This window comes from Chelonoidis abingdonii, chromosome 9, assembly GCF_003597395.2.
Source record: "Chelonoidis abingdonii isolate Lonesome George chromosome 9, CheloAbing_2.0, whole genome shotgun sequence".
NCBI lineage: Eukaryota > Metazoa > Chordata > Testudines > Testudinidae > Chelonoidis > Chelonoidis abingdonii.
In genome coordinates, this window is record NC_133777.1 from 1060549 (window position 1) to 1201221 (window position 140673).

Sequence of the window (140673 nt, forward strand, 5' to 3'; positions counted from 1 at the left end):
GGATCTTACACAGTGTAGGCTGTAATAGGCTCAGAATGGGTTTGCAAGTATGACTTGCCTTTCAATAACTGCATGTTTTCCGTTACTCATGTCTAGGTGGGAAGGATTTTCAGTATTGTGGGAGGAGGCCCAGCTCTGGAGCGGAACAGTGGGAGGTTGAGAGGTCTCTTTCAACACAGGTAGTGAGAGGCTGAGAATCTCATTCACATTTCCCTCCTGGCAACACAGACCACAACCGCTAGGGCATAGGTGGGATCGCTACCCTGTGATCTGTGAAACCCACCTGGAGAGCTACCAGACAGGCTGAAGGTACCTGCTGGGTAGCGTCCCATGGGAAGGACTCTTACAAGCAGAATACAGCAAGTAATTTAAATCCTGCTGCCTAAGACTAACCAGTTCTGTTTCCCCCGCATGTTCACAGGCATTACAATGAACTTTAAAAGGTATTTCATAAGAGTGCTGCACCGTCTCCAGAAGGGGCCGGGATACACATACAAAGAGCTGCTGGTCTGGTACTGCGATAACACCAACACGCATGGACCCAAGCGCATCATCCGAGAGGGGCCAAAGAAGAAAGTCATCTGGTTTTTCCTGACTCTGCTCTTCGCATCTCTCGTCTTCTGGCAATGGGGGATCCTCATTTACACATACCTCTCCTACAGTGTCAGTTCATCTCTCTCTATAGGGTTTAAGACCATGAAGTTCCCAGCAGTCACAGTCTGCAATGCCAGTCCTTACAAGTGAGTCCCCTGTCTGCACCAAGTGTGAAGCTGACTTGCTCAGGGACATTTCCAGGGCCTAGTGCTATAAATCTCTTCCATCTCAAATTGCAAAGATGCGGGATTTCTGAAAGTGTGCATTGTCATTCAGCAAACTCTTAAGCAAATGAAAACAAAAGAAATGAATGAAAACACTTTCTGCAACCCAACCCCATTATCTGGGTGCCACGAAAGGCCAATATCTGCTCTCAGTTACTCCAATGTAAATTCAGAGTAGCTCCTGTGAAATCAGGCAGTCCAGTGACTTCACTGGACATACTTTAAATTTACATCAATATGACAGAGCAGAGACATGACCCTAAGTGTAAAGGCCATCCCAGTCTGTCTCCCAAAACTCAGAGCAGACCCACAATGAGTGGGCTGATTTTTATATCTTCTCCTAGAGTGGCTCCTGGGTGTTAGCCCACTGCTGACCCAGAAACATGAGTTATTTGAAAGATAATGACATTATTTCTGTAAACACAGCAAGTCATCAGTAAAACACTGATTGTTTAGCGCCTCACTAATTCTATATCTGGTTCTTGCTCCAGGGTCTGGCAGGCAGGATACACGTTCTAGCATAGATCACACTTCATACATGGACTGCATTCATTTTTCAGTAACTCTTTATGAAGCTACCTAAGGCCCGTGTTCTCTATAGAAATTCAATCTACTGCAAGCCACTGCCACCTTCCCAGCAACTGCTAACTGCTCTTTGTCCTTCAGATACTCCAAGGTGAGGCATCTATTGAAAGAGTTGGATGAGCTCACTGAGGCAGCCCTGGAAAGGATTCTGCAGTCCAAGCACGGGGACGCAATCTCAGCTCCCCCACTAAACTCCAGTGAGACTGTTTCTCAGAGGTTAGACCTGAAGCTCTGGAACCAGATCCCCTTGGTTCTGATTGATGAAAGTGACCCAGACCATCCCGTCATTATCGATCTCTTTGAGACCAACCAAAGTGGCTCAGGAACCCAACCCAACAATTCCTCTCCTGCCCTGTCCAACGTGACGTCAGAAGCGAAGAAACACCAAGTGGCAGTGAAGCTGGTAAGTGGAGGTTTATGGCTCCCTGCGGACGTGCTCTGCACTTCGCTCGAGGACACGTTACATTGTGAGCTGCTTGGAGCAGGGATTGTCCTTCTGTTCTGTTTCTGGACAGCACTAGCACAGCAGGGTCCCGGTTGAAGTCCGGGGCTCCTGGGTGCTATGATAGTACAGAGAATAAATAGAGTTAGACCTTGGGAGCAAGGCAGATAGGGCTTGTGATGGGGGCTCCACTCACCGCTAAGGTGGCATCTCCTGGTCATTCCGGGGAATAGCTCACAAGGTCACCGCCGCTTCCCACCATTACACACCATCTGTCTGCCTCTGGGTCTGAGCTCCACGAGCTGCTACTGCCTCTTCGTGACTCAGCCCTCCGGCCAGGTCACTATACGTGTGTTCCCCTTCTGGCATATCAAAGTCTTTCCTCACCAGCAGGCCTAGGCAGTCTTCCCATTCGCTGCCTCAGAGTGCCACTTCCTCTGTGGCTGGCAGGGAACCCAGGCCTGCCCTCTACTGCGGGTCCCAGCCTTGGGGCCTTCTTGCCAGCTGTCAAGGTCTGTTGCCTTCTAGATCTTACAGCCTTTCCATGAGTCCTGTCCTATGTTCTTGGCTCCCAGGTTTGCCAGCCAAAACACACCTCCCTTCTCCCAGGGAGCAACTGCAGACTTCCCAGCAGCCGCCCCTTATGCTTCCAATTTCCTGCCTTTATAGTCCCAGCTCAGTTCATTCCTCCTCAGCTGGGCTCCCTCCCTCAGTCCGGGGATTGCTTAGCCACCTGATTCCCATCAGCTGTGGCTTCTTGGGTTCATTAGCCCCCCTATCCGCCCCCTCCCCCCGCTTAGCCTTCACTAACCCTTTCAGGACAAGTGCAGGGTGAACACCCCATCGCAGGGCTCTCTCCATCCAAGAGAGGCTTCAAATGGGGCCTCTGGATTTTGTTTCTCCACCAGGGTTCTCTCTTGAAAAGCTGCATCGTGTGGTCTGGGCTGGCTCACAAAGGGACCCTGGCACAGCTCAGTGCATCACTTCCAGCCATTTTCTCTCCATTTAGAGCTGGCGGGAACTGAACACTAACCCCATGTCAAATGATTTCCCGCACAGGGACACACTGGGTGCATGGCTGGGGACTGCTCCGTCAGGCTGGTGCATCTCTAGAGGGTTGTTCCATAGGACTCGCCGGTGTACTGGGGGGCTGCTAGGTTTGAGATTTTTTAATCACACCAGCATAGAACCAGTTTGTTTCACTTCTAATCTTTTGGGCCTGATCCTGCCCCAAGTGACACACCCAGGACCCTGGCTGCAGTCATTCATTAGGGGTTCTGAGGGTCCCCACCAGGATCAAACACTCAAGGCTTGTGTGGATGAACAATTAGTGCACAGCAAGCTGGCGTGTAAATCTCTCTCATGCTAGCGTGCTGCATAGTGACGGTCTGCTTGGACTCTGCTCCTGCACCCGGAAAGCTCCTGAGTACACCGCTATCCACCCCATGGGAGGAGCGCAGGGCCGCATGGTAACTGAGCTAGGTGCAACCGACAGCAGATGGGTTCCAAGGTGAAATTCACCTGTGGTGTTAGGGCAGTGTTAGATACACCAGTCCACTGAAGCCTTGCCCTGGGGACCATGGGCAGAGCTGCACTTAGATGTCCTTGCTCTGCAGAAAGGGCCTCCATGCCAGCCATGCAAATGCCATGCGGGCAGTGGTAATGGAGTGGGCTGGGGGGTGGCCACAGGATTTACATTCATGTATGCTGTGACCCCAATACCCTGTGAATGCTACAGAGGGCCACAGTCACTACTCCAGCCCATAGATTATCCCATCCCTCTGAACACAAGGCCAGCTGCCTGCTCGTTGTCTGTTAGTTACACATTGAAATCTAACTCCATGTGTCTTCAGTGCCCCCACAAGGACACTCCCCAGTGCATCTACTGGAACTTCACCAGCGCTGCCCAAGCGGTGACAGAATGGTACATTCTACAGTCCACTAGCATCCTCTCTAAAGTCCCGCTGCAAGAGAGGATCAGGATGGGCTACCAGCCAGAGGACATGATCCTAGCATGTCTGTATGGGGCAGAGCCCTGCAGCTACAGGTACGTGGAACCCACCGAACTTCTGCTTACTCTCAGGGTCGCTTGAAACTATACAGGGCAGAAGAAGTATGAAGCTCTTCAGAGCAGGGACCACTTTCTCCTGTGTCTGTACAATGCTGAGCGCAATGGGGTCCTGGTCCATGATGGAGACTCCTAGATGCTGTGGAAATAGGAATAGTTACTACTACTACAAATTATTAAATCACGTACAAGCCAGGGCCTCACACGGCGGTGTGATTCCTGCTCTTTTTATTGTCTTTCTAAATATTTTCATTGTACAGAATCAAGTCCGTAAAAGGCAAAGAAAAATGTTCAGCTAGAAGTCTGTATTAATCTGTAATAGAAACAGCACACACGTCTCACGGCTTACAGCAGTGAATTGCAGTTTGGCTTTAATCCATTCAGTGTTGCTGGGTGCTTGTTAGCCTGAATGGAGCAGGGATCTCAAAACAGAATCTCAAACCAAATTATGAAATGGCCTAAGCTTGAACTAGGTATTACCATCGCAGCTTCCCCATTTGGAGTGTTACTGGATCTCACTTGGTTTAAATTGTAACCAGTCCCTGTTAAAGCCTCCAGCCAAAGTAGTTAGTTATTTTAAAAAAGAAAATAAGACACCTCAGTTCGTGCTGCAGCTCTGTCTCTGCGATCCCAGCTAGTGCAGAGTCTCTACTTGAGTCGATTTCACGAGAGTGAAGTGCAGCAGGGGAAACAACGCATGTAATCAGCTTTATGGCAGAATATTTTTTAATTAAAAAAAAAAACCACCTCAATTCAAAAACTTCAACCTCAAAGACCATTCGCCTGACTGGTAATTAGTGATGGACAAAGCTACTGTGATCGGCTTCAGCAGCTCAAGGGGGTGGCTGCTTTTCTTAAGCTTTTCTCAGTGAATCATGAGATTGCCAATGCTCCCTACTTAACACTAGAGTAATGTATCCCGCAGGATTTTCCCAGCTGCAGTGGCAGAGTAAAATATTCTCAGGGTGGGGTTGGTTTGAGTTCTAGAAGCAGGTTCAGGTTGGTCTTTATTTGCTCTGAGTTTGTTCACTTTCCCTGCTTATAGTGTCTCATTCTTGTCCACAGGCTCCAACACACAATTAGAAAAACCCTACTGGTGAAATCTGATAGTGCTCTCACTTTAATTCCATGTATAGATTGGCATACTGAGAAGTGAACACTTACAGCTTAGCTGGTAAAGTCTGGGTAACTGAGATCAATTTAATTCTGAACAGTAGCATTGCAAAGGAATTTGCTGGCAAATATTAGTTGTAATATTTATATTATGTGTAATATCCACGTCAATCAATAGAAATGACCCTAAGGAGCAAAAGAGCTGACATGTCCATGGGCTGCAGGGTGGTTATGGATTAGTTAATATCAACACTGCTCCATGTTCCCCTGCAAATGAGTGAGACCTATGTGCTCTTCACAGCTGCAGGATTAGACCCGTAGCCATTTCTCATCTTCCTTCTTCCAGCTGTACAGACTGAGTCACTGAAAATGCACCTGCGGTTACTGGTGGAGGATCATTTTGGATGATTTGGAACTAACATAAGCACAGAGACTTTATTACTCTTCTGTCATGGTCTTATTTGTACCAAGTGTCCCAGTATGGAACAATGCTAGTGTGTCTGTGTACCAAGTAGAAAGCCTGGGCATTGTCACTGTTTCTTCCTGTCAGCAACAAAGCCATTTGCCCTGGGCATATTCCCAAGGCTGCTGATTACCATTTGGGTATCAGTGGAGTTCATGAGAGCTGCTAATCTGCAGGGCGCTTGGGCACCAAATGTCCGCTCTGCAGTCTTCCAACACTCGTTATTATCCTCCACGTGCTCTCAGAGTGGAACCTATATTGACAAGAGTGGGGGCGCCACCTGCTAACAGAGGAGAGACTGTGCCAATGCACATGACAGATGTACTTGCCCATCTGTGTTTGAGAATGTACTAACTTCCCTTGGTGCCAGGCGACTTCCAAGAGGTGCTCTGCTCAGCTCAGCAACTTTTAATTGTCCAGTCGTCCCTTCTCTCTGACCCGCTACTGGTGTGTCTGGCGATATGCACCCAGGATAGGGGATAAGAAGAGTCCCAGTCCCAGCTCTGTCACTGACTCCTCATGACCACGGACAAGGAACTAAGGCCATTCTTTAAACTTCACACCCTAAAGCCGAGCACATAAGCGACCTGACTTTCAGAGGCACCTAGCACCTTTGGAGCCCAACTGGCTCCTTTGAGAGTTTGTCTGAATAACTAACCCTGGAGCGCAGCATGTGGCTCGGTGTACTGGTCTCAAGCAAAGGCAAGCCCTTGGTTACACACGTTTTCCTAACAGGTTGCTGGATAATACACTTCTTCCCTCATCATGCCTTGTGACTGACAAACCCTTTGTATTTGCAGAACTGAATATGATTCCAGCCTAGGCTGTAACGAGCCCTTCCCAGAGTACTGCTCTGTACAGGACGTTACAAGAATTACCAATAAACAAACAGTTGGGTATTTATCCAAACTGGGCAAGTCAGTTATCACAGCCCTAGGGGCAAGTCAGTTATCACAGCCCTAAGCCAGGCACTTATTTGGGTGTGCCACACTTATGTCACACTGTAGCATTCAATAGAAAATCACAGGCAGGCTCCCTTCCGTCACGGTACAGCACGTACCTCTGAGATGCCAGTTCTGTGGGCAAGACTGTGTCTATACCCTGCCCAGGTGAGCAAGGGGGGTAGTGCTACAAGAAGGCTTTGCCCTCTGCGCAAAGTCAGAGCTGGTGCCCCCCTGACGCAAGCACAGCCAGTGGCACTAACCTGCCCAGAGGAGATGTGCCCTGGCTAGCCCCATGCTGTGGGCTCACAACGGCTGTGCTTCTAGAGGTACTGGATGCACCTTAGGCACAACTGAGGCTCAAGTCACAGCATCTCCTGTGCAGTTTGTTCCCTTCCCAGAGGAAACACCTGCATTTTAGTTCTGTGTTTAAATGTGTGACATCCCCTTCTCCCAGTCTGCCTCCACTGAAACTGGAAAATACTGTATTGACAAGGCCCTTGAATACCATAGTCTAAGTTAGGGGTAGGCAACCTATGGCATGGGTGCCAAAGGCAGCACATGAGCTGATTTTCAGTGGCACTCACACTGCCCGGGTCCTGGCCACCAGTCCGGGGGGCTCTGCATTTTAATTTAATTTTAAATGAAGCTTCTTAAACATTTTAAAAACCTTACTTACTTATATAACTAAACTATTGTTGTATGTAAATATAGACTTACAGAAGAGACCTTCTAAAAACGTTAAAATGTATTACTGGCACGCGAAACCTTAAATCAGAGTGAAAAAATGAAGACTTGGCCCAGCACTTCTGAAATGTGCCGACCCCTGGGCTAAATTCTGTTTGGGTTTTTGGCTAAGCACAACATATCCATGACACCATTTAAGCCTCCTCACAGGCTTTAGCGTCCTGTAAGTGAAGAGCACTGAAAGAATTCACATCATTAAAGACACTGCACCTCCACCTACCTGAAGCTCTGATCTAGCACCTAGGGCATTGCTCCCTTTTCCAGCCAGCACCATGCTTGTCTCAGACGTAGGAGGGATTTCTATAGGACAATGAGTCTGCGACACTGTCAAATTCAATTGGAAAAAATTAAATCTTGCCATTGAAATTAATGGAAAAAAAAAATTCAAGTTCCTCTGAAGTCCCACAAAGAGCTGCTGCTGCTGCTATTTTTCACTAAAGCAATTTGGCTGAAACTGTGCCACTTAAAAACTGAGCATCACATCCCAAAAGAAACTGTTGTATTTGTGTGCACAGCAAATAAACAAGCTAACTGTACATCCCTGGCAGGATATCAAAACGTGATCAATTAGTCCTATTCTTTTACCACCGTAGAGGATCACACCTTATTGTGCATGATTCTTACAGAAATTTCACCCAGATCTATCATCCTGACCATGGCAACTGCTACATCTTTAACTGGGGAATGGATGAGGAAGCCCTGATTTCTTCCAACCCAGGAGCAGAGTTTGGTAAGCACTAAAACCCCAAGGAACAAAGAAAACAGGAGGGTTGGGAAAGGTTTCATCTGCAGCAAACGAGTTCTGTTACAGTTTATGAAGAGGCCAATTTATGGTATCATCTAGGGCCACGACAGGGGATGGAATCACTTGACAACTGTCTGTTCTGTTCATTCCCTCTGGGGCACCTGGCATTGGCCAGTGTCGGCAGACAGGATACTGGACTAGATGGACCATTGGTCTGACCACATATGGCCATTATGTTCTTATGAATGAGTTCTTGGGGGCACAAGGGATGGATAGGGAAATGATAACTGACCGCCAGGATTAGAAAGGGGGTAAACCCCACAGAGGGATATGGATTACATATGGAATGGCAAAAGATAGAACATGGAATAATGGGATGACTGTAAGAAAAGTGCATCTCAGTTGAATACTTGGGGAAACACCCACAGAATCAGGTGTTTCCTTCCCACACATTGAAAAAGACTCTTGCACTCAGCCAAAGCATTAACAAGTGTAACAATGGTCAATCTGAGGATGAAGGGTCTGTTCTCCTCTCTCAGCAGAGAGGGATTTCCCTGCATAGTAAGAGAGTTCCCTGAAACAGTCATGTTTATATAGAAATGTTGCACTTCATAGTTTGGGGTTTTGAATATAGTGTTTGGTACCCATAGGGCTGAAGTTAATTCTGGACATCAGCCAACAAGACTACATTCCCTACCTCACATCTACTGCTGGGGCCAGGCTTATGCTGCATGAGCAGAAGAGTTTCCCGTTTCTTAAAGACCAGGGCATCTATGCCATGTCTGGGACAGAAACCTCTATCGGCGTATTAGTGGTATGTGTGACATTTCATCAGAACAAACCATTGGAGAACAATACTCCCGGTATCTGATGGGACAGCAGCCAAGTTTGTTTTCAGTCTTGGCTGAACTGGCTCAATCCAAAAGAGTCAAGTTATCCACTAGCTACGGCTTGGAACATTGTTTATGAAAGATTGAATGCAACTTATCCGGAAAACTGCTTTATCGAAGCCAAAAGCCACAGCTTAGGTAATTGTTGCCTCTTCCCTCCATGTGTCAGCAGCTGCAGGGCTAAGCGAGTCCAGTGACATTTAACACTGCAGCTAAGGTAACTGGATGGCGTCTTTGGGGCTGGACAGCTCTTTCTTGCCCCCTGCTTCTCACTAAGGTGCAGTTACCAGAATGTTGCACGTGCTGACTGACCCTGTCATTAGTCTTAAGAGCATTGTATCATTGTCATTATCATCGTAGTCTTCCTAGAATTATACAGACAGCAGGTGTCAGGTTTCTTTCTGTACGCTCAATGAATAAGGTACTGGGAATAAGGTACTGGTCTTGCTGGCTGTGCCTCTGTCAGCCTTTGCCATGCACTGACTGTGGCTAAGACAACCCCCTCATCATAGATCTCAGCTTTTCACTCAATCCTCCCCTTCCTGTCTGTGGGCAATAATGCAGTTGTCACTGGAACCTAGAACTCGGGGTTTGGGACAGGGTGGAACCCATGGATCTGCCATTAACCCTCCCCAGGAGACAATCAGATGGGGTCACAGAGCAGCGGGCTCTGAGGAGGTCCTTGCTGTGTAATCCAGGAAGCCCCAGGCTCCTCCTGAGCACCAAAGAATTCCAGTTCAGCTCCATATATTTCCTGAAGATGATGTTCCCTGAATATTGTAACCTGTGGATATTATAGCCTCTCCAGCACTGCAAAGATCGGGGAAATTGCAGGATCTGTGAGTCTGAAAGGGTCTTGCACCAAACAAACATGTGACAGAAAGGAACTATGACTACAACATACAAATATTTGGTGGGTTTGGTTTTCTTTCAGGATGAACTTGAGCGGATGGGTTATCCCTACAGCGACTGCACTATGAATGGGTCAGATGTCCCTGTAAAAAATCTTTATAACGAATATAACACCTCCTACTCCATACAGGTAAAGGCATTATTAATTAAAACAATTTTTAAAAAACATTTTAAACTATTTAAATTCTTTATTTATATGAACGATTCTAGAGAATAAGAAAGTTAAACATAAGAGATCAGAATCTCTAGAATAACCATTAAGCATGAACTAAGCACAAGAAACGCTTTTTAAAAACACAAATGAGAGCCCTAATCTTGCAAACACTTATGCATGTCCATAACTTCATACATATGACTGTTCTCACTGAGGTCAGTTGGAAAACTCATGTGCATGTTTGCAGGATCAAAACCTAACAATTTATCTATTCAAAGTGATATTAAGCCACTAGGAATTTTTAAATTGCTCAGAGAATCCAGTTCAGTGTAATTCTCTGTCACTCAGTCTTACTACACAGATTGCTGAGCAGGGTGGAGACATGCTGGAGATGGTTCTTTTCACTTTATCCAGTCGGAAGCTTTATTTGATTTGCTTTTCTGTAGCTTTCTGCAAAGCGGTAGCCTAGCAAGTTTCGCTTGCAACATTCCTTATGGTTGCACAGAATTCCAATCAATGCAACTTACAAGCAAAGCAGAAATTTATAAACTGAAAAAGCAAATTGTTTTTGTTGTGCTTTTGGTCCCGGGAAGAGATTGTGGGAGCTCAGGAGACATGGATGATTATTATACATGAGTCTAGAATATCTCTGCATCCTCAGATACATTATGCTCCAATACATGTGTTAGTCTATAAGGTTCCACAGGACTCTTTGTCGGCTTTTTACAGATCCAGACTAATACGGCTACTCCTCTGATACTTGTACATTTTCATTGGATCCCTCCCAATTTTCCTCCCATTTATTTACTTTCAGACAAGCATCCAAAGGCTTGCATGTCTGTCTCTGCCAGATAAAAGCTGTTAAGAGGATTGGAGAGAACAGAAAAGGAGTACAAAACATAAACTGATTTCCAGTAGAGTGTATTTTAGAAGAACATGCAAAGTGTTGGGTGAACTTGAATGGATGAAGGGGTCAGACCGTAAAGGGGAAATGGCAGAAGTTCCCAGATAAATTGCAAGGTGCAACAAAATGTGACGTACCAAAATAAGTGCATTAGCAGTAAAGTAATGGGAAAACTCAGCAATGGATAAAGCAAAGGGCCTTTAGGGCCTGTAAATGAGAGAAATACCAAGATGGACAAGACTCCATGTGAGAACTTGTTGGCCAGAACAAAACCAAAATGAATGTGGTGAAAGTACCCGAGTGCTGTTTTTGTTTGTTTGCAGGAGGTCCTAGGGCCTTAGGAAGATTGGGAGCTCTAGGGGACAAGTGTCCTTGCAAAACGTCAGAGCACAAACTCAGGACACTGGTGCTGGTGAAGAGCAGGGTCCAGCCGGGCAGCGCTTATGAGCTTTGTCGATACAGTGCTGCCCAGTTTCTGTCTCGGGGCTGAGTGTCCCAGAGTAGAGTCCCCACTGCAGGAGGCCCCCGTCCACCCTGAAATCAGAGCAAAGGCAGCAATAGGGTGGCTCCAGCCACAGTGTTCAAAGTGTCCCTTCCTGTTCCATCCTAAATGCTGTGTCTGCCATACCCCCCCCTCAAAGGCCACTGGGTGTCCACAGCCTGCAGCACTGAGCACGACTCTATCAGGGCCGAACAAAAACCAAGCAGAAATGGCCCAGAATCTCTGTAGTTATAAATTACCTCTACAGCTACCATAGGAATTGGACCCTACCAAATTCACAGCTGTGAAAAGCATGTCACAGACCGTGAAATCAGACATCTCCCATGAAATGTAGCTGTTGGAGGGGAAGGAATGGAGGCATCCTTGCCGGGGGCCCCTACTGCCTATAGGAAAACCGATGATTCTTTCAAGGAACTGAACGTCCTTGTGCCTTATCTACAGAGGGAGTGAAAGGGGCTTATCTTCCAGTGATCCCAAAGTCAGACTTCATTAGGGGACACCCCTCCTGGTGGAGCTGTGCATAGGACAACGAACGGGTTTGCTAGAGGATGAGATGCCGAATGAAAGTTGTGCCTCCTGCGTTGCAGACGTTGTCGTTAGACAACAGAAAAGAGCCCACAGATAGAAACCTCAAGTGCAGACTCAGCGGGCAAGGAGAAGCTGTGGACGATTGGTGCTGCTCCTGCTTTCGCAGACTGTCTAGGGGCTATTGCTTTGGAGGCGGGGCAAGGTGAGAACTGCCGTAGGGCATAGCCAGTGTGTTAAAGGTGACTCGCAAAGGGGGAAAATGGGTGTGAGACCCTTTTTGCTTCTTTATGAAGGATAAAGGGGGCTTGAAACATTTTTTAAAGAGAAATTATCCAGCTTGACCACATCCCATATTCAGGTCTTTTCTGCTCTGGTTTTCTTACAAGACACTACTGACAACAAGAATTAGGGCTCCACAGATACCCAGAAGTCCTGCCTGAGGGGGTGGAGAGGGAATTTTTATTTGGATAGTTTGAAATTTCTACTTGTGTTGGATAACACCTGTTTCTTCCACAGCTTATAAACAGTTGGGGAAAAGGTATCTTTGTTTGTTTGTTTAAGATTCAGGGTGCCCCAATCCCTCAAGTAAGGGCTGAGAAAGCTCCCAGGCCATAGTTGGGGCCTCTCTAGAGTCCGCCAATAGGAAAAGGGATGACAAGCCTCTACAGTCCTGATATTTCTTAGCTAAATCAGCAACAGGACAATATATAGCTTGTTAATTCCACACTTTACTGACCTTTTGTCATTATAAAACACCAAAAGGCACAAACCAATGTTTGCCTTTGCAGGTCTCCTGTTAAGGAGTACTGTGATATTTACATAGTGTCAATAAGGAAAGAATTTCATTTTTGGTCTTGAGAGGATAATTGATTTTTGTGTGTCTGATGATTGACTGAAATCCTTTTATTATAGAACAATGGGCGTGGAGTTGTAATGTAATCCTTACGCTAGTGCACCAGGGATGTGCTTTGAACTCAGAAGGGATTATTGAACAATCAGTGGAAACTTCACATGCTACTTCGGCTAGAATATTGGAGGGTAATCAGGCTAGAATAACTACTACAGTCTTGGGTGGATTGCAACATAAACCCCTACCACAGTTCTGGATGGGAAAATATTTCGAGAAACAGCAGGATTACTGCTGTTTTATAGGTATTGAGAGGTTAAAGGTATCTCTGCTCTACATAGCTGTACAAATGTTATCTTTTGATTTAGGTGTGCTACAACTTTAAACGGCTAAGAACGCTGCCTTCTGCAGAGACAGGCAGGCACAACTGCTGATGCCTGTGACAGGAACTAAACACAAAAATGTGACTCTCTCATGGAGGCTTCACTTTTGTTCTTTCATTATCTTGTTTTCCTTAAGTGAAATAAATTCTTTTGAGATTTGAGATTGAAAGTACAGGTTTGGCTTTCACTATATGGAAATGCAAATTTGCCCCAGGCCTTTCTTGTGCTTCAGAATCAAAGAAGGGAGAGAAACCAGGACTGTTTGCTTAGCCTTTATATTGTGTTTTTCATAGAAACAAAGGCTAACACTCCAAGAGGCTGTAACGAGGCATAGTGGGATACAAGAGAACTGCGGGATATTTCCTAATAGTGATAAAGGCCAGCCTGCTGTGGAACAGCTTTCTACGGAAAACAGCAGAAGGCCTTTTGCTTGAGGCACTTGCAACTGGATTGGCAACTAACACACCCATCCCAAGCAGGGCAATGGGCTAGATGGAGGAGGCGGCATTTCACATTTCTAACTTCACATAAATGTTTTAATTAAACCCCTTGACATTCATTTTAAAATATGTATTCAATGTTTAACTAAGCAGATACTTTAAATGACACCATCAATACTTAGCATAAAGGTTTCTAAATTTTGCCTCAGTCCATCTGTAATGCACATCTCCCAAGGGATGTTCAAAGACCTGCCATCAAAAGCGACCTCTCTCATTGCTCTGTGACTGATTTCTAGTAAAGTCTGAGGACATTTCCTATTGCATGGGAGATATGACCTTTCATTCAGCTGGAGGTCTTGGATTTTTCTCTTTTCTTAGTCTCCACTTTCTTCTCTCGCTCCTTCATCAATTATCCCAGTCCAATGTCTTATGGGCATCATTCTGCTTCACAATGGGCTGAGACTGAAAAGCTAATCAGAACATTGCAGCCCTCGATCATAGGGTAAGCTGCAGCCATGACTGTCTCAAGGGAAGGATGTGGATGGGTGGGGAAGAAAATTCAGCTTTCTGAGAGCTGCTCTCTATAAGAACTTTTAAATTGTTCACATTTTAATAGAAGTTAGAAGGATTTTGAAAAATGGAGTCCAGCGCCTAGTCAGGAGTATTATCCATGTACGTTCATAAATCAAAGGAAAATAAGACCAAGAAACAATGTCAAGGTCCATAGGTTTAGTTTAACTTTTTATTTGAGTTTGGAAACCCCACATAACTCCCCAGCAATCCTAAATAATCAGTTTTTTGTGTGACTAGAGGCAAGCTGCTTAAGCTCTCTGAGACTCAATTATTCCACCTGTTAAATGGGGTTACTACCATTTACTCACCATGGTAAAGAGCTTTGAGATCACTAGATATCAAAGCAGTAAAAGTGCAAAGCAAGCTGAAGTTCTAAAGCAAAGATTTAACAGTTGGGAATTGTAAACCAAACAGTTCCAACGTCTGCCAGTGCATTCTGATTTGTACACCTGCAGTTTAAAGACAAAAATCCCTTGTATCATGCTTATCACTCCACCTGGAAGAACCATCAGCCTCAAGTCACACAGTGCAGTTCATCTTGATAAACCAGCAAAACTGGCTCCCTGAGTTAAATTAGCTTTTCCTAACATGAGTCTCCAAAATCTTCCATTTATTGCAGGAAGAATAGGCCCTTTGGGAGCCTGGTAGGAAGGCTTCTGGGAGCGGTGTCTGCACTCTTTGATATATTGATCAGTGTGAGAGCATGTCCTAGTTCTAAATGGCTCCTTGTCTCCTCTTTGCAGGCTTGTCTGCGCTCCTGTTTCCAAGCTCAGATGTTTGAAAATTGTGGGTGTGGTCACTATCTGTTTCCATTACCTGAAGGGGTAAATTATTGCAACAATGAAGATGATCCAGACTGGGGTAAGAACATGAAGTAACGAGGCCCCATAATGCATCAGGGAAGGGATTGGAAACGCACAGGGCTCTGTCAGGAGCAGGGCCGGCTCTAGCAATTTCGCTGCCCCAAGCACAGTGGCACGCCGCGAGGGGCGCTCTGCCGCTCGCCGGTCCCGCGGCTCCGGTGGACCTCCCGCAGGCATTCCTGCGGAGGGTCCGATGGTCCCGTGGCTCCGGTGGAGCTGCCGCAGGCATGTCTGCGGCAGGTCCACCGGAGCCGCCTGCCGCCCTCCCAGCAACCAGCAGAGCGCCCCCCGCGGCATGCCCCCCAAGCACACGCTTGGCGTGCTGTGGCCTGGAGCCGGCCCTGGTCAGGAGCATTTTAAGTAACTGAATTAAAGGCTTTGCTTGTATGAGTTCAGCAGTGACTCTGTTTGCTAACCAGGTGGATAGTGAGGAGGGAGGCAGAGTTCTTAGCTCTGGCATCAGATTAAGAAACCTCAGCTTCCATAGCAGTTTAGCTGAAGGCTGCTCACACAGGGGTGGCCAGCTGGTAACACCAACACCACGTGGGATGACAGGGTTTTCTACTCCGGTCTATGGAGTGAACAGAAACCACCAGCTTCAGTATTTCAGGTCTACTAGCCCGAAAAGGTCAGCACTTTTCCATGGGTTTGTACAGATCCCCAAATAAGTTTTCCCCCCCTTCAGTACAAGGTGGCACAGAGCTGATGCAATCCTCAGCATAACTGTGTCTGCTCTGAATGTTTCTGAGTGCTGCAGGTCTCTTGTGACAGACATTCACAGAAAAGGGATTGTAGTAAAACAAGATGCATTAGTATATTCAATGAGGTTCTGTTTCAAGTGGCAGCCCATGATACATACTGGGGTGATGAAGATCCATCTTACTTAGTACAGTGCTGCAGAATCAATCTGCAAAAAGTTACATTGTCTAAGAGTTGAACTGTTTTTGCTTAAATGGCTTTCCAAAAAAACCAGAAGCTTAAAGGGGATGCAAATTTGTGTAGCAGCAAAGTTGTCATCTGAAAGGCTTGTTTGCTTTTTGTTTTCACCAAACAGCATATTGCTATTCTTCACTGAGATCAAGTATAAGACACAGGCAGTTTTGTATTGACTCTTGTAAGGAAACGTGCAAGTAAGTACATGAACTCTCTTTGGCAGCTCTCAAGGTGGAGGGAATCCTGCATTTCATCACTCAGTGAACACTGATCATCTTAAAATCTAAAATCCTTTTTGGGGGGGTTGAAATCAAACTCAAGTTCTGGTGATTTAAGAGAAGTGAGAAATTCTGTGTATTAATGATCTTGTGTCTTCTTTCCAGTGACACTCAGTACAAGATGACCATATCGATGGCAGACTGGCCGTCTGAGGCTTCCGAGGTAAAGCCAAGTTCTAACTTTTAAAATGTAGATTGATAATGAGATGTTCTTACCCAAGTGAATCCCTCTGTGTTTGAAGTTAATATATTCAGCTAGGCAACCTCCCTCTCTTTGCTAATCGACACTTTGTCAGCACTCAGCAGAGAACAGACTCTCCAGGATGTGAAATAGGAACAGGGAGGGAGAGCTTTTTCTTTAACAGAATTGGAGCCAGGAATATTGTATCTGGTTATAAAGAGCAGATAAGGCCTCAGTTCTTTCACGTAGGTGAAAATCAGGAATAGCTGATAGTTAGAACCATGTAAAATTGGTGTCAGTGAGAGGAGAATCCGGCCCTTCATTATTTTAGATGTTCTTTAACTACAATGAGAACAATGGCTGCATCTTTCAAATCAATACCACACTCGCCTTTGTAGCTCAGTGTACCACGGACAGAGCTGCCCAGCTAACACTATACAATAGGAACATGGTCCAGGACTCCCAGCCGTAATGGAAGGCTACTGTGTTTGGGCTTGCCCTTGCCATTTCACCATAAATTTCCTGTCTAGCTTATGCACTTCACTATGATCTGCATAGTTCACTTACCCAAGAACAGCTGGAAGCTGCTAGAGAAGCAACATGGAACCTATTGGATTTCACCCTCTCTCAATAGCAGAGAACAACAAAAACCATCCGCCGTTGTACTAGATGAAAGAGTTGTCTGAAGTAGAAAAGTGTGATAAGATCTCACGGAATAGCCAGTGTGAAAGTTCAACATTCCATAAATATATTCATTAAATAAATGTTCAGGTTTCATAGTTAAGCACCCAAAGATCAAGAAATGTCAAAAATAAGGTTGCACACAAACCCTTAACTCTGCCTCTTTATGTATACATGTAGATCTGCAAATCTGCGGATAGCGGCTTTATATCCGTGGACTGTTTGCAGATTGCAGAGCGGATGCAGATACCAATTTTGTATCCGTGCAGGGCTCTCCATATACGTGACAAGTTTTTAATTGTATGACCACATTCTATATGTTTAATACATCATCATCATACAAGATTTTCGACAAGATTTTAGATGGGTGTAACATCATCTAGTCTGCGCTACTTTGTGTACATTCAAGACCCAGGTCTGTTCTCGTTAATAGAGACCTTTGATCAAAGTAAGTCTTAAAGTATTTAAAAGTATCTCTCGCTCTCAGCTGCTGTCAACTTCCCTATTTCATTAGTCACGGCTGACTTTACAGGGAGTTTTAAGTGTGAACTGGATTTAGCAGGGATCCAGCAGGTTTCTGAGAGCAGCAGAAGGTAATGGAAGAAGTGGTGTCACCTCCTCTGGTACAAACCCATGTTAATAGCTGCTGCTTATCTAACAACAGGTTAGAACAATTATGCAAACCTGAGAGAATGACTCAGGGATTCATTCCATAGTTGGTAAATGCTTCTGCAGAACCGACAGTTGCCTTGGTGTCATCACTGGTAAAAGCCACTAACTATTTCAGCTCACTCTGGATCAGCACAGTACAGAGTCGATGTTGCAACAATGAACAGCGCTCCGGGCAACCAGGAAATTACCTGGAGACTAAAAAAGCAGGAGTTAAACTGACAGCAGATCTATTAGAGCTGTGAAGATAATATTTGTTGAATACGTTATGCATGTAGTCACTTTTCCCCATTTTTCTAGGTAGAACATCTGAGTAATAAAAGTGATTATTCAGAACAGATACAGGTTCTATGACATCTTTCTAATCATACATGAAATAGTTTTTATATTTACTCAGCTCTAATCTTCAGAACACCCTTGCCTCCTGTTCTCTAATTTTGCTGACTTCTAGTGTACTTAAAGATTCTTCTATTGTTTCTCCTTCTACTGTACTTAGGCTTTATTTTCTCTTTAAATGCTCTTCTCTAACACTGATGCAGATTATCCTCCATGTATTTTTAGAGCTCTAGTTTTATTTGAGGTTAACTTGTCACTCATCCCCACTGGGTATCAAGTTTTAGTTGAGGTTTCTGTGAAGGGATATGCTTCTCCTGGCCTAAGTCCCCCACCTGTTCAAACTCTAGGCCAGGGATTAGCAACCTTTCAGAAGTGCTGTGCCAAGTCTTCATTTATTCACTCTGATTTAAGGTTTCACATGCCAGTAATACATTGTAACGTTTTTAGAAGGTCTCTTTCTATAAGTCTATATTATATAACTAAACTATTGTATGTAAAGTAAATAAGGTTTTTAAAATGTTTAAGAAGCTTCATTTAAAATTAAATTAAAATGCAGAGCCCCCCGGGCCAGTGGTCAGGACCCAGGCAGTGTGTGCGCCACTGAAAATCAGCTCGCCTGCCGCCTTTGGCACACGTGCCACGGGTTGCCTGCCCCTGCTCTAGACAGTTCTCATCTACTGCCCCACTTGCTGAGAAACACTGCCACTCCCTATCTCATAATAGGCAACTCACTTAATCAAACAGGCCCTTTGGAAGGTTTCATTTACTTGAGTTCAGACCCCAAATCCTTCCAGTGATGGAAATTTGACTCTGCTTCCAGTCTGATCCCATTTTCCCAAACTCTCCCTAAATCACCTCACCACATTCTCTCATGATCACTTGAGAACAGTGAAGCTAAAATGTCAGGGCCTGTAACATGGACTGATAGAAAATTGGAATCTCTGTGCAATTACGCCTCTTACCATTTCCGCAGGAATTTTCCTGTTGATTTGCTTCTGTGGGCCCTGGTTCTATGGCCTGGAGGAAAGTCAAGTATCTGCAATTGCTATTGACTGAATCACGAATTCCTTTTATGTAGTGTAACATCAATGGTTATTTAGCATGGGCAAGTGCCAGAGGTTCCAGCTTTCTGTGTACGATTTGTGGACCTTGAAGGTGTATTTTACCTCCCCCAGAGCACATGCGGCCCAGAAAGAACATTTCCCTTTTCAGTTATGAATCAATTTTCATTTCCTAGGACTGGATTTTCCATATTTTGTCCTATGAAAGAGATCTGTCAACAAATGTGACTCTGGACAGGTGAGTAAAAACAGATCAGAGAAAATTACAATGGACATGAAATCATGCCATTGTGCAGAACGAGATCATGTGATTAGGTTCTGAGGGGGAAGTGGACTAGAGGCAACCGCCTGGAGCAGACCTGTGACCCTGACTCTTCCCCTGTGGGGTCCCAGTTTTAGGAGCTGTTAGCCAGGGGTTATTTGCAGACTTCGGTGTTTTAAATTGAGGCAGGACAAGGAAGTTCTCTGCAACTGAAGTCCATTTGCCCAACGGATGATTACAGATAAAGTTGCAGGTTCTGTGCTGAATTAGAGAATGAATGTGAGGCTGGCTGGCCATAAAAGGTCTGGCAAAAATGGACAGAAGTAGCACAATAATAATGCTTGGCGGAGCATGAAAGTAAAACCAGCTAGCTACCAGGTTTGGTGATGTGCAAGAGACCACGTTCTGTGGCAAACAGCAGAGGAACATTAACAAGGCCTTCGCTGGAGTTAGCCTAACTCCATAATAATGTGAGTCATAAAATAGATTTGAGAGACTGAGGCAGAAGCAATCAGGAAGTGCCGCCATGACAGAGACTTGGCAGAAACAAATAAGTAAAGATGATGGCCAAAATTTTCTTACTTCAATGTTAGGCAATTCTGGAAGTGGCGAGAGCCCACGTTGGCTTCAATGGGAGAGGGGCTGCTTGGTCTCTCTGAAAAGCAGACTCCTATTTAGGTTCTTAAATATGGATTTAGAAGCCTAACTTTACCACTCTCTTTTAAAATGGTGTCAAATGGCTACAAAACTAAGCTCCAGCACTTTCTCAGGAACAACTCTAAAAACCACCAGAAAATGCTAACACAGGCAAAACCAAACACCTCCCTAGCACACAGCTTATGCCCATCCCTTGGCTGCTTCCAGAACAGTCGACACGGGTTATTCAGATATGTCAGTCAGAGGAAAGGTTGCTAATCAGCTCCCAGAAATTTGCTTCTGGCAAGTTCCCCCAAGAGTCTCAAAGCACTTCCGATACAGTCACTAGGCTGCTCTGTTTTTAATGCACCTTTGACCCATGAAGGGATTCAATTTATAAGGTGCCTGAGAACAAGATCTCTCCCCCAGCAACCAGTCTTACCATTTCTACCTCCTCTACATGCCAGACTGTGTGTTTAACAGAAAGAATATTATAAATGTCACCCCTAGTGCTGCTTTGGGAAGCTTGATGCCAAATGCAAGCCCAGCCCCTCCCAGAGAGCACCAGAGTCCAGCTGGAACTACAGTCGAGTAAATGCACAGGGCTAGAATTTAGTCTGAATTAATTCTTGTGTCCTACAGAAATGGGATAATCAAGCTAAATATTTACTTCCAAGAGTATAACTACAGAACCATCTCAGAATCTGCGGCTACAACTGTAAGTGCAGTATCAGGCTCCTGCTTCTAACACACGTGCCAGAGCATATTTCCATAGCCTTTTCCAGAAGCCAAATACCTGCAGAGTTCCCACTGAAATGACTCTGCCAGTCTCAGTCTCCAAGCAGTGACCATGCAGTTCCCCAGAGATTAATCTGAAGTATTTAGAGGTGTCTCCGTCACCTGGACTGGGTGGTAAATGCACCTGCTGTGCTGCTCAGTGTAGCTGCTGTGTGGGACTGAACTCCTCCTGGTCAGTACTACTCTCTAGAGGCTGGTTCAGAATCCCTTCTTCATTCCTGCTGCTGACCCACCTCCTCCTTTATCTTTGGTTGGGGTGGGGGAAGTGATGCTTAGGAGCTCTGTGAATTCTCCTTTGGGGGGAGCAGCTGCCTTCACACACCTCTGTGCCTGCAACATGAGGGCCTGAGCTAAATGTTGCAGGTGTGGCTAGTCACCTAGTTAAACTTCACCCCCCCACACACACACTCTCTCTCTTTCTTGGGGCCGATGGTAGGTGGGTCCTGACTTTGTTTTCCTATTTCAGATTGTGTGGCTCCTGTCAAGCTTGGGCGGCCAGTTTGGGTTCTGGATGGGGGGCTCAGTGCTGTGCCTCATTGAATTTGGAGAAATCATCATTGACTTTTTGTGGATCACCATAATTAACATCATCAGCTGGTGCAAAGGCCTGAAGCAGAAACGAGCCTGGGCCCAGTACCCAGACACACCTCCGACAGTGTCAGAGCTGGTGGAGGCACACACCAATCTTGGGTTCCAATATGAGGACACCATCACCCCCTGTGATGAAGTTCCTTCCCCTGGAGCACTCCCACCAGAGCCAGGCACCCCACCCCCCAAGTATGACTCCCTGCGTGTAGACCCACGGGCTGGCATTGACTCGGACAGCGATGTAGAGGCCAGTTAAGAAGCACAGAATATTGCACTGCACTTGGCCACCTGACCCTTGTAACTGACTCTGCAGCATGCTCTGCTCATTAGGAGAGCTGCAGGGGCTAAAAAGGCCACAAAGCTCATTTTAAAGAAATTCCACCTATAAAGCATGGGGGGGGGGGCATTGACTTTACTGTATAACATGGGCGTAATTCAATACTGCAATCTATTCCATTCTAAGATACACTACTGATTTTTTTCAGCAAGTTCCTCTCCCACTCACACTTGTATCTAGAAAGTGCTTATTTGCATGCTGTTTCTGTGATCAGTAGCTTCTCATGGAATGACTGTGATAAACGAATCGTGCTACTAGGTATAGGACTATGATACCAGAATAAAGGCTGTTGCAATGACAACAGGAAATTTATTATATGGGAGGAAAGTCACAAAGGAAAGACTAAGGCTGGCTTGCAGTAGGAAGAGACTGGGATGTCCATGACTTGAGAGTCTGACAGGGGCTTTGCTCTACAGGGTAGAGCTTTAGAAACTGAAAAGTACCAACTAGAGCCTGTTCTACACTCGTCTGTTTCTGTACAGCTAGCCTGCAAGTAACAGAACTGAAGTGACCCTCCCTTTTTATCTTTTTCTAAGGTCTTCTCAACTCTCAATATCTGCTTCCAATTAACCAGCAGTATAAACAGTGACCTACTCCAGATACAAGTTGTGTTGGCTGCTTGCTGGAGCCCGTATGCTTTTTGTTTGCACTCCTATGCTCACTGCCCTGATTTTTTGTAATTAGTTTCCTGCAGATGGGCACATTTGTTAATATATGTTAGAGGTAAACAGTTCAGATTCCAATAAAGATACAAGCACGCCTACCATGGGTGGAGTGGCAGGTCACCTAACAGTATCATTCTTGGCAAAAACCATCAGCTATCATTGCTGAGTTTCCTGCTGGCACAGCAGGTGACGTTTAGTCTTTCTAAAAAGAGACACTGCTAGTACAGGATAAGACTAGGTCGGGTGGAGCTTTGGGCAGCTTCCCTAGGCAGCCAGTTCTGCTACTGCAACCACACTAGCCCTGCGATTCCATTTTGCAGACTGCCTCGGGGAGCAGGGTTGCTGTGATATAGTAAAATCTCCATAGGACACTTGGTAGGTGAGCGTAAGACCTTGGTCTTATGGCTGATACGAACCACGTCTTTGCGAGAAGGGAGCAGCTCCATGCCAAGGCTGTTCTCCCACTGCCTCTCAACCATGCTGCAGATCTAGTTTATAGAAGTAGTTTTCAGAACTTCAGGAAAAAACAAGATTGTGTAGTCAAGTCATGAGAGTCCTGGGGATTATCCCCAGCTCAGCGGTTCCTGGCTGTGTGGCCATGGATGAGTTCTCTCCCAGCCCCTTACCTGTCAAAAGGGGCTAGTGCATTTTCACATATCAGAGGGGTGGTGAGGCTTCATGTTGATATTCACAGCTGAAAACTGCTATCAAAGTGCAGTGCTATTAATTGGACACACAATTCTCAAGTCTCAGGCTAGCTGAAGACTCTCCATTCCTCCTTCACACAGCCACAGAAGTGATCGTCCTCACATCCAGCAGCACAACTGAGGTAACAAAATTTTAGTGAGACACACCCTAACAATCACACAATCAGTTACTAGCGCAGCACGCCCTGGTGGCTGCGGTGCCCAGCAGATTTGTGGGTCTCCATATTAGACCCAGGGCTTTGCACTGGAATTTTATTGTAAGAAGTCCTTGGTTTGGAATTCTGAATAGCAGTAATGTTTAAAGTACTAAGCCCTGTGCGCTCGGACGATCACGCCATATCGCTAGTACACACAATGATAAGGAGCTGCATTCTGCACAGGCCTGTCTCCTCCTCCCATTCACATTTACCATTTTGGATAAAGCATTAGGCCGTAGGCACCACATTGTAAGCCAGGACAGACAAGTCACAAAGACGACTGAATGTCTGCCATTCTGCCCCAGGCAGGGGGAGCCCAAGGACAGCTTTGTCATTAGCTGAGGGCACAGCTCCTGAGAGCAGAAATTGAATTGGTTTTCCTTTCAATATGAAACAGGTTTTAGTGTGAATTATTGTAAGTAGGATAAAGTTAGGGATAAGTGACTCATTCTCTAAAGTCCCAAGCCTGCCATGAGCTGTAGCTGGGCAGATATCTGTCCCCACACACAGCCCAGGGGTTCAGTGCAAGCATCGCTCCCCTCAGAACTGATTACAGGATGGGATTCTAAGAGAAAAGTGAATGGCTTTCTTTCCACAGCTGGGAAACAGCTCTCTCACCATTAGTGTTTCCTCGATGGAGCCACTTGCAGTCTACATTTTAAAAGTTTCTAGCAGTTGGAAAGTTTTATTTCCTGCACCTACAATGGGGAACATGGGTAAAAACCAACAACAGTTTTCAAAGAAGTAGAAACTTTCTGAGTGCGCTCACTGAGAGAGGCAGAATATAACAAGCAACAGCTCAACACAGCCCAGAACATTGACACCTTTTTCCTCATTAAGACATACGAGCCCTGAATTTGATTAATTTACATAATAATTTTGGGCAGATTTCTAGTTTCAAAATCAATGACACCAAAGACCTTTTACTGTATTTATAATCTCAATTTGTTAAATGCTTGAGAATTCACATTACAGACCAAATCTCTAGTACATCCCTCTATTAAACCATTACTAGAGGAGAGCTGATAGATGGAAATCTCTAATTTCACAGACTGCAGGGATAAATTTACTAAAAAATGAATGGGAGCTACACTTTATCATCCTTTCCTGATCTTACCATTTACAGCGCCCTGAATCCTTTCCCTCCTTTTGTTAAAGAAAGTTATCTAAATTAGCCACATAATGTGTTTGTTTAAGCAAATGCCCTAAAATCTGCAGAGACTATCTACATCAAACAAAGCAACCTCATGAACTAGGTTCTTAAGAATTTGAATACCTTTTTCCTTACATAAATGAACATTTACTACAGTCCTATAGCTGCAGTTCCCAGCATCACAGAAGTGAAAGCGAATTCCCTTATTCTATCAACCCGTAATTTCATTTGTTCTGTTTACGCCAAAGAAAGCTTTTATTTACGAGAACAACCCTTATACCTCCCATTCATTAAATATATGGAAAAAACAGCCTCTCAGTTATCCTTCCGCATTCCCACCCTTTCCTTCTATACTAGGAATACTTATGGTTCTTCAAATAATTTTAATTATTGGTGAAAGACTGTTTCTTGGGCTACTGAGGAGGAGCATGCTGGGGCGGGGGGGTTGGCAGATATTAGCAGCAGTCCTTTATATTGTGTTTTATGGGCTAGAGGCTGATCCTATACTCTGCGCACTAGAGAGATTTCTACAAATACAAAGAAAGAAATAATCAGTGCCACATATTACCAGCAGATTTGCAAACAATACAAAACCTGCATGTTGCCACTAATGCCACCTAATCAATATTTTAATCTCAAAATGCTGGCCGCTCACTTGAAGACAGCGTTCATTTTGTCAGGTCAGGTCTAGGAAAAAGGGGCAGGATCTAAGATGTATCTATTAGAATCTTCTAACTGTCCTAAAACCAGGAGATAACTAGATTAAGTAGTAGACTAATTTTCCAGATGCTGCTCTAGCATTCCTGTAACTTCTGTTTGCATATCTCATCTAATCACTACATACTTTAAATAATCAGCATTTCAAAATGAAGCTTCTTTAGGTCAGTAAATGGAGCCACTCTGACAAACTTTTGCCTTGAAAATGTGGCGTTTTCGCTTTCCATACACAAGGGGAACAGCACAGCTACCTACCACACTTTACTGAGTAAAGGGCTGAGGCTGCACCTCACTTCCAAGGATCAGATTCCCTACTTATTGCTGAACCAACTCAGCACCAGCCAGGACCGTACCCCAGAACTCTCACCATGCAGGGATGAGCTCACAGCAGTCAGTGAGGGAACCACCTACCCCAGCACTCAAGAGGGTTTGAGGCACTTTAGGTCCCCAGTATCTGCAGCAGATGCTTTTAGGGTTAATAAAAGGGAAGTCTGCTGTCCTGTGCAATAAACAGACACACACATGAACCAGCTTCTCACTTAAGTTCTGCTACTATTTCCAGTTCATGTGCTTCTTATTCAGTTTGTTAGTGTTTGTAGAAGACAGAAGCTAACAGCGGATGGAGACCAGCCTATTCCAGACAGCCAGTTACGTTATCTGTGCAGGTGGTGTTGTCAGGAAGAGATCGCCTAGCCCCGAGTACATGGAGAGTGAAACCATGAGCAAGTAAAAATAACCAGAGCTGGTGACAGGGCGGATGAAATGCAGTTAGGAAACCTGCTCAGGACAGCAAGATCCAGTTCTTACAAGAGCTGTCCTAGCCCTTGACTGTTCAACTCCTCACTCCCCTCCTACCCAATAAATGGGTTACTTCCTTCCTTAGGCAGAGGATGACTCTATACTGCATCCGCCTTCAAAGAGTTTCCCTAAAGCCTGAGAGTGCTTCACTGTGCAACCCATGCGGCCGTTGCATGAGAACTGGGTACACGAACAAACTTCTAGCACATTCGTAGTAACACAGAGCAGCTCCTCAGCCACAGACCTCCATAGCTCTGCGCAGCAGCGGGCACACATTGCTCTCCTCATTTTACAGATGAGTTAGTCTAGCCACAGAGAAGCGATTTGCTTAAGGCACCAAGCAAGACAACAGGGAGCTGAGAATAAATCCAGGTCTCCTGATTCCACCTCTGATGTCTGAGCCACTGGACAATGCCACCTCAATCACTTGCAACAGCTCCTATTTCATAGGAGCACAACAGCTGTTCCAGCCCAGATCCAGGGTGGATTTAGAAGCATGTGTCAAAACCTCGTTTGGCCCCACTATTGGCCCAAGCCCATGCCTTATGCAGCGGCAAGGCAGAGTGCGTAACCCTGGGAGGCCAGCTGCAGGGAGAGGAGACAGAGTCTGTTCCAAAATCCAGCCCTCACCAGAACAGCTGATGAATCAGGTCCCCTCCAATATAGCATCCTCTGGCTCAGGGATTGGCAACCTTTGGCACACAGCCCAGAAGGGTAAGCACCCTGGTGGGCCAGGCCAGTTTGTTTACCTGCCGCACCCACAGGTTTGGCCAATCGCAGCTCCCACTGGCCACAGTTTGCTGCTCCAGGCCAATGGGGGCTGTGGGAAGCCACAGCCAGCACATCCTTCAGCCCGCGCCGCTTCCCGCAGCCCCCATTGGCCTGGAGCAGCGAACCCTGGCCAGTGGGAGCCACCATCGGCCGAACCTGCGGACAAGGCAGGTAAACAAACCAGCCCGGCCCAGCAGGGGCCTTACCCTGGTGGGCTGCGGGCCAAAGGTTGCCAATTCCTGCTCTAGATCACTAAGGCCTGGCCCAGAAGGGGGCCTCTGGGCACTGCAACAACAGAAATAACAAAAGAAAATCATAGAATATCAGGGTTGGAAGGGACCTCAGGAGGTATCTAGTCCAACCCCCTGCTCAAGAGCAGGACCAATCCCTAGACAGTGCAAAAATGCACCATCATGTCTAAGATCCTGCCTAGGAGTAAACATCTGCCATGTTCTCAGACCTTTATTCCTAGCTGGGTGCCTGCAGGGTTATTCACTCTGTGAACTGCAACCGCAGCTACAGCCTGGAAACAAAAGACAAAAAGGGGCCACTAAACTCCTCTCTTTCGAGTTACAAAGCAGAGAAAAGATGGGAGAGGCTCAAATTGTGAGAGATTCAGCCCCTCGCAGGGTAAATTGGAACAGCATGTTCTCTGGCAGCAGGTGGAAAGTTTACAGTTCTAGGCATTGCTGGTTTATAGAGGGTGTTTGACAAACTAATAAAATGAAAAATGTGCCTTAGGTACTTGAGTCAGGGTGTTTACTTACTTGATTATTTCTCCCAAAGTGATCAATAAGAACGCAGGACATGTAGGTTTGACTGCCCCTTGCCAATGGGGTGTTCTTTTGGCTCAACAAGCAGAAGAGTCTGGACCCCATGGAAGGATACAAGCTAACCTCAGACCGTCACATACTGCCAGCAGCTAGCAGCTCAATGGCCTCAGAGAGTTTAGAAGAAAAATTTGCACATCCCTGCTCTTGGGCAGGCTACAAAGAACAAATGAGTTCAAAGTTCACCAGAGACTGGAGATTCTCCAGTGTGCTCCACAAACAGCTTCTTTGTTTCAGCTGAAAGGAGAGGCTGCACCATGAGATAAGTCCCATACACGTCTGATGCCCAATTCCTACTGTACCGGGAGAGCTGCTCAAGTCAACTTGACCCTTATGCAGATGTTGCCAATCAGCAAGACCTTGGGCCATTTACAACATATAGGCCCATGATTTGAGGCCTTACCCATTAGATGGGCCAATAATGAAGGGCCAGTCTGCCTGAGGAGAACCTCAAAGTATGAGATTGAGAGGGCAGGAGATGGGTCACCAAGGTTTGCAATACTAGAATTCCCTCCTTGGTATACACCAAAGCACTTATTCATAGATTCATAGACTCTAGGACTGGAAGGGACCTCGAGAGGTCATCGAGACCAGTCCCCTGCCCTCATGGCAGGACCAAATACTGTCTAGACCATCCCTGATAGACATTTATCGAACCTTCTCTTAAATATCTCCAGAGATGGAGATTCCACAACCTCCCTAAGCAATTTATTCAAGTGTTTAGGAAAAAGTTCTTGTCAGGGTAGTTAATGTCCAACCTAAACCTCCCTGGCTGCAGTTTAAGCCCATTGCTTCTTGTTCTATCCTTAGAGGCTAAGGCTGTCACGGAGTGTGGGGGAGTCAGGGCCCCGCACCCCCTACTTCCTGCGATTCACTGTGACTCTCAGCCAGCCAGTAAAACGAGGTTTATTAGATGACAGGAACACAATCCCAAGCAGGGCTTGTAGGTACAACCAGGACCCCTCAGCCAGGTCCCTCTGGGGGGCAAGGATCTTAGACCCCAGACTTGGGGTTCCCTGCCTCTTCCCAGCCAGCCCCAAACTGAAACGAAAAAAAACCGTCCACAGGTCTCTCCTCCCCTTTGTCTTTCTCGGGCAAAGTGTTGAGACTCACCCACCCCTTCTGGCTCAGTACCACCCCTACACCTAAAGTCATCCCCTGCTCTTCCATCCCCCATGCAGACAGTCCAGTAAACTAAATGAATTCCAGGTCAATCTACCCATCCCTACTGTGTCACAAAGTGAACAAGTTTTCCCTCTCTCCTGACACCCTTTAGATACCTGAAATTGCTATCAGCCCTCTCAGTCTCTCTTTCCAACTAAACAAACCCAATTTTTTCAGCATCCTTCATAGGTCATTTTCAAGACCTTTAATCATTCTGTCGCTCTTCTCTGGACCCTCTCCAGTTTCTTCACCATTTTCTTGATGTCAGTGCCAGAACTGGACACAATACTCCAGCTGAGCCTGACCAGTGCTGAGTAGAGCGGGAGAATGACTTCTCGTGTCTTGTCTTAACATACTGTTATGCTCCGAATGTTTGCTTTTTTTGCAACAGCATTACCGTTGACTCAGATTTAGCTTGTGGTCCACTATGACCCTAATCCTTTCTGCCGTACTCTTCCTAGACAGTCTCTTCCCATTCTGTATGTGTCTGACTGATTGTTCCTTCCTAAAGTGGACACTTGCATTTGTCTTTGTTAAATTCATCCTGTTTACCTCATACCATTCTTCCATTTGTCCAGTTCGTTTTGAATTATGACCCTATCCTCCAAAGCAGTTCAATCCCTCCCAGTTTGTATATGCAACTAGTAAGTGTACTCTCATGCCAACATCTAGGTCGTTGATGAAGATACTGAACAGAGCCGGTCCCAAAACAGACCCCTGCGGAACCCCTCTTGTTATACCTTTCCAGCAAGATTGGGAACCATTAATAACTACTCTGATTATGGTTATCCAGCCAGTTGCTTCGTGCCTTGCATCATTGCGGGAGCATGCTGAGGTTTTGTTTCTGCTCTGTGACACCCCTGAATATGTTGCCTTGTTACATAAACTGATGGGGTGTTTTTGTTGAGATGCTCAGTCAGCTCCGGGTGTATAAATGACATTATTAGAGTCTCAGCAGCCAGGGGCTGCTGGAACAGCACTTCTGATCTAGTACACCCTTCCCTGTGCAAGTCCCCATGAGAACTGGCATCTCCTCTGGAAGGACACAGCACCCCACCCCTGCTGAACTACAGGGACAGGAGCCACGTAGCAGTAAAAATGAAGCAGTGTGAAATGTTGTTTTACTGATACTGAAAACTGCATGGGGAATGAGTGGTGCAAAGGAAGAACAGATACATGGCTGAAGATCGGGTCACTGCTGCATACACATAGTCCAATGGGGATTAAGCACACGTTCTCATCTGCATGAAGGAATCTGGCACAGAACTCAAGACAAGGAGATATCTGTGAAGATGATCCATGATGAATGGGTGCCTCTCTGGCAGAGCATTCAGCAAATCCAGAGAGGACCAGCTGAGATCAGGAAAATGCCTCTGTTCTAGCTGGAAAAAGAGGGAGAAAGGACAAAGTGCTGGAGCAAAACTGAAGAAAATCAATTCTGCAGTAGAGAGGTTTCGTTTTTATTTGGCTGTATGGGCTGTAACTGCACGTTTCTTAAGTACACACCAGATAAAAGGTACACTCTGCAATTCAGAGGAGGGAAGTTCACTGTCAAATAGATTATTCCATTCTGATAGGAGAGCAGTAAAACCTCAGGGCTGCTCCTGCCAGCAACCAAGAAAGTCGTAATCCCTTTCAGGTACAGCCTGTGCTCAGAATCAAGACACACCTGAATATTTGTGTTGGTTTGCATTCCAGATCAGGACTCCTCTCTTGCCAAAAAAAATGGTTAAAGTAATGTTGCAGATGAAGTATCAAATTCTATAGGTAGCTTGGAAAAGCAGTTCAGACTGACACTACACTGGAACAGATGTTCCAGGGAAATTCTAGTATCACCTCCTTCTTCCCCCTCCCCCAAAAATCAGGCATTTTAAATTTCTAAAGACTTAATTCACCCAAAAAAAGGTTCCCAGAAGCTGAACCTTGCAGTTTCCCCCAATGGCATTTGTATCAACCATGATCCCACACAGACAAAATCCCAACAGTGGGATCAGTTTATACTTTCCCCGAGCCTATACCCTGGGAAGTGTTCCTAGATTAGATAAGCCTTTTCACAAAAACCCACACACCACACTTTCATCCATTTCACAAGAAGGCAACACTGCTACATCCAATTCCTTAGAAGCTTCCCAACAGCTTCAGAAGGAATAAAACCTCCTGAGAAACAACCTACTAAACTGGTTTTGTTGTCAGGGCTTAGTTTGGTCCTGCCTTTTCTGCTAATTGCCGAGACTCTACCTTCATGAGATTGTGGATAATGAAAGACTTGAGCAATGGGCATTGCCTGCAGGTAGCAGAGTCCTCATTTCAGTTGATTCACGCTGCACATACCCTGTAATTTCAGTCTGCATTGATTAGACTGCACTAAAAAAGCCCATCATTTCATTGTCATGCGGCATGTACTCTCCCAGCTAGCGTCAGAACACTTGTCACAAGATAGCTCTAACTCACCCAGATGGCTATAGGGAAATGTGGTCATTAAGATATTTTTCTTTTCCATTTGATAGTTCAAAACACCTGGAGAGCTCTCTCAACATTTCCAAATGAAGAAATGTACTAAATGAGTCACAAATAAATTCCTCTTTTCCCCAACCACATTCCCATCATCCTTGGAAAGTTTATTGGAGAAAAAATTCAATTTAGGAAATTTAGCCTTTAGCCAAGAACTCCCCCGCTGGTGTTTTTCGAGGACTTGGAGTTAATAGTCCACACTTCTCATGGTGGCGATGTTGCTTGCTAGCCTGCGGGGCAAGCTTTTGGCTGTTTGCCTGTAGTCTTCTGGTTTGGTCTTCAATAGAGTAACAATGTTTTGTAGTGTCTTCGAAGGCTGAAGGCCGAGGGCATCCATCACATTTATCAGATAATCTACAAGATTGAAGGACAAAATGGATTTAAGCAGGCAACGGTTACTATGTCAAACAGTCCCCAAAGTAGTGTCACGGCAATTCTGCCCCAGAGCACTATACCAGATGTCCTCTGTCCATCAGCACTAGTTCAGACTAATTCACAGCACCCAAAAAGCGGCTGGAATCTAGTTACGCTCCCGTCTTATATTTTGGATCTTTGGTTACTGCTTTACGTGATCAGTGGTTTTGATCAGAGGAATGGGGCACATGGTGCTACATTTCAGTAACTCACAGACTAACAGGAGATGATTCAAGCACTTCTCTCCCCAGCCACTCAACACCTGTTGGAAAGGCCCAGCTTCTCCAAGTGTCCAGGAGACAAGTCTTGCCAAAACAAAGCTGTCGGGTTCTAACTCTGACCACTTGGTTTATTTCTGCAGCTTTACTAGCTGACATTTCACTCAGAGAGTGTCTTGGCACTAAGGACATGTGCCAGACTGCAGCCCAACAGTGGGGAACAATGGGCTTTGGGATTGAACCACTAACCAGCCATCTCAGCTGTTAGCTGCAACATCATCAAAAGCCTTGATATGCAAGATATCGAGCAGCTCCGTTAGGAGCTCTGATCTCCCAAAAAGCCCACTAGGAAATGCAGCAAACCACACCGTTTGGGAGGTTACTGGCACACTGCAGGACTAGGGTCTAGGAGAGTAAGGCCTGCTAGGGAGAAGCAGCTCACTAGACAATGTATGTTCTGCGCTCACCAATGTCCGTGGCAAGCTGCTTCGCTGAGTGAAGGGTGAGCGCTGGAATCTGTAGGATAACTTCACAGTAGGTTTGCATGGTAGCTCTGGCGATGGAACCTAGCCAGTAGTCAGCCATGTTGTCCAGCTCAGGTAACTCGTCACCTGAACAGAAAGTTCTCATTAGGCATCAGAACTCCAACTAGCCTGCGCTTGCTCAGTCTGTAGCTGGGGGTGAATTTTGTGCTAGGTAAAAGAAAAAAAGTCAGCTTAATCTAAAAACTTAAAGACAAAATCATTAACATCAAAAGCTAAACCACACACCGTATTCTTAGCAAGCTACAGGAGGAAAAGGTAAAGAACAGATTTATCAGACACAGATGAACAAGATTTGTTGGGGAAGAGTCAACACGACTTTTGTAAAGGGAAATCATGCCTCACCAATCTATTAGAATTCTTTGAGGGGGTCAACAAACACGTGGACAAGGTAATCCAGTGGTATAGTGTAACTGGTCTTTCAGGAAGACTTTAATAAGGTCCATCACCAAAGGCTCTAAAGCAAAGTGAGCAGTCATGGGATAAGAGGAAAGGTTCTCTCATGGATCAGTAACTGGATAAAAGACAGGAAATAAAGGGTAGAAATAAAGGGTCACTTTTCACAGTGGAGAGAGGTAAATAACAGTGTCCCCCAGAGATCTGCATGGGACCAACGCTGTTCAACATATTCATAAATGATCTGGAAAAAGGGGTAAACAGTGAGGTGGCAAAGTTTGCTGATAATACAAAATTACTAAAGATAGTTAAGTCCAAAGCAGATTGTGAAGAGTTACAAAGGGATCTCACACACTGGGTGACTGGGTAAAAAATGGCAGAAGCAATTCAGTGTTGATAAATGCAATGTAATGCACATTGGAAAACATAATCCCAACTACACACATAAAATTATGGGTTCTAAATTAGCTGTTACCACTCAAAAAGGATCTTGGAATTACAGTGGATAGTTCTCTTAAAACTTCTGCTCAGTGTGCAGCGGCAGTCAAGAAAGCGAACAGAATGTTTGGAACCATTAGGAAAGGGATAGATAATACGACAGAAAATATCATTATGCCACTATATAAATCTATGGTACGCCAACACCTTGAATACTGCGTGCAGCTCTGGTTGCCCCATTTCAAAAAAGATACTTTAGAAATGGAAAAGGTACAGAATGGCAACAAAAATAAATAGGGTTATGGAAGAGCTTCCACATAAGGAGAGATTAAAAAGACTGAGACTATTCATCTCGGAAAAAACAACTAAGGGGGGGAATATGATAGACTTTATAAAATCATTAATGGTGTGGAGAAAGTGAACAGAGAAGTGTTATTTACCCCTTCACACAATACAAGAACTAGGGGTCACCCAATGAAATTAATAGGCAACAGGTTTAAAACAAACAAAAGGAAGTACTTCACGTACTACACGGACAACCTGTGGAACCCATTGCCAAGAGATGTTGTGAAGGGCAAAACTATAACTGGGTTCAAAAAATAATTAGATAAATCCATGGAGAATAAGTCCATCCATGGCTATTAGCCAGGATGGACAGGGATGCAACCCCATGCACTGGGGTCCCTAAACCTCTGACTGACAGAAACTAAGAGTGCATGATGGGGGATGGATCACTTGACGATTGCTCTGTTCTGTTTACTCCCTCTGGGGCACCTGGCATTGGCCGCTGTCTGAAGACAGGATACTGGGCTAGATGGACCATTGGTCTGATCCAGTATGGCCGTTCTAATGAGGAACACAAAGCATCAAGCCATACGCTGCTTCAATTGTCAGTGGAAACAAATATCCATAAGCAATTGAACACCGCAGACCAAGTCACTTTACAGTTTAACACTAAGGGGATGGAATGAGGAAATCAAGTTACAGGTGCTTTCCTTCAGCTCTCACAGAGGTCTGGGTGATCTGAACAGCAACAGCAGAAGGAAGAGCCCTTGATAATCCTTACTTACGCCAATATGGATACAAGGGCAGGCTGGAAACATGAACATTGTGTATAATTATTGTTCTTTACAATATGTCTAGTAAACTGCTCGGCAACCCAGGACACCCCCACAATATTGCCTGCCCTGCGTATCTCAGTTGGGAATGCACATATATGCACTGGCATCCATGTCACATGAGCAGCTATCCAGGCCAGCTTTCCATGCCATGTCAGGGTACAAGCACAGAGGTAACAGTTGAGGGATCTTCCTCCCCCAGCACTCTCTCTCCACTTTAGTGTCGCTATGTACTACTTAGGTATGGCCTGTTAGAGTGCCGAGATCATACAATCTTTAAATAGCTAGACAAAATGATCCAAACAGCTTCCCTGTGGACAGTGGTTCTCTCAAACATCAGTGGTTTGGTGCCAGCCAGAGTGGTGCTCATGATGGACATTTCCACACTGACAGCACAGCTCCAACCCTTTGTCCCAAATAACAAGAACTTAGAGCTAGAAATAAGTGAACACATCAAGTGCAGCTATAATTGTGACTGAACTCAACACCCAAAGGTAATCACACAGCATTTCCCAGGAACTCACACTGATCGTGAGAGAGTTCCTAGAGAACCAAATAATGAATTGGCGTTGGCTCGTTAACCGACTCATCTCTTCACTCTCACACATACCCCCCCCCCATGGGGGCTCATCCCTTTTTCAGAGCAACTTCCCTCAATACAGACATCAACACAGCTTGACCTAACACTTCCAGTTTCAGTGAACGTGCTGAAGTTTTCCTCATTAACTATGGTCTCATTGTAAGTATTAGTGAGGGACAATTGGAAGGCACTATATGGTTATACAGTAAGGTACCACATCAACCTCATATCACCTCATCCCCGCAACTCATATCTCTGCAATGCTAAACACACACTTTCTTCCAGGCCCGTCCGTGAATCAGTCTTGTCTTACCTTGCTCTGGTGGATACGGCAGTTTTCCAGCATGTAAGGCTAGTTCCAGAGCGGAATCTTCCTGAGTAACAAATGGCTCAAGATGAAGTGGGAGGGACATGATATATTGTCCAATCTAGGATAAAAAATAAAAGGACTGTAAGTGTGACACTGAGTTATTAAGGTTTGTGCATTAAGTGGGCACTTCACTGAATGAGACACCAATGAGAGGAATCCCCACCTACCAGTTCTGAACACAGACCGTGACAGCAGCTCACCAACATACACTACGCCAGGAAGTGATGTCCATCTCCCATTGACCATTAATTCCCTCTATATAAACAAAGTTTATTTCCCAAGAGGTCAAGGCCCAGTTATAGGAGCAACAATGGCAAGAAAAACTGGTACACAGATTCACACCTATAATTGCATCCTTGATCCCTGCAGGAATTATTGGCGATTCATTTTGTAGATGGGAATCAAACAGTCTGCTCTGAGCAAAATCAGGGAATAGGAACCTTAGGATCATGTTACACAAGAATAAGTTTACAGACACTACCCTTCCCAGAATGCCACTGAGGCCACACAAACCCAGGCAGGAGTCATGTGACCCCATGCGGCCAACTGCATGGTCCTTGTCCTTTGCACACCAATTGCCTGTATGCCCCAGACAGGCTGCTCTGGGCAGGGGTACAGCTCAGAGCACTCTGCCTTCACCCTCTGCTCCTTTGGAGAGCTGACTGAGTCTCATTAACATCTCTTTTACTGAGCTCACATTGCTCTTTTTCTTCTACATATGAAGTCCAGTTATATGGATTTGATTTTAAAAAGCACTTGGAGCTTTTTGGCCATGCGGCAGCTTGGTTTTGGGGCCACCCAAGGAGAGTCTCAGTCGTCTCAATCCATAAATCACTCTCCCTTCTCAATCGTAGGTTTAAAGGTGGCTTGGGAAAGGAAGTAGACTTTCTACATCTGAACAAGTCCCAGAAGCCCCTCCTAGGCCCAGAAAGGCTCAAATTCCCTTTGATTCCCTATAGAACGTGACCCTAATTGATGCCATGACGTGCTTGGTTTAAAATTGCACTCAACTGCTGCCAAACATATCCATCACTCATCAGTCCCACCAGGGCCTCTCTCAGGTAGTCTGCATCAGCAGCTTGCTTACAGGAATCTGGTGGCTGGGTGGTCCCTCTCTTTTCTTCCTGCTATAACACAAGGTTCCTGGGCAGTGTAACAGAAGCCTCCCAGGTGGCTCAAGTTAGAAATAAGTGGGAAATGACCCCAAAGTTCAGCAGGCTACCAATTCTTGGCATCTGCATGCAGTGGGGATAGGTAAATTTAGAAATGAACTGACCGCATCCTACAGCCCCAGGCCCTCCCGTCAGCACTCAGCTGGGGCATATCCCTCCGGGTCTGTTCCTTGTGCATGTCAGAGAGGGAGACGTGCAGAATGAAAGCAGTACTGCCCTGGGCACATCACAGTGAAGAGCACACATCCTCCTGTCTGTCAAATTACACTTGGGGTGGAGTGAGCCATCAGCAGCCAGTAGGTCAGAACAATTCTGGGTATCGGACTGATCTTTGCTCACTGGCACAGGCTTCGGAACTACTGCCCCCGGCCCATTTAGAGGTGATAATGAGAAGCAGAAGCAGCACTTGGAAGAGGTTAGGGAGAAGTCCTCAAGCCTCTGCTGGTGAGCAAGGATTAAACAGATAAAACCAGCGAGAATTATCCAGTGAGACTCATGGCCCCTATTCACTCTTGGCATCTCAATACCAGAAGATTATCTCTGCAGCAGAAAGGGAGACTGGAGGGGCTCCCAGGTACTGAGGAGAAGAAAGATCAAGCTCTTTTCAATAATGCCACAAAGTCATCCCGCATTTGGCAGGGACTCCAGCCCTATGTGCTCGGTGTGATTACCCTGCTGAGTTAGCCTCTCCAAGAGCTGCATGACTGAAGAGATGCTGACAGATGCCACTTTTCCATAGTTACTAGTAAGCGGTGGGCGGTGCGAGGACTGCAGCAGCGTAACCCACCACAGTACAAGTGTTATCACAACTCAACAGAGAAGTCATTTTCCATCACCTTTCCTGGGATCTCCAGAAACCTCAGCGCTTTCCTGGCACCCTTTACAAGAGGTCTCTTTCCAGCAATTGCCTAAAATCCTCAGAGTGGTGAATAGAAATCCTAGGGGTAGGGAAACTCAACCAACAAAACAGCAACTCCTGCCCTCATACAATAAGCAAAAATACTCCGACAGCCAAATTACAGAGTGCTCCAAGATTCAGTAATTTCTAGGAACTATTTCTGTGTGCTCTTACATTGCTGATGTACTCAAGAGGAGTCAGACTGAAGTTTGGCAGGTCATCTGTTAGTGTCTCACCAATGCCAGCTGAGCTCCAGCCCTAGGAAGGAGTAAAGCAGAGAACCAGTCAAAGCTCTCTTCAGCCAGCACAAGTAGCAGCCCCAAAGAAAGGGCGTGGGGTCACACGGTAACAGGGTTCGTGATTGCCAGTGGACTCCTAAAGAAACCAAGGACCGTGGAAAGACCCCTCCTCTAAAACATTCCTCACAGGTCTCTGTACACAGGTTGAAATTAATTATTTTCACAGAAATGCTGGAATGCTGAAGACACAAACCCAGCAGAGGATGCAGTGGTGGTGGGTCCCTTGGGGCTCTCCACTGAAGCAAGAGCACAGTTCCAAGAAGGGAGTTTACACCTGAGTCAACAGCAATCCCCACAAGCGTGAGGGCAGCCAGTGGAGAGGCAATGAGGGCTTACTAGTCCCAGGCTCCCATAAAGGGTGGGGAGATTCCATGCCAGGTATCCCACTCGCTCTGCTGCATCAGTGGAATCATCCAGGGAACTTACCTCCATCCTGGAAATCAGTAAGAGCTGCTGTTTGATGCGAAGGAAAACAGAGTCAAACGCCAACTGGTGCGCTAGCTGGTTGAGGTGGGTAAGGGCAGATCGAGATGCAGACAACAGGTTATGGTTACTCGTCCCTTTCTCCTAACACAGAAAGGAACAGTTACATACAGATGCCACTAAACTGATCATAGGAGGCCTAGGTTAAAATATTAGAAAGAAAGGTTTTGATTGGGCTCAGCACAAAGGATCCTTGTCCCGCAAGGGTCAGACATTACCAATTGAGAGCACTACCTCCTCTTCCTACTCAAGGTCCTCGAAAGGAGGCACGGAAGGGTGGCACCCTTCACCACCACATCCACTCCACAGCAGCCAGCAGACCTGGTCAGGCGCAGAGGGGAGCACAGCTGTACCTGCTGACAGGTGGAAGAGCTGCCACTGCAGTATGCACTCCCCACAAGAAACTGTGGCTGAGTCCTAGAGCGCCACCCAGCAGCACACCCTCTCCACACCCCAGGCAGTACAAACCAAGGCTTAATAGTCACAATCCAACCAAAAGTTTTTCCCTGGTTCCATATAACTCCGTTGGCCATTTGCAGGAGGGGCTGGCAACAGCACAGAGATTTTATTGCACTCTGCCAGGCAATCACTAAAAGAAAACTTAGCTCATATAATCCATTTGCTCACTAAAGCTATATTGAAGTTACAGAAATAAAGGAGGAATACAAACATGACCTTTACATGACCATGGTCAAAGGACACAAGCAACTGGCCTGCTGTGTTGAATCAAGGAACAGCTTTGCACAAAAATTTGGTACAGAGAAGGCTGAATACAGAGAGGTGACTATGTTATTTCTGCACAAGTCAAATGCGTAATATTGAGGGTAGCGAAGCATGAGTTACATGTAATTTAAGTACCAAAAAATTCAGAACACCCTGGGAAAATAAGGAAGACAGAACAAATAACAGCTTTATTATTACAAACGATCTAATGAAGGCAAACACACATAAATTAGATCAGTACTGAAGATAAGTGGGGTTGCTTTACCCTGTTCACAGATGCACGCATGAATGCACGTGCAGAATTACAGTTCAGGATGGGTACACCAGCAGAGTGGAACCTGCTGAGAAAGTCTTGGAAAGACAATGACTGGACTTGGAGCTCAAGGTGGTCCTCAAATACAAACTTTCCATTGCCTTTTGCCTTGGGATCTCTCATCTGAGCTACACACAACCAGAGCTCTGTGCTTCAGGGAGAGGGAGTGAGCCCAGAGCCTAACAGCGCTGAACATTTCATTCTCTTGGGACTGGGTGTGTCAGAAGAACTTGGAACGCCCTTCCCAATCAACAGGCTGCTGTTATGGAGGCATGTGACCAGGCAGTGGCCCCAACTGCCAGATGTGTCCTTGACAGCACTGCAGTCCTACCTTTAGGGTATGGAGTGTTTCCATGAGGCTGGCATACTCAGACGGAGTCTCCTTCAGGAGGTAATTGTATTCCTGCCAGGGGTTCTTGACTGAGCTCTTCTCTGCAGAGCTGGCATCCTGAAAGCCAGACAGACTACAAGGGCTGTAGGAGTCCAACAGATACTTCCCAGCAGTGGATAAAATCCTGAAACCAACCAACATGACTAACAAAGTTAAAAGCAAACTCCACTGAAGTTGGCACTGGGTTGCTCCAAGAGAATTCCTGAGCTTCCTCCATGGCCCCTGCCCCAGCCCTGGCTGGAATTTCCCCCTTCCCTTCTGGGAGGCCCCATCTCAGCCTCACCAGCTTTACTGACACACAAGGCTCCAGCTTGAGAAAAAGCAGAGAACAGCACTAACAGGCCCCCTGCCCTCCACGTTTTTTTTTTTAACTTTGACAAACAAGTTAAGCAGCCTCTACCGGGCCCCGTGGTTAGTCCACTCTGCCCTATCATGTTTCACACCCTCCCTACCACAGTTGGCAGAAATGGTGCCATGTGTTGCTCTATCGTGACCTCAACCTCACCCCAGCAGCCAATCTTGGAGCATAAGTCCCAGAGGGAGCCCTCCAGGGCCAAAGGAACATCTCTAAGACATAAAGTGGCCATTCCACAGATCTATCTGCATCAGAAACTTGCTCCCATGTGGCAATGTGAGGACACACTGCAGCTACAAGTATCAGAGGGGTAGCCGTGTTAGTCTGGATCTGTACAAGCAGCAAAGAATCCTGTGGCACCTTATAGACTAACAGACGTTTTGGAGCACGAGCTTTCGTGGGTGAATACCCACTTCGTCAGATGCATGTGATGGACATGCATCTGATGAAGTGGGTATTCACCCACGAAAGCTCTTGCTCCAAAACGTCTGTTAGTCTATAAGGTGCCACAGGATTCTTTGCTGCTACTGCAGCTACAGATATCTGCAGGGACTCTAAGAATAAGCTTGCAGCATGCCAGAATCTCGCCCCCAAAATCAGGATGGCAGACAACCCAACCACAAAACCACTCCTAAGGGGTTAAGAGTTGGGGGATCCTCTGTAAAATGTCCCCTTACCTGCTCTTCCAGTCACCCCCAAAAACCACTCTTTGTACACTGCAAATGAAGTTCCCATTAGCTGGTGATTTACAAACTCTTCGATGGAAGAGCAGAAGCCTAAGAAATACAGGGCATGCTCCTTTTGTCTGGCTTGATTATTTACCTAGCTCCTGAATCTCCTGGAAGTCACTAAGATGGCTCCTGATAAGAGAGATGGGCTGTATGTGGGCTTCGTCATTAAGCTGCTCATCAGAATTTCCCAGCAGCAGCAGCAGCAGGAGGAAACTTTACTGGCTGCATTTCGTGCCTTCCCAGGAACAGAAGTGAGTACCTCAATTCCACACAGCATAGCATCTACGCTGTCTCACTCTGCCCGTGCATGCTCTTATCTCTATCTCTAATCATCCCTCATTAGAAAGCCCAGCTTCATTTTATAACCCCATAATGTTTCAAGCTATTGCCTCCCTTATTTCCCCTCCCTTCCATTTTATAGGCCATTATTACACATTTGGGTCTTGACTGGGGAGACCTAGGTGGACAGGCTGCATACACAAAGTCACTGCTTTTTCACTGCCATTAACCAAGTTCATAGGCTCTCGCGTTCCTTCTGTAGCCTCCATACACACGGAGCACCTTGGGGTTTGGTTCCTTTTAACTGGATAGCACATGCTAACCCCAGCATTTCCTACCTGTTTGCTAGCTGCTGCTCAAAGTCTCCGCACTGCCGAAGGAGTTCACCACAAGTAGCTATTATCCTGGGAGGGAACAGAACAAAAAACACACCACACTGTGAAGCTGGAGTAGGCAGCACAAAGGTTCCCAGACTCTCCCTCATGCCATCTAGCCTTAGTATGCAAATCTCTGGGAATAAAGTTCCTCACCGGATGATTAGAGGGAACTCTCCCCGTGGTAGGAATCACTTTTTCAGCTTGGCAGTTAACGACATGCTCATACCTTCACTCTCTCCTGCTGATGTCGCACTGTAGCCAGGTCTGCACTATTCCCACCATGGCTGACACCAGCTCAGCTCCAATGGTGGGAGCCCTAATGGCTGCTGCTATTTTAAACGATGTGTCCTGCTCAGAGCAGAATTAGTCAACATGGTGCTGAAAATGCCAACAGACGCCTAACACTAACACTTCCACGTAGACAGAGCCCTGTGTGAAACTGAACTAGCAGGGCCCCATCAGAGCCACATCTGTCTGATATCAAACCAACTTTCAAGTAGATCATACTGGAGGCCTAGATTATGGAATGTCCTTTTCTTAAGCATTCAGATGGTTACAGCCTGAGACACAAAGGTGCCAGGGTTCCAACTGCCTTGGGGTTTGTTAGGGTTTTCAGAAATTATCACTTTGCCATCCCACTAAGGAGATGTTTTTAAAAATTAAGAACAAAAATCCCTCTAGTTCTGCAGCCACTATCACCATAGAGTGTCCTGCCTTCCCTTCTCCCCAAGCAGCCTGGCTCTGAAGCAGCAGTCAAATTAGAAACATTGTTTTCCACAGTAGCCACAACACTACCACACAGGCTTGTTTGCAGGAGATGTCAGAGCTTTCATTCAATTGTTGCCGCAAAGAAATCCATTAGTTAATTTCAGCTCTACTCAAAACTGAAAGTATGGGTGGGCGAAGAGAATCACAATTAGCCAAAGGTACCAAAAAATGGTGAATGGGAGTAGGGATTCTTCATACTTCCAAAAGGGAGTCTCAAGCAAGAGAAAAAAAAGGAGCTAAAATATCCAGGCCAAAGAAAATAAAAAATGACCTTTTCCCCCTTCCATTTTCACCTAAAAACCAGCTCGACCTCGGGACCAAATACCATGTGCCATTTCTCAACAGCCCTGTTTTCGGTGTTTGCTGCACTGTGAGCTTGGCTCACACTGGCACGTTACCGGATAGAGTTTTGGAATGCGGTCCAGTCCTCCTGGAAGAGGGAATCCGAGGCGATATCATCCAGTTTGCACTTCTTTCTTATGGACTGCAAAGTAGTAGTGAAGTCAGACACATACCTGTGTAAAGAGATGGAGCAAGACCTCAGACTACAGCAATGGCACTTGCTAGGAGCAGTTTGCGTCACCTCAGGAAAAGAGCCAGAGACACTTCAATAAGAAGAGGAGCTCAAAGGAAGTATTCCTTGCTCCAGCCCAAGTCCCGACATTTGCAGGCTAGAGGTGGCCAGCAGTAGCAGGTTCAGGCCCAACCTGGAGGCCGAGGGGGTAGGGTGGCACCCAGAGCATCAGCCAGAATAGCTGAAACAGTAATACTGCTTTGCATCTAAGTGACTGGAAGCCACGGTTATTACGCAGGTATGAATAGAGCACTTCTGGTGTCATGAGCATTACTGCTCTCTTCCAGAACAGGAGAGCCAAAGTCAGACACGATTGCTGCTCTCAGATCTCTCGTTCCCTCACCAAAGAGCAGTGCTCTGCTTTAACCTACTCACAGAACAGGGCTCTCCCCACAGAACCAATAATGCACTGATGCCAAGGCTTAGTTTATGTAAGGTTGCCAGCTGCGTTGGCCCAGGGAAAAAAGGGTAGGTAGGGGAAATCAGTACTGGAATGCTCTCTTCAATGGGTGCATGTAATAGATTTAATAGGAAAAAATACATTGCCTCTAATTAGTGCCACTCATTCTACAGGGAAGTTATGCAGCAAATATTGTAAGTGGAAGGTCACTTGTGCACCTTAAAGTACATGTTTCCCTCTGAGGTTTATGCTCACCAGCCTACCACGCCTCTCTTCTCTTAGGACCTCTCAGAAGTGGTTCTTTCCCAGAAGTGCTTTTAGGCACTTTATCAATGAAAATTCAGGCATACTGCAGCTACAAGAAGCTTTACCTCCAGTCATGATTAATTTCCACTTTTCATGAAAAGCAACAAGTCGAGGGATCTTTATTGGCTGAGAGGAGTGGCAAATCACAAGGGAAGGGATTATGCTAAACATTAGCTGTGTCTATAGAAATGTGACAATATCACAAACCACAAAGTCCTCAGGCTTTCCCCCCCCATTGCATTCAGAGCCACCTGTTGAACACTCACTCGCCAGGGATAAGTGTATTAGAAAGACAGAAAATGCTTTACTTTTTGAACAGAGCTTTCAGTGCCTTCAGCAGCCCACACACCCCCAGCCCATCGGTGAGTTTAACGCAGTTGTCGATGGCTCCAGACGCCAGACTGAAGAGTTTGTTCACCGAGTGGCTCAGTTCCTGGACGCAGTCAATTACTTCCCAATGCTCCTGGAGAACAAAAAATACACTGGTTGATCCCAACCCTCCTTCACCAAGCGTCCCTGCAGTAACCACATTGTACCAAGTCTTTCTGTAGCTAACACTGTAGTTGCTGTAACACCCAGATGGGGAAGGAAGAAGTTTAACCCAACAGGCGAACCTTCCCGTCAACATATAATAGCCCTCAGTGCACTCCACGAGACAAACAGTCTCCTTTGTTTTCATCCTCCTACACCATGATAGCACACAACTGCCTCCAGACAGAACACACTGACCTAACCTTCCTATAGGACAGTGTTTCTCAACTTTCTTTTTTTGCTGGTGATCTCCTTTGGACTTTAAAAAAAAATGGTGAGCCCCCTCCTGAGCTGGAGTTTGAGCCCTGCTGCCCTGGGCTGAAGCACGTAACTTAGCCTTGTAGGGCCCTCCGTAGCACAGGGCTCTAAACAACTGCCCTGCTTGCCACCTCCTAACACCAGCCCAGCACTTGCAACCCATAGGTTGAGAAACACTGCTACAGGAGATTCCCTCCCCACCCACTCCGTCTATGGTAAGAAAACAACAGAGGAGGCAGGAATGCACATAGCTAGTCTGTGTAACCATTTGTCATGGTTATGCCATCCTTCCTGCAGTGGTTTGGTATATTCACTTGCAGCATAAGAATTTGGGGCAGGGACTATCTTCTAGTCCGTACAGCGCCTAACACAATACCCCACCTCCACTCATCCTGACTGAAGGTCACATATGCAAAAGATTAAAAGACACAAGGCAAACTCAGAGGTTTTCTTCCTTGCTTCTAATAGTCTAAGCGTCCAAGAAGTTGTCTGCTTATCCCAAAGGTTTCCCCTACATCAGTCAGATGCATGAAGCACCAGTTACTGGAGGATTGCCCAGGAGCAGACAAAGCTGCTGGAATTAATTTTATAACTTAAGTAAAAAAAGCAATATTTAATTAAAAGAAAGATATCAACGGAAATTGCAAATGGAAAATGCTAGCCAAAATCTAGGGTCCAACCACCCTAACAAAGTTCCTTTAAACTACTTACAAATATCAGCCTCCAATTACCTGCTGACTACTACTGTACAGATGGAGCAGAATACATTACATTCATTACCAAGGGCACTGCACTGATCTGGATGAGGAGATTTTCTTCTTCCAGGTCTCCGTACCGCAGCTGGTAGGGCTTATATGGACCATACACTACTTCCACCAGTTCCATCACTTTCACCAGGTTATGCTCTTCTACAAGGAATCAGAAGTGAGTGTACAAAGAAATAAACCAACAGCTAAAAGGTGGCCTCAAAGCAGCACGTTAGGCTCTTTCAATGAGCTGGGCCTATTGACAGCCACTACCATGTGCGCATATACCTTGGGACTTTGCCCAGCAGCTTTAAAGCTGAGCTGCAGACTTTTTAAACAAATGGGAATATCATCACTATTGGCTACTTAATATCCAGGTATTCTATTTCAGCAAGCACAGCAGGAATATTAAGCCATATTCCTGGCTGCTCAAGAACAATTTGGGGCCACAAGATTTCCAGCCAGCTATCACCCATCCCAGCCTGCACAATGAGAGATGAAGCAAGGAATCTGTCTGAACTGTGCCTGCCCACAGAGGACAGTCTCATTTTATGTCCCATTAAAGATTCTAAAAGGAAACTACACAGTCTTCATCCATACCTAAAATAAACGATGCCAACTCGTTTCATGTAGACTACTACACAGCCACAGTCACTCCCGACCTGGCCTGAAAGTGAACCAGTTGACCCAATGCCCCACTGCCAATCTGCTTAGTCACCTAGCTCCTCCATTCCTGTGATGCTTCCGCTTGTGTGAGTCACTTTTGGAGCATGTCACCTTGTTGCAGGGTAATATGCAAATAAAGAATGCAAATTTTACTCTCAACAGTTCAGTAACTGGTTTCCTAGTCTCTTATTTTATACACTCCGGCTTCTTCTCTCCAAATTCCTTCTATACAGTGTCTATGGTATTTGTTACCTACCCCATTTAAGCCAGACCAGAGTGTAGCAAGTGTTTGTTAAGAGTGTATAATGACTTCCAATGAAAAGCAGAACATAAGCACAGAACAATAGCCACACTTCCTGGAATGGCACAGCTGTTAAATGGGATCTACTAAAACTGGGTTTAAATAACTGAGGAGTATGATGCAAAGCAAACACAGGCAGGAAATGCAGCGTTAAAGATAACCCATCAACCTTAACCTGGGAATTTCCTGAATGCTCTCTTTGAAGGGACACTGTGCCAAATTTAGATACCTATAAAAACCTATAAATGTTCATCCATTAAAACTGTGCTGAGCCTATATAATCATATGGTCTCATTACTATTAACTCAGCTTCCTTCCTCCCTTACCTCCAAAGGTTTGCATCAACCACTCATGGATCTCTGTCTAAAATTAAACTGCAAATGCTTTAGGGCAGGGAGAGGGTCTTTACTTTGTTCTGAACAGCACACTTTTAGGCACTAAACAAAAGCACACATCAGAAATAATAAAATTTGACCCAGCAGTTTAATTTGGTTAAACATTGTTTTCATAAAACCTAAGAACAACAGAACAGTTTCCACCATTTTTTTTTAAATTCCAGTGAAAACCATTTTGGAAAACTTTCCCTTGCAGAGTCTGAGAAAGCAAATGATTAGGAGAACTTGTTAAGGGAGGTGCGGTCTAAACCAAGAACTCCTGAGTGTTTATTGCCATGCGATCTCAGTCAAGTCAAGTATCTTCTGACTCCATTTCTCCAGTTATAAGACAGGAATAAAACTGATCCACCTTATAGGGATGTTGTAATTCACCCACACAAATGTTGTAAAAGGAAAGTGCTAAGTATTATTTACACAAGGTAGTATCAAAATAGCTCTGCTTCAGTAAACACAGCCAGGATTGTGTCAATATATTCGGGATAAGTTAAATATATATTTCAGTACAAATATTATGTAAATAGCAAACACTGCAGATGAAATCCAAATCCCTTACATGAAAAACAAAACAAACCACAGAACCCAAAGGCTGTACAGAGGGTTACACAAAAATACACCATAAAGTCTGGGAATATTTGAAATAACAGTCCCTACTTAAGTTAGACAGCATTGCTACTTCCAAGCCTCTTGCAAAGTGGGCTGTGGTGTCATGCAGCTCCAGCAGCTTGCTTAGTTTGGTTTCCTGGCCGGCTCTCTCCATTGCAGTGCTGAGGCAGACTGGGATTGAAGGCACCAAGGCACCTAATGTTTGGATCAGCAGCACAGTCACAATTTCATGGGGGTTCTTAAAAACCTGCATGAACAAGAAAGCTGTTAGCATGAGCATGTTGGCAGAAGCAGCCCACTGCTTCTGTGTAAACTGAGCCCCAGAACAGGATCCCCACACTCCACCACTTTAGCAAGGACACCAGCACAATGACCTAGTCAACAGAAGCCCCCAGAAACAATTCACAGGGCAGAAAAGACTAAACTGCCCCAAAGAAGAAATTTAAATTATGTTCATTAAGAGGCAATTGCATGGCACATCAAAATCACCGCACTCAGGAAACTGCCAGATCACTGTATCCTCTCTGGGCATGTGCAATCCCAACTAACACTGATGGGAGCACATCTGAAAACTCACAAATGTTACCAGACTAAAAGCAGGGCCAGGTAAGAACCTTGCGGACTCAGCACGCAGAAGAGGCTGACTAAATGGTATGAAAGCAGAGTTAATCATTGTCACTTAAAGAGCCCAGACAAAGAGAGCACTTTATCTAAGGCAGCAGAGAATCTATGAGGTTGAGCAGAGGCTGGATCCAAAGGAGGACAGGCAAATAATGGACAACAGAGTAGAGAAACAAGGTAGAGAGCATGCTGTGTCTTCAAACAGAATTTAAACAGGTACCTTTGAAAGACATGAGGAAAGGGATAAAGAATCCCATGAATAAGCAGCTAGGTGACTAGCCAGGAAGGACCGAGGAGAGAGTTGGGAAGCACTACGTTCTAGCCCCAGCGAGAATGTAACCAGTTGGCAAATGTTATCCTGAGATCAGCATAAGGCTAACTTCACAATCTTATCCATCACCCTCATCTTTGTTTGCGGTGGCTTTTATCATCGCCACTTTTGACTGACTGGTCAGCTATTCTCTCTAGGTATTTATGCTGCCCCCACCACTGCAGTACCAGAACATATACTCCAGTATCCAACTTGCAGCAATAAAACCATGATCAGCAAGTAGAACAGGAAAGAAAAAATGGTTTTACTAACACAGGCAGTGCAGGAGGACTAGGGAGAAAAGCCCTGGGTGACATGAGCTTTGGCCCACATAGCAAGGCACCTCACAATACCCCGGTCCTAGAGCACATGCTAGTGAATAAGCCAGCATCTGAACTGTGATTCACAACTGTTATGCAGGAAAAAATCCCAAGACAATATTTCAAGGTAAGGCTGGGTATCCTTGCAGGAAAGGCCTCAGCCCTTGTTACAGACTTCATACCCATAAGATAACGATCTCCCTTACCCTTCACGGGTGAAAACACTGACAGACTCAACAATGTCCAAACACAATTTGTTGGGCTAAATGAAAAGAGGCTAACTCCTTTTGGGGTCAGGTGTAAGTATGGTAACCTCTGCATTTACAAATTCAAATGCTTTTCTTGGTATTGCAGAGTCCTGAGGGGTTCCAGAGGAGTTCCCCCAGAAGTCACATACAAACCACCACAAATCAGTCAAGCAATCCCTCCAGGGCCTCCTCGAGGTCAAGCAATAATGAAATTCAGGTATTTCAAATGTTTTGCAACAGAACAAAATGCAACACTGACAAATTAGATTTCATGTACGATACAGATGAAAGAGATAGAGCAGCTTTAACAGCAGCAATGCAGAGATACTGCCACTGGTCTTGAGTCAAACATTTAATCTTTCTGCAGCAGCAGAGGAGCTAGATCAGAGGTCGGCAACCTTTCAGAAGTGGTGTGCCGAGTCTTCATTTATTCACTCTGATTTAAGGTTTCGCGTGCCAGTAATACATTTTAACATTTTTAGAAGGTCTCTTTCTGTAACTCTATATTTACATACAACAATAGTTTAGTTATATAAGTAAATAAGGTTTTTAAAATGTTTAAGAAGCTTCATTTAAAATTAAATTAAAATGCAGAGCTCCTCAGACCAGTGGCCAGGACCCGGGCAATGTGACTGCCACTGAAAATCAGCTCGCGTGCCGCCTTCGGCACACATGCCATAGGTTGCCAACCCCTGAGCTAGATCCTCAAAGCAAGCGCCAAGACTTTAGTGAAGACCGTGAGCTGATCAATTATTCTGAGCCTTATGGGAATTTGCAGTCTGTGTTCCCACACATTGCACTGATATGATTAACTGACAGCAACAGTACCTGCATGACCCACTGGAGTTGTGAGTGCCATGTTCCAAGCAGAGTATCATACAGTTCAGTCAGCTGCTGATTTAAACTTAAGTCGCTTTGGCAAAGATCCTGCCAGACTGTTACCAGCTGCACCTGCAGGGGTAATAAAAGTCACGCACACTACAGAACTGGGCCTTGTTAACTCAAACAGAGACATGTCCTAGTGAAACTGCTTTTCCTCAAAGGCAGCACCCCTCAGATTTGAACGTACCACCCTGCGATCATTCAGCACCCAAGAGAACTCAGACTTTAAAATGTGAAGCTAAAGGGTTCTTGGCTTATCCAAAGATTTAATTAACCTTGGTATTTTGCTCATAAATGAGACTGAAACCAATACTACCCCATAACAGTTGAAATATTTGGCAGGCCCCAGCCCTGAAGCTAATCCTCACAAGGCCCATTGATAATAGGGCTTTGGAGGATCAGGTTAAGGGCAATGAACCATCCAGAATTCCAATCCCATCTGAAGAGAGTTTCCATAATTCAGCAGCAGCAAATTACAATAAAGTTTATAACAACCAGAAATCATAAAAGAAGGAAAAGGCAACAACCAAACACCTTCTCAGGGCACAGAGGGATGCACAAGTATATTTTTCATTTGGCCTACTAGCTGCTGTAGGAAGGCACAAGAAGACTCCTTTGGAGAGTTATTCCCCAAACCCCCTTGTGCGAAGTAATCACAGCCAGGAAAAGATTCAGGTGGATGAACCGCGGAAGATAACAGGCATCATCCTCAGTTTAAATGGGGCGAGATGACCAGAGTGGCAGCCCCCTCTACAGGCTAAACCAAGGAACTACTCCACATTTCACTCCCCCAAATTAAAATGTGACCATGACAGAGACTAGATACCTTGTGACATTTGTAGTAATAAGCCAGGAGTTGGGGCATCCGATCAATTTCAGTGAAGACTTTCACAAACACTTTTGCCTGGTCTAAATACAACAACACGGAACATTAGTTAACAGGTCACCCTCCTAACTTGTGTGACAGAGGCACTGCCCTGAGCAAAACAAGTCTTCTGGACTAAGCAGGAAAATCCACCCTCTTCACTTTGGAGAAGAGACTGGATACAGTGTATGGGATGTAGTACCACAATACGTGAAGAAAGTGACAAGGTCTCCCTGTGTTCCTTTCCCTTCACTTAGGGCAGTGCCTCTGAATCCATGGCCACAGAAATTCCAGAGTAGGTAGAGTAAAGTAATGATGGAAGAGTTTTTAACTTCCCTTGGAAAAACATTTCTAACTCCAGACCCTCTGTAACAGTACTGAGTCCCAAAAAGACTAGATGCTTTTTTCAGACAGAGCTAGTGCCCTCCAGCCCAGAGCATGTGTCAGTAAAACCGAACTGCATGCCTCAGTTTTGCCTTCCTCACCCCCAGGTGCCAGGACCACAACTAGCTGTCTCTTCACCTTGACTAAATGACCCAGCTATCATTCACTCAAAGCCTGAAAGTCTCCCTGCTCCCTTTGCATTACAAAACACACTTGGATTCAAAGATGTTAGTAATGACGTATTTAGGAACTTGTTTCTGGTTTTCTGGCAGGGCCCTGGCGGCTTCCTGTAAATCTGACACACAACAAGTAGCTAGGGTTGCTCTAGAGCAGTACAAAAGAGAGAACAGCACCTCCCCCCACCCTAAGGACATATTTGTTGTCCTGTGTTCCTATCCACTGGGTCAGATCTAAGCAAGAACTCTTGAAGAACTCAGAAGAGCATGTGAAATACCGTCAACAGAAAAGGAAAAGTATGTTTGCCAGCTGCTCCGGAGGAAATATTAAAAGGGTCATAGACTCAGGACTGCATTTATCTCAAAGTGAGCCAGAACATTTTGAATAACTAAGCTAAGGAATGGACCCATTTCCAATACACAAGTGCCACCTGCTGTCAGTTTCTACCACAGCTAGGTATCAGAGGGGTAGCCGTGTTAGTTTGGATCTGTAAAAGCAGCTACATGGCATACCTAAAGAACTCATATGGGACACATTGACATCATGCAGCATCTATGAGGCTCTCTTCTTATAGGTGGGAGAAAACACTTTCAAACATCACTGTGTGTCCTGCATCTGCCTGCAAAAGGGCCATACAGCCCAAAAGCAGCAACAAGACAGACACATATACTGAGACAGATGCAAACAGAGCCAGTGTGATGGACTGGAAGACCAGAAATGGGAAGAGAAAAGCAAAGAAGAGAGGAGTAAAGGAGGAAGAGTGTGAAAAAGAACACAAGCACATAAACCCTTCATATTAACCTCTTCCTTCCTCCCTCTGCTTGTCTCACTCTGCATCTGGTCTTAAATTAGAACATAAGCTCACTGGGGCATGGACTGTCTCAGTCTGTGTTCGTGCAGCACAACAGCATGATCGTTATGGAGGTCTCTAGGCCAGGGGTTCTCAAACTGGGGGTCAGGACCCCTCAGGGGGGTCGCAAGGCTATTACATGGGAGGGATCGTGAGCTGTCAGCCTCCACCCCAAAGCCCACTTTGCCACTAGCATTTATAACGGTGTTCAATATATTTAAATGTGTTTTTAATTGATAAGGGGGGAGGATGTCACACTCAGAGGCTTGCTATGTGAAAGGAGTCACCAGTACAAAAGTTTGAAAACCTCTGCTCTAGGTGCTACCGAAATACAAATAATAAACTGACAGTGTAAGGGTGGGGAAAGGGATCAAGGCCAGACCAAAAAACCCAAACCATTTTATAACTTTCTCCCTTGTTTCGAATACAACTTTTACAACGCAATAAAGAGTCACAGCATTTCCCAATGAATTTATCCACTGATTACAATATCAAGCGTTGCTACATACACTCAGCAGCTCTTTGACATAGCAGCTACAGGGGTCTTAAACACACTCAGGAAACATTTCCCAACCTGGATCACATCCAGGGGTGGAAAGAAGGCTGGAGACTCTGGGAGAACCCAACACATAGTAGGCTGCAGACTGCATTCCCATGCATCTCTTTTCGTTTGGTTCTGGCAAGAAAGTGCACGTAACCCAGCCCCAGAGAAACCCAATGGATACACTCTCAACCCAGGCAGCATTTAGCTTTCTGGAGAGCAAATTCCAAAACAAACAGAAACAGAAAGCAAAATACAAGAAAGAAAAAAGGACAGACACAATATGAAGAAAGGACAACTTAAATAGGAGGTAGTGGGAGATGTACAAGGCTTGGCAGAAGGAGCACCAATCTGCCAGTCCATGGCAAAGGGGACTCCATTAGCAGCTGGGGGGCTCAAAGCATGCTACTGAGAGCACCATGACTCACTCTTCTGATGAGGGCACTACCTGCATACAAATACATCTATGCTGAAGACAAGGGAAAGAGAGCCGTACTGACCTACAGACTGAGCATTGAAAGCGGCCACAATCTGGGGGCTGGCCATGGCCTCTAGTCGGTTCTTCAGAGCCTCTAGGTGCACACATTTCTCAGAGTAGTCTGGAGTGTCCACAAGCATCGCCAGGCTGTTCTGCATGCCTGTTAACTTGGCAGAGATCACAGACACATCCTGCCACCAAAGGAAGTTAGGGGGTTGTTAACACAATATCAAAAATGCCAAGTCCTAAGCTCCACAGTGACATCAGGGAAGCAGAGGCATACTTCCATTTGAAAGGTGACTTGAAAGGACTTTTTTTAAAATGTGGTTTCTCTATGATTGACAATTTTCATGCCGTTGTCTTTATCAAGCAGGTACCTACCTGTGTTTTAAAAGTTTCCTCAATATCTGCACTCAGTGTGCTCCACTTGTCTGCTTCCTGGAGGGACACAGCAGCCAGCTGCATTCTGGATTTCACTCGATCAAGCTCTACCAGGACCTGAAACGGAGAAGGAACTGCTGCCCAACAGAACTGGGGACAAATGTGCAAGCTGCTTGATTTGGTGGGGAGTGGGGTGGGGGTGGGGGGGGGGGGTTATTTCTGTTATATGGTGCAAGAAATCAGCCGTAATGGTAAGTTGCATGTACGTTGCCTAATAACGTCGTTCTAAAAAATCAGCTCTACAGGACTCTGAGTACTGAGAAGGAAGCTGCTGCCAACAGACACTGGGGACAGATGTGCAAGCTGCTTGATTATTGGTGGGGTGGGGGGGGGGAGGTTATTTCTGTTATATTTGGGTTTAAGAAACCGTGTGATAGCAATTTCAGGAGGAAGTTGGCTAAAATCAATTTTAGGGATTTACACAAAAGTGGATCATCTCTCCGAGGAGCTGAAGAAATTAAAATCAATTTTAAAGTTGAACCAGCTCATGAGCATCATCAGTAGAGATTTGAGAACATAATGAGGAATGTTGCTTTTATTCAGGGTCTACACTCAACTCTAAACAATAATAAGGATATGTGATCCGAGGGGAAGGGGGATGGGCTCTGATGGCAGCTAAAGCTGCAGAAACAACTTGCAGAACAGTTCACCAAAGATCTGCACTACTGTGGGTAAATCAGCAGGCCCTTTGCTTGAGCAGCTCACTCCTGAATCACCACAAGAAAACAAGCATACCTATAAACTGGTTTGAATTTGGGATTCAGTATAATCAGGGTCCATTTTGTCTGGAAAAGGTGAAGCAACTCTATAGCATGGAATTAACACACGACCACCATCAATAAGCTCAGACAATAAAGGCTTCTGCATCTTGCTGCCTGTCATGAAAGATGGATCACTCACATAAGGAGAGCTATAAGCTCATGAAGGCCTGATCAGAGCTAGTTCTAGTCTGGGTTGCTAACATCTATGTCTTGGTGGTAAGGTGGGGGTTACTGCCTTAGCTTTTCACTTCTGAGTACACAGTGCTTGGCTGAGTTAACAAGGAAAATGCTTTTGGGGATTTCAACCTAGTCTCCCATCTGTCCACACATAAAACCACCATACAGCATCATTCTCTGCTTAAGAGAGGCTTTGGACTAGAATATCAGGAGTGCTCTAGCCCAGAACCAAGCCACAATCTGTAGGGAAGTTTGCATTGCATCTGCCCATGTTGCATCCCACTCTGGACACATCTATTAGTTCTTCAATTTAATAAGCACTATCATTCATTCACAATAAGAAAAAGTCAGTATCTCCAGAACTTTTTACTTCTTCACAAAAGTACGAAAAATCTGAGGCAGCCGACAGGGTATCAAATTGCTGAAGCCTAGCACAATCAGACTGTAGTTCAGAAAAGCGACCAGATTGTAGGAGTTTTTAGTGAAAGTTCTGCTTGAAAAAAGCAGAGATTCCTTGCATCTAGGATCTCATAGCCTCAGAACTTGCTGAAGTGCATCAGGATGACAGTAGCAATTTTAAAAGGACACAATATCAGAGCAGGAAATCAGTCTCCCTTACTTGTCAGCATCTACCAGAGCTCAAACTGCTGCAGAGCTCTAACAGAGCCCCCCTGGGACTGCACAAACCAAAACAGTCTTCAAAAAGAACAGGAGTACTTGTGGTACCTTTAGTAACTTTGGCATCTACAGCAAATCTGGAAATCACGGGCAAATATTTAGTGAGGAGAGAAGCTACCTGCATTGACTGAGCTGTGTCCTCTTCAAATTTCTTAATGTCCTCCTTAACAAGGATCATTTGTTCCTTCAGGAAAGTTGCCTCCTGTTTCAAGGCTTCCACATCCCGAAGGACTCTGGGCATGTTCTGGAGTGCTTGGTGGCTTGTTTCTGCAAAAACAAACAGCAATGGAATGACCAGGGACTCAACCCTCACATAGAACAAATTTCCCAAGGAGCATGGTTTCCAACAAATCTTCATTGCTGCATTCAAACTAAAGCAGAATGTTAGAGTTACAAACATCTTGGGAATGGAGGCTGTTTGTAACTCTGAACATAGTGTTATGGTTGTTCTTTCAAAAGTTTACAACTGAACATTGACATAAGACAGCTTTCAAATTTTACTATGCAGAAGAAAAAAGCTGCTCTCTTTTCTTTTTTAGCAGTTTACATTTAACATAGTACTGTACTGGCTTTTGCTTTTTGGTTGGGTTTGGGGGGAAGGGGATTGTCCCTGCTGCTGCCTGATTGTGTACTTTTGGTTCCAAATGAAATGTGTGGTGGACTGGTCAGTTCATAACTCTGAGGTTCTACTGTATATTTAATAAGATCTTCCAGATCTGGAATAGCAGGACATGCTGCATATTAGGGACAATCCTCTGAGCCTTTGGCAAGTGCCTATCAGCATATATAAATAATACTAACGACAAAGCATATAAAGCAATGGTGGCAGGGGGATTGGTAGGAGGGCAGAAGAGAGAAGAACAATCAGGCTGGAATACCAGAAGATGCTACAGGTCAGGACAGAGATGGGCAGGAAAAGACTCTCTCATCCTGCAAGAGTTCAAAATTTCAATTTTTTTTCCTATTCTAAATCAGCACAAAAAGTCAAAATCCTCAAACTAATAATCTAAAAAAACCCCAAAACACACAAAAATGGGTCAGGTCAATTTAATTTCAATATTGACTTTTTTTAAGAACATAACAATGGCTGTACCGAGTCAGACCAAACGTCCATACAGCCCATATCCTGCCTACCGACAGTGGCCAATGCCAGGTGCTTCAGAAGGAGCGAACCTAACAGGTTATGATCAAGTGATTTCTCTCCTGCTGTCCATCTCCACCCTCCGACAAACAGAGGCTAGGGACACCATTCCTTACCCATCCTGACTAACAGCCGTTAATGGACTTAACCTCCATGAATTTATCCAGTTCTCTTTTAAACCCTATTATAGTCCTAGCCTTCAACAACTCCCTCAGAAAAGGAGTCCACAAGTGACTGTGATGCGCGCGAGAACTTCCTTCTATTTTTTTAAACTTTATTTGTTTGTTTTTTAAAGAAAACTTTTAGTATAAATTAACATTTTAAAATGAAGTTGTTTCAAATTAAAAACAAACTTTGTTCAAAATATCAACAAGGGATGTTTCAATGATTTCAACTAACAAATTACCATTTTCAATTGGGAGATTGGTCAAAACTGACCCTGTCTCACAAGCGATTTGGTGTTCCAGGAATCAATGTTTGTTTGTTTTTTTTTAAAAAAGTGTGTAAAATTCCTATACCCGTTCTCCTCGCAGGGTGTTGGTGCTGCAGCGTCTCAGGAGGAAGCCAGCACCTGCCCTGGCTGCAGCGAGCACTGTCCCCTCCCCACAGGTCACAAAACCTGCTCCCGGGTTTGACAGCCCAAGCGCAGGGAACCCCAGAGCAGACCTTCCACAGCATTGTTGACCTCCTGGATGAAGAGCTGCAACTTCATCACCAAGGTAGGCAGCGGTGGGCATCTACTTTGCCAGGGCATCCTGCGCTGCACGGCCCGGAAGGCTCCGTTCACCCCAGCCCTTCACCTCGAAGTCATCGGCCAGGAACTTGGAAGAAATCCATCCCGGGGGCCCTGCTCCTTGCCAAAGATCAGCCGGGCTCCTAAACGCCGGGGGGGGGGGGGGGCGAGCAGGAAGCGGGCTGAGTGCAACAATGCAGGTCACCTCTTCTTGCCAGCCCCACTCCCGCCAGGGCAGCGCAGCCAGCCGGCCCAGCCCGCCCCCCAGCTCCCATCCCCTGACCCCGCCCCCTGCCCCCCAGCTCCCATCGCCTGCCCCCCAGCTCCACGCCCGGCCGCTCCCCTGCACCCACTTCCCGCCCCTGCCCTGCCCCTGCCCCTGCCACCCGCTCGCCCGCCCGCCCGCCCCCAGTTCCCATCCGCTGCCGCCCGGCCCGTCCTCCGGCCCGCGGCCCCCTGGTCTCACCGCTCTCCCCCCCACCCCAGGCCGGGAAGCGGAGCTGGAGTCACGAGGCCCGGACCCCACCCGGGCCAGACGCCCCCGGGCCACGCAAGGATCGGGGGGGGGAGGAAATGGAACGCCCCTACTCGCCAACCCTGCAGGCAGCAGCAGCATGTTGGTTTGGTCACGAACAACAGAGTGCAAAGGTTGCCGGGAAACGCCAAGTGCCCGTCCCAGCCGGCCACCGTACCCAGCCCCCGGGGATTGCTCTCGATCGGCCCCGCCCGGCCACCGTAGCGCCCAGCAAGCCGCCGGGGACCACGGGCCCCGCCCTGCTCCCGCTCCTCCTGCCGAGGGGCCGGGCCGGTGGCGCCTTCCTGCGGGGGCCTGGCCTGGGGGTGTCGGGCCCTCCGCCCTGCGGGCGGGGGAACCCCTCCCGGCGCCCCACAGCGCCCGGCCCCGCGGGGTGGCCGGGGGCCCAGTTTCGCCCGGGAACACGCTGCCCTGAACCATGACAACGGGAACGGTAGGGGCGGAGCCAGCGGGCTCCGAGTGCGGGCGCAGTAACACATGGACGGGGCAGGTGAGCCTGACTGAATGGGAGAGGCGAGGGGTCAGCCAGGGGCTGCATGGGGGAGCCCCCTGACCGCCCCTCCCCCCCGGAAAACCCTGTTCCGCACCTTTCCCGCCCATAGCAGCAGCGGGCTGAGCGGCACACTGGCTGCTGCTCCGGGGTTCCTTCCCCCAGGCCAGCAGCAGGTGCTGGGTGGGACCCTGGCTGGCAAGGGGCCAGCAGCGGGCTGAGTGGCTCAGCCCACCCACATGCCATCAGAAATTGGCACGCGTGCCGTAGGTTGCTGACCCCTGTGTTAGGTAAAAGGCAGGTAGCCTCAATGCCATAATTGTGATCATTTTCTTTTAAACTAGGAAAAAGACTTGTATACAGGGGCCCCACAAAATCTAATAGCCCTGGGCCCACAGAAGAGTTAATCCGGCCCTGATGAGGAAATACCTTTCTCGCACTTGTAGATTGGATAGTGGAGTAGGAAGGGTCTGTGCCACACACTCACACTTAAAACATGGCTGGACAAATGAATACGAGTCTGGGGTCAGACTAGATCATTACAAAGGGCCCTAAAAGTGATAGAAGATTAATTTAGCCCGACAATTGTGACATTTTTTCCAACGGCCTTAGAGAACGTTGGCAAAATTGAAGAAAGCTGCTCCAAGTGTTACTTAAGTTACAGTGTTAAAAAAAGACCCAATTTAAATTGTGTGCACACACGAGAGATACGGACTTGGCCCTTCCTACCCAGAAGCCAGGTGTGGCCTCCTGCTCTGGCTATACATTAATTTTATGATGGTTTCTATGCCCACAGGCAGCAGCCCCACCCAGCTCTGTGCTGCTCTCCCTCATTCCTGGGCGCTGGAGGGGCACAAGCCTGCTTTAGGGGAGTGAGAGGCAGGACACCATGAATGGCACATCTGGGAACAAGCCCTTGGTCTCCTGAATCCTAGCCAGGGGCTCTATCCACTGGGCCTCGCTGCCTTATTGAAATAACCAGCAATGGATCCTATTTCAGAGGTCCTTGCAGCAGGTCCAGAGCTGAGGGCAGGGTGGTGGTGGGTGTTATCCCATCCCCCATTTTCAGCCCAGTGGGAGTTCCTGGACTAGCTCCTGGGACTAGGCTGTGACAATAGCTCCTTTCGGGGCATTAAGTAGCACATTTCTCACTATGAAACTGTTTAATCTTGAGCTGCGGACCAGCCCAACGTACCTTCTGACCGGGCTGCACAGGGCAACGCCAATCCAGCTGGCAAAGCTCAATCTCTGTTTCTTCCAAGGGCTGTAATGATTTCTCGGCTACTCTTGGCTTAGTCCAGTTCTGTGTGAACCCAGCGATGACACTGATCAGCGATTGCCTTCTGTTTCGCTGGAGTCAGCTATAGAATGTATTGGTACAAAACTCGCATCGAGAGGATATTCACTGTGATTATTTCCATTCTCCTTTACCCTTTCTGGAACTCCCCTTTAAAACCTACCTGTGCCGTGATCCCCACCATTCCCTGCTGCCTGCCAATGGCCAGCCAAGAGGCTAGCCAGGACATCTGCTCTTCTACCTCTGCTCATTTTACTCTTCCAAACCGCCCCCCTCTGTTGTCTCTATCATACACCTGTTGCACCCTGATGCCAAGACTAAGAGGATGCTGAGGCAAGACTGCCTTAGCTGTTACTTCTCTGTGCAGCACCTGGCTCAGCAGGCCCCTGATCCTTGATTAGAGTTCCCAGGTGCCACCGTAATATAAATAACAAACATGTGGACAGGACATCCCCTCTTTTGTATCTTCTTGTCTTCTGGAGCCACGTGCTGCCAAGGAGTGAAAACTCTAAAAGTTGTGTGTAAAGGCCGTTCCAGTCAGGGTGAATTTAGAAGCGGGTGTAGGGTTTTCATAACTGTGCCTGTTACTGCTCTTCAGCAGCGACAATGAGAGCAATTGCTGAGCGCTGGCTGCCCAGCCACACAGAGACAGGAGGCAGAGTTCTGCTCTGAATTCCAGTGGCTCAGCTTCCCCCCCACACCCCTCCCATCATGGCACCAAAAGAAAAAAACTGCACCTGCAACTCCATGCCCAGTAACCAGCACAAGCGCCAAGTTCTGGGACCTCTCCTCCTAGCTGGGCGCCTGCCCAGAGTTATTTGCTCTGTAAAGAGCAGTAACATCTATGCCTGGAAACGAAAGGCAAAGAGCAGCCGCAAGAATCCCAAGGCAGAGAGGCTGGGAGATGCACAAACAGTGAGATTCACCCCCATGTGTACGAAGGGAAAGTGGAACAGTTGACATCATGTTCTTTGGCCGGCAGTGTGGAGTTATCACGGGGATGGCGTGTTCAGACCGGGCATTTGCTAAGCTGGATGATTGGAAAGTGTCACAGGCACTAGGCAGCTGCTCTCTAATGTGATTAATGGGGCAGGAGTATTGAGTTGTGAAGTGCTTGTGCCTTAAAGAATTTGGTGACAAAGGAAGAGTCAGATGGAAAAACATGCTAGTAAGTCGGGGGAGGAGCACAGATCTTCAGGCCAGAAGGAACCAGATCATCCCATCAGACCTCTTGCATAGCCCAGGCTACCAGCAGTGCCCACCACCCGCAACCCAACAACCAAAGTCAGACCAAACTATGACAGCCCACAAAGGACGAGACTATGATGTGCCACAGGGAGAGCAGGAGGGGCCAGGGACCCCTGAGCCCAAGGTCCCTGCAAATGGCATGGAAGTGATTGAGATAGACCCAGATAATCCTGGCAAGTGACCCACACACCCACGTCGCAGAGGAAAGCAACCCCCCCCCCCCCACCAAGGTCACTGCCAATCTCACCAGGGGTGGAGGTAGAATTCCTTCCTGTCCCTACACATGGTGATCTGTTAGAACCTGAGCATGTGAGCAAGAACCAGCCAGCCCATCACCTGAAAGCGAGCATGCTCAGAGCTGCCTTGGAGCCCTGGCCCTCGCTGTCCAACCTCCCATCTCCAGCTGTGACCATCAGAGGAAGGTGATGACAAAAACCCACAACCAACCCAAAATATATGGGGGGAGGAATCCCTTCTAGACCCAGGCAGGTGGCAGCTGAAGCCTGACGCTGTTGGCCAGGCCAGAAGTTGGCTGGGCAGGGCCTGACCCAGTGATCTGGGACAACCACACCTTTCACAGAGATTTGATGGGCACTTCAGTGACAATATTAACACTGACCTCCGAAAAGGGAGGGCCTTGCAAGGTGGTGGTGGGGAGTGGCACAGAGGGAGGAGCTTGGATATCCCAGGGATGCGCTGGGTGTGAGACCTGAGACGGACCCCAGGCTACTTTGGAGAGGGGGTGTGAAAGAGGCCTAGGGCCATGAGGGAGATGGCAAGAGAGAGGACAGGAGGGATATGCTACACAGAGCTGGGGAGAGCATGTCCTCTCCGAAGGCCCTTCCAGCCCTAGGGCTGGCTTAACAAGATCCGTTCCCGACAACCACTGCTCAGACACAGATCCTGTCATGAACCAGACATCTGCTATCTGCTTCCAGCTCTCTCCTCCACCTGTTCCTAGCTACAGCAGATGATCTCTGCAGCAGGAGCCTTGTCTTCAGCTCTGGCTATGAAGTGCCACTGAACGTGTTTGAATAAAATGGAAAGGCTAAAGCCCAAGTGCCCCTTGTCCCCCTCACTCAGCCATTCTCCTGAGCAACAGACACACCTTGCATGCAAACTCAGGAACCACCAGCAAGCAGCACCTGTCAAAGCAAATGCTGTTTATTATGACTGTACCTGGGAATCCAGTGCTCTGTACAGTATAAAAAGCTCTAACAGCGCCACTGTGTGGCCAAACTCCACTGTGCCGGGGATAACTAATGCTATGGCATTTCAGTCACCAGCAGCAACAATGACAATCAGGAGTCAAAAATACTTTGATTAAAAATGTGCAAGTTCAGCATCATATAAAACCTGACGCACAACGCTGGATTGGCTGGACACGTTCCACTAATAACAGCACAGGGGGTCCTTTCTCCTCTGCTTCCCAGCACAGAGGGAACAAGGGGAGAGCAGGCCTAAGCAGAGGTTTGTCTAGACACAGACGTACAAAGTGATTTCTCCAGACAAGCTCTCCCCATGGAGCAGCTCAGATGCCTTAGTACTTGAGCCATGTTTCCACTTGTGCAGCAGTGAAATTCTTTACACATTTTTCCCCTTAAGTTTTGAGTGACCAGGAAGGAAACAAGCTTTGCATAGACACAAACCCCCATGCTGCAGGGGGCCCTGCCTGCAAGAGCCCCCTGCAGGATGCTCCCCAGCGTGGAGGCTGCCTCAGGAATCATGGTGAGGCTGAGAAGGCACCGAGGATCCCAGGGTAAGGGGCAAGGACCCAGGCCCTTGCGGTGCTGAGGCTGTGGCAATACCCAACAGGTCTGGCTTATGGATTCAGCCCTGTTTCAAGCCACAGTCGTTCTGTTCTATACCCAGGTGCTCACACCACACCCATCACTGCGAGGTCAGAGCACTGATCCCCAGACACTGCGGACACCAGCATCAAGAGCTGGGAGCAAACAGGGCCCGAATCGGAGAATTGCTTTAAAAGAGGCCAGAGGGCAAAATGGCTCAACAAGCAGGAGAAAGCAGAAATGCTGGTAGGCAAGGAGCATCCAGCCACTGGAGGGATGAATGCTGCAGTAAGGCAAAGAGCAGGAGCATCTGGCTTGCACTCTCTCCTACCAGGTACCCGCAAGGAAAACCGGAGCAGGAGTGGGAGACTGGGCCCCAGGGGAGAGCAGCCAGCATGGAGCCCACCCCGGCTTTCTGGGTGCTGGGCGCCTCCCCCAGCCACACACACACGGTGGAGGGGCTCTCGCTGCCCCTCCCAGGCGGCACCCCACAGGGCTGTGCTAAGACAATGCAGCAATGTCCACGTTCCATCAAAGCAGCAGTTCAGCTCCCAGGCCACAGTTCGGCCTCCGGAAAGCCAGTCACCTCCCCCACTTCGCTGAAGGGCCGCCCGCCCTGCATGAACATTAGCTTGTACCGTAATCGGATGGGGTCCTGGACAGGGGAGAGAGGAACGTTACATGGGCAGGTTACGTGGTCTGCTTCTCTCCACCCCACCTCAGCTAGTGCCAAGGAACTGATGGGTCGTGCAAGGGGAGGGAAACACGCTGAAGCAATGGACACAGCAGTTGTAATGCTACGGGGAGGAGGGAACTGTGCCACAGGCCACCCAAGGGAGTTCCCGGACAGCTGTGCCTGGCCACATTCCCTCTCTGGCTGCAGAGATGGCTGAGGAACCCACAGCCTACCCCATAACCATTAACCACAGAGTCACTCTCCAGGGCCTTGCCAGCATGAAGAACACATCTGGGGTTACCTCATGTTCCAGCAGGAAGAGCCACCAGCGTTCCCATGCCATGTCAGCACCAGGGAGCCCACCAGGTGCCACCACTGCATACAGGCTGCAGCGGGGTAAGGCAGTGAAGAGGTTCAAGCTGCAGCCCACAACAGCCGGCTTCTCCCCCGCCCCACCTTGAGATCACCAAGCTCATCAGCTGGAGTCTCTCCATTCTCACCTGGCTCATCCCCCCCACTGCCCTACAAAAAGCTCCACTGTCATTGCAGCTTCAGATATCACCAATTTCTCACAGGATTCAGAGCTCTGCACTGCCAGGAGAGCTCCCCAGTGCTGCTGCCTTGCTGGCAGAACCCAGATAGCCCTGCCCCTCCTAGCACCAGCTCCACGTACACACATCCAAGGGGAGCGCTTGGCAGAGTCACTGCCACGTACTCTGTGTGGGTTGGCGAGCAGCAGAACCTGGGATATCACAGCTGGAGGGAGCAAAGGGCTGAAGGCAGGAAGCTCAGAACCAGACGCCGGCTGCAACTTTACTCTCATGACCTGCCAGGAGAGAGAGAACACAAGACACATGTTCTAATCTCCACTAGAGATGAGCTGGGAGCACTCAGAGCCCCAGAGCCAATGCTGGGTATGCCACCCATATGTCTTGTCATCAACTACAAGACTTATGCATCATGAGCGAAGAGTAAGTGCTGAGAGGAGCATGCAATGGATCCATACAATGCAAACTACCCTCAGTGTCCTGAAGAAGGAAAGCTTCTAGTATCGCCTTAAAACCCGGGGGGCAGGGGTGTCCTGGTTCTGTGCCTAGGTGCCTGATACTGGCACACAAGCTCAGGACAGAGGCGGTGCACGTGGTCTCTGGAGGGCATGGTCAGTGCAAGGGCCTGGCTGTACGTGGGAGCAAAAAGCTACAGGAGTCCAAGGGCTGGGACATCCCAGTGATACTGGGAGGCAGCAGGATGCAGAGAGAGCCAGGGGACAACAGTAGAGACTCCAGGGGTTTGGCACACGCATAAACCTGGTGAAACTGAGCACAGACCCAGTGTGTCAAACCTCTGAATTCTGTACACGGCTCTGTTCACACAGGTGTATAACATGCCTGGGCTTTCCCCAAGGCCCAGTACAGCGAGGGGGGCCTGCAGAGGCTTTAAGCCAATGCATGCCCCTTCAGTAGGATTTTAATTAAAGGCTTTTAATTGAGCATAGGTACAAAGACAGGATGTGTGGCTTCCTCACAAGGTTATTATCCTCAGTGCTAAGTAATGCACCCAGGCCAGCCCTCAGGCCAGGTCTCCTGCAAAGCAGGGGGCAGGGCTGCATATTAAGCAGCTAGTGAATACATTACCAGAAACTAGCAACTTGGTTACTTTGTTATTTCAAGTGTTCGAGGACACCCCTAAGCCAGAAACGACAATGCTTTTACTCAGGATAATTTTCACAGGTCCCACTCCCACGTTCTCACCTTTGGGACCGCGGCCTGGAACACGATGTCCTTAATTGGCTGAGTGGATGTGCTGAGCATGGAGAGCACCATCACCAGTACATCTGGTCGCCCGGGGGCTAGGTCTCTGGAGAAATGGATCATGACCTTGAAACCATCTTTATCATACACTGTAACTGGAGGGATACTGCCTGTCAAAGACAAAACCGAGAGTCGGGAGCTGCCCCTTCCTTCTGAGAGAGAACAGGAGAGAGCCAGAATGAGGAACAAAGAAAAGGAAACGTTCTCACAAACCATCATCTTCCTCAGTAACATCACAGGTCAGTGCAAAGCCCAAAGATGTCTGTGTGCACCTGTCCTGCTGCTCCTTTGTGACAGAGCACAGGGAACCTGAGATAGCCTAACGTCAGGGCAGGGAGAGCAGCAGCTCCAATTTTACCATCCAGCTGGGACTTCACTGTCCAGGCCCTCCAAAGTCTGCTGGAGTCCTCCACGTAAAAGAGGGAAGGCAGATAAGGAGGTAATGAAGCCTCTGAGTCTACCTTCATAGCTCAAGTAGCAGCAACAGACAGGGCCTTTAACATGACATTGATAAGCTTCAGCTGTACCTTGCTTTGCTGGGCTCAGTATCACAGGGAAAAGAGCAGAGCTCTCCTCAGGGAAGAGAGAGAACCTGCCAATGCACCAGTTAAGGCAAACTCTGGCATAGCCGGTGCCCAGGCCCGGCAGAGAGCTGCTCAGAGCTAGGCGGGGGATGATGCTACCTGTAGGTTTCAAAGCCCACTGTACAGTTCACGTATCTGTATCGTGAGAACAGGAAGTAACCTGGCCATGGATAGGGAGGGCTAAGTACATCTCCAGGGCCAGGCTCACACATGATAAGTACTAGGCAGAGTCATCCTAAAATCTGTCCAGCTGCCCTTCCTTATCCCTTGAGCAATCCCAGCCTTTAATGCCATAAAGAAGCTGAGGTGAGCAGAGCTGGGACACAGAGACCAGTACACTTACTTGGTGTAATTGAAATGAGTGGGACAAAAAGGTTTGCAAAAGCAGCATCACTGGAGGCTGGCTGCGAAGGAGCAGCAGGTTTCAGCTCATAGGCTGGGTCAGAGAACAAAGCGTCTGCAGCTAAGCTGCTCGGAAGGCTTGCAGTGGACAACTGCACTGGTGGTAAGTTCCTGGAAGGAAAAACATTCAGATAATTGACATTAACTGAAGAGATCATTATGGAATCTCATCCTGTCCTCTCCAGCATCTGCCCTGCCCTCAGAATCATCCACCACCTTTAGGGTAAAAAGAACCTACTGTCCGAAGACTTACTGGAGTTGTCAAGTTTGGAGGCAGGTAGGCAGGCAGCACTATGTTACACTGAAGATGCTACTGCTTCAGTGTTCATTAGGCTGAACTTTTGTCTCTGTTGCAGGGAGTAGATTTCGTTACAGGGTGCTGGCAGTGGCTCTCCCTGACTGCTGCAGCCAGACTCCACCACAAACCCTGCTTTCAGTCTTCTGTAACGCTGGAGCAACATTAAAACACGCTCCCGCTCAGCCACAAAGTAAGGAGTTGAGGCAGGAATCACTGTGTGAAATCCCCTGGCCAGGGGTCAGGCTACATCATTACAATGGGCCCTTTGGGCCTTAAACTCGATGAAAAATTAATTTAGCCCGACAGTTGTGACATTTTCTCCAACAGCCTTGGAGAACATGTTGGCAAAATTTGAAGAAAGCTGCTCCAAGTGTTATTTGAGTTACAGTGTTAGAAAAAGACCCAATTTTAAATTGTGTGTGCGCGCGCGCGTGTGTGACCGACAGACCACTGGTCCATCTAGCCCAGTATCCTATCTTCCAACAGCAGCCAGTGCCTAATGCTTCAAAGGAAATGAACAGACCATCCCCGACCATCTTGGCTACTAGCCACTGAGGGACCTGTCTTCTATGAACTTATCTCGTTCTTTTTTGAACTGAGTTATACTTCTGGCCTTCACAACATCCCCTGGCAAGGAGTTCCACAGGTTGACTGTGAGTTGTGGGAAGAAGTACTTCTTTTGTTTGTTCTAAACCTGATGCCTATTCATTTCATTTGCTGACCCCTGGTTTTTGTGTTATGTAAATGACACTTCCTTATTAACTTTTTCCACATCAATCATGAGTTTACAGACCTCTATCATATCTCCCCTTAGGCGTCTCTTTTCCAAGCTGAAAAGTCCCTGTCTTTTTAATTGCTTGCTACTAACCCTTGGGATTGTCCATCAAGTTAGAACGCCTTGAAAACGTGGCGCTGGCTATACCTGAAGACCCGAGCTTGCAATTCAACAAAGCTAGAAATGACAGTTGTATCCAATGATAAGTTACAGTAAGCTGCCAAACAGCTTGCCCTCTACTGGCAGGTTGCAGTTTAACAGATGATAAGGGGTTTCCTGTACTTCAGTGCCAGGACAGAGGACTGCCCTTTTCCAAACCAGTGCTGTACAGTTTGCTTACATTGGAAATGGCCTGGTCACAGGAGGCGGAGACAGCTGCCCTGCCAAATCCTGAGGCACACTCCTCTCTGGTGAGCCGCCCTGCCAGCTATCCCCCAGCACCACGGTTTGATGGGTATCAGCATTTCCGGTTTGATTATATCCATTGAGCCCAGCACTCTGCCAAATAAAGAGGTTCTGATTCACCAAGCAGCTACAGAACACCAGCAGAAGCCACACACGTCCTGCTGAAACAACCCATTTTTAAACACAAGTTGAAGCAGGACAATTATAGACAATATAGTGGCAAGTCCCACCCCAACAACACTGCCACTCTCAGACTAGGGCTGGGGGATACATGCCTCCCTAGCCTGCCGTCCTGGTGGCTCTTCATCCACAGATACCTACAAACCCCAGGAGTGTCCCTTGACCTCCTGTGTTACACGGCATAGGGAGCACATTGCACAGCCTTTTGCTATAGAAACAGGGGCCTTTATACCTAAGCTGAAGGAGAATCTCCCTTAGCTGTCTACAGTATTGGGGCTCAGAGCATCTTCTAATCTCTCCAACCCTTGTAGGAAGATCAGAGCACATGTCGATCTGATTCTGTCCAGTAGGATTAAGTGGTGCTCATACCAAATCAACCCTCCCGGTGGCTGGACTTCCATAAATATTGATCAGCACATTATTTCCAGCCTCTCACTGGAGGAATGGGGGACAGCCATTATTGTTTGTAACTCTATGCCCCAAAATGCGCGTGGGGGGGGGAGAAATGAAACCTGCAACTAATGCATGTTGGGGCAGGCTAGGTCAGCAGAAAACTCTAGATTGTACATGGAGGACTATGCTACCAGGCCAGAGGACCACTCACCTGTACTGAGCTGAAATCAGGTGACAGTCTCTGTCCAACAGGGGAATCATTGAGACCTACAGTAGGTAACCAAAGCACAGACCAATCAGAGCAGGCAGGGCACTCCCATTTGCCAGGCACCTATGAGGTCTAATCGCAGAGCAGGACTGTGCTTGGACTCCCTGAAAACTCCCAGCATTTGCCCTGGCTCAGAGGGCTCTGGCAGGGTCATGACAAACATTAAAAAGAAAGCTAGTGAATCTGCAATATACACCGTCATTCCTAAGGATCAAGGACAACCCCATCCCTGTGCCCCAAGGACGGACCTAATGACATTAGCTCCTCGTCGAGCAGGCAGGCAGAGGTGCTCCTGTGCTGAGCGGCGGCTGTTGTGTTCACGCCCTGCTGCGTGAGAGACTCGAACATGGAACCCAGCTCGGAGAAGTCGATCAGTGTGTAGCTCTTCGTACTGCCCCGCGGGGACTGAGGTGCTTTGGGAGTGAGAGAAAGCGTTAAAGAGCTGCCACCCAGCCATTCTGACCCAGGCACTAGCTCAGTGATGGTCTGACTTTTTGTACTGGTGACCCCTTTCACATAGAAGGCCTCTGAGTGTGATTCCCCCCATATCAATTAAAAACGGAGGTAAATTTAATTTAATGGGGGCTCAGGGCTGTCAGTCACATGGCGCTAACAGCTCACGATCCCCGTAACCAACCTGTGACCCCCTGAGGGGTCACGACCCTCTGTTTGAGAATCCTTGCTAGCTGATCCACAATGAGAGGGGAGCGCTTTCCTAAACATTTTTGTTGAAAATCCTATGGCTGGAAAAATCCTAGAAAATCTCAACTGGACCAGCATTTTCTTAGGAGCTCAAGGCCTCTTTCAGCTCTTAGGCTCCATCAATACTGGGCTTTGAACTGTATCTGAAAGCAGGATTTGAACATGGTTAAAAGCATGGCTCAGGTTAGCATGCTTTCACAAGGGACCGGACTGGCCAGGGAAGACGGAGCAAAGCTTATTTCAAACTCTTCTCAAGAGCCAGGCATGAGCCACTGACATTCTTGAGTGCAGTTAACCAGCTGTGTTAACACCGCTCCCCCTATGTGCAGTCTGTCTCATTGTCGAGAACTGAAATAAGTGGCCTGTGCAGCACTGTAACAAGACTGCGAGAATGGGGGGCCACATGGTGCTACTCTACAGTCAGCTGTCTTTTCACAGGCCGGGCCCAGCTGTTTAAGGGTGTCTTGCAAAAGATTTTGTAAGAATTGGGATTGGGCCCTTTTCTGCTTCTTTCTGGCATAGAAGGAAACCTAAAAGGGTTTCCTGATTGTTTTATACCTTAGAAATCTCAGGAACATCAAGTCGAGTTCTCCCTGGTTTTGCTGGAGGACTCTGAGCAGGTTATTTGCGTACTCTCACCTTAACAGAAGGATAGCTCTTTAACAAACACTTCCTTTCTCCTGGGTTAGTCTTTGATGTTAAAGAGATATTAGCAAACCAAACTCTGTCCGAGTCTAACTAGCGATCCTTTCCCCTCTCAAGGACTCAGCCTTCACTCTCTAGGCAATGGTGATGTCACCATCTGACTATGTCTCCAGCCATCACGGAGTCTGCCAACCTGGAATTTCTACTGTAACACACACAACGTTTTAAGCCACTTGGATACAGCAGAAAGATGCAGAAGGATTTTTTTTCCCCTTTGCAGGTATCCTTAGTAAATACACAAAGAGCTAGAGTAGCTACCTACCCACACACCTGCTTAACCTGAGGCAAAGGGGAGGCCTAATATAGCCACACTCCAGTAACCTCCCTGTCCCCCAGCAGACTCACTAAAAGGCTTGGCAGTGGGAACCCCAGGTGCTGTTCTGTGCATTTCAGGGCCTTCCCCACATTTGGTCTCCAAGCCCCAACCCTCCTTCCTACCGAGCCCCATTCAGACACCATAAACCAGCCAGGAAGCAGGTTCCTTTGCAGCTGTGGGGGACCCTGTGGGATCCTTTCTACCTGAGGCATCAGTGGAGCTGGTCACCGAACTCCTCCTGCCCTGGTCATGGCCCACTACAACCTGCCTGTACAAGCCGAGCGCCTGGGTGAGTTTGTCATTAGCCTGGAGAATCTCTGCTGTGGAAATAGGAAGAGAAACGAATTATTAATATTCTAACGGGAGGGTAATGGAGTGCCACATTCTGCATTGGTCATGACAGAGCCAGAGTCTGCGTCTGGGAACTTGCCATACACTGGGCAAAGCCCAGCTGGCCACTCGCCTTTTGTTGTAGGGGTTGAGGATAAGTCCATTTAATACCAGCTTCTCTCTCAGACTGACCTATGTGTATCTAGCTGAGATGCTGTGATGTGACACACATGCCCTGTGAGCCCTGCCTAGAGGCTGCAGCCTGGAGCTGGGATTCTCAGCTTTGCCACTGGTTAAAACAAACAAAAGGAAGTATTTTTTCACACAATGCACAGTCAACGTGTGGAACTCCTTGCCAGAGGATGTTGTGAAGGCCAAGACCATAACAGGGTTCAAAAAAGAACTAGATAAATTCATGGAGGATAGGTCCATCAATGGCTATTAATCAGGCTGGGCAGGGATGGTGTCCCTGGCCTCTGTTTGCCAGAAGCTGGGAATGAGCAACAGGGGACATGTTCCCTTAAACTGCCACTTTCTTTGTTACTATTTGATTTGCTTAGATCTGAGCCTGACTGAAGTGCTGGGTGCGTGGGACACACTGCCTGCGTCTGAGACATGGGGGCAGGGAGTCAGGATATCCTTAGGTGGGAAGGTAGAGTCCTGATGGACGGAGCCAAGGACCTACTCTCCTCCTGACTCCAGCGGGCGCTATCACCACGACCCAAAACGAAGGTGAGAGACATTAAATGGAACCCCCAAGATGGAGATGGCTCTTGGTTAGATCCTGTCCTCAAAAGCACAGGGAGTTTGGGGATCTTGATCTATTTGCTGGGCGGGGGGGGGGAGGGAATAGTTTATACTTCACCAAAATCGCAGCCTTTGGTGTGTTTGCTCCCATGCTCAGGGGGCTGACCAGCAGGGGCTGGTGCGGCAGGTGAGGAAGGAGGTGCATTGCCAAAGCTGGGGGGCTCTGCAGTGCAACAGCAGGGATGCTGCTGGTTAGGAAGGGGTAGGCCAGGTCAGTAACGTCAGGAGAGCCACACAGACTCTGCTTGCACTAATAACCAGAGTTCAGACAGTAGGATGGGGAGCAAAGGAGGTGAGGAAAGAACAGCAACAGTATATTTTGTTACATACCCAAAGCCTCATCATCATCAGTAGTCTCGCTGGCAAGGCGGAAGAGCAGTGCTCTGAGCTTCTCACAGCGTTCAAACAGGCTCTGGAGAAGAGAACAAGAGTCAGGCTATTTGTTTGTCAGATCTCAGGTCCTCAGAACCCCGACCCAGTCTCTGGGGCTGCAGAGGCACACTACAAAAACCACAGAGGAAAGGAAGTTAGCTATACAGGCAGCCCTAGTAAAATGCAACCAAGCTTTCTGCTCAGTTTCAGACGGTGGCTTTGTCGACGCCAGAGAAGATAGTTCAGCTACTGACTGCCCCCATTCAAATGTGCAATAAGTAAGGCTATGATTTAGTCACGGGTATTTTTAGTAAAAGTCACGGACAGGTCATGGGCAATAACCAAAAATTCTTGGCCTGTGACCTGTCTGTGACTTTTACTAAAAACACCCCTAGCCAAATCTTAGGTGCTGGGGGAGTGGGGGTGCTCCAGTGGATACTGCAGCTCTGGGCGAGGGGAAGGGGAATGCTCCAGTGGTCACCACTGCTGCTGGTGGCCTGGGATCCTGCCACCCCCCCTGCTGCTGTGGGGGGAAAATGTGCTGGGGCCCTGCTGCTGCTGCTCCGGGTGAGGAGTGCACTGGGGCCCTGCTGCTGCTGCTGGGAGGAAAAGGGAGCTTCACTGCTGCAGCCCCAGGACCAGCTGCCTGGGGCTGCCCAAGCAGTGACCGATGCGGCTGGCTCCGGGACCACCCCAGCTGCTCGGGCGGTCCTGGGATAAGCTGCACCAGCCACTGGAGAAGTCCTGGAGGTCCCGGAAAGTCATGAAATCCATGATTTCCATGAAAGACTTGCAGCCTTAGCAGTAAGTCCCAGGTGCAGAGACTGACATGGTAAATTTCCCATCCGACCTCCCAACTAGCCTCACCCCTTTTACACACACAGATGGGTCTTGCAGGACAGATTGCACTACGCAACGTTGTCCAACTTAAAAGAGATGGAATCCAGGAGTTTGTGGATTTATCTTTGAATTCAATGTATAGTAAAAGCATCATGGCCACTAAAACTGGCACTCACCAAAGGAAGCAAATGTGCAATTTGTAACTCTCCTCCCAACAGCAGCACCATGCCCAGCATTTCCACTCTGAGGACAGCCCTCACTGCAGTCTGAAAGTGCCCCACCACCCACCACCCCAACACAATGTCTCATTGGGTTGCTCTCAGCCAAGGGAAGAGATCTTTCCACTTACCGTAAATTCAATCCCCTGAAGGGTTTTGCTTTTGGAATATGTTTGTAGTGTTGGTGGATACTTGGGGGCCATGAGCTGGCTCAGATGTTTCTTTAACTTAGAACTATTTACACTCAGAAGTGAAATCGATGTGGCCAATGGGCCAAGAGAGGAAGACTGCAGAGACAACAGCAAGAGCTGGGGAGCTCACAGCCATCTCCAGCTTTCAGCATATCCAGTCAGGTCTTGTAGTATCTGGCTAACCACACCTGGCCTGGAGGGAATTCCCTGGGATTTACCCCACCCGGAGGGAGGGGGATCTACCTCCTGCCAGTCACAACACTCACAAGTACAGATTAACAGGCAGCTCTGCCCCCAGTTCTCACATCCCGTCACTGCTAGACACCACCAGTGATACCAAATCAATGAGCCTCCAGGCAGGAGGAATCATTCACCTGCAGAATCTGTAGGTCAGATTTAGATAACTCCTGCCTCTTGTAGCTGGTCAGCATTTCACCCAGAAGTTTAACACTGCTGTGAACCTCAGCAATTGCATTCAGTCTTTTGGACACTTTGGCAGATTTTTCTTGTTCCTTTGAGACAAAATAAAACACAGGGCAAAGGGGATGAAATCCCTGATTTAGCCAATGACTTCCTAACACATTACGCTGATAGCTTGGACTTCCTCAATATCCCATTGCCTGGCCAGTAATTTCTACTTGTATTCCATAAAACAGAGAACCATGCTAGATGCTGTGGGTGAAATTCACCCCGTCAGAGTGCAGCACAAAGCTTGCGCCTCCCTGACGTGCCAAGGGTTGAGCCAGACTCCCCAGAACTCATGGGCCTTGTTCTGGTCCTCTGCATGGGGCGAATTTCATCCCAGCTGCCCCAGTTTGTGCTACACAGTCTTCAAACTCTCCTCTCTGTTAAAGCTAAACAAGTTGTTTTCTGACCAGACAAACCCCTGAGCTGCCAATGGCAAGTCGAGCCAAGCTCTGCCTCATTGTGAGCAGAGGCAGACATTACGCACACAGTGCTTCAGAGGGTCACTGTAAAACCAGACTGTGAAACTGCCACCCCTCCCCCCCCCGCCTCTCCCCACACCTGTCAGCAGCAGCTTCTTTGACACAGGGAGCTGTGAGCTTCTCAGGGTGCCTACCTCTTTAATCATGCTCTTGATCAGCCTGTTGGCTGCCTGCAGGTCCTCAGGGTGGTTGCTCTTTAGAAGTCTTGCTAAGAGCTGTTGAGTGGAGACCATTAGAAGATAGACAGCGTGAGCAACAGCCCCAGGCACCAAAATGCAGCCACTCACCAAATAAATGCAGATGTGTCCAGGGCCCTACTGCCATAGCTGGGATATAGGCCTACAGACATGTGGACTCAAGTCTCACAATCTGGTCAGGGTCACACTGCTGCCTCACAGGCTGCCAGCCTCACTGAGCTTGTATTGCTGCCTGCACACGTCAGCAAGAGGACAGAAGGAAACTATGGTCAACAGTGCATATGGAAAACAGGTGACAAATACAAGCCAGATGTTTAGAAAAATGAATACTGGTTCTGACACAGACCCTCTCTGGGGCATAGGGCAAGTCACATAATTCTCGGTGCCTTTTTCCTCGTCTCCAAACAGAGATAATGATACTCACCTGTCTGACTAGGGGGTGATAGGGTTATTTATTAGATAGCACATTTCATGCTGCACAAAGGCTAAGTATTAGCATTATTCTTAGGAGATCTTCTCCCTGGAATTGTAAAGGCCCAAAATACGACCACACGCACTTTCCTGACAATACAACGTAGCCAGAGGAGGACACAGATTTGAAAATCTGAGAGTTACCTTGGATTTCTCTTCATCAACATCAAAAATAGAATTCTTTGGTCTCGGAGAAGGAGGTGGTAAAATTTTGTCTTCTAGGAGTTTGGGGTCTTGTTTTATGATTCCTGAAATGAAAGAGAGGGAGAGAGAGATTCTACCAGCACCCATGCAGCTTTGCACAGTGTTCAGCCGGTTACCGGACCCTGCTGACCTCTACCACATCTGGCAACTCAGTGCCCCAACACGATTTTAAGGAATGAGGGGAAGCAGCAACCAGTGGGCTTAGCATGTACCCCAAAAGCAGGTACATGCTAAGAGAAGAAGCACACGACTCACCCAGCTGTCTGAGACCAAGCGAAAGGGTCGGGGAGGTTTTCAGGATACGAAGACGGGGGAATGAGAAATAAAAGCTTGGTGGTTTTCCTAGAGGGGAATCTGTGGCTCCATCTCCCAGAAAGGGCTCTGGTCTCCATTAGTTCAGAGTTAGGCAGGTCAGAAATCCTTTCTGAGCCTGCTTAGCCCTGCAGGGTCATCTCCCAGAGCCATAAAACACAGGCAGCTCACTGCCATGAACACACAGCAGAGGTAGCCTCAGTTTCTGTGAAATTCTCCTTCACTCCCTCCTAGACACATGCGTGACAGGCTGATGTCATCAGACATCACCAGTGTGGTGCTCTGCTCTGTTTAATGTTGATAACAGTCAGACGCATATGAGTTCCCTCTGTGTGCTGCCCCAACTCTGCAGATCAGTGGCACAGCAGACCCCAAGAGAACCCCCTGTGACCACAGACTCCAATAATGTATGAAGGCACCTGGCCAGGTTTATTGTCAAACGAAGCCCAGTAATAGTTCTCTCTAGACTCTACTCTACAGAACATACTACGAATATGTGCCTCTGACAATGGACCCGGCTCAGTCAGTGGCAGGATTCTCCACTGCCCCCTAGGCCAGACAAAGACAACTCTTCTGGGGTACATTTTTATACAAAGGTACAAATGAGTTACATATCACTCCTGACATACAGAGGTACAACCCCTCTACGTGTCAGGGTGCCGCCTCTCACTTCATACATGTTGGTTTGAACAAAACAACTCTATCCATCATATTACCCTCCTGCCCCTCTCTTTAGGATGGGTCAGCCTGCTCCTTGTTATCTATGTGGAATGTGCTAATACCAGAATGTTCTGGAACCATTCTGGCACGTTTATGTTACTAGTGTTTAGTACCTTTTAGGTATGTGTATATTTGTAACATCAGCCCTCTCCCTGCCAGTTTCTGTGAGCAGGGCCTGCCTCTGGCTCACAGCTTAACTTTGCTTTATGTTAGCAAAGTCCTGACTATTACTTTAGTTCAAGTCTTAGGCCTCATACCAGGCCTCTGATACAAGGGCTTATGTTTCAGGGCCTCATCTTACCTGCTGCGTGCAGGAGACATTGCAGCCAGTCACACGCAAGGCTGCTGATTGGTTTTGTGAAGATCTGTGCTGTCCAGCCAACTGACTGATCTACTGTCCACCTGACCTCTGCAGGCCACCAATCTGACACCTCTAGGTCCTGCCTAGTGCAGGCTTCCCAACAAATCTAAACCCTCCCCATCAAACGCTAGCCCTGGCCTCTGAATAAATACTCTTACAAGTCAGGATTTGACAAAGAGTCCATGCAAGCTTGGTATAAACAGCCCGTCTGGGCAGCTACTATATCAGCTACTATATCCATCAGTGCCAGCCCTGCACTGGGACAGACAATCCCAAGCTTCCAGCTGCTCACATTTCCATCTGAAATAGGCTTTGGTTGCCACTGGCAAATCTGGGTTATTCTTATTCAGTTCCTCTCTTCTTCCCATTGCAGCTCTGTGGACAGACACCTTGTCTGCGCTATGCTTCCTACCCATCTAATAAGGCAGCACTTTCTTTACCCCTGCCTAGTCTTGCAGCACGTTTTATACTAACCTACTTCTCTCTAGCCCTACCAAATAGCTAACAGTTGTGGGTTCTCCGATTCCAGCCACCCCAATCCTTGGGCATTTCCACACCCTCCTCATCTCATTAATATACAAGCTTTCCTCTGACTGTGTTGTAGTTCACTGAAAGAGAGCCAGGGTATCTAGCACATGACACAATCACACAAACGGCTTCACAACAGGACAGCATTTTAATGTGCCTGTCAAGCGTACAAAAGATGTTTGTTGCCAGAGCACAGGACCAACCAGTAGCCAAATATTTACAACTAAAGCAGAAGTTTCTTGTAGCAGGAGACAGGGCCAGATTTACAGACCTGTCTAGACACAATGGTATTTAGGAAGATATTTATTTAGGATGGTATTCAGCTATGGAGGAAGGATGGGCATGGATATGGCACTAGCCTAATATTTGGGAGACAAGAACTTCACTTAGATTCCTGCTGTGCCACAGACTTCCTGTGTGCCCCTGGGCAAGTCATTTAACCTCTCCACGCCTCAGTTTCCGATCTGTACAATGGGCATAACAGCCCTGCATTGCCTCCCAGGAGTGCTGTGAAGATAAACACATTAAAAGACTTTGAGGTGCTTTAAGATCGATTGATGAAAAGTTGTTAGGTAAGAGTTAGGGGTTTATCATTATTATTCTAAGCTTGCAGGTAGGCACCTAACAGGATTTAACTTCCTGATGTGCTTTTATTGATCCCACTAGTTGTTTATTGGCATCTTTAAACGTCTAAATCTCTTTATAAATCTGTCCCTTAAACCTTCATCTTGTACAAATAATCATGTATGGAAAAGTCAAATCACATGGGATGAGCTTTAAAACAATTACTCAGCTATTCACGGTTTGAATCCACATGACTGATGTGACAAAAGGAAACTGAAATAACCAAACTAAACCTTGTTTCTTCAGCATCTGATAAGCGTCCCGGATTTTAACTTCCTGAGGAAACCAAACCGTCCAACTGAACATTATTTCTACAACTCTCGATTTGACCTTTTCTGTAGACCAGGTTCCAAGATACTGAAAACAAAAAAGTAAGTGATTACAACCAGCAAGTTACTGTCAGACAGGAGTCAGGGATACGGCCCAGAACGTTCATGCTGAAAGACTGGGGTGAAAATGGGTTCTCAATGCATTATTCAGAGTGCTGTCAACTGTACAACTTACAGAAGACACAATTCCACATACAATTACAGTACTATATGTGTAAGTGCTATATTATTAAATGTGTAGAATTTTATATAAATAATCTATCACTACAAAAATGATGGCACATTCAGTGCTGCTTTGGTCAGGTTTTATCAAATCCAGGATCGATATAAAGTATTCTTTTTCATTCGTTTTTAATTACACTGAAAATAGTTTCCTGCTTGGATTTAAACATCCCCCTTCAGCATTATAACCTAGCCAGAGCAGAACTGGTCTGGGCCAAAGCCAGAGCGAAAAAACTGAAAAGTGACCATAAACAAAAGTGAAACTGCACAGTATGGTTTCAGTGCCCAAGTTATATCTTTCTAGACACTTGTCGGCCCCGATCACCATAGTATCCAAACACCTTGTTGAAAAAAACGGAAAATCAACCAGGATGAATGGTGAAAGGTAAATGTGAGTTTTAAAATTCTTTTAGTTTTAATAATATCAGACATTACTATGAACCCAGAGACAGATACCTGGTGATTAAAATATAAGGCTTGATTCTTCATGACTTTACCACAGCTCTGAACTGGTGCAGCACCACTAAAACCAGATTTTCCTAAATCCAAATTCAACAGAAGCATTTGCTTTAACCTATTTGGTTTTTAACTACAATGAAAACAGCTTCATTAGATTTAACCAATGGAGGTTGTCCTCTGCCACAGAGTTGGGGTAATGCAGAGCAAACCAAGCCCATGATATTTAACCTGACATTGTCCCTCTAATTATTAAATAAATTACCAGACTGAGAAAAAGGTCCCAGTTTCACTAGTTGATCCAAAGAACGGAGAGAACTGAGGTGATGATCATGCACAGTGAGCGATGTAAATTGCTCTCAGTTTCCCACTATTACAGGAGGTGTCAATGCACTGGAGAGCTTATTCTCCCTGCACATTGAACTTTAGCATTTCAAGCTAAAATTCCTATTCCTAGCAGTTACTTTTCCCAGGAGATGTGGAGACGATACCCAGGAAGCTGAAGGGAGCAGAGTGTAGCGCAAACCCCAGAAAGTGAGATGAGCAGCAGAGATAGCACGCTGCAGAACTCAAATTAGGTCCCTGCAATCTCTCACTTGAAGCAAGTCAGGGCAGAGTCTCCAGGTGCCTACTGGGAGTTCACAGCTCCCTATCTGGGCTTTCGGGATGTTCCCAGGGAGAGGGACCCGTGGGGCTCTCATGGGCTTGTGCTGTATATAGGCACTGAAGACAAAAGCCTTAGAACAGTTCCAAAGGCTGGAATTTGAAGAGAGAGCGGAAGGCAGGGGAAGAGCCTATGATACAAGGCCAAAACATGGCCCGTGACCCACTTCTCCCATTGCCTCCCTCTTACGGTGTGGGACAAAGGGTCCAGCCTGGCAAAGGGCAAGCTGGGGAATGACAATGGCTCTTCTAGGGTCACTGATACATTGCAGTGGACTTCAGAGCAGTAAAAAGGTTGGGGAACAGACAACCAGAAATAAACCAGACAACCAGGAATAAAATCTACTGAATTTACCAACAGTTACTACCACGGGCCCTGGGCCCTGGCACACCAAGCACCTTCCTCACACTGGACTTCTCATGGCGCCCACCAAGTTGTTCAATGCTTTTAGATTTCACCCCAACTCTGTACCTATCTCCCTTCCCCCTTTGAATTCAAAAGAGACGTTTCAGTTATTATCCTGGTTGCTGGGAAATTCATGGCCTGTCCCCTGCCATTCATTGTCCCAGGAAAGCACAGCAGAACAGTCACACTCAGTGCCTATGTGGAATTGGTATGAAGTTCACATTTTCTCATCTGAGATTAAAAGTGCACTTTGCCTGCTAGACCAGGGTGACTGGGCACATACCTTCGGAGACAGCACTTTTATCAGTTCATTCAGAAATCTGAATTTTGCCACTTCGTTGTGAAACCTTTCGCCACAGTTATTCACACATGTCTCCAGCACCTGGGAGGAGGGGGGAAAGCATGAGACATAAAACAAACTTACCAGGCAATTTTAAAACCTCTTCCATCAAGACAAAGATATAAGAACCTGTTAGCAGCACAGACACAGATACAGCACAGTCCCCTAGGTGAAACTGCCAATTAAGCAACATGAGTCATTTTTACCTAAATCCATCACTCATTTTCACCCGTTTAAAATGAATGAGCAAGAGCAAACTGGCAGCGCTTCATAGGTATAAATACAGACATTGACAATGGCTAAGACGTTTCCTGTCATAATCACCACACACAACATTCAGGCCATAAGCTTCAGGGACTGAGTGACAAAGGGAGCTGACGTGTGATGGCTTCTACCTTCCAGGAGCCAGCCTCCTTATCTGCGCTTGGCCACCGGTAGGAAAGAGGGCGGGGCCTCAGTCTAGTCCCTATCAGGCATTTGTTCACACGAGAAAAGCAAAAGACATTCTGGCAGAACCAGAAATCTCCGCTCAAGAGGTGCCCAGGAGTGGAACAGCTAGGGGTGCTGTAAATCAGGAAAAACGGGTGGGAGGAGCTGGGACAGATCAGATAGTAATTTGGGAAATTATATTTGATATGAAGGGGATTATTGAGGCACATGGAATCACTGGGATGATGGGAATCATACGGCTGAGAATGCACAAGAAATCCTGGTGACCATGACGAGTGACAGGAACAAAGTTACAAATCTGAACGCAGTGAAGGGTTAAAAGGGAGAGAGACTAATTTTTTTTTAAAAGAGGCAGATACAAAAATCTACCACAAGAAGTACATTTCCAGCTTATCCCAGACCATGTCTGTGTGCTGATGAAATCACTCACTGTTAAGGCATGAAGCGCTTCCATCTCCTGAGGCGACTGTATCTTATGTGCTAGCAGCCTGGGTGCAATGGATGGGCTAGGGAGAAGAAGCAGCAAGTCAGATCAAACAGGAAGTTTCAAGAAAAGCAAACACTGCTACTTTTCCTGCAAAGAGAAAGGCAGTTACCACATTCACAGATACACCACATCACAGCAACCCTCCCCTGGCACAATGCTGGGGTCATACACACAAGAAGTAAAGAGATTAATGCAGGCAAGGAAGCGAGAACTGTCCCACAAGTGCTGATTACAGCTGCTCTAAGAGCAGTCCCCTAGAATGGAAAAGGGGGGAGGGAGAGGGCCTTGTACTCTTTGCAGAAGCATCACATCAACTGGGTCACTCAGCATTTAGCAGAAGTCCTCCACTTTGCTGTTCATCACGGCTGGCCCTTTGTCTCAAAGTCTCCCACAGCAGGAATATTCATTAGGCAACAAGTGCAAGTTCTATAGACAGAAATTATGTGCATCTGCTCAACAGAAATGCTACCTCAGGGACCTTTATCAGCCCTTTAATTTAATCTGCACATATGCTTTGTTGCATATGTCTGAGACAATCCCATGAGCTGCAGGGGTGGGGAAAGCCCTGATGGAGACCTCATCTCCCAGACAACAGCAGCTAAAGCCACATCAATAGCTAAAGATGCTCAGGTCTTCTCTGCAACACAGCCCCGAAGAAATCAGCATCCCACTCATAGCACAGAGATTCTGAACGAGTGGGATCTGACCACCTTTGAGACTGTGAAGTGGAGAAGGTGCAGTCTCATGCTAAATGAAAAGTCCTTTCCTCAAGATCTGCCATGTTACCACAATGTCGCAATAAGCTGGCCACTCTTTATCTACCCACTTCTTGCACAGGCATCTCCAGGAGTCACAGTAATTAGCCACTCCCTGCCATTCCTCCTAAGGTCTTACAAAACTGCAATTTACAGATTATCCTTCCCCCTTTCAGGTCAGATGCACAGCGCAGGGAGAACACAAAGAGCCCTTCTGTCCAGCTTACCCTTCTGGGTCTGCGTTCACTTGGTCACAGAACCGCTGGATACATTCCCAGTTTTCTTCAGGGATGCTTGGGTCCGTGGCTTTATCTTACAGGGAAGAGACAAAAAGATCATCTCAGTGTGAAATGCACACAAGTGACTGATTGATGACACAGTTCCAAATACATTCTTCCCCACTGCAATTCCTCCAGGCTCCATACTCACTCCCACTGCATTGCACCAGCTGCTCCAGGACTGTTATCAAACAGGCAGAGCTGCTGATTAATACAGGGCCGGACTCCCAGTGTTAAGAGTACAGTATCACTGAGACTAACACATTAACTATAAGGCAGGTGTTAAAGCCCTGGCAGGAAGTAGTGGGGGCTATTAAACTCCCAGAGGTGTTGGACAGGCTTCTGCCCCCTACCTAGGGCCCGTCTATGGACAGTTACATTACGTACAGCTACGTGCCGATAGGGCAGTCTAGGCACCTTCCAAGTTCATCCAGACTGTTCTCCTTTCTCTCTTTGCCTGATTCCCCCTGGTGTGAGTGGATGCCACCTCACAGATGTCAACTGGGTCACACCTGCTTACACCAGTGATCAATCTGGTCCCATTGTTTAGGGGAATGTGACAACAGCTGGATTCCAGCTGCCCCACAATTTCTGGGAGATGAAGTTTTGCTTTAATTAAATTTCCAAAATTCAGTGCAACAGATATGAACCAAAGATAGGATAGATGTCTAGGCTGAGGAACATTCTCTGGCTAATCACGATACCATCCTCTGCATTTGTCCCAGAAACACTAGATTGTACACTCAGCTCAATGGCCCTTCTCTTCCTGTAATGCAGCAACTTTTGAAAACCGCATCTGATGACTTAAAACATTTCAGAGAACACTCAAGTATCAATGGGCAAAACCCTATAAATTCTGGTGAAAATCTGAAAACCAGAAAAGCCTGATTTCCACTCAGCAAACTGTTTTGATTTCCTCCGGATCCAGGCGTGAAGCAGTGACCTCAGGGTTAGGTTTAGGGCTAAGGCCCCAGCCTCCTCTGCCTGCAGCAAAACACAGGTATTCCATGAGCCTGATTCTAGTGGACAGCAGGCTGCTGAAAGCCTCTTGCATTCCTCCACCAGGCAGGCCCGTTGCCCCTACTCCAATCAGACCCAGGGCCGGCTTCAGGGTTTGGCCACCCCAAGCGCTAAAAATAATTTTAAAAATAAAATAAATAAATAAATAAAAAGCTGCGATTGGCGGCACTTCGGCAGCAGCTCTACCGCCACCGCGTCTTTCTTCAGCGGCAATTCTGTGGCAGGTCATTCCCTCCGAGAGGGACCCACCGCTGAATTGCCACCGAAGAGCTGGCCGCCCCTCTCCACTGGCCGCCCCAAGCACCTGCTTGCTGCGCTGGTGCCTGGAGCCAGCCCTGGTCAGACCACCCTCTGGGGCCAAGCCAGGCATACAGCTCAGCCTACATAAACTTGGTTTGAGCATTGGGCTTCTAAACCCAGGGTTGTGAGTTCACTCCTTGAGGGGGCTACTTAGGGATCTGAGGCAAAAATCAGTACTTGGTCCTGCTAGTGAAGGCAGGGGGCTGGACTCTATGACCTTTCAGGGTCCTTTCCAGCTCTATGAGATAGGTATATCTCCACATATAAACAACCAAGTGTGAGACCTTTTCATTTGTTACATCTCCTCCCAATCTTTCCAGTGCAGACTGCTCACTGCTACACTTTGCAGGGCTCATGGGTGACTCAGGTTTCTGGGGATGTGTGTGAAAACAAAATGGCTTAAGATGACCAAGCAAACACACATTGCCCCTTCATTACAGCAGCAGTCCCAGGGAGCCTGGTATTTGCAGAGTGGCCTTGCTAAATGCCTTAGCACAAGGCTGCATTTTACAACCTGAAACTTGGTAAGTGAGACAAGCAATACATGCAGAAGAGCACAGCCTCTGGGTAACACCACTGTGACTATACTTTGATTAATAGTTGCTTGAACAAAACTTACACCCATAGGTCTCACTCTAGCAGCAGTTTAAAATGCCAGCCTTTCACCTCCAAGGTCTGTGATAGGTGTTACAGGAAAACTTAGGACAGCTTTGAAAACTAGCCCCACAGACAACTAAAGGAATTTTAAAATCAAATATTCAGCTGTAGCTGCTGTTTGACTGTCTGCTGTGACTTGGGCTGTGCAGCAGTTTGCACCTCATTCTAAGCTATCCAAAAGCCCAAAATTGATACATCATTAGCTTACTATTTCCCCCTGGGTCCTAGTATTTAATTCCTCGCCCAGGTAGAAAGTTCAGGGAAAGTCTGAGAAGCCTTTTCCCATTACTGAGCTGTTCCCTGGTCACCATGAACGGAAAAAAACAAGAGGAGGAGCTACTTCCTCATTCTGCTCTGGGCAGCCTGCTCAGATGGTCTCTGCCTGAGCAGTTACTTGCTGTTTGGAAACAGTGACCCTTTCAGGGAGCGCTGCACTCGGCGCCTAGCTGAGGGCTAGTCTACACTACCATTAGCGTAGCGTCTAGTGAAGACGCTCTGTGCTGACAGGAGAGCACTCTCCCCATCGGCGTAATTACTCCACCTCCATGAGAGGCAGAACCTTGGCAACGGACAGCGTCTCCCGGCAATGTAGCGCTGGTGTGAACAGCACTTAGATCACTGTAACATGTGTTGCTGAGGGAATGTTTTTTTCACACCCTGTGCAACGTAAGATACATCGACGTAAGCGGTAACGTAGACAAGCGCTGAGACTGTACCTGCTCTCCCAGAACGACACACTAGAGAGAATGCGGCTATTTGCCTCCTGCTATGGAGATGAGCAAAGAGGGAGCGAACTAGGCTAACTTCATCCCACCATAACTCCAGTGAAGCCAAAGGGGTTTACCAAGGAGTGACTGACTGTCAGGGCCTGCTCCTCAGGAGGAGGCTCTGCCCAGCCCCTCCTTGATGAGACTACTTGGAGCTCCACTCGCGACCATGAACCCCCTTTGCCAAGCCCATTTTGCCCAGGCCTCCCGCTCCTGGCCCGCAGCAAGGGACATGGGGACAACAGAAAACCAGGTGGACGACCAATTTTGTATGCACCCAGTCCGTCTGTCCGACCCCCCCACTCCCCGGAGCAGCCGGTCCGTCTGTCCAGCCCGCCCACTCCCCAGGGCCCCTGGCCCATCTGTCCGACCCCCCCTACTCCCCGGGGCGCCGTCAGTTGTGTCGACCCCCACTCCCGGGCAGGCTTTCCATCTGTCCACCCCCCCAGTCCCTAAGCCACAGTCCGTCTGTCCCACCGAATTCTCGGCGTCGTGCCGGTCTGTCTGTCCGGACCCACCGACTCCCGAGGGCGAACGGTCCGTCTGTTCGACCCCCCCACCCCCTGCCCCTGGTCCGTTTCTGTGCCGACCCCCATCCGAGCCCCTGGTCGTCTGTTCTGACCCCCCCCCACTCCGAGGGCTGCGTCCGTCTGTCTGACCCCCCCACTCCCCGGGGCAGCGTCCATCTGTCCACCCCCCCACGTCCCTAAGGCACCAGTCCGTCTGTCCCACGATTCTCGGACGTGTGGCCCGCGTCTGTTGTCCGCACCCACCGGACTCCCCGGAGCCCCGGTCTGTCTGTCGCCCCCCCACTCCCGGGGCGCCGGCCGCTACTCACGGAGCCGCGCTTCCAGCGGCCTAGGCCCGCCTGCCAGGAAGCTCTACCTGCCCCAGGCCCCGCCGACTGACGCACCGCGGCGCGACAGGGGAGCGGGCACTGCGGCCGGGGCCCTCCGAAGCCCCGTCCAGGCCCCTTGCTCACCCGCAGCCGCAGGCGCTCCGCTCCCGCCCGGGCCGAGATGCGCGGGGTGCAGCCCCCTCGGGGTGCGGCCCGGCGCCTCCTGGGGCGGCCCGGCAAGGGGCTGTCAGGGCTCCCAGGGCGGGGACTGGGAGCGGGGGTCCCGCAGGAGACCCGGCCCTGCAGGGAGCAAGAGCAGCACCTCGCTCCGGAGAGCGCCTTGTGCAGAATGGGAGACGCCCTCGCCCCTCATCTCTGGCACTCAGGTGCCGTCTGTTAAGTACAGGCCCCCACTGCAGGGCTTATCTCGGTCCACCCTGGCCAGCATCTGCTGGGAGCTGCACTCTCCACAGGCAGGACCGGCTTTAAGCCAACTCCCCAGAATCGGGGACCCTGCCGAAGAGAGCCCCGCGCCCGTGCCTAAAGCGGCCCCGCTCCGGGGGTCTTCGGCAGCCTTTCAGCGGCGGGGGGTCCTTCGGTGAAGCAGAAAACCTGGAGCAGATGCCCCGCCGCCACCTATTCTAATCAGGCCCCACAGGTCATAAAGCCGGCCCTGGCCAAAGGCTCCAGCCGCACATGGGCTAAGGTCTGCACTTCTGCCATCCTGCGATTACAGCAGGGAGGCACAAGGCAATTTGCAACACCCCCCAATCTAAGGATTTGCAAACCACAAGTAAAACATCTGTCAACGACAGCACACACAGCCCACCTTCCCCAGCAGAGAGCCCCACACTTTGAACGTGGAACATTCCCAACCGTCTCGACTTCATGAGCCCCCTTTCCTGACATGACTAAAAGTGTGCTTCTCCCAAGGCTTAATACGGAACATATAGCTCAGATCTGAGCTTATTTTTGGAACATGTTTGAGTGGCCATCAGTTCTCTAAGGAGCAAGTGTTAAATCTGTGGGATACACCCAACCTTGTTCCAGACTGCATGTCACTATATTCAATTTGTCGCACTTACGTTTGTGTTGACTTCAGAACAAAATGGTGCCCATCATTATTTACCCACAAGTAAACTCGCATATGTTTAAAATGCAACACTTGGACACTGAGGGGGAAGCACACAGTAGCTTGATGTTCCCTAGAAAGCACCTATCCATGATAATCCAATACGTCCAGGGAGAAAGCTACTGCCTACACTTCTGAAAACACCTGATTAACAAGAATCCCCAGAGCCTTCTGGCCTCATCATCCAGTATCATACTCAAATTTAAACATTTTGCAGATCAAATTTAAAATCACGACTTCAAGCAGTATTTTTGTATAGTCTCTTACACAACACAATATGCATTCTCACTCGGATCGCTCAATTCCCAACCTATCCCATGGTTTATAGAGAACTTACTACACGTAAAACCAAGCAGGGACAATGTACAGTTCTTGAAAGACCTGGACACTTCCCCACCTCAAATGCACTCCAACTGTTGAGAGAAGGCCAGAGTAAAACATTTACAGATTTTTATTATACGAAAGAGTTACACACTCACTTCACATTTAGATACAGCTGTACAAATGTGCCTGATTTCTCTGCCATGTTAAGGGGGGGCAGTGAGGGATGGTGGGAAGGCAGGTAAGATTACCTGCAAGAAAAGGATCCTGCATCCCAATTTCATGTCAGAATGAAAGTGCATTTGTCCAAAAAAAGCAATTTGATTTTTAAAGCTCCAACTGGAAATGATAATGTGCACTGTGATATTCTAGCACAGAAACTCCAGTTCAAAAACAAAAACATCAGGGACTTTTTTAAAAAGTAGAATTAAGTATTAATGAAAAATGCAGGTTACAGTGCTAGAAAGAAAAGTCCTCAAGTCATCCACAAAACAGAGACAGTGGAATGTGTACACTTCTTTCACACAACCGTCCCCACCAACATACATCAAGCCAGACTTGGATGGGCATTTTGTATGGCTAAGGGGATCAAATCTACATTGCCCATTTACATGTGACCTCTCTGCTCACATTGCCAACTGGGGGCTAATTAGCATCAGCTGTGATGGTTTCTGGGTCATGTGGACACAGCTCCAAAATGAGATCACCACGCTGGTGGCTTATGGGAAATCAAACAGCCATCAGAAGTAACCATTTTCAGTCACTGCCAAGCTAGACTTGAACATACAGTTAAGATGAAGGACTCCATATCCCAATCTGAATGCCAGCCTAGTCCCATGAGATGAAGACAATGAAGCAAGTTTGAATCTGAATTCAGTTGCACCCCTTATATGAACTAGGTTATGCCTCATGAAGACACACAAGATCTGCAAGTGTGCTGATGGCACTCTCACAAATTCAGCATGGTATAAGGCCCAGTTCCTCTGAAATACTGTGACCACAGAATTTAGGCCAGGATACTGAAGAACACATGGGGCTTGGAGTGTCTGAAGGGGAGTGCTGTCTGCTGGAGCCATTCCCTCTAGGAAGCTTCTTGCTAGTTGGAGAGTGCCTTCTTTATCCGTTCACACACTTCTCTAGGTCCCAAGGAAACCATCATCTCAGCAACACTTGGTCCGTGCTGAAAACACACACAAAAGACACTGCACAAGTGAAAGTCAACACTCTGTTGCGCTACTCACATTCCCACACTGCGCTCCTCACAAGGCTATCAGAAATTGGAGTTTTTTATGTTTTTCCCTTGGTAACATCCAGTGGGTACAAGTCTGTATCACTCTATATTGGAGATGACTGAATGATGAGTTGTCAGTCACCTGCGATTAACATATCCTGAAATTTCTAATATAAGACTCTGGTTCTGTAGTCTGGGAAGAAAAGTCCCCAACATCAGGTCAACTTCTCTGCTGGGGTAGCGCTATCAAACTCAGAGGATTTATGCCACGAGAGAACTCACCCTGGTTTTTAATCATTTTGGACTAAAGGAGGAATTTACTGTTGGTTACATTATGAACCAAGAACCCAAAAGCTTACAATGCCCCTTACAAAAAAGCCAGCTGCCTTTCCAACCACAGGTTTGCAATTCTAGGGGGATGGCTTGGTACCTCTTACCTTCCTTAGCATCCCTCTCTGCCAAGGAGATTTTTTCACATTAGCACATTCACTTATTACAGTAACCGAGAAAAACACAAAAAAGATTTAGCACTGAAAAGCCTACGTCTTGTGACCAGACAGCAGGCTGTTATTACTGGATGCTAAGGTCTCAACTTCAAATGGCTTTTACCTGCTGTCCACTGAGGGCCAAGCGGAGGAGTTTCATCATGCTGCTGTACTCGGTCCCTCTCATCTGCTCCTGCAGGCCTCTCAGGTCTTCATTTAACCCTTCTGCAGTCAGAGCAGCAGTCGGCCCTTCCATCAGCCTTTGGAAGAGAAGATGCCCTCTCAGTCTAGTGACACATGGAGGTAAGAAATTCCCACTGACAGTAGGAGCTGCCCCAAATGACCCTTTTGCACACAAGCAAACTATTGCTTTTAGGAGACTAAGCACTACCTCAGGAGCACCAGCAAAACAGTAGCTCAGATAGGCAAGGGATTATAAAATGATGCCAGAGATCTGAAAAACTTACCCTATTACTAGCTTTCCTATCTCATCTACTTCTGCAGAAATGGTTTGCAGCTGCTCTCGGGACACTGAGGGCCTGACCCATAAGTAAGAATATTCAGGTGCCACCAAGTTCTTCAGGCGGTTTATGTGACCCTGCGGGATGGAAAGAAGGGCTGTCAAGGCAGCTGAGGGAGAGAAAAGATGAAGTCTATTTCCAGCTAGATGTCAGGGTGGCAAAGGGGTCATTCACCACTGCTCTGCACTCTCATCAGTTCAGAGGCGGAAAGCTGACACTTGGCATGGGTAGCATTTTACACCCACTTTCCATTGGTGTAAATGACAATGTAAGTGCTGGGCAACGAGTCAGAGCCAATGAGCTTCTGTAGGAGGCCAGCAGTAGAGCAAGCAGGCTGAGTCAGAGCAGGACTCTACAAATGGCTCCCCCCACATTGACTCACTGAGGGCAGAAGCAGGAAGTCACATGAGTAATTTTGTATTTGCTGCCATAGTGAAACCACATTTTCATGAGTCACGGTATTTCCTGCCTTTCTAGAGCAAGATGTGCAGTGATCCCCAAACCCGCAGTGATCTCATGGGGCTGGAGTGTAGGAAACCATGTGGCCTTGCCCATGTAACATTAGGCAGGGCCATCATCTCCTCTTCTCCCACCTCAGCCCTTGCTTTGCCACTTCCTTTAAGATGAGGGCTCTGAATTAAGGAAGCCCCTTGATTTAACCACAAAGTACCACACATGACATTGCTGGAAACATGCTCTCCCCATTTAGCCCCAAAACAGGCAGAAGGTAGGCAAGTTTCTCCAACAGCCCAGCCAACGCGCCCTGGAGATAACCGACCTCCTGGGGCAAGAGAAGGCCCATTCAGTCCTTGGACTCTCTGCTGAGACAACCATCTGTGATGGTGGGTTTGGTGATACAAATGGCTGCTCACTACCCAGCAAGGTCATTCTGCATAGACATGCAGATCTGCAAAGATAGTGGAGATGCTTGGAGTGTCATACCTGCAGCCTGGACTGACTCCACAGCTCCACATTCTGGCATTAAGGAGGGATGCAGGTGTCTGGAACTGGCAGAATAGGACTTCTCACTGTTTGCAAGGCCTTGGAGCTTTAGAGCTCAAGTTCTAGAACTGCCCAGAACCCAGCTGGGTTACCAGTAGAGCTTCTGCCCTCCCCACTCTCTATTCCTCTCTCAAAGGGCACTACAGCTTTACTGCTTGTCATACTTTTCTCAGTAGGAGGACTCGCTCCACATAATTCTTCTCTAGAACCTCTCTGTCCACAAGCCGATCGCCATAGACCTTCTCCACCTGCATCTGCAGCTCCATCACCAGCTTTTGTCGTAGCCTCTCATCTCCAATCTGCTGGACCAGGTGAATCCTGCACAGAAGACAGAACCATCCCAATGACTACAGATCTCTTTGGCTTAGACTCAGACTAATGAATGTCATTATACAGTGTTTACAGAATAAACCCACAGAATCATTTAGAAAAATCCACATGACAGTGAGTGTAAATATTCAATAGTCCTCAATACACGGCTCTGGGAGAAGGTGGGGCACTTCACAGAGGTACACCATTAATAATGATAATCTTTAAAAAGTAATTTCTCACCCAGACTTAAGTCCTTGTATTCTCCTTGCAACATGGCCCATCTAGCTAGGCTTTCCTACCATGACCACCACCATATTATCCAAGCTCCTGGCACATGAATGCTAGTGTGATTAGGTGGCTGGGTCAATTCCCCTCATTTGGTTTCCATTCGCAGAAAGGTGGATTTCAGGGCCTTGCTCCATCAGGTGAAAGAGGAAGGGAGCAACTGCGCTGAACCTTCCATTGTGTGCAGTGGGCAGGACACTTATATGGAGCTGCTGGAAAACTATTTGCTTTTCAACAGATGGAGGGGTGCCCAAGAGAGAGAGGAACCCCAACACTGGAGAATACAGAGAAGAGGTCATGAATGGGACAGCAGGCCAGGCGACCACGTGGACTGCATCATCAGGTGAAGCTAAGTACGCAAAGGGCAATTTTTAGAGTTGGTTGGAGATGAATAAGGTGCTACATCCAACTGTCATACCTGTTGAATTCTGGGAGTTTATTAAGATCCAGCAGGGCTGAGTGGGTGGTAATTCTGCTCACGTCAAACTCCAAGATCAGCTCCTCCAGCGTCCTGCCCATCTGATTCCCTGCAAAATAACCCAACCATGGCATCATGCATTCACTCCCATGGAGAGCTAGTATCACTGCTGTTCATCATAGTAGGGAAACAGTGACACTGGAGGGTTCCTCCACACCTGTTCTGTGCCAACACAGAGCAGGGTACCTTCTTAAAAGGAAGGCAGAGCCCCCATGGCAAGACTTTGTGCAACACCAGTCTCATCCTGAGAACAGACTCTGCCAACTTTTCTACCAAGTCTCAGCTATAGACAGTGCCCAGGGAGTTCTGGCTGTTTTAAACGGGCGACACTGAATGAAGCATTCAAGTAGAAATGCCATTACCTAACCAATAATTTCCCCTGTATCTCTAACACCTGCCCATGCAGCAGTCAGCCCAGCAGCGCCAGTGCAGGGTACCCAGGCCATGTCACAGCAGCACTGAATTGTTACAAAGGTTGAGGGGAAAACACTGATTCAGAGCATTACTGCGAAGCTTCATAGAACAATACTGCATCTCCTATGCACCAGACAGCTTGGAGAGCCCTATGGCTGATTGGAACCTGGGACTTTTCCCTCTGGCTTTTGCCATTCTGATTCAGTTCTTAAAGAGAAATCATCTTCACGTTGCTTAACCCATCAGCAAAAGTGTTCAGAGGGAGAAAGTTTCATCCCGTGGGAAGGGTTAATTCGCAGTGGGGTTCCTGAGCCACATGCAGGAAGTGCTGTCTTGCTGAGACATGAGACTGTCTGAGACTCCTGCAAAACTAGAGTCCGAAGGGGAGTGACTGCTCCAGCTTCCCATGGACTTTCAGGTTAAACAGGCAGGGGAAAATCTTTAATGTCGTGTTTTAAATACTAATCAGAGAGCGGAAGTGTCCTTAATGGTCCCCAGAGGAGCTGCTGCTCCCCTGCACCCCACCTCCAGCTCTTTTCATTTTACAGTGAAGCTGGTGCTGAATAGACAGTCTTGGGGACTGAAATCCTCTAGCATGGGCAGGAGGAGGGTAAACTTTCCCACTCCTCCCCACCCACTCTCTGGAGGGGCCACCTCTCAGATGGGGGGAGGGAGAGGGTTAATCTCCATAATCCATTCCCACTCTGCTGAGATTGTCACTCGGTAGCCGTTGCCCACTAGGAACTGGACTCAATTTTAAACAGCTCCTCAGAGGTATCCTGACCCTCAGCATTCTTGTGGGGACTTTAGAGGAGCTGGCAGCATTTTGGTTGTAGAGAGCTTTTTGACCCCCTTCGAAGAGAGTTCAGACAGTGCAGAAACATTAATACACCAAATCTTTCCACAAGCAGCAAACGTGTCAAGTAGTCAGACCTAGGGGCAGCTCCCAGTGTGTCCGGCCTCTCCCCAGTACCTGAAAATCCAGAGCCACAGTTGGTGATGATGTCCAGTAGAGCCTGTGGCAAGCAGCCATCTTGAACAAAATGTTCTAGAAAAATGTCTCCCTGCCTTTTGGACAGTTTACTGCCATCTTTGTTCAAGAGCAACGGAAGGTGGCCAAACCGAGGAGGGTCCCAGCCAAAGGCTCTGTAGATAAGAAGGTGCTTGGACGTTGAAGTAAGCCACTCAGTTCCACGCAGAACATGGCTAATTCCCATGTGATGGTCATCCACCACATTTGCCAGGTGGTATGTGGGGAAGCCATCCGCTTTTAAGATCACTGGATCACCTTCCACGGTAGCTACATCATGCTTGCTCCATCCATAGATCAGATCATGAAAGGGCTCCACACCTTCCTTCAGCCGGAAGCGGACCACGTAGTCAGAGCCCTGCGCCAACTTCTCAGCCACTCGCTCTGAGCTCAAGTGTCGGCACCTGTTGTCGTACCTTTTGGGACAGGCGAGCAATGGTCTTGGGTCAGTACCACTGGCAAAAGGTCAGCTTTTTCTATTCTAGTCTGGATCCTGAGTTCCAATCTCAGCTCTGGCAACAATTCACTTGGGGCTGGGTCAAGTCACCTCACCTCTATGCCTCAGCCCTCGTTCTGTGAGGTGGGGATAACGTTTATCTACTTACACGCCTCACTGGGAGGGTGGGGGATTGAGACGCTTGGCCAGTTAATGTGTGTAATGCTCTTTAGAGACAGTATGTGCTATATAAATGTTAAACATGGTCATTTAGGCTATAGACTGGGACTCTCTCTTCAACAACAAGACACATTTGGAGCTAAAGTCAAAGTGATAAGTAACAGCTCTAATTATTCTGAGCTGTTAATGCCTTCAGTGCCCCTGTAGTTGGGGAGCTGGCGTCTCAGAGTCCAATGCCAGAGATTTCTTAACTGGTTTTGCATGCACGCACTCCACAGGAAGCCCCCTACCGTGGTGTCTGCCGATTCCGTAGCGCATCCTTCTTCAGCAGTTCCAGGCGCTGAGGGGTGCAAAAGCAGCGGTAGGCAGCGCCATTCTCCAGAAGAACCTCGCTGGCTCTCTTATACAGCTCAAGTCTATGAGACTGCTGGTAGGGCCCAACCGGGCCTCCCTTGTGAGGACTTTCATCAGGTGGGATACCTAGAATGCCAGAGTTATGGGATTTAATAAGCTCTCAATCCAAGGTAAAATTTGATGACAGAGCATTCAACAGGGATCAGAAGGCAAGATTTTACTTTGGAGTGTGTCCACAGAGCACACTGCTCACACGCAGCATGGGACTCTACTTGGTGAACTACAGCAGAATCTTCCATAGTCATCAATAGTGTTAGCATTTATAGCAGGGGTGGCCAAACTGTGGCTCGCAAGGGCTCTTTTCCAGTTAAAGTGCGGATCACGGAGTCCCACCCCATTCACCACCTACTAGACTTGGGTGATGAGCGCACTCAGGACCTCTGTCTTGCAGGAAGATGGTGGAGTAGGGGCTTCTGCCCAATGGGGAGGGGGGCCTTGGGGAATCCAGTCCTGCAAGGCACACCTGCTGGGGCTCAGGGCTTCAGTAGGAGTGGGGCTGAAGCCCTGAGCCCCAGCAGATGCTTCCCGCAGGGAAGAAGCCCCAAGCCCCGGCAGACCTACTCTTGAACTTCTGAAGATTGTCAGATTCACCTCAGAGAGTCAATAAGTCTGGCTACACCTGGTTTATAGTCTCTTCAGGTTTCCAGCCACTGGCAGGTGAGACCATCACAAACTGGCAAATACTTGAGCAGGTCTAATGCATTTCAAGTAGCCGAGTGTGGTGGTATGTAAGTATGGGCACATGCACACACTTTCCTCTGGTAAGTTACACTATCTTCACAGAAATACAACTGAGATTTTGAACCCATTATTTTCTCTACTATAAATTTATTTGATTACCAGAGTACTTGGAATTCTATTTTTAAATATAAACATGCTAAACAGAATTTACAGTAACACCATCTTCTCAAATGCTCACCATCAGTGTAGTATCTTTAAAACTCATCCAAGCACAAAAAGAGGCAAAGGATGCAGCCCGGGGACTGGTGTGTACACAGATGAACAGCCACCTCTGAATCTTATAAGAGATGTCACAGAACCCTTTTTTGCAAATTACATACACATACAATTTTTTTTAACTCATGCTGAGTTCTCTTAGTTCCAACTCCTGGCCTTTTCACCAACCTCCTACACTCTTCTTTGGTAGGGATGCATCTCTTCCCAGGTAAACATGCATGGGTCCTTCTGCACAGGATAACCAAAGAACACTCACCTAATCATTAGCTAAAGTCTTACTACAATAGGAATCTTCTGGCTCCTAGCCCTTTATGATAACCACTATATCAATATATTGAATAGCAAGGGACTGTGCTGCCAGGATTTTGAATTTTAGTGAGGTTCTTTTTAATAGTAAAACTCTTCATGGTGTAGATTGTTTCAGTAGTTAAGAAGTGAAGTGTAGAAACTTGGAAGTTACCTGCCCAATCCAGCATATCCTCTATTCCTTCCGCAGCCCCAGCCACCACGCGACTTTGATCCGTATCTTCCAGTCTCAAGATAAAAGACCCTTGGTGTTTTCTGGCAAAAATGTAATTGTACAAAGCAGTACGAAGGCCACCCAAGTGCAGAAAGCCTGGGTTATCAGAGTGAAAACAGAGCAAGTCAGGCCAAATTAAATAAAATTGACAAAGAGGTTTTTCAACAGGAGCTGTAAATTATTGTTTATGATGGCATTTAACACATTCTTGCACCTGAACAGTACAGTGAAACAACAAATGGCTATGCAGGCCATAAAGCTCTGTCTACACTAGGAAACTGAAGCACTGATGACTGGTTTTCAGAAATGGCTTCCCTGAGCTGGTGCTGAATATGGTTTAAATGACAGTGTCTACTGAAAAAAGCCAGCCTCAAAATTCTTTCCGAAGGCATAACTAGCTTCTGTCTTCCTCTCTGAAACACTGAAGAGTTTCGTGTGATCTGCACTAGCACTTACACAAGTCCCAGTACTGGTTATGGGGATCTCATATGGAAAATTATCAGCAGCTGTTCAATTTCCTACTACAGACAAGTCTTCAAAGAGTAAATATGCAAACTGAGGGTCAAAAACAATGGCATACTAAAGACAGGGTGGGCTGTGTGATCACAAGAGTCTGCACGGATTGCCAACTCTGCCCAAACATTGGCCAGTTTCTAATGATCCCATCCTCTAGCGGAGGCCATTAGTCAGTGCTTCTAGTTACAGAGGAAGGAAATTGCCCTCTATCTTATTTATCTGGGAGACGTGTATCGCTGGGGTAGAACACTGCAAGATCTTCTCCTGACTCAGCATACAACATACCCACATGCAGTTTAACTGATCCCTAATGCAACTAATTGCAAAATGTGATAAGACCAAGAAGGGACAATGTCACAGTTTGGTGTAAAATGTACATTTTTTAAAGGTATTTAAATTTTTGGGAGCCTTCACAGATGAAAGGATGTAAACATCAAGTATCACAGAAGTGAATGTTCAGTTTCAGTTCAGAGGGTTTCTCTGAACTTTGAAAACTTTTAAACTAAACGTTTCTCCAAAAGAGCAAATGCCAACAGCAGGTGGACTGGGAAAAGAGCAGAAAATATTATTGATGGGGAAGGGTTATTAAATAGCAACTTTTAGTTTTTTAAAAATTATTTCTGGCTCTGTACTAGATGAGTGATTTTTACAGTTTAAGTTAATATTTAGATTCCAAAGGAGTTTATCCTCGCCACTCCTGAATCATGACAAATGAGGCTCATTTTTAACTCACATTAAGTTTATCCTCTCGAATATAAGCTACATTTTAGTAGTTTTGGTTTAGTTTTCAGGCACTTTCTGAAAGTCTCAATGGGTGTTTCAAGGAGACATTTACAATTGTCATTCAAATTACACCCACCCCCCACCCCCGCGAGTGTCCCTTCCAGTAGGGCAGAACCCACCCCCACGGCTAGTAATGTGCTATCCTATTATGGGTAACTTCAGATGTAGGCAAGGACAAGAAACTCTAACCCTAGCTGCTACCGCCACCCTGTGTTGGGACTGGAGTCCTTTACCTGTAGGGCTGGGCGCGAACCGCACCCTCACCCCAGCTCCGCGGGGCACATCCCCCGCCTGAGACGACACCCCAGCGCCCCGTGGAGACAGCCAGCGAGGAGCAACCCGCAGGAGGGGCCCAACACCCCGCAGCGAAGGGGCCATGGAAGAGCCCGTCCCAGCACAGCCAGCACGGAGCTCAGCACACACGTGGGTGCGGAGAATTACATCCGGGTTTCCGCAGCCAGCCAATCGGCGGCACCCCCACCACAAAGGGCGGGGCGTCCCTTAAAGGCGCCGGTCCCCTTTATCTTACTCCTCCGGTCCAGGCACTGTTGCCGGGCTCTTCGCCGTGTTTAAACGGGTGGCCCGAGCTACAAGTCACTCCGCACTGGCCAATCATAGCCCCACACTCCGACTAACTCCGGTCCTCTCAGGGGCCGCGGGGGTCAGGTGGAGAAGTGGCACTTTTTACCCTCCGCGCCAATAGCACGCGGGTGTTTCCCCACGTGCACGCGGGCTACGTTGCTTCGCAGCGCGCGATTTCCCGGCGAGGTGTCAACGTCACCTCTCGACGGGCACCGCCGCGGCCTGGCCCCGTTGCGAGCCATGCCCAGAGAGCGCGGAGCCAGCCTGCTCCGGGCAGGGCCGGTGGTGCGCGGGGGCCTGCGAACCCGCCGGGCCGTCTCAAGGGACCGCGCCAGACCCGGGGTAACGCCGGCTGCGGGCTGCGTGCGGCCCGAGCCCTCCCGTCCCGCTCCCCAGGGCGGCAGCTGGGGTTTTGGCGCGGGGCCTGTTCAGGCGCCCGGCACGCTTCGGGGCGTGGGTGCAGCAGCCAGAGGCCCCGCCGCCCCGGACCCACTTCCTGCCCGCGCGCCAGAGCCGAGGGGAGCGGGTTCTGTCTGGCGGCGGGACTGGGCTCTGAAGCAGCGAGCGCTGCGGAACGGCTCGTGCTTAGCCACCTCTGGTGGTGGAGACGGGGTACGGGGACCAGTAGGGGCCAATCCTGGCCGGGCGGGCGGGGTACGGGGGCCAGTGGGGACCAATCCCAACGCACGGCGTTTCCCAGCACCCCCCGCGGGCGGATTGTACACAATCATCATGGCCGCCGCCTCTGCTTCCCCTGATGGTGAGAGCTGGTGGCAGCCGGGGCAGGGACCGTGGTGGGACGGGGCCTGGTGCCGGGGTCGGAGGGCTGCCCCCGAGGCTGCCGTGGGAGGATAGAGCCCCGGGAGGGAAGGCGCAGCCCGGGCAGCGGGGTGCCGAGACCCGGGATCGGGGGGAGCCCTGGCAGCTGCCCCCCACCGTGGGAGGGGGTGTCCGAGTCTCACGGGCACCTGGGCCCTGGTTCCTGGCTGGAGGCAGCAGGAGCAGAGGCGGAGGAGCGAAGCGGCTGCCTTAGTGCCAGTGTCTCTGGCCCTGAGGAGCACGGGGACGGGGGAGAGCGGAGCCGCCGGCGGGAGACCTCAGCAGCGTTAATCGCCCAACGTGCCTCCCTCTGGGCTTGTCTGGGTCTGTTTGTTTTCTTAGAAGTTGATGAACCTGGTATGGAAATAGAAGCTCAGAAACTGCAGCTCAACTGTGGAGATAGTGGGGAAAGCAATTCCGCTGCTGCTGGAAAAGTCTTGGAAATGGACCAGCTACAAGAGGATTCAGCCATTTCACAGGCTTCAGTCAGCAACGGTGGTGATTCCGAGACTGAGAAGGATCTAGTAGAATTAAAAATCATTTGGAACAAAAATAAATATGATGTGAAGTTCCCGCTTGACAGTACAGGGGCTGATCTGAAAGAGAAAATTCACTCTCTCACAGGTAAAATCTCGAGCATGCAGACATAATTACTTGCCACATAGGTTTGTTTCTCTTCTGACCACAAATATACTCATGGGGGTTTAAAATGCTCTTTAATTCTTCCCCCTTAGGCCTTCCACCCACTATGCAGAAAGTCATGTTTAAGGGACTTCTACCAGAGGAGAAAACATTACGGGAAATCAAAGTAACAAATGGTGCAAAAATAATGGTTGTTGGTTCAACTATCAATGATGTGCTAGCAGTAAATACTCCCAAAGAAGCTGCTCAACAAGAGGTGAAATCTGAAGAAAATAAAAAAGAGCCACTTTGCAGACAAAAGGTAAGTGCTGTCTCAATAACTGTTGGCATAGGAGAAGGAAATTTGGGCTTCTACAGTTCTTGTGTAACATTATGTTCTAACCCTTGGGTTCTAGTCCACTCTGAAGTAGACTGTTTCTTACTTACAGTCAGTATTACAAGAAGGGGCCAGCATAGATCAGTTCTAACAGAACATTCTGTGATTCTGTGGTATTGGTATCTATCTAGTCCAGTGGAAGCCCTGGATTCACAAGGTCAGTGCTGCTCTAATGACTTATGGAGCTCAGCAACTCAGTAAGACAAATGTGAATAGCAAGGATTCACAAGAGACAGGCTTCATATTCCATTTTTAGTCTCCTCTTTTAGGTCAGGTGAGCAAAAATTGGTGGCTGTACAGTCACTAATGTGAAACAACATAATGATCTTAGTCCCATTCCTAGCAATCTAGTTGCTGTGTCTCCAAAACCACCTTCATAGTTGGCACCTAGTGGTCCCTTTTTTGGCAGCTTCATCAGCACAGAGAACACTGAACTCCTCACATCTAAAAGTGTTTTCCCCCCATAAGAAAGTTCAGCTACAGTGTAAGAAAGCATGCACTCATGGTTGTGCTGCATCTGTGGTAGAGCTGAGTAAAGGGCTTTTAATTCTAGTTGTTTTCAGCCACATATCTTTCATCAGCAACAAATTCCATTAAAAGTTAATGTCCACTCTTGGTCTGCAATTCTTTTATGAAATATGCTTTTGTCTTTTTATAATCTATCATAGTTCACATTTACTGTAAATTTCATCATTGTTCAAAGGTACTCAGCAAACTTGTCAGTCGCAAGCATGTTTTTCATAATTACTAGTGCTCTAATTTATTCTGGTTTTGTTGCTCTGTTACTTCATTAAATCTAAGGATTGTATTTCTGAAAGTCATTGAACATAACACCCGATTATTACAATTGTCTTGCTAAGGGATAACTCCTCTGTGATATTAAACTGGTGCCTGGCTTCTGTACACAATAGAAGACTTTTTCCTTTTTTGCATCTTCTTTAGGTTTTGATTCACAGTATTTCTTTAGATAGTCATAAAAAAACCAGTTAACTTTTAAAACTAACTAGTTTCTGTAAGATAAATGACTTTTACACTATTTAAAAAAAAAAAAAGTTACATAGACTTATTGCACGGTATTTCAGGAAGTGGTCTGGAGTAAATTAAAAGCTTTATGTCACATTTCAGTAGTCTAATGTCTGTTTGTCGTTATAGCAACACAGAAAAGTATTGGATAAAGGAAAACCTGAAGATGTGATGCCTTCTGTTAAGGGTGTTCAGGTAAGTTAAAATAACCACTCAGACCACTGTCCTGATCAGGAAATATGCCACCAGCCCATTGATCATGCTCCCTGAGACTTTTTCCAGATTTGTTCCCCCTGCTATCTTAGTACTCTACAGCTTTTTCTTGTGCATTTTAAGTCTTGCATTTTCACTTTTTGTATTGCATATTTTTAGGAGCGCCTGCCAACAGTGCCCTTATCCGGCATGTACAACAAAACAGGGGGGAAAGTGAGGCTGACCTTTAAACTAGAGCAAGATCAGCTGTGGATAGGCACTAAAGGTAAGTGACTAAGATTATTACTCCAGGTATTGACTAGTTGTGTATGTACAGACTAGACCTTAAGGTCAGAAGAGACCATCATGATCATCTAGTCTGACCTCCTGCACATTGCAGGTCACAGAACCTCACCCACCCACTGCTGTAACAGACCCATCACTTCTGGCTGGGTTACTAAAGTCCTCAAATCATAATTTAAAGACTTCAAGTTATGGAGAATCTACCATTTACACTTGTTCAAATGCTGCAGAGGAAGGAGAAAAAAACCCAGGGTCTCTGCCAATTTGACCTGGGGGAAAATTGCCGTATTTGGAGTCAGGAAGGAATCAGTTAGACCCTGAGCATGTGTGCAAGACCCACCAGCCAGACACCTGGGAAAGAATTCTCTGCTGTAACTCAGAGCCGTCCCCATCTAGCGTTACGTCTCCGTCTGTTGGCAATATTTGCTCCTAGCAATCGCAGACCGGGTACATGCCATTGTTGGCAGTCCCATCACAAAGATCAGTTTCAGTCAAGAATAAATGTTCTTAAAGAAATAGCGCCTGCTCTTTTTATATGAATTATTCAAAATCTGATGTTCACTGTTTCTTTCCCAGATAGGCTTTCTTCAGGAGGCTGAATATTACAAAATATTTTACATATTTGTACTTGGAAAGCTTGAGTTTATTTGTGTTATTATGCCATAAGTAAGGTTAAGATTTTGTCATGGTTATTTTTAGTAAAAGTCACTGACGAGGGGGGCAGCACCCACCACCGGGGCTCATTGCTCCGGGGTCCCCCACCTCCCACAGCAGCTCGGAGCTCCAGGGCCGGCATGTAGGAGATCCACGACCTCTGTGACATAATCTTATTCTTAGCCCTAACTCTCAATTGTGGATTATAATACTTAGCATTCATAACATTTGTTATCTTCCGAGCACTGCATAAGCAATTTAATCCCCACAGCACAGAGAGGCTCAGTGACTTATCTAAAGCCACAGAGGGTCTCTCTCAGAGCTGAAATACTGCTAGGAATACTGGCACCACTCTCATTATCTGTTCTAGGAACTGAAATGAGTTGGGTGACTTGTTTCAGGGCTGTGCAATTGCAATCTAGTTTAGAGATGACAGCATGTGCCATGGCAGGGAATTCAATTTATAATTTTGAAGACAGGCCAGCAGGAGCTGAAAGTACTGTGGAGATAGCACAGTGTGCGGGGGACATCACTCTCAAATTAACTCCTTTGCTTCCAGATAAATAAAGGAACCCATGCCTTGCTCCCCTTGGCCAGGACAGGATGATGCTGCAAAAACTGGGGAGAAGAATGTGGGGAACTTGTTGTCTGAGTAAGAGAGCTTAGCTGGACTGTTCTGTCAGCTTGGATAACAATTTCCTGCTGCAAGATAATAATAATTAATACTTTTATATTGAGCTTTGCAAACCTTAGCTCCCATGCAGCACAGGTCTTCTTCCAAAGCCTAGCAGAAATTGCTGGCTGGGTTCTGTGGGCCTGTGATGTCCAGGAGGTCAGACTAGATTACCATTATGGTCCCTTATGGATTTAAAATCTATGAATCCTGTGGCAACACCCAGTACGGTGACTTCATTTTTGTTGGGCTAAATCGTTGTTGGAGAACTAGTCCTATTACAGCATGAGCTGAGTGTTGGTGCTGTCAAGTCAGAGTTGCTCTCCGTTTCATTATTGATAGGTGTGTTCTATTGGCTAATTAGTGTTTGAATAATTACTTACCTTCCCTCTGCTACGGATTTTGAGGCTTAATATTTCAAAAGCACCTTTTGATCCTAGGGCGAACAACTTCCTCTGGCTATGCCTCATTGACCTGTCCATTTTAGCGATGTTATGAGAAGTAATCAGTTAATATTTGGAGGATGCAGAATAAGTGCCAAGTAATTTGCTCAGTAAATGATCATCCTCCCATCAATTTGATTGGAATTGGTCTGTGACAGCCATAGGGTCAGAGTAATTATTGCATTAAAATGGAGACTATTGGTTTACATTTTTACATTTTTGTCTTCTCTATGGTGTAACAACAAAATGCCTCTGCTGCTGCATTTCCTTATGTATCTTTTCCGAGCAGTTGCTGCTTTCTGCGTGGCACTTCAAAGAGTGTTCCTCATTTAAGGTGTGCATTGCTTGGCTTATCTTCTATAATTAGAGCTTGGTTTTATCTGTGTCCTGCTCTCAAGAAGAGGAACTTAAGAGTGTCAGACTGACATGGGTGATGGAAGTAGGAATTAAGAGGAAAGATTTTATTTTAAAGTCTAAAGGAAGAAGTGAGGACGTACGTCATAGATAAGAAATGGAAGAAATCCATCGTGAGTCCTATGCTTTAGTAATTCCTCTTGATCACAGCTGACTACCTAATCCATTATTTTGTAATGTTATCATAGTCATTTTTTCAATATGTCTTGTATTTTCTATCCCTTCTATACTCTTATTAATATTTCCCTTCCTATCATTTTAATATCTTTATAATAACCACTATATGCAGTCTTGTGCTGGAGACAGGACTAGATCTTGATGGAGAGTTGTTCACTTTTCCATAGCTCAATTCTGCAGAAATTGGAAGGATGAGAAGAGTTAATTGTTTTACACACTTAGACCCTGATCCCACATACATATATGTACGTGCTTCACTTTACAGTTGTGAATCCTATCAATTTTAAAGAGACCGCTTACAGTAGTAAAGCTAAGCACATGCATAAGTGTTTGCAGGATCAGGATCCTATATTGGTTGGTTGAAGAAAATTAAGTTGTCTGGTATTTAGAGAGGCTACCTGGCACAATATGAGTCATCAAAGTTTAGGTGGCAGGGACTGGGATTACTTTGAATTGCTTGCATGCTGGTACCCCGTCCCTTCCCCAACAGGAGTGTGAGAGATGGTATCTGAAGTCAATATGAAGCACTGTAGCAAAGCACTGCTGATATATCAAACATTATTTTTATCCATTTTAATGTAGAGAGAACAGAAAAAATACCCATGGGGTCCATTAAAAATGTGGTGAGTGAACCTATTGAAGGACATGAGGATTATCATATGATGGTAAGTAATTCCTCTGCTTAAGTAATAATGGACTAATAACTTGATGCTAATACATTGAACAGGACGTTTAAGTTAGAAAAAGGCCAAGGTTGACAGCCTTGAAGGTTTTAAATGCTTCTAAAAGGCTTCTCCTTCAATATCGTCTGCTATTGCAGAGTAAATATTCTGAGCAATGTGAGCTGAATGCTTGCCATGACTCTGGGATACTGAACAGTTTCTACCCAAGCTTTAAAGCCATTTAAGATCCTATGGCTTGAAATGAGAGCACAGCCTCTGTCAGAAATGTTTAAATTTGGAGTATTTCCTAAAATGGTGTATCATTATACTTGGGGACAGACTTTCAGAAGAGCTTAGCTTGCTGTGTGCAGATTGGGTGCTGAACTCTTCTGAAAACATGGCCATAATCCTATCTGATTTTATTATAGTTAACATTTGTCTTTTCAGTTTCTTCCTTTGTATCAACACTTATGTCCCTAACATTGGGGCCAGTAAGAATTCCACATCTTCAGCATTACTTTCCACTAAAAAATTCTTCCAGAACAATCTTTAGCTCAGTAAGAACTTAACTAACAGTTACAATAGGAGAAAGTTAGTAGTCCTAGAGCAGGGATTGGCAATCTTTGGCATGCGGCCCGCCAGGGTAAGCACCCTGGCAGGCCGGACAGCACATCCCTCAGCCCACATCACTTCCCGCAGCCCCCTTTGGCCTGGAGTGGCAAACCGATCGGCCGAACCTGCGAACACTGCAGGTAAACAAGTCGGCCCTGCCTGCCAGGGTGCTTACCGTGGCAGGCTGTGTGGCAAAGGTTGCCGATCTCTGTCCTAGAGTAAACTTCTATCTGATCATTTTCTCAAAATAAACACTTCGTAGTGATGTTCCTTTGTCAGAAAAGAGGTTAGCTCTTAGGTTACTGCTGGTATTATTTCCCCATATCTGGTTCTGCATTAATTCCTGTTGCATTCATCTTCTCTACTTGCCTCAGTGGAGGTAAAGAATTTTCCCACCCTCCATTTTAATGTACTGAATCTCTGAAAGGTTGCTAATGTGTGTTTAGGAAAATGATACATATCGGGCAAGGGTAATGTCAATTCTGCTATGGGGCTTTTTAAAGTCCAAGAGTTCCTTTTTTTCCAGTTCAGGTCTTTCTTTTAAAGAATATCACTGTAACTAAACTTTGTATTGTTGAGATAAGTTTTAGACAGAAATTCCACTTCTTTCTTTGTGGGAGGAAAGGGGAAAATGCCCTGAGCAAAAAATTATCATCTGCAAGAGGAGGCGGTTCCATGCCTTTTCCAAGCTTTCCATTTGTGATCACTCGGATGGAAGAGCAGCCTCTTCAGATTAGGGCATAAACCATTGCTCAAACCACAAGGATAGAGACTGTTGCCACTTCGTAGTTCTCTCTCCTATTTACATCAGTCATAATAAATAGATAACGGTATTTAACATTTAAATTCAGCAAGTATTTTGTAACTTCAACTGCTACAGTGCCGCCATCTGCCTCAGCCCTTGGCTGGCTTCTCAGCCCAGTGCACTGAGTTAACTGGTTAGATTTTTTTCTAGGAGTTGTGCTGCAGATCTGCACTGAGTATGAGGTAGGGGCATTTGGAGGAGGCAGTAGTCACAGATTAGATTAAATTAATTTCAAAGTAAATGAATTGGCCATCCAGATTGTCTGACACGACTTGTTCTGTTTGTTTCCAATCTGTAAATGCTACCTATTGTCCTTTTAATTTTGCAGGCATTTCAACTGGGCCCTACAGAAGCATCTTACTACTGGGTCTATTGGGTACCTACTCAGTATGTTGATGCAATCAAAGACACAGTACTGGGCAAATGGCAGTATTTTTGAAAGCACGCTCACCTCTGGCACAGGAGACTGGCACAAAACAAAGGACACTGCTGGGAGAGGCCTCTGACATCCCTGGATGTGACAGTCCTGGAACTTTATTAATAAAATACGATATAACGAGGCATTGACGGAAGCCAGAGGTGATGTTCTTTCACCATTAGTTTACTTTTAACTTAAAAATTTCAGCATCCCTTTTCTGCAGTCAGCTTCAATCATATTTAAAGTAAATATAATGGAAATCAATAAATCTTAATGAATAAAACATTGTGTGTAAAACACTTAAATCTGCTGAGAGTAGATCTTCCAATTTAGTTTTCAGAAGAAAATATTACAATGTATTGTTGAGGGTTTTTTACTTGATTTGAACAAAAGACAAATATTTTCATAATTCTTCAGTTACAAACAGACTTAATTTAGTTATTTGGTTGTGATTGAGAGTTTGAAACAGTTTTAAAAAAAATTTTAAACAGTATGCAAAATTAGGGTTTTGTAAGCCATATTACGCTGGCCCTATTATTTCAGGTTTGACTTATTTTAGTAGCAACATTTTAACTTTTTTTTTTTTTTTTTTTTTTTTTTTTTACCCAAAGATGCCCAGTTCCTCTGTTTTTTATACCAGCAGCTCTGGGATGATGCTTGCAATGTTGCATATTGGGAGCAGGAAGATGCCACTGTAGACTTTCTGTAGCCAAGATGGCTTGGTTCTGCTTATATCCCATTTTCATGCAATTTCAGTCATTCTTTGTTGCTTGCATAGCTCTGCCCCTGTGTCTCTTTCAGGGGGATTCTGTTTTTAGGGGCATCTTCTTTACCTTTTATGTTGGGGTCCAAAATCATATTGCAGTGAAGTCCTAACACTGACCTAGCTGGTTGAGTTAGTATTGATTTTTCAGTCTGCACTCTGCAAAGGACTTCTGGAGTCAGTGCACTGCAATTGTAACAAAGATGATGCTAAAGGAAGTGAACCAAAGAGACCTTCCTGTTAATTATTGGGATAAGCTGGCCAAGATGCCACTTGATTTGGCTACTGCATAAGTAGGGTAGAATAGTCAGTCCTATGTGATCTGGGTTTGAAAGGTCCTAGTAATATAGTTCAGTGAGTCTTATGAAGTTTTGTACCTGCACCCAACCACTGGCCTTTATCTTTAAAGGGTAAAGATGGTAAGGCTACATTTCAGCTTTTCTTTCCTCAAGTTTCCAACAGATTTTTCTAATTCTTTACCCGAGTTCTTTTTGAAGTAATGTTCCTCATCTGTGGCTCATGACATTTTGCCTGTTAACTGAGCAGTTAAGTTAAAGTGCCATTTATCTCAGGTTTTCTGAGTGGACCCTTTCAGTCCTGGAGAGGTTCACACCCTTAACGGATTGTATTGCACAGCATGGCTGAATCAGTCCTGCTATCCGTTTAACCTACATATAACAGATCACTGTTCTGATTTTTATCTCCTGTTTTTTTTTAAAAAAAAAACAAAACACACACACACTGTAGACTCCTTAGTATTGTTTGACACGTGTAGCTCAAAATGTTGTGAAATTGGTTGGGACACATCCCTCTTTAGCAAAGGCTAAATTTAACATGTTCCTTGTCTATATTTCATTTCATTTGAAATAACCATGTTGAAACTCAGCAGATACAAATTCCTGAATGAGTATTTTTATAAAGATAGATGAGGAGGGGGTCAGTTATGGTGAAGGCTTTTTTTCTCCAAAATATGGTGGTTGAAAGTCAATTTGGATTAGGGTTCTCTATCTGCCTGTAGACTATTGGTGGCAACATAATGTTGGTTCTGATTTGTCTTTCCAATTTGAACATCCTTGCAGTATAAATCGGTGTTAAAGGTATTCTTCTCCCCTTGTTTATAAATTGGTCACATGCTTGTTACTCTTGTAGCTTGAGATACTTCTTTTTCATATGAAAACGGTACTAATGTGTCTTACCATATAAAATATACGGCAAGGTTGGCGGCCCATACCCCGATTGGGGTGACGGGCATGAGTGAGTGAGTGATATAATATATACATTGTAACAGAGATAGTTTTGAAGTAGTACAATGTCAGTTTCCTAGGACAACCTCTGAAAGTTCTTAGCAAGGACAGTAACTCCGCACTTAACGTTGTAGTTATGTTCCTGAAAAATGCGACTTTAAGCGAAACAATGTTAAGCAAATCCAATTTCCCCATAAGAATTAATGTAAATGGGGGGGTTAGGTTCCGGGGAAACTTTTTTCACCACACACACACTCACTCTCTCTCTCTCTCTCTCTCTCTCTCTCTCTCTCTCTCTCTCTCTCTCTCTAAGTTTTAAACAAACAATTTAATACTGGTACACAGTGATGATGATTGTGGAGCTTGGTTGAGGTGGAGGACTCAGAGGGTAGGATATTTCCCTTACTGTTAAATGATGAACAAGCAATTGGCTAAGCCCTCAAGGGTTAACTCTCTCACTCTACAAGGCAGCAGGAATGGAGGGAGGGAGTATGTGTGAGAGAGAGAGAGATGCATTTCCCCTTTAAGTACGCTCCCTTGTTAATTAGATCAGCTTGCTGAGACCAGCTGCTGCAAGCTCCCTCTGTCCTGAGCCCTGGTGTGTCCCCCCTGCTCTATGGAAGATGGGGTAAGTGGGATGCAGGAGTAGGGGGAAGGGGGACACCCTCACATTAGCCCCCCTCTTCCTTCCCGCCCTCCGCACAGCAAGCAGGAATCTTGGGGAGCAGCTCCAAGGCAGAGGGCAGGAGCAGCACATGGCATTGGGGGGAGGGACAGCTGCAGTTGCTAGCCTGCTGGGTAGCTGCAGCACCCCAGGGAACTTAGGAGGGCTGCTGGTCCACCCTGGTTCCAAGCCCCCACCAGCTGGCTGCAACAGGCTGCTCTTCCTGCAAGTGGCTGCCAAAGGACGTTAGAAGGGAGCATTGCACAACTTTAAACAAGCATGTTCCCTAATTGGTCAGCAGCATAACAATGAAACAATGTTAACCGGGACGACTTTAAGTGAGGAGTTACTGTGTATTAATTCTGGTAATAGAGTTGCTGTCAGTTCCATTACCTTTGAGCGAGATGTAAAACTTAAATGCAGATATCATGCTTTATATTTTCTAATGTCCAATTTTAGTATTAAGGCTAAAACTGCAGTATATGAAGGAAAGTGTATATGCTGTACTTACACCAGACAGTACCGCACTCTACATCAGTGCATAGCAAGAGGCAGTGACGCACATGTAGCATTTTCTGTCCCTCATACTCATTCACGTACACTGTCACCCAGCCTTGCTGATTCAGCGACTATCAGCTTCCACTCACTGCCTCACTTATCCCTGAACTTGTCCATAAACCCACTTGTGTTCCCTTTCCTGTGCTTTCATTGACTTCATTTGAAAGGCCCCACTGCATTCTGTCCTGTTTTGCAATTCCTTCTAAACACTCCAGTGAACTCGGTGTTCACACTCAGTAACGTGGCTGAGCGCACTCTACCACCAGTGCTTGTAGTTCTGTGGTAATGTGCACACGTGACCTCACCACTTCCAAGAGAGCAAGGGCACCCAGGACATGGAATCCAGTGTAACTTTAATGTTCCTGTTTGCTCCTTCCCTGAGGATTTTATTGATTCTACATCCTGTGCCTGGTAAAATAGATCACTGATATTTAAAAGGACACTGTCAGTTAAAAAATTCTAGATCTTTACTTGTTACAAACATTTTATATTATTACAAATGAAGAAAAATATTAAATTCAAATGTACTTGTCCCTTTTTATGTACCTTGTTTCCTTTTTACCTTCATTTGATTTAGAACATGAAATCCGTTTAATTTTTGTTCACCCAATTTTACTTTGATTCTGCAGGCAGTTGTTTGCGTTACAACACAGCAAGGGGAGATGTGTCTAACCTTTTTTCATGTTTTTTGGCTATGTTTATTGGTTTAGGGTTTTATGAAAGTTTATTCTTAAATTCAACCTGAAATATTCATTTTAAAGTTGACAGTGCCCCTTCAAGTTACAGGCGAGTTTCATCTTACGCTAGGGTTACGTTCTGCTATCAGCATGTAAAGCAAAAATCATGTATAGTCAAAATTACATTGAGTGTAATGGCAGGTGGAATCACCCGCACTACAGGTGCAGTATTTAAATTGTTTTTTCTCTTTTTGTTGTTGTTTTTTTTGGTTTTTGCTGACTGCACAAAGCTGAATTCGCACATGTTAAATGCACGTAAGATGAGACTAGCCTGTATCTCAACTCTGTTTGGAGTGTCATGAAGCTTTGTGTCTTCTGGTATTACCTAAAAAAGTAACTTAGGCTATGTCTACACTAGCAGTTTTGTCGGTAAAACTTTTGTCAGTCAGGGGCCTGAAAAAACAGCCCCCCGACTGACATAAGTTGTATCAACAGAAGTGCTGGTGTGCATAGTGCTATATCAGTGGGAGATGCTATCCCACTGACATCACTACCACCGCTCATTGGGGTGGTTTAATTATACCGGCAGGAGAGCTCTCTCCATTGGCATAGAATGGCTACACGGGAGACCTTACAGCACCGCAGCTGCAGTGCCGCTGTAAGGTCTTTAGTGCTAACATAGCCATAGTTAACTTTGTTAATAAAAACCGAGGAATACACAATAACTTCAGTATATGTTTTGCAGTCTGCTGAGTCCAAGTTCCGGAGCCCTGTGTCTTTACACTGAATTCTCCTTAGGTAAGCATGGGAAATTCCTGGTTGGATCCAGGATATCCATTAGTCCTAAGAGCCCAAGCAGCACATGGGCACTGGTGGAGTAAAGCGTACATTAATATGTCCGTAAGTAATAGAATCATTTATTACAAAATAAATGTTAGAAGTAAAAGTACTAATAAAATATGTATTTTTTAATTGGCTGAATAAGATTGTTAAAGATCTTTCACAAAATCCTTTCATAGGGAGTTTGCCAGAACTCTTAATTATGCTTATGAACAATACAGAAGTTGAGTTCCTTATTTTCACATTAACCCCTTTTAATAGGGGGTTCTGTTCCCTAGGCTAAAAGAATGTAATTCCCAATGAAATGAGATGTAGCACCCCATTATTAAGTAGTAGTGTAGGTGCTTTGCCCCACTGTTATGGTTACTGGCAAGCAGTGAAAGTATTTGGAATGCAAGTGAGGACATTTTTGGTGGAAATGAGGAAAGTATTTCCATGCACGCAGACCCTAGAGGCTTTTCATATGTTGTCTGGCCATAGTATCCATTTTAGCTATTCTAGGTGCCAGTACCTCTTTGAAGTACACTAGCACCAACTCATGTAAGTGAGGAGCCTCACTGAAGTCGAACACCTCATGGTGCTAGAGCTGGTGCTACTGTCACCAATGTAGTAGCAAGCCCTTCACTGTATTACTTTTGATCTTTCCTTGCCTGGATTTCTCATTTATCTCTGCTCGTTTTCAATGTAATATTCACTCCATAACTCTCTGCATCCCAAGTATAAACACCTTCCTGATAGTATTTGCAAATCAGTACAATAAATGTTTTTTTTAATTTTTGCTGGGCACAAATATCAGCTGCACCAACTCTTATGCTCAGTCATTTTTGTATGAAGAATTTTTAATACCTGTAAGTTTCCCATGTTAAGTTCAACCTTAAAGTAAATCATGCATTTTTCTTAGCACCAGTAAGTACATCTCAAGGATAATGTATTACAAGCTAGGATAAGGATGCTCTTGTGGTTGTTAGTTGGGCAGTCACAAGAGAAAAAGAAAAAGAAAAAGTTCAGGGGAAGGATTAGTTAAGAAACTGATAACATGCAATACTCTAACTTGTAGCACATGCATACAACACGATAAATTATGTAGATATTTCCACACGTATCCACCATTTCATATGATAAGGGCCAAAGATAAACAGTTCATTTGCAATGCCATTTATCTCAAAGGTGCCATATTTTGGTGGGGTTTTCTTCCTTTTTCTCTTTTACCGGACTCCAGCTTTCCCTCAGAATAATTGTTGTGGAACTATCAGGGCACTGGCATGTTCTCTTCAGAGCACATGCTCTGTCCTCTGTGATCCAGTTGATTGGTGTGCCAACTCAGTGGTAGAAGTTTTGCTTTCAAATTCTCCTTTCACTGTTTCTCCTCTTTCTCTCTCTCACTATGCTTCCCAAGGCACCTGTTTCATTTGGAGGTTCATACTCTAGTCTTTCACTGCCTGATGAGTTGATTCTTTATTATGTTTATTGTCAGGGTCACTTTTATTATACTTGAGGGAGGCCAGGATCACTGTAGCAAGTCATTTTACTTCCAGCAAAAGATTTCCTTTGTGTGGCTCAAAGTTTACTATGTCTTACTTGTATTCTAGGCAATTCATTCTTTGGTTCTGTATGTCTAAAAAAAATAGACCATGTTTAAGTTTTCATTGCAGAATTATTATAAAATGGAATATGTAAGTACCATATTTATGGTATTTTAAAATCTATTACCTATTTTGGAGGAGGGGGAGATGACATATTTAGTCTTAGATTTGCACTGCTGGATTTTTTTAAGCGTAACCTTGACTGGTTATCCTATTGTTTTATTCTGTAAAATTAGTCTTATCTATTAAAGTTTGATAATTAAGCATTCTGTGTTTGAGTGATTTACATTCTACAGACCCTATTTCCTATAGAAAATAGAATTCAAAAATCATCTGTTAGAGAATGACTTCATACGTACCAAGGACAGAAGGGGACCATAGTTATCATCTAGTCTGACCTCCAGTATAACACAGGCCGTAGAGCTCCCCCTTCCATATAGATTGAGGTGTGGGTGCTTTTTGTTTTTTCCTCTCTCCCTTACTGCGCTCTCCTTTTAAGTGTTTTCCCTCATCAGGATTTTGTGCTTGCATTCTGTTTTTCATTTTTTTCTCGTGTCCTATCCTCACCCTTTTAATTTCATTAAAATAAAACAATAAAGAAACTGTATTCTTAACCAGTCACTGATAAATTCATAACCCTTCCAAGCTGATCAAAGAAGTAGAAATTGTCCTGGTACCAAGAATCAAGGTGTGGGTAATTTATAGATGCCAAAGGCATGCTTGTGGTCCACAGCATACTGGGCATCTCACAGTTTCGCTTCTCCTCCTCTGTTCCTTTATCTAATGCCCAGGAAGTCAGGATTCCAGTGATACCTGTTGGCATTTCTGTAGACTAGAGTTTCTGTGTTGGATGCTGGCTTCCAAATATGGATGAATTAGCTATGTAGTTTCTTCCTTGTATTATTTAAAAAAAACCAAAAAAAACCCAAAAAACTGACTTATGAGACCTGAATATCTGCATTTATGCTTAAAAGTCAGGTTAGGTTTTGTTTTAAATGATAGAATGTGTGTGAGTGTGCACATACTAAAAATGTAAATACATAAAGTATAATCTAAAATATGGTCAAAAGTCCCACTTTAACTTCCCAGTCCACAAGAAGGGAGATCCTGAGGAAAAGTTTGACTTTGTGCAAGTCCTGTCTATCTGGATTTGTACAGTCTCTAAACAGTCTGGGGTCCTGGTGTGCCACTTGCTAGTCATACAACTTTTCTGCAGTTCAGTTTTCCCCCTATGAAAAATGGAGAAAATTACTGCCTCTGTGATCTGTGGTTGAATAGTGCTGTCAGTGCTGTCTACTGTGCAGTAAGTAAAAACTGAGTTAGATTGCATCTTAATAATTTCCAGTGTATCAGTGCCTTCTACCTCCACCCAGGAAATTAAATGTTCATTTCCAGACTTTCTAAAAGCGGCAGGCTTTTGTTTTTAAAGTATAATTGTTAGGGAAAAAAGTGTAATTGTTTGGGTGTGAGCTAGACCTCATTAAAATCGCTTTGAACTTGGTTGCTTTTTACCAGATATGTTTATGGATATCCATGTGGGGTTATTTTTAGGAGGCTAAAGTTTATTTAAATAGGGTTGATGCAGGAAGAGATCTCTACTTTCTGAAGATGTTAAAGTCTATAGGAAGGGAGTGTGCTGGAAGTTTATACGTGTCTGGACTATAGGGCAGTGGAGGTGGAAGAATGCAAGGTATTCCTGAGGGCATTTTGCACCAAAAAATTTAAAGTTCTGCACATTTTATTTGTCAAATAAATGTGAAGGCTCCAGCACTGCATTGGGGAGCATAGGCCCCTGGGCTGCACAGAGATGAGATCACTGTGCAGCTCCCGCCTGGGACATAGATTCAGCGTTGAGGCTGCACTCAATCCTGACACAGCACAAGGACCTGGCCTGCCCCAGAAACACCCTATGGCCTGCCCCTGTGTGTGGGCTGGCAGGCTCAGAGTGTGGAAGGGCTTAATATGGGGGGATGAAGGTGTGAGGTGAGAGGGTTGTGTGGGGCAATCTGGGTGTGGGTGGCTCTGGGGGGCGTATCTGGATGCACAGGGTTCTGGGTGCAACAGTAATGGGACTCTGCTGGGGGTGAAGGTGGTTAGGGCTCAGCGGCGGGGGGAGTTGAGTGTGTGGGGGATAGAGCTTGGCAGAGGGGCCTGGGGGGCTCAGTGGGGAATTCAGATGCTGGGGGGGTGGAGATTAAGGAGTAGCTGGTTGGGGCTCAGTGGATCTGGGTTCATGTGGCTAATCTGGGTGGTCTAAGTGCAGTGGGGCACATTGGGGGGGTTCTAAGCGTGGAGGGGGTGAGGCTCAGCAGGAGGATCTGGGTATGAAGGGGTCTGGATGCATAGGGGTTGGGCAGCTGTGGGAGCAACTCCCTGTACAGGAGTCCCTCCCTCTAGAGCTGAAGAGCAATTGGAGCAGGAATTGGCAAGGGGGAGTTTGCAGAGCTTCCTGCAGTTGAGAGAGAAACCTGGGGGTGCGTCTCACCTGGCCCTGGATGCTGTTGACGAGAAGAGAAAGTCCCATCCTTTCCAGCCCAGCCACATAGGAGCCACCAGCTGGGTCTTCCCCAGTCCTCCCTCCTGCCCCATAGTGATTTCTCTCTGCCAGCTGCCCCGGGCACCCGAAACATACTGCTGGGGAGGGTCACATGATTGCTCTTGTGGTTTCCCTGTCAAAGTCACTTTTCTGCAGGCAAGCAAAGAAACCTGTGGGGGACATCAATTCTGTACCGGTGCAGAATTCCCCCAGGACAGTGTTTTCCCCAGGAATTTAAATGGGGGGGGGGGTTCAGGGCTGATATGGGGTAAGACTGTGAGGGTGATGGGGGGCTGTATTGCACCATAGTAAAAACTGAAAAATGTTTCATGACCGTTTTATTAGATTTAACTCATGTTTTAAAATCATCACACAAATTAAAGTTGGCTACTCAAGCCTTCTATGACGCTCTACATCCCTCTTGGTTCTTGTTATAATTGTACGCAACTCTGTTAATGAACTTCTTTAATGCAATGTGTGCATCTTTGGTGGCTTCTCATGTGTCCAGTACTTCCATTCCTTTAATTGATACGTTCATTAGTTCATTCACATGATCAGGCAGAAGGCAACTTCTTTCAGAACACAAAATTCTATTCAATGAGGCAACACTCAACTGTAGCTGTTGTGACTGGGAGTAGCAAGAGATGAATTCCTACTTCTTTCATTCCAGGAAACATAGCACAAAGATTGGGTCAGGCCACTAGTGATGATAAAAAAGAAGTTGAAGTCAAATCTTCATTCATTTGTCATATGATATTCCACTCCCTGTTCAATTTCTCCATTCTGTCCCGAGCACATACATGGCAGCCCCATTGCTGGTAGTACCGCACTCCACTCAGCTGTCGGTGTTTTCTAGGACAGGGATCTGTAACAGCTATGTAGAGGTTGAGTAGAATCTAGAAGTCGCTGTTAGAGATTTTTAAAGAATCAAGTCTCTGTACTTTTTCAGTTGTCTTAACACTTCCTGTCCTCTTCACTTAAGGATTCAATATAAATGCCTTCATTAGTCAACTTCTGGACTAAAGTCTTAGCTATACATTGAAAAAGTACTGAAAGAAGCACAGTGATTGATCCAAATGTAGCTTCTATTGCTGGACAAAGATCTGCTACTGTTGTAGCAAATGCCTGGATGGCATTGTTTAATGACCCAAGTGGTTTCAACAGTAGACTTCAGAGAAGATTATTGCCATTCTCTCTCTCGTAATGTAGTAGAAAAAGTAATCCACCAGCCTCACTACTTAGATCCATCCCATCTTGGTAGACACTTTCCAAAGCCAGTAAGAACAGCTGGAGTGATTTTAGGACAACAGCCAAGGATCGCTCATGAGAAAGCCAGAGGGTTTTCCCAGGTTGGACTAATTTGAACTTCAGTCCCAGTGTATCTTCTATATTTTCCAAGATATTCAGTCTTTTTGGACTCTTGCTGAAAAAAAGAAAAGACATTAAATGTATAGGTTTTTTAAATGTCTTCTGAAGAGTCTGCAGCTCATACTAGCGCTAGTTGGAGTAGATGGCCTCTGCAGTGTGTATAGGAGAGATTAGGGTTACATTTTTCTCTAAGCAAAGCTTGTACTCCACCATGTCTTCTAGAGAAGTTTGCTGCTTCATCAAATGCAAAAGCAGCCATCTGTTTGGGGTCCAATTGATAAGCACTTAACTCTTCTAAGATGTGGGTTGTCACAGATGCAGCCAATGTGTCTTCTATAACTTGAACATCTAGAAATGCATCTACCGGTCTACCACCAGGGCCAGCTCCAGGGTTTTTGCTGCCCCAAGCAGAAAACAAAAAAATGCGATTGTGATCAGCTCTACTGCTGCCGCTTCAGTCTTCAGCAGCAATTTGAAGTGGGTCCCTCACCCACAGGGTCCAAGAGGGAGCGAGGGACCTACTGTCAAATTCCCACTGAAGAGCCGGACGTGCCGCCCCTCTCCGTTGGCCGCCCCAAGCACCTGCTTGCTGGGCTGGTGCCTGGAGCCAGCCCTGTCTACCACTGACATCAAGATAACGTACACAATGACTTAATACTTGATGCCCATTTGCATTGGTGCATTCATCAGCCATGTTTGTGAATTTTTTGAATGTGGTGAGAGAGTGCTTCACTTTTCAACTGTTGAGTCTTTCACTCTTGCACCACATGCTTCTATCCAGTCACTTGAGTTTCTTGCAGAAAGATAGTGTGCATTTGCTGGTCTTGTTTAGAACCAGTGTTCAAGTTCAGGATGAACAAGTGACAGTGCCCTTAACACTGGCCTCCAGTTTGTAGTGTGTGGTATCTCTTGCTAAAATAGAAAGTATGATGCCACAGCCATGTTTGTTTGCATGAACTGTGTCATCTCTCCAGCATTCTTAACAGCTTAACACTCGCCCGTGTTGTCCTTGATCAGTGGACACTCAGTGTTCAGAGGTGCTTTCACATGAGTTCACCTCCCATGTGAGGGACAAGAAGGCACTTTGCTCATTCCTCCAGCTTCTCACTGTTCGCTCTGGCCACTGTTGTTCACTGTGCCACCATTCACTCCATCACTCTATTGCCAATGGCCCTGTGCTATTAGCTTCTGCTGCCACCTGCCACTATGACCTCTGCTAGTTGGTCTCTTGAGGTTCCACCCAGCTCTCAGTGATTTCAGCTGAGCCCTCAGTGGTGGGACCTCTCTACTAGTGCAGACTAGGCCCTCTCTTCCACAGAAACTGTCCCACAGCAGGTCTAAGCACTTAAACCTGATTATCAGTGATTTCAGCTGTAGTGGTCACTTAACAAAAGATTATCTATGGAACCTAATCATTTCTGTCTTTAAACAGTGGAGAGAGGCAGGTCAAATAGTACTTGTGACTCAGGCAGACCATCAAGCAAAACACCTGTCCCCACCCTCTCTGGATGCTCTCCATCAGCACAGGCTAAGTACAGTTCTACTGCCCTCTACTTGTACAATAAGAAAAACAACATTTCATTACCCCCCCGCCCCCCCGCATTCAAGTGATTTGTAACCCAACCCCAACCAAAATCTATCACTTGGGCAACACAACTCTGTTTGCTGGATACCTAGGCAGATTAGGTGTAACAGTAAATATAATTTGGTCCTGAACCCTTTCCCCCCAGCTCATCACTAACTGTCAGGGAGAGCTCATTTAGACTTTGATTACAAATCATAATTTGATATTATTAGGTTGGCCAACATCACCAAAATTAATGCACTAACATTGTCATAAAAATAACAGGTGTATAAGGAAGCTAGTCTATGCACTTTACAAATCTGATACACGTTATCATATACTGTCTATGCTTTTAAAGTGTGTATTAATGTTTCAGTTTAAATTTCCAAACCATCACTACATTGGCAACACTGCATGTGACTAGTTCACAGAAGTGGGGTGAGGGTGCTGGGGAAATCCCTGCTCCAGGAGTAGCACGGGGAAGCCGCCTGTGTGACCCAGTCCGCGTAGCCTGGGCTAGTAGAGCTGAGGGGTCCCTGCCCCATCTCCCTGCAGCTCCAGGGGCGCTGAGAGCCATTGAACCGAACTGTAAACGCTGGATAAGGCTGGAAACCACTTCACCCCACGGGGTGCAGCGCCCCCCTCCCCCCAGCACCTATGGGTGCTGGGCGCGCCGGGGCCGGCCGCTCCTGCCGTGCGGGGCCAGAGGGGCTGACGTGGTGGCTGGAGCAGGAAACCCGCATCCTGGTTCCGCCGCCAGCGGTGAATCATTCACCCGCCGCCTGCCAGCCCTGAGCCTCCGCGAGCAGCCGGCGGCCCGTGCACCCTCGCGCCGCGAGGGACCCCTACGCGACCCCGGGCCTGCCCCGCGGACGGCGCTGGCTGGCGATCAGGCCGTGCCCACCAGGGCCGGCCCCAGGGAGGGCGCCGCTCGCGGCGCCCGATCCGCCCCCCGGACGGTGCAACCTGTGAGCCCGCGGAGCGGCCGGTCGGGATGCGGTTCCGGCGGCGCTGCGGCCCTCGGGGCAGGGGCTCGGCGAAGCAGCATGTCAGTCCCTGCCCCCGCCGATCGGCCAGCACGACTGCGGGACGGAGACCGGGCCGGCCCTGCCCGTCGCTCCTGCGGGGCTCCTGGGCGCTGGCGGCTCCCCCTGGCGCGAGGTAAGTCGCCCTGGGCCGGGTGCGCGCTGTAGAACGTGAGGGCTGTGGGGCGGGCTTGGGGTCACCCCGCGGCCGCGGCTGTCAGATGTGGGGGCGGGCTGGGTCACCCCCAAGACGGGGGGGGGCCTTCAGCGTGTGTGGGGCGGGCCTGGGGTCACCCCCAGCGGGGGGGGGCCCTGTCAGCGGTGTGGTGGGGCGGGCCTGGGTCACCGCCGGGGGGATGGCCTGCTCAGCGTGGTTGGTTGGGGCGGGCTCTGGGGTCACCCCAGCGGGGGGGCTGTCAGCTGTGAGGTGGGCCGGCTCTGGGGTCACCCCAGCGGGGGGGGCACCTGTCAGCGTGTTGGGGCGGGCCTGGGTCACCCCAGCGGGGGGGGGCACTCAGTCAGCGTGTGTGGGGCGGGGCTCATGCGAGTCACCCCCGCGCGGGGGGGGGGGGCTGTGCAAGCGTGTGTGGGCGCGGCCTTGGGGTCACCCCCAGCGGGGGGGGGTTGTCAGCGTGTTGTGGGGCGGGCCTGGGTCACCCCAGCGGGGGGGGCCCTGTTCAGCGTGGTGTGGGGCGGGCGCCTTGGGGTCACACCCCCAGCGGGGGAGGCCCTGTCAGGTGTGTGGGGGCGGGCCCTGGTGGTCACCCAGCGGTGGGGGGGGCTTGTCAGTGTGTCGGGGCGAGCTCTGGGGTCACCCCATCAAGGCGGGGGGGCTTCAGCGTGTGTGGGCGGGTTCTGGGGTCACCCCAGCTGGGGGGCCCTGTCAGCGTGTGTGTGGGCGGGGTTCTGGCGGTCAACCCCCAGCGGGGGGGGGCCCGTCAGCGTGTGTGGGGCGGGCTCTGGCGTCACCCCAGCGGAGAGGAGGGCCCTGTCAGCATGTGTTGGGCAGGCCCTGGGTCACCCCCACCAGGGGGGGCTGTTCAGCGTGTGTGGGGCGCTCTGGGGTCACACCCCAGCGGGGGGGGCTGTCAGCGTGTGTGGGGCGGCCTGGGGTCACCCCCGCGGGGGGGGCTGTCAGCGTGTGTGGGCGGGCCACTGGGGTGACCCCCCAGCGGTGCGATGCGGCCCTGGGCGTCACCCCCACCAGGGGGGGCTTGTCAGCGTGTGTGGGGCGGGCCTGGGGGTCACCCCACGGACGGGGGGCCTGTCAGCGTTGTGGGGCGGCTCTGGGTTCACCCCCACCGGAGGGGCTTTCAGCGTTTGGCGGCTGGCCTGGGGTCACCACCCAGCGGGGGGGGCTGTCAGCGGTGTGTGGGGCGGGCCCTGCGGTGATCCCAGCCGGGGGGGCCTGGGGTCACCCGCGGGGGGGGGCTGTCAGCGTATGGGGGGCGGCTTCTGGGGTTCACCCTCAGGGAGTGGGGCTCGGGGTCACCCCGAGCGGGGGGGGTTGTTCAGGCGTGTGTGGGAGCGGGCTCTGGGGTTCACCCCCAACGGGGTGGGGGCCCTGTCAAGCGGTGTGTGTGGGGCCCTGGGGTCACCCCCAGCGGGGGGGCTGTCAGCGGGTGGGGGCGGGCCTGGGGTCACCCCACAGCAGGGGGGCTGTCAGCGTGTGGGGGCGTGGCCCTGGGGTCACGCCCCAGCGGGGGGGGCTGTAGCGTGTGGGGGGCGAAGCTCTGGGGTCACCCGCAGCAGGGGGGGTGGCGGTGTCAGCGTTGTGGGCAGCGCCATGGGTCACCCAGCAGGTGGAGGCGGGGCCAACAAGCATGTGTGGGGCGGGCCTGGGGTCAACCCCAGCAGGGTGGATGTGGGGCCCAGACAGTTTTGTGTGGGGTGGCTCTGGGGTCACTCCATTAGGTGGAGAGGCCCTGTCAGCGGTGTGTGGGGTGGGCGCCTGAGTCACCCTAGCAGCGTGGAGGCCCCTGTCAGCCGTATGTGGCAGGCCCTGGGGTCACCCCCAGCAGGTGGAGGTGGGGCCCGGACAGCTTGTGTGGGGTGGGCTCTGGGGTCACCCCCAGCAGGCGGGGGGCGAGTCTGTGAGAGCTCAGGGGTCATCCTCACCAGGAAGGGGTCTGACAGTGTGAGGAGTCTGTGAGGGGAAGCTTCAGGATAAAGCTACTCTGCACTCAGGGGTAGCTCACCCAGCTTCCAGTGGTAAAAGTGACTGGGGGCACAATGGCCAGGATACAAGTTGTCCCCAGGTACTTTTGACAAACACCTTTTGTTCAAGAGCCAGGGGCAGGCTGAAGTGAGCTTGGCCCCTCTGTAGTTCTGTTAGGGTTTGTCTACACTGCTGTGGAACACCAGTGGCTGGCCCGTATCTGCTGACTCGGGCAGTGGGGCTTGTGTAGAATTGCTTGTGTAGATGTTGGGACTCATGCTGTAGCCCAAGCTCTGGTTCCCTGTGAGCCAGAGTCAGCTGACGTGGGCCAGAGGCAAGTATTTTATTGCAGTGTAGATGTACTCAAGAATCTGGAGAGATGTATCCTGGTGTTGCCTTCACTCATCCTATTCCCTGAGAAGCTGTAGTTCTGCTGCAGCAATGGCTGTAAGGTAAAGTCTCTTAGGGATAAATCTCCAGGGCTCTGGTAGAAACCTCCAGCCCTTTGACACCCGAGGGTAAATAGAAGCCTGCATAAAATCTGGTTTAGTAACTGATGGGCAGTCTAGCCTTTCAGTGCCTGGTGTAAGATTGGCCAGAACATCTCTGTCATGCATGGCAGCCTGAGAATTGCTGTAAGTAAAGAGAGAACCACCCTATTTAACAATGAAACTAACAGGCTTAGCAGCTACTGGGATTGACAGGTTGATGATGATGATTTTGCAGTTGTATGAGCCTGTCTCTAAGGCTTGTGCAGGCACTTGGGGCTGCGTGCTGGGCTTGGGCAACTCCTTAGTTTGGGTATCCTTCACAGAAGAGAAGAGAAGGGCTTTGGAGGAGATGTCAGAAACTCCAGAGTGCCTAGGGAGGGAAGAAAGGGGCAGAGAATGTTATAGTGACTGCGTGCTCAGGGGCCTTTGTGAAATGAGTTTGTTGACAGCCCAGTTTCCATCAGACAGGTGGCTTCACCACAAAAGCCACCGTCTCCATTAGCCCTCTTTGTGCTCCCATCTGCATTCTCAGCAGAGACCAAGGACTGAACAGTCCATGAAGACTGACCACTGCCTGCTGGCTCCTACAGCATAGTGGGTGGGTGGAGGCCTATTGTTGAGGTACAGTGAGGGGGAGCTTGCCTTGTTTCTGCCTGCGCTTAACTTGTCCTGTTGATAAAGTGAGGGCTGCCACGCCAGCACTAAATGTACTTAAGATTAAACAAGAAGGAATGATAGAAGTGGGGGAGAGAGAGAGATGGCTGGCAGGGGAGTGAGCATGGAAGCATCTCTGCTAGGTGGGTTGGATGAGAGTAATCTATGGGGACAGAAGGGAGAGAACCAGTGGGTTGACCGAATGGCTTTTGAGCTGTGCTGGGTGATGATGGCTTTTATTTATGTAGTTACTGCTGGGTGAGTTTCAGCAAACAATGGCCCAAGTCCCTCTCTGGTTTGGTGCCCCCATGGATAGCCTGCACAGCCATCCCCACAGAGGCTACTGGAGGCTGTTGTCTAGTTCCTGCTCTTGTTCTCTTCACCTTGCCCAGGGTTGGATTTGTTTTCAGTCTGGGTTTCTCTGCCCTGTCTGGGCTGTACTCTGGCGTCTAGTTGTATTTAGCAGACCTTAGGGAGTGAGAGGTGGGAGCTGGGCCACCAAATGACAGCATCCAGAATCCAAGGCAGATACATGGCCCAGTGAGCCCTCTGGGCTGGTGATCCACTAGATAAAAGACAACCGACTTCATCACCACCAGTGTAATCGCCTGGCAGTGCCCAAGAGCCAAGCAGGGGTCACCTCCAGATCCCAGGCCACTGTCACCCTTTTTCCTGTAATGTGGTGCCGTGCACAGCTGATGTTCCTGTCTTAGTCAACGGAGGCAGTGAGGATGGCAGAATGGCTTATTAACTGAAGCCTGTACAGGAATTGGAAGCAGTGTGATCTGGTGCTCTGAGCAGGTGGGCTGATTGGCAGGAATTCAAATCCTGATTCTGATTCCTGAGCAGCAAGAAAGAGCAGGTGGTTCCCTCCTCAGCTTAAAGTGCCTTCTGCCCCTCCCCCCATGCCCTAGTGCTGTTTGCTCAGCCTCCGTCCTGTTTGCCGATGGGTGTGGCTGACTTGTGTTGGGAAGATGCAGTGTTGGCACTGGAAGTGCAAGTAGTGCGCACAGAGCATTGTTTCTGTGGGGGATTTGAACTTACTGTCTCAACGTCAGGGTCACTAAAATCCGTGGCATTAAAGTCCTGACCCAGTATCACTGGCATTTCTGGCAGGAAAAGCAGCCCAGCCAGTTTGTTTCTGGGAGAGGCCAGTATTTGGGTGAGCTCGTGTCAACCTTTAGCAAACGGCCACTCCGTTCTATAGCTCATCCCCAGCACAGCAGCAGGAGGAGGAGGAGCATGCTGGTGTTGATTGCCGGTTGGCCCCATGTTAAATTATGTTCTGTTCAGAAGGGCAGCAAATAGGGTTCAAACTACTGTGTGTTTTTGTTAGTACCATTTGTAGTGTGAGTAAATACGAAGCATTTTACAAATTCAGTAGGCAGTCCTGCAAGGAACTTTTTCACCCACTGTTGAAATGCAGCCACTGCTGGGGTAGATCATGACAGCTACTGACATAGCGCAACAAAGCTACACACGGTTGAGGACAGGAAATTGAGAGGAATCTGATATCCAAATGCAACTGCAGGGGAGATTTTGGGAAGTGAAATGTAAATATCCAAACTGGAATTTGGCTAAAAAAAAATATCTGGGTCTACATTCTGACTCTTAGGGAAACTGCAAGATTTCTAATACATTCAGATTAAGGAAGTAAGGGAGAGGGCATTTTGTGTTTGATTCTTGTGCTGTATAACTATTTAAACACACCAAGCTCTTTTGATAGCTATTTTCAACAAATCTCAATAAAGAGTGGACTGAGAGTCAGGACTCCTAGGCTCGGTTCCCAGCTCTGGAATGGGAGGGTAGATTGGCTCCTAGGCTCGGTTCCCAGCTCTGGAGGGGGAGGGTAGATTGGCTCCTAGGCTCGGTTCCCAGCTCTGGAGCGGGAGGGTAGATTGGCTTGGTTCCCAGCTCTGGAGCGGGAGGGTAGATTGGCTCCTAGGCTCGGTTCCCAGCTCTGGAGCGGGAGGGTAGATTGGCTCCTAGGCTCGGTTCCCAGCTCTGGAGCGGGAGGGTAGATTGGCTCCTAGGCTCGGTTCCCAGCTCTGGAGCGGGAGGGTAGATTGGCTCCTAGGCTCGGTTCCCAGCTCTGGAGTGGGAGGGTAGATTGGCTCCTAGGCTCGGTTCCCAGCTCTGGAGCGGGAGGGGAGACCGGCTCGGTTCCCAGCTCTGGAGCGGGAGGGTAGATTGGCTCCTAGGCTCGGTTCCCAGCTCTGGAGCGGGAGGGGAGACCGGCTCGGTTCCCAGCTCTGGAGCGGGAGGGGAGACCGGCTCAGTTCCCAGCTCTGGAGCGGGAGGGTAGGCCGACTGTTAGAGCAGGGGACTGGGAGACAGGAGCTTTGCCTTCTGCTGCTGGCATTACCACTGACTGTTAAATAGTCCATTCCTTCAGCAGCACAGTGGCTGGTCACACTGGGATGGGGCTACTGGGGACATGTCTGCTGCTGGCCTGCCATCCTAGCACAGGAAGGACTAATGCTGTAGCCAGAGTCTGTTCAGACCTTGCCTTCAGGGCACAGTTTATTCATCAGACGTGACACTCACAAAGTAACACAAAGCAGGCTGCAGGGGGCCCCTTGCATCTCCGCAGCTCCCTTTTCAAATGAGCTCTTCAGCCCTGACCCCTTCCAGCACTGTCTGATTATCCCCTCTGTTCTTCAGAGGGCTCTGTCTCCAAACAGGGCTGGCTAGCCTGAAGACCAGGGCTGTCCAGGGGGTGGGGGGCAAGTGGGGCAATTTACCCCGGGCCCCGCAGGGGCTCCCACGAGAGTTTTTTGGGGCCCTTGGAGCAGGGTCCTTCACTCAGTCTGGGGGCCCCAGAAAACTCTCGCAGGGCCTGGGGCCCCAGAGCTTCTTCCTCTCCCAGTCTTCACTGGTGGGGGGTCCTTCCACTCTGGGGCAGAAGGACCCCTGCCACCGGATTACCGCCGAAGCAGGACCCGCCGCCAAAGTGCAGCAAGGTCTTCGGGGTACTTTGGCTGCGGGTCCCAGAGTGGAAGAACCCCCCACCTCCAAATTATTGCTGAAGCAAGGCCCCCTGCCGCCGAACACCCCAGGCCCCTGCAATCCTCTGGGCGGCCCTGCTGAAGACCCTGGCCAGTAAAGAGGCAGACACCCTGTCACTACGTAGCACAGGCTCAGTAAGGAGAACACCCTCTATAGCACCAGTTCCTGTATTTGGTTTTTTTTTCCATATTTTCCCTCCCAAGGGGTGACCCATCCTGACTCTGCTTCAGTTATGAGACTTGATGGGATTACAGTACAAGGTGGTATCAATGTAGGGGAGAACCTTCCTCCGCCCATTTCTTGACCCATTGGACACTTTCTCAGTGACACAGTGGATGGTTAGCTAGGGTACCAGGGGATGCGGTTGGCAGGCCCATTAAATGGATCTTGTTGTCTTGGTGAGGCACTATATTATTGCCATGTTTCTGCCCTCAGTGTCTCGCTGGCAGCACAGTGACTGTCCCAGAAACACTGCTGTTTGTGTCCACCCTTGATGGGAACCTTCACGCTGTGAGTAAGAAGACAGGAGACATCAAGTGGACCCTGAAGGATGGTGAGCAATGACTCTGGAGGGTGTTTATTTGGGGGTCAGGTCCACTGGGATTGCCATTGCCTGTGGGGGTACCCCATCCCAGAGGCTCTCCTCCTGGCTGAGAGAGGCTGCAGACACTCCCTCCAGTTCAGATTCTCCCAGTGCTGCTCTGAGCAGGGGACACTGGAGAATCACACCTTGTGCATATCCCAGTCTCAGGGGTCTTGCTGTTTTAAGCGGAGTACATGAACCACACTGGGCAGCTTCACACAAGCAGCTGTGACTGCTCGGGTCTGAAATGCAAATAGGTAAATGATCTGAGCTTGTAACCATGTGATTGCAAATCCTGCTGTTAATGCTGCCACGTGGCCGCCTCTGGCAGGGACATTAGAGGAGGCACCTGACTTGTCTCTTTCACTCTCTCTTTCAGATCCCATTCTTCAGGTGCCTGTTTATGTGGCAGAGTAAGTATCATCTCCCCTCTCCTCCCCAGGGTATGCCTTGCAATAAATAGGTTTCAGAAGGAGCCCTGTTAGTCTGTATCAGCAAAAACAATGAGGAGTCCTTGTGGCACCTTAGAGACTAACAGATTTATTTGGGCATAAGCTTTCAAAGTGGGTTCTAGCCCATGAAAGCTTATGCCCAAATAAATTTGTTAGTCTCTAAGATGCCCCAAGGACTTCTCGTTGTCTTTGCAATAAAGCCTCCCACTTGTCATCCACCCAGGCCTTTGCAGTCACTGACTAAGAAGCCCTCTCTGCTCCCCAGGAAGGTACAAAATGAGGAAATGGAGGCTGAGAGGTTGAGCACCCTGCCCAAGGCCAGGGCTTTTTCTTAAAGTCTTTCCCCTTTTACTAGCACTGGTGCCACTTTGCCACTGCAAGCTCTGTCGTAGACAAGGTCCAGCAGCTGTGTCATCATGTAACCTTGCTCACAACTGCACTCAACAAAATGCTGGCAGCCCCGAGCCCTGTCTGAACTTGTGCTTCTACCAGTGGGAGCAACAGTAGTAAACTTACCGAGAGACCCTAATGCAGCCAAAACCTGTGTGAGTGCAAAGGCAGGGATTTGCTGGGCAGATTCTCTGCAGGGTCTTCAGAAATTTGCCATCAAAGCCAGAGCTCACCTCCTCTGGGAGGGGTGTTTATCTGAGGGGCCTTTGCTAATGGATCACTCACTGGCTCTCTAGTACTGGGCTGCGTGTGTCTCTGAGGGCATCTCCCAAGCTGATAGTCCAGGCTTCATTCACTCTTAGTTATGATTCCTGGTTGACTTTCCTCCCCAAGGAACCCTAAACTGCTACAAATACCAGCAACACAGGGCTCTCTTCCTCCACTGCTGAATGTGCAGCCACCTCTAGGGTGGATACAGCAGCTGTCTAACAGGGCACTGAAACACACCACACAAGTTTAGGATGAGAAATGAAGAAAAATTCTGCATCCACTTGAAACTGAAGGGGGATTTCATGGAGGCAAATAGAATGATTCCAGCTGGGATGTGCCAGGACATCAGAATGGGGTAGATGTGGAATGACTGTAGGAATTGCTGTATATTGGACAGACCAGTAGTTCATCTGGTTTGGAATCCCATGCCAGGAGATCCACCACAAGGCCTACCTGCCCCCCGTAGCAAACAATCATGGAATAACCTGCGGAGGGGGATCCTTGCCATAACCTCTGTGCGTAGCTGGCTTGTGCCCTGAAGCAGGACATGGCTGGCATTTCATTCTCCTTCCTTTCAGACCGGCATTTCTTCCAGACCCCAATGATGGCAGCCTGTACGTCCTGGGAGGCAAAAACAAAGAAGGCCTGATGGTCAGTACCTGGGGCTAAAGAGTGCTGCCCTCCATGCTTCCTGGTGGTGGTACATGGAAACAGGGCAGGAGCTGGCGGCTCATGTTCTTCCTGCTAACCCTCGCCACCTTAGGAATGGCCTCTGGGGGAGACAGCAAAGCCATGGGGTCTGCTCTCCGTCTGCTTTGGCTGGTCAGCCTCACCCAGGAATACTCCTGTGGCTGGCTTGTCTCTCTGCATCGCAGGAGGAGGACCCCCTTCTTGGGGGATGGGCCGTGGTGCATGTGGCTGTCTCCCCTGGCTCTTTGTCACTCACAGGCCGCTGCACTTTCTGTTTGTTACAGAAACTCCCATTCACCATCCCAGAGCTGGTCCAGTCCTCACCATGTCGCAGTTCGGATGGTGTCCTCTACACTGGTATGAGCAACCCCCTCCTGTGGGAGAGAGGAGGGGCTTTCTCTGTGCATAAGGCAGCCATTCCCGCTTCCTTCTCCAGACTGCCATGGAGATGACTCTGGGACAGCCTGGCACCGCAGGGGTTTAAATTAGTGGGATGTGGATCTGTGTGCAGGAGCCATAGTCAGTTCCCTTTTAGAGCCAAGCCAGAGTTAGGCAAGATCTGAATTGGAGTATGAACATGCCAACCCCTCTGGGACAGGAGAGCTCGCTGGAGGTGGGTGGGGTAATCCTGTCTGGGGACAGGTGGGAGTGACTGGAGATTGACCTGAGGGGAAGATGGGTTGATGTTGGATGGGAGAGGGCCTAAGGAACCTGGAGAAGCGGTGGCTTCTGAGAGAGGGGTGCCAGGCACATGGGAGATTGAGAGAGAGGCATTTCTGACTTTCCAGGGAAGAAACAGGATACATGGTTCGTCGTGGATCCCAAGTCGGGAGAGAAGCAGACAACGCTGTCGACAGAGGCCTGGGATGGCCTGTGTCCCTCGACTCCTCTCCTCTACATTGGTCGCACCCGTAAGCCAACCCCCCTTTCTGTTGGTTGCAGGCGCAGAGCCACAAGGCTGAGGGGCTGTTTCCTGTGTCGAGTCAGGCTGTCATTCATCCTTACTGTTGGAGGAGGTTCCCGGTTCTGCTGTGCTCAAGCAAAAAGCCCTGCTTTCCCATTACAAATGGGGGGTGGAGACCTTTGGTTACCCAATGGAAAGGGACAATCCCTGTAGATCTTCTGATGCTCCTTGACCTCCTGGCAGGGCTTCTCCTGGGGGAGGCTTTCCTCTGCTTTCCTGACTAGTTCAGTGTTGTCTAGCAGCATTGTGGGGTGGTTCCCTTCTGAAGTAGTTAGCAGAATGATCAGCATCCCATTCCTGTTCCTTTGGCCCATCCCTTTGGAAGGCCCCTCATTCTGGACAGAGTAGCTGCCTGAGTTCCAGCATAGTGATCGTAGCTGTTATTGTCTGATCCCCAGAGTATGTCATCACCATGTACGACACCAAGTCCCGGGAGCTGCGTTGGAATGCCACCTACCATGACTACTCAGCAGAGCTCTACGATGAGGCGTACGATTACAGTGAGTCCCTGGGCACTGCAGCCTGTGTGCAGAAGCAGATCCTGTTCTCAACTGCAAGTGAGGCAGTCCCAGCTTTCCAAAGGGAGAATGGCCCCCCTCACCTCCATGGTTATTAGCTCCTCTCCAGCTTTGCTTGCACATGGAGCCTTGAAGCAGTGCTGTGCCTGCATGGGAGGCCCCCATTTCCAGAAGGATTGATCTGAAATCAGTGCTGCCTCGAGGAGCCTTTTCCCCCCACAATAGCATGCAGGAGGGCAGGGGGCAGTGGGTGTGTGGGCAGCCTTCAGGACTAGAGCTTGCCTAACTGGAGAGAGTGGGATGCTGTGACAGGACATGTCTGTCACAAGTGTTGTGCCAGCTGATCAGTGCTCCAAGCTGTGTGCAGCTCTCCTGGGCTGGGGGAGAGTCACTGACTCTTCTGAAAGGGCACACGTGTCTTAGAAGACCCCCCTCCTCCCAGCTTTGCTCTTTGCAGTGACCCAGCTAATGGTGCATGCACAGTAGCATCAATGGACAGCATCCCCAACCTGTGTGTAACTGGGGAGACTAAAGAGTCTGTGAGAGGCGGTGTGGGGGAGGTAACCTTCCCCAGGAAATGTTGTGGCACTAGCTGCCTTGTGTCTCTGGCTAGAGATGGCTCACTTTGCATCGAGTGGGGATGGCCTGGTAGTGACTGTGGACAAGGAGAGCGGTGATGTCCTGTGGATGCAGAACTACGGCTCCCCTGTGGTGGGGCTGTATATGTGGCACCAAGACAGTCTGCGCCGGGTCCCCCACCTCAACGTGGCCATGGAGACATTGCGCTACCTGACCTTCCACTCACAGGACATCCGCCTCATCAAGTGGAACTACCAGTCCATGAAGGACTTCTCCACCACCAAGACCCAGCTGCTGTAGGTGTTTCAGGGGCCTTTCAGATCAGGGCAGGAGGGTAGCAGCATGCTGAGGGCTGCACCTTGGTACCTACGGGGTGAGGATGAGGGTGGCAATGCAGTGAGGAGTGCTCTGGAGATGCAGTCGATGCTCTCTTGGGTAAGAGGACAGGGGCTCCCCAGGAACAGGCTACGGTTGGAATTTAAGTTAAGGTAGATCAAATGCTTTCCTGCCCCTCTCCACTTTGGAAGGAGCTGGCCATGTCTCAGAACCGGGGGTGTGGCTGGGGTTCCCCAAGCCTGTTTCATTGGGAGGTCTCACTGCATTTATGTTGCTCAGTTTATCCCATGCAGTGGCACAGGCTGGGACTGACACTGTCTCTGCACCACAGGCCGACGCTCTACGTGGGGAAGCATGCAGCCAGCTTCTACGCCCTGACCTCCTTGGTCCATGAGAGCGTGGCACTTGTGGTAAGTGTCTCATATCTCCTCCTGCCCCCTATGTGCCCTGGACTGGCAAGGTGAGTGCTATGCCTGCCCTGCCTGGTACTTACTGATCTGTCTGACTCCTCTAGCCCCAGGGGATCACGCTGGCCAGGATCGATGGCCCCACCACAGATGATGTGACAGTGAGAGAGTCCGGCGAGTGTGAGATCACACCAAGCACAGATGTCAAGTATCCACAGGGCAGCATGAGCTCCCTGCACAACGAGTGGCTCCTCGTAGGTGAGGGCTCCAGGGCAGGACAGGGCATTCCCTGTCCTGTTGCTCTTGGAGACTGTCCCAGTGAGGGAGGGGGAGCCAGGCTTGGGGATGTTCTTTACTGTGGCAGAGTAAGCTGCTTGGCATGGTACTTTAAATAAAACCTTGCTGTGATCTGCACCTGCAAGACGCTGCAGTGACTTAGGGCTGGATTCCCTTTCCCAGGAGCTAGTGTCACTGCCTCTCTGGCTCCTTGCCAGGAACAGCTTCCTGTGCAGGCATGGGGGGCAGAGTCGCACCAAAGTGAGGCTCACAAACGTACATTCAAGTGAATGTATCATTGTACCTGATTTGCGTGCACAGAGATCGTGCCTGGGGAATAGCAGTTGCAAACAGTAGGTGTATGTGCTCGCCCTGATACTGTGTGCACAGTTGTGATGTCAAGTGAACAGTTCTACAGCAGCATGTTTGAAACTTTGGCCCATGTTGTGAAACAGCAGCAGGGTAACCACAAGCAGTCACACCAGGCGAGTGGGATCAGGCCCTTGGACTGAGGAGTTTCTAAAGAGGTCACTGCCTAAGCTGCCACTAAAGATGGTTTTGTGTGGGCCACTCCTTCTCCGTGGTCTGAGGCCATGGCCTTCTGGGGCCCTTGCCCACTCCCAGGGATTGAGCCAACAGGATGTTGCTCTGATTCCCTTCATGCATGAGCCGGGACGTTTCCCATCCTGGCAGACATCCCCATGCTGTGTGTCTGGCTGCGGTCCCTGCTGGGCTCAGTTTGGAGCTGTGAGCAGGTAAGCAGACTCAGGCGTGACTGTAGTCAGGTGAGCGCTTTCTCCGTCCCACAGGGCACCATGAGCTGCCTCCTGTGGTCCATACCACGATGCTGAGAGCCTTTCCAGAGACCCTGAGGAAGACTACAGAAGCCATCATCCCCAAGAGCTCCCCTCCCAGGACTCTGTTTGATGACGTGAGTGGTGTGACTGTCTGAGGGGCTGCCCAAAGGTCTGTGGCACATGGGGGGCACCCAGAGGGGCAAGGAGAGATGTCTCGTGTGCAAAGCAAGCTGGTGTATCCTGGCATGTGGGGTCTACCGGGGGAGTGAGGAATTGGAGGCATGCTCCATGTGCATTCCGGCATGGAGGTGGGTAGCTGTTGGGGATGGAGTCTAGAGCACAAATTGTCTGGGGGTCCCCATTGGTGTAACCCGTTACCCTGGCTCTGTATTGCAGTTTCTGACCCCGAATGGTATGGAGGATCAGGCCAGGACGGAGAGCGATGGGCGAAATCGTTGGGATTCCACCCAGGCAGAGCAAATGGAAATCTACCCGGAGTCAGGCAGCTGGGACCTTGTGGTCACTGCAGTGCTACTGGGCGGGGTCGTTCTGCTCCTGAGCTTCGGTCTCAGGGTGAATCAGTGTTTCTTCTCTCTGTGGTGCCCCTTGCTGGCAGCTGCAGGAACTGATTGCTGCAGCAATCCCCCTGGTTTGGGGGCTAGAAGTTCCCTCTGGTCCCTGCTTGCCCTTTTTCTTGGTACACACAGTGTCCTGGTTAGCATGGCCATACAGGGTGCTGCCGTTCCTGTCACCAGCCCTCCCCATGCTGCCCCAGAGGAATCGGCAGCCATCAATTAACCCTGCAGGCCACTCCAGGGTCATATTAAGTACCTCTAAGAACTGCCTATATTATAGCTCTGCCACGGTCCTGAGTCATGGCCTCCAGCACTCCCTGCTGCCTTAGCCCTGACTCTTCTTGCCCCCCACAGCTTTGCTGGTTCAAGGGCCCGGGAGAGAAAAGCTCATTTTCCCATCACTGCACAGAGCCCACCCCCACTGGAGCTGTTTGACCCCAGGAGGGAGTTTGCCAGTTTCCTTCACTGTAATGGGGGAGGGATAATTGTCCCGTTGCTGCCCTCAGGGTGGTAATGCTGCCTCAGAAGCTTCATCTGCATCACCTCCTTTTCCAAGAAACTGAGACATCCATACTGTTTGTGCCCCAGAAACTGCTGGAGCAGCGACTGCAGCTCTTGCCGCAGCAGGGACTGCTTTCCCCAGGTCGGGTCTCTGGGGAGAGTCTTCCCCCAAGCTCTGAGGAATTGCTGAGTGGGAGCCAGCGAACATCTTTACAGCCGTCACGGAGCTCAGGCCCATCCTCCTCACACAAGGACCTGCCCAATGGAATGACCGACCAGGATCTGGCTGTATCTGGAGCTGCTGAAGGTCTGTGCTGATGGGCAATGGGGAGGTGTCTTCTGTTCTGTGGTCCAGCTTGTGGGAGGCAGGTTGCCCATGTCCCCTTCCCCAGAGTGCAGAGGAGGCCGTGTTAGGAGGGAAAAGCCAAGGCTCGGAGGCAGCACTAGGTTCTAGAGCTCAGGTCAGGATGATGTTTTCCCCAAGGCGTTCCAGAGCAGGGCATCAGGAGAGATGGTGCCATCCACAGTAGGACCAGGGGGTGCAGAGAGGAAGGCTCTAACATCAGTGGGGAGACAGAGGAGGCTGGTGCTAGACAAGCACAGGGAAGAGGAAGGAAAGTAGAGATGGGGCCTGAGAGAGGTAAGTGGGCAGTGAGTGAGGGGATGGCGAGCAATGTTAATCCAGTTTGCACTCTCTGCAGATTTGGAGCCTGATGTGATTGTAGTTGGGAAGGTTTCCTTTAACCCCAAGGAAGTGCTGGGCCATGGAGCCAGGGGAACCTTTGTATTCAGGTGAGTAGTTCCTCCTCCCCCCACACCCCGAATGCCCTGCTTTTTGCTAATGCCATGTCTGGTTTGGAGGAGCCACGACTGTTTCCTCCCTGGAGCTGAGAGCCATGGCAGTAACTTGGAAGGACCTTATAGGGTGGATCTGGCTGGCTATGGGGCCATCTGGTAATGGGGTATCGAGCTGTCCTGTCTCACCCACCTAGATCAAATCAGATGGTTCCTGTTGGACTGAAGTTCAGTGGCCTTTGTAGAAAACAAAGCTGGCAGCTACCAGCCCTGCCCCCCTCACACTTGGCACAGCAGGCCCCCCAGCTGGCAATCACAGCCAAGGACTGACATCCCCTCTTGGCTCGCATCTAGACACACTGGAGGAAGCCTGCACTGCACTGTGCCGCCCTGCCCATGCTGTATCTGCTCTGGTGCACAGAAGGGCTCTGTTGCTTGGTCTGCCTGACGCCTAGCAGAATCCTGCAGGCTGTGGCAACAGCACCTTTCCCCAGGACTGAACTCACTCTGAAGGCTGGGGAGACTTTATTTCTGTGAGAAAAGGCTCAACCAAACCTGGTCCTTCCCGGTGGTTGCAGAGATTTCAGCCTAGGCCCAGTTGTCCTCGTGTTCATGGTGCATCTCCTGATGTCCCACTGGGGAGCCCTCAGGGACTAGTTCTGGGGTGAGGCCAGAACCTGGGTGGATCTCTTTGAGAGTCTCTTGTGTGTCTGGGCTGGCTGGCCTGTGGGCAGGGTGTGATGGTGGCTCTCTCTCTCCTGATCCCAGGGGGCAGTTTGATGGCCGGAATGTGGCTGTTAAGCGCCTTCTGCCCGAGTGCTTTCACCTCATCGACCGGGAGGTCCAGCTGCTTCGGGAGTCAGATGAGCACCCCAATGTCGTGCGCTACTTCTGTACAGAGAAGGACAAGCAGTTCCATTACATTGCCATTGAGCTCTGCTCTGCCACGCTGCAAGAGGTGAGCCAGCAGCTGCTGCTGCAAGGTGGCTATTAGCTCTCTGTCGGTTCTGCTCTGTGTTTGCAATGCAGTCCAGGTCAAGGGGTCCTCATGGAACTATTTCATCGCATGTTTGTCATCGGTTACTAATGGCCCAGCCTGCCATATTGTCACAGAAGGTAGCATGTTCTAAAGGTCTGAGTGTGGGGATGGGACCCAGGAATTCCTAACTTCCTGTGTGGCTTAGGGTAGGTTGTTCCACCTCTTTACACCTGTTTGCACACCTGCAGAACAAGAGATAATGATAATGGGATAACGTTTGCATCACTCACGGGGGTGTTGCAAGGCACACTGAAGATATAAATTTATACATTAGGCACCTGTCTTCATTCACTTGCTTATTCGATCCCCTTTGCACTAGGTGGCAGTGCAGCTAGTGCTTCATCATGCTTCCTGTGCACACGGGCAGCTAATTGGGCATGCTCCAGTTCCCTTCTGTAAGGCCTGCAGTGAAGTGTGGTGGTGGTGCTGCTGCTGCTGCTTGTCTGCGTATGAACAGAGAGGTTCTGCCAGGGGAATGCAGACCTCAGGCCCTAGCTTGGTCCTTTTCTTTTACATCCCAGGATTTAAGCTGGGAAAAGATGTGGTTTATGGTTGCAGAAGAAAAAGTCCTTATAAATCTCTTACTCTGGTAAATGCAGACCTGGGTGAACTACCTCTTTTGGTTTTTCTCTCATCTGTTGTTAGTATGTGGAAAGCCCCAGCTTTGATCATCGGAACCTGGATCCAGTGTCCCTGCTGTATCAGACCACATCAGGCCTGGCACACCTGCACTCCTTGAACATAGGTAAGGGAGCTCTTTGCCCTCAGCTTTGGTTGGGATGCCTGTTGCCTTAGAGCAATAGGTTCAGTTCTAGTGAATTGTCTGTGGAAGGGAATTCTCCAACCCAAAATGCTGGGGCAGGACTTGAACCCACAGCCTTCAGTTTCAGAGGCAGGACTGCTGCTCGCTGACCCATGCTGTGTGGTGGCATTGGTGCCATGCATGATGTTCTAGCTTCACCCCAGCCCTCCAGCTGCACAGCCTTTTCTGCAGGTAACTCCAGCTCACTTTGGACAATGTTTCTTTCAGTTCACCGTGACCTGAAACCCTGCAACATCCTCATCTCTGTCCCTAACAGCCGTGGGCAGATCCGGGCTGTCATCTCAGACTTCGGCCTATGCAAGAAACTGCAGGGAGGACGGCACAGCTTCAGCCTTCGCTCTGGAATCCCAGGCACGGAGGGCTGGATCGCACCAGAGGTGCTGCGAGAGAACCCACAAGAGAACCCCGTGAGTGTGCTGTTGCCATGTCCTCTCAGCACTGCCTGCTGAGCTCATTTTCTGTCCTTGCAGCTTTCTCCCCTGCACTTGCAGGGGATTGCTCATTCTGCCCACGTCTGAGGCTCCAACTCTCAGCTTTGCTGAAAGGCAGCGACTGTGCTGGGCATCCGGGAGGGAGGCAGCTGCCCTCAGAGCTGGTGCCTCAGTCACTGCTAGAGAATCAGATAATTTGACATTAAGGATTTGGAAGTGCTTGTGTTGGCCCCTGTGCTACTGGTCTGTGAGGGTGTCTCTGAGGGCCAGAAGCATGTTTCCTAAAACCCTGCACCTGTTGCTGTTAACTTAAAATCGCCACGAAAGACAAATGGCAGCTAGGGGTCCAGCTCCCATTTGAGCCTTTGAAAATCCTCCTCTCAGTATTTCTGCTGCAGTGTCAGCCAAAGGCTCCAGTCAGGATCAGGTTCCCATTGCTCTAGGGGCTGCACAGACAGAGAGAAAGGGACACTCCCTGCTCCCAAGAGCTTCCAGAGAGAACTATTTGCATACATCCAGGAGTTTTGTTAAACACCCTTCCGCAGAGAAGAGTCTGGTCCCAGCAGGCAGCTCGCGCCTATCAGAAGAGAGACCACTAGGTGGTCATTCTTGGAGCTCAAACTAAGCAGTTGCCTGGCTAAATCTTTAGTCAATCAAGTGTTCGCTTTCGGAAGTTGAGACAAGGGGGAAGTTCAAAAGCCCTCCCCCACCAATGCTGAGCGCTCCCATGGCCCTGGTTGTGTTTTGCAGACGTGTGCAGTGGACATCTTCTCAGCTGGCTGCGTGTTTTACTACGTGGTGTCAGGTGGGGAGCACCCCTTTGGGGACAGCTTACGGCGACAGGCTAATATACTGTTGGGCACTTACCAGCTGGCATGTCTGTTGGAAGACACTCATGGTAAGGACCCTTCTCTGAGGCTGTCTGAATGTTTATAGAGCTCCCAGCCCTGTAGAATCTGGATGCTGCAGAACTGCTCTGGCCAGGCTCCTCTGCGGCATCTTCCATCTGAGGATCTCAAATCGCTTTGCAGATGTTGATTTATTCTAGCCTCACTAGCGTGTGCAAGGAAGGCTGGCAGGTCAGTACTGCTAACCCTGTTTTACAGCTAGGGAACCTGAGGCACAGGGAGATGAAATGACCTGCCTGAGGTCACCCAGGAAGTTATGATGGAGCCTGGTTTCCTGATTCTGTCCCATGCTGCAGCCACAGGACCAGCATTTTAGATGCCCAGAGGACAGAGACTGCATGTCTAGCAGCAGCTCTAGAACCCGAGAACCATAGGAGAGGCCTGTTAGGTTATGTCTAGTCCATTCTCTAATGGCCGGCAGTGGATTATCCTCAGCAGTGTAATCTCTGGGGCTGTAGCTAGTTGAGTTGTAAATGTCTCAAGCAGTGGGGTTCTTCCTTGGCAGATGACTCCACAGCCTACTAGACCTCACTACTATTTCCAGCTACTTGTCTGAAATGTTTCTTTGACCCCTTGTTCGCCTATGGGGCTCTATCGGTGAGTCTGGTGTATAGAAGGAGCCAGACATATTTTGTTTTGTTTCGTGGTCTTGCAATGATCTGGGATTCAGTCCTGCACGTGCATGTTCCCTTTTTGGGAAGCTACTGGGAGTATGCAGGACGGAGAGAGTTAGTAACCTGAGTTGAGCTGTGACTTGTAGTGAAAGCTCTGAGCTCAAGGTGTGGACGGCTCCCTTCAACCCTAAGGGTGTTAGTAACCTGCTGTCTGCTTTCACTCTCACATCCAAGACAATGTTGTTGCAAGGGAATTGATTTCGGTGATGATCAGCACGGAGCCCCAGGAGCGCCCATCAGCCCCGCAGGTCCTCATGCATCCCTTCTTTTGGAGTTGGGAGAAGCAGCTGCAGTTCTTCCAGGTGAGAACCCTTTGGTTGAGCAGGGTGGATCCCAGTCCTTCTGTCCCCATTTCCAAATTCAGCAATGAAAGCTCTGTTCTGTGACATCAGAAAACAAGCTGTTTGGTGCTTTTCCTGAAGCCCAGGATTCTGGGCTGTCCCCAGCTGGTTTGGTGCTCTGTGGTTATAAAGTCCACCCCTGCAATGATTCTGCCTTTTTGTGAGCAGGGCTCCTTCTGTTCCAGGATTCTTTAGCTGTGGGATCCGTTCCATGCTGCAGATTCTGAGTTTTCATTTAAGACAAGCAACCAGCTTTTGGTTACAAAGATCTTGAAAATATCATCAGGGCATAACCATCACAGTGCTGTCTTCCTGAGTCTGCAACGAGCCTGAAACAAAAGCTCTGAGAGGTGTGAACTGTCCCCTTTAGCTCAATGAAGTATTGGCTCTGAAACCTAAAGATGACAGTTTATTTCGCTGCTGATCAGTTTTTTAGAAACATCCAGCTAATAGGGTGATCCCACAGCCCCAAACTGCTCCCTGTGCTGTTCAAGGTGCCAAAAGCCCTAGCTGTCCCCTAGCTAGTTGCCAAATCTCCAGCATCCCACCTTCATTGTCAGTGCAGAATTTCGCAGCACTCTGAAAACTGACAACGTGGAGAGCACCAAATAGATTGAATTGAATGCAAAAATAAATAACACGGACTGTGGTGCTGATTGGATCATATACTTGTGTGTATATTATCAGTAAAACACATACACACACCCCTTTTAAGCTAAAAGAATTCAGGGTCCTTGCCATAGAATGTAGGTCCAGCCAGCTGTCTGCAGAGTGCAGGGGGCTTTAATTGTGAGCCATTGACTTTCATGCAAGGAGAGTGAAAAGCTTTCTCTCAGGTTTGTGGGCAGTGACACTGCAAAGGGAAGTGCCTTGGCGTGGAGCCCTCTCTTCTCTATTAAAAAAAAAAAAAAAAGTTCAAATACCTCATGTTACCGTGATGGATGCTGGGGTCTGTCAGGGATCAGGTTTCTGCTAGACCTCATTGCAGCCAACTGTGGGGGGCCTTTCCCAGAATCCTCTGAGTCCCAGCCGATAGGCCTCACCTTCGATTACAGTCTCTCCTGTAGGTGGACCGTGATGCTAAGTTCCGTTGTCACCCAGTGTTGAGCAGAACTAGCCCTACATCCCTTTAGCGTCCATAAGCCTTTGGAAAATGTCAGCACTGGAGCTCCTCTATTGCAAAGTGAGGTTTCCATTGACTCCCTCACCCCTTTCTGGATTTCAGGACGTCAGTGACCGTATTGAGAAGGAACCTGCCGAGGGACCCATTCTTACTGCCTTAGAGTCCAGGGGGCGCTTGGTCGTGAAATTGAATTGGAGAGCTCACATCTCTGTCCCACTGCAGACAGGTAAAGGCTCAGGTGTCAGGCTCACCGCTTGGTGGTAACTTCACAGAGCCGTTTCGTGCTGAGCCAAGCGGAGCGTTTGCATGGAGCTTTCCAGCGCTCATGTTGTGCTGTCATGTAACGACAGCAGTCACTTCCTGGCAGCTGGAAATCAAGTGACCAGCGCTGAAATCCATGGACCCAGAATGGATGATGGACCCAGCTAGCCCGTCCCCTCGTCAGGGCTTTGTTCTGCCCAGTCTTAAATGCCCCAAACAGATCTCCCTCAGACGACAGTCCCACAGCCTAGTGCATCCCCCCATTGGGAAATCTTTCCAGCCCTGATGCCCTGTTAGCAAATTACTGCAGGGACCCAACATTGCTGATGCTTATTCGGGTCTCTTGCTGTTTCCAGACTTGAGGAAGTTCCGAACATACAAGGGCAGTTCAGTACGTGACCTTCTGCGGGCCATGAGGAACAAGGTACTGTCACCCCCCAGCAGCGTGAGGTCCAGTATGCCCCGTGCAGTGACCCCGGGTAATGTTGTTTAATCTGTTTCCCATGTAGAAGCATCACTACCACGAGCTGCCAACAGACGTCCAGGAGACTCTTGGGGCTGTTCCTGATGATTTTGTTCAGTACTTTACTTCTCGTTTCCCCCAGTTGCTGCTTCACACACACACAGCCATGCAGATCTGTGCCACAGAGAGGCTCTTCCACCCCTATTATCATCAGCAGCTAGGAGACCTTGGAAATGAGTGTAGAAGCCACACCTGGGAGAGAACTTAGACTGAAAGCCTGTGCTGCCAAGATTGCTCTCTGGTGCTGCCAAGGTGAATCCTGCTGAAACAGTGATCCCAGCAGGTGGGGCTCAGACAACATGTGCCTCAATTTTATCTTTTTTTAATGGAGAGATTTCTGCAGGATTTTATCCCGCTGACTAAGCTGCCAGGACCTAGCGCAGCTTCACAACCCCACCAGCTACCCGAAACTGGTTCTGGAGCTCCAATTCCTCTGGAGAGCAGCTGGATGGCATCTCTGGACCCTCCCTGGCACTAGCATTCTAGGGATGTCACTGCCTGCCTTTCCAGGGAGAGGCCTGTGGTGGGAACCCAAGGGTTTTTTCTTGGCGGTTCCTGGGTGGTTTGTCTCTCTGGGGCTGCTCCTTCAATCACACAGAGCCCAACTCCTCATCTGTGGGGAAACAGAGACTCCGGAGGTGGGGTGGAAGGGAGTGAGGCCCCTCTCTGGAATGTCTTTTAAATGATAACGGTATTGGCCAGGCTATTTACAGGACGTTACTGTAGTTCTTCCCAGTGCTGGGCAGCTGCAGTGCTGGGCAGAACCAGGACTTGTCAATGGTTCTGCGGCCAGTCCGAGAGGTCCTCTTGCTGCTTCTCTTCACACGTGTGCTGGTTGGGTATGGGGTCCCACAGTAGTTAGTTGATCTCAGTAAGCTTGCAGTTCCACGGCTCCTCTGCCGTCCCCTGAATCATCTGGGCTAGAACCCTACCCCTTAGCAGGGCGCCTCTTAAACTGTCTAGAGTCTGAAAGCTGTCTTAGGGTTGGGATCTTCAAGCCAACACCTCCGTTTGCTGGCTTAGCCAGAGACTGGCCCGAATGTCCTGTGTCCATCCTGCTCATTCTCTGCCACTATTGATCCTGAATCATTTCAGAGAACGAAAAATCTCTCCCAGGGAGGTGACACGTCCCGAGGAGTCTGAGCAGATTGTAGTGCCTTGTGGGAAATGGGTTTGTCATCGGGACCGGGGCCACCGAGGGCAGCAGCTAGGGACATGTCTGATTCATGGACATTCACTTGTTTGACCCAGGCTGTAGTGTCCCAGCTAGATAACAGCACGCAGTGTGGGCTTGAACCAGACAGGGAAGTACAAGCTGTGCACACCCAGCGTGCAGCCACTTCTCTCAACCATGGGTGTGCCTGGCCCTGACTGAGGCCTGGTCACTAAGTGTAAAGCTTTAAATCCAAACTGGATTGGTGTGGCTCCCGAGCAAAGCCATCCCTGGAGGGGGAGGTATGTGCATGCGCACACACACCTGCAGACACCGTCTCTCTTTTTTCTCGGGAATATCTGAATGGATTTTATCCAAAAGTAAATGTTTGGTTTAAGCTCCATCACAAGACATTTCAGCTCAGAAGATAATTGGAGCGGGGGGATTAGAATGGAAGAGATGTCTCCTGTAGGACTGTAGGGTGGCAATCATCACACCACCAGCTGCATCGAGATGCTTTACCATTTTTAACTGAAAATGTTTTAGCCTATTTATATTTTGCTTCCAAGACACTGTCTTTCCTGTGCCAGCCCTTAAGCATCAGAATGGGAAACAGCAAGGTCCTCTGTTGCCTGTATGCTTCTGCTAGAGCAGAGGCTGATGCAGCAAACTTTTTCTCTCGTTGATTCCTTTCTGTGCTGATCTGTTGGAAGCTGGGCTCTGTCTGATTGTCTATTTAAAACTTCAATGTGAATGGCAGGACTGGTGTGGTCTTGACACTGGATATGGTCTTATGCCCTGGCTGGACAACATACCCGCCTGGCATTTGGACTGGGTTTTTTGTCCACTATCTACAGAAGATGTAGGCCACCGGCAGTGCTGAAATGAGAGGTTTCTCTCTCTCTCTCACTGAGGCTCTTCCCCACTGTTTTATGGCCCAGTAGACGTCACTGGGGCTGAACCGAGTGGATTTGTAGAAGCTCAGCTTACAGGATGTAACCTCAGGGCCTGGGTGCAGGAGCACCTCCTGTTGCCTCTTTTCTGCCCCACCTGGCCCATTAAAGGAGTGGGGTTGCCCAGCTCTGGAGGCAGGTAGGAGAGGATGCTCTAGGGAACATCTCAACAGAATCTCAGTGATGAAGTCTCTGTGTCTCTGGCTGAGTCAAATGCTTTCCCCATTCTCACTCTGCAGCAGCCCATATTCATCACATCACAGCTCACAGGCTTGAAGGTCACAAACAAGTGATTGTTTCCCGTTTTATGGGGGATGCTGCTGTTCATGAGAAGCCTTTTGTATAGAGAAGGCCTCCTCATCTGTGCAGAGAGCCTATCCCTTGGAGCATAAGGTGTACCTGGCCTCCGCCACTCCCAGGGCCTTCAAGAATCTGGAGAAATGGCCACAGCTTCCAAATTCTTTGGTTGTGAGGATCCTTTTGTGGCTGCTCTGGCTGTAGCATCTTGGCAGCATCTGATCTGAAAACTCTTCACCATGGAGGCAGAATCTGACCCATGCCCAAGAGAACATGGAGGTAGAGGAAGCATTTTTTCCTCCTTCTGGGACCCAATTAGTGAGCAGGTCTGGCTTGCCTGGAGGCAGAATTCTCTGCAGGACTGGGGTCTTGAGTGATGAATTACAAACTAGATGTTTCTAACTCCTTCTCAAGGGCCTGAGTCAAGAAATGGGCAAGGAGAGATTACTGGAGCCTTCCCACTAACAAGGCATGCTCCAGCCTAGCAAGGACAGAAAAATACCCCTTCAGCAGAGTTGGGATGTAGGCATCCTCGAGATCTGACCTTCTATCCCCAGAGCCTGGGAGCAGGGTTTCACTCCACTGGGATGCAGCCCTGGCTAGATTTCAGCTCGCATGCAGTTTCCACTGATCCCAACTGGAGCCAGTGTGGGCGGAAGA

The 140673-nt window shown here is 48.0% G+C and overlaps 6 protein-coding genes across 13 annotated transcripts in view; 3 read left to right on the forward strand and 3 right to left on the reverse strand.

Moving 5' to 3' along the window:
- The window catches only part of SCNN1B (sodium channel epithelial 1 subunit beta), a 40545-nt gene extending 18082 nt beyond the window's left edge, over positions 1-22463 (forward strand). The window contains exons 2-13 of one of the 2 annotated variants that reach the window (XM_032766204.2): positions 422-740; positions 1485-1806; positions 3699-3892; positions 7804-7907; positions 8573-8736; positions 9747-9854; positions 14799-14916; positions 15973-16048; positions 16235-16292; positions 19234-19295; positions 20598-20673; positions 21220-22463. In XM_032766204.2, coding sequence (XP_032622095.1) covers positions 430-740; positions 1485-1806; positions 3699-3892; positions 7804-7907; positions 8573-8736; positions 9747-9854; positions 14799-14916; positions 15973-16048; positions 16235-16292; positions 19234-19295; positions 20598-20673; positions 21220-21597 — 1971 coding nt within the window. In that variant the 5' untranslated portion in view covers positions 422-429 and the 3' untranslated portion in view covers positions 21598-22463. Of the gene's footprint in view, positions 741-1484; positions 1807-3698; positions 3893-7803; positions 7908-8572; positions 8737-9746; positions 9855-14798; positions 14917-15972; positions 16049-16234; positions 16293-19233; positions 19296-20597; positions 20674-21219 lie in introns of both variants that reach the window. The other variant, XM_032766203.2, reaches the window with a different exon arrangement.
- Positions 22464-30116: 7653 nt separating this feature from the next.
- COG7 (component of oligomeric golgi complex 7) lies at positions 30117-57074 on the reverse strand. Its single transcript, XM_075069102.1, is given in 19 exon segments — positions 30117-31545; positions 32291-32434; positions 35211-35325; positions 37512-37595; positions 38063-38203; positions 39487-39670; positions 41250-41315; positions 42455-42571; positions 43645-43799; positions 44906-45033; positions 46885-47083; positions 49164-49286; positions 50044-50126; positions 52535-52703; positions 52894-53010; positions 54688-54836; positions 56377-56497; positions 56499-56583; positions 56965-57074. Coding segments are annotated over 19 exon segments (2442 nt in total). The 5' UTR covers positions 57060-57074; the 3' UTR covers positions 30117-31378.
- A 4087-nt stretch (positions 57075-61161) lies between these two features.
- GGA2 (golgi associated, gamma adaptin ear containing, ARF binding protein 2) lies at positions 61162-85946 on the reverse strand. 6 transcript variants are annotated; one of them, XM_032766226.2, is made up of 17 exons: positions 85878-85941; positions 80776-80860; positions 79737-79812; positions 78800-78898; positions 76674-76797; positions 73836-73939; positions 73158-73238; positions 72451-72588; positions 70786-70867; positions 69522-69638; positions 67844-68008; positions 67539-67594; positions 66690-66847; positions 65218-65387; positions 64231-64400; positions 63153-63305; positions 61162-62458 (listed from the first exon to the last, which is right to left on the reverse strand). In XM_032766226.2, exons 3-17 carry the CDS (start codon positions 79758-79760, stop codon positions 62348-62350), a joined length of 1752 nt encoding a protein of 583 aa, XP_032622117.1. In that variant the 5' UTR covers positions 79761-79812; positions 80776-80860; positions 85878-85941; the 3' UTR covers positions 61162-62347. The 6 variants fall into 6 exon arrangements, with proteins under 6 accessions (XP_032622117.1, XP_032622118.1, XP_074925206.1 ...); XM_032766227.2 differs by having other exon boundaries at positions 63195-63305; positions 85878-85939; XM_075069105.1 differs by adding an exon at positions 73311-73452 and having other exon boundaries at positions 62366-63305; positions 85878-85943.
- A 27-nt stretch (positions 85947-85973) lies between these two features.
- EARS2 (glutamyl-tRNA synthetase 2, mitochondrial) lies at positions 85974-96566 on the reverse strand. The gene is made up of 9 exons (XM_032766230.2): positions 95659-96566; positions 94067-94222; positions 92526-92715; positions 91563-92035; positions 90116-90224; positions 89265-89418; positions 88045-88175; positions 87702-87837; positions 85974-87041 (listed from the first exon to the last, which is right to left on the reverse strand). The coding sequence occupies exons 1-9, from the start codon at positions 95801-95803 to the stop codon at positions 86958-86960; spliced, it is 1578 nt and encodes a 525-aa protein (XP_032622121.1). The 5' UTR covers positions 95804-96566; the 3' UTR covers positions 85974-86957.
- Positions 96567-96667: 101 nt separating this feature from the next.
- UBFD1 (ubiquitin family domain containing 1) lies at positions 96668-110815 on the forward strand. Its single transcript, XM_032766206.2, has 7 exons — positions 96668-96767; positions 97169-97450; positions 97561-97769; positions 98997-99062; positions 99240-99345; positions 102306-102388; positions 104131-110815. Exons 1-7 carry the CDS (start codon positions 96740-96742, stop codon positions 104239-104241), a joined length of 885 nt encoding a protein of 294 aa, XP_032622097.1. The 5' UTR covers positions 96668-96739; the 3' UTR covers positions 104242-110815.
- An 8752-nt stretch (positions 110816-119567) lies between these two features.
- The window catches only part of ERN2 (endoplasmic reticulum to nucleus signaling 2), a 21403-nt gene continuing 297 nt past the window's right edge, over positions 119568-140673 (forward strand). The window contains exons 1-22 of one of the 2 annotated variants that reach the window (XM_075069100.1): positions 119568-119652; positions 123790-123907; positions 124317-124350; positions 125628-125700; positions 126024-126096; positions 126528-126650; positions 127102-127203; positions 127835-128096; positions 128468-128546; positions 128651-128801; positions 129629-129750; positions 130013-130189; positions 130780-130999; positions 131394-131484; positions 132256-132445; positions 133172-133271; positions 133557-133756; positions 134531-134678; positions 135537-135664; positions 136929-137052; positions 137444-137511; positions 137597-140673. The exon at positions 137597-140673 is cut by the window's right edge and continues 297 nt beyond it. In XM_075069100.1, coding sequence (XP_074925201.1) covers positions 125698-125700; positions 126024-126096; positions 126528-126650; positions 127102-127203; positions 127835-128096; positions 128468-128546; positions 128651-128801; positions 129629-129750; positions 130013-130189; positions 130780-130999; positions 131394-131484; positions 132256-132445; positions 133172-133271; positions 133557-133756; positions 134531-134678; positions 135537-135664; positions 136929-137052; positions 137444-137511; positions 137597-137818 — 2583 coding nt within the window. In that variant the 5' untranslated portion in view covers positions 119568-119652; positions 123790-123907; positions 124317-124350; positions 125628-125697 and the 3' untranslated portion in view covers positions 137819-140673. Of the gene's footprint in view, positions 119653-123400; positions 123908-124316; positions 124351-125627; positions 125701-126023; positions 126097-126527; positions 126651-127101; positions 127204-127834; positions 128097-128467; positions 128547-128650; positions 128802-129628; positions 129751-130012; positions 130190-130779; positions 131000-131393; positions 131485-132255; positions 132446-133171; positions 133272-133556; positions 133757-134530; positions 134679-135536; positions 135665-136928; positions 137053-137443; positions 137512-137596 lie in introns of those variants that run through there. The other variant, XM_075069101.1, reaches the window with a different exon arrangement.

Coding starts and splice junctions, on each gene's coding strand:
- GGA2 (XM_032766225.2), bottom strand. CDS start 79,760: ATGGAAGCGCTTCATGCCTTAACA. Junction 68,009..69,521: donor CAGCTCCACTGATGCCTCAG/GTAGAAAGGATC, acceptor TCACTCCCAAAG/CACCTCAGTCCCCGCGGGGC. Junction 65,388..66,689: donor GTGACCAGGCCATTTCCAAT/GTAAGCAAACTG, acceptor TTTTCCTTCCAG/GAACTTACCACCAGTGCAGT.
- EARS2 (XM_032766230.2), bottom strand. CDS start 95,803: ATGGCCCCTTCGCTGCGGGGTGTTGGGCCCCTCCTGCGGGTTGCTCCT. Junction 89,419..90,115: donor AAACTCCCAGAATTCAACAG/GTATGACAGTTG, acceptor TCTTCTGTGCAG/GATTCACCTGGTCCAGCAGA. Junction 88,176..89,264: donor GAGTCCTCCTACTGAGAAAA/GTATGACAAGCA, acceptor TCCATCCCGCAG/GGTCACATAAACCGCCTGAA.
- UBFD1 (XM_032766206.2), top strand. CDS start 96,740: ATGGCCGCCGCCTCTGCTTCCCCTGATG. Junction 96,768..97,168: donor CGCCTCTGCTTCCCCTGATG/GTGAGAGCTGGT, acceptor TTGTTTTCTTAG/AAGTTGATGAACCTGGTATG. Junction 97,451..97,560: donor GAAAATTCACTCTCTCACAG/GTAAAATCTCGA, acceptor CTTCCCCCTTAG/GCCTTCCACCCACTATGCAG.